This window comes from Sciurus carolinensis, chromosome 7, assembly GCF_902686445.1.
Source record: "Sciurus carolinensis chromosome 7, mSciCar1.2, whole genome shotgun sequence".
Classification (NCBI taxonomy): Eukaryota; Metazoa; Chordata; class Mammalia; order Rodentia; family Sciuridae; genus Sciurus; species Sciurus carolinensis.
This window is the reverse complement of record NC_062219.1, coordinates 133980246-134124424: the sequence shown is the minus strand read 5'-3', so window position 1 is coordinate 134124424 and position 144179 is coordinate 133980246. Positions and strand designations below refer to the sequence as shown.

At 39.9% G+C, this 144179-nt stretch overlaps 2 protein-coding genes across 8 annotated transcripts; one reads left to right on the top strand and one right to left on the bottom strand.

The window, feature by feature from the left end:
* Positions 1-22915: 22915 nt before the first annotated feature.
* On the bottom strand, positions 22916-42493 carry Wrnip1 (WRN helicase interacting protein 1). The gene is made up of 7 exons (XM_047558401.1): positions 41475-42493; positions 39133-39324; positions 37752-37993; positions 29100-29329; positions 25214-25369; positions 24398-24477; positions 22916-23818 (listed from the first exon to the last, which is right to left on the bottom strand). Exons 1-7 carry the CDS (start codon positions 42285-42287, stop codon positions 23543-23545), a joined length of 1989 nt encoding a protein of 662 aa, XP_047414357.1. The 5' UTR covers positions 42288-42493; the 3' UTR covers positions 22916-23542.
* Positions 42494-61699: 19206 nt separating this feature from the next.
* Positions 61700-143041, top strand: Mylk4 (myosin light chain kinase family member 4). Of its 7 annotated transcripts, XM_047559506.1 has the most exons (15): positions 61700-61878; positions 63756-64026; positions 113794-113872; positions 114206-114644; positions 115947-116248; positions 117729-117834; positions 121245-121338; positions 121415-121524; positions 122826-122967; positions 125894-125964; positions 126750-126878; positions 127515-127667; positions 130845-130923; positions 135455-135524; positions 138807-138938. In XM_047559506.1, exons 1-14 carry the CDS (start codon positions 61859-61861, stop codon positions 135497-135499), a joined length of 2040 nt encoding a protein of 679 aa, XP_047415462.1. In that variant the 5' UTR covers positions 61700-61858; the 3' UTR covers positions 135500-135524; positions 138807-138938. The 7 variants fall into 7 exon arrangements, with proteins under 7 accessions (XP_047415462.1, XP_047415465.1, XP_047415460.1 ...); XM_047559509.1 differs by lacking the exon at positions 135455-135524 and having other exon boundaries at positions 115947-116050; positions 138807-143041; XM_047559504.1 differs by lacking the exon at positions 135455-135524 and having other exon boundaries at positions 138807-143041.
* The last annotated feature ends 1138 nt before the right edge of the window (positions 143042-144179 follow it).

Below are 144179 nucleotides of genomic sequence, written 5' to 3'. Positions count from 1 at the left end.
TAATTGAAAACCAATCTTCTGTGACAGAAAGATCAATGACTGAGGATAGGGCTGGAGAGAAGAATGGAGGAACTATAAAGGGAAAAGAAGATATTTGGGGGGCTTATGAGGGTATTCACTAACTTGACTATGACTAACTATTGACTAACTTGACTATGGCATTGGTTTCTCAGGTGTATAAATGTGTCAAAACCCAGCAAACAGTACACATTAAATATGTGTGATTTCTTACACACTAATACACCTCAACAAAGCTGCTCTGAAAATCTCTCTGGCTCACTCTTTGCCATTTCACTTACACCACCTAGGCTGAGTCCCCTCACTGCATCTCACCTCTGCCATATGTTTTTGCATTTTATGTGTATATATGTGTGTGTGTGTGTGTGTCCCCATAACACATAGGGACATATATATATATATATATATATATATATATATATATATATATATGGATCTAGCTTCACTTGACTGGAGTCACCTTGGTTATAACCTCCGTTTTGCCTATCAGGTGACCCTGGCATGCAACCCAGACCCTATAGGCCAAACCAAGTCATGAAGATAGTCAGCTGAGCATGTTGAGCTGGCCTCTGATGCCTGGATTGTTTCTTAAATGATGTTGGACATTTTAATAGTTTTTGAGAAAAGTCAGGTACATTCCAGTTGTCCATGGTCACTCTTTGTCCAGTGTAGCATTACTCCTTCCTCCTGCCTTGGGGTACACCTGTATTGTTGCTGCCCAAAACACGCTTCTGTCCATAAATCCTTAATAAATTGTCTTTCATGCAACCCTGGATCTGTCTGCCTTTTTTGTCATACACTGGGACTGGGTTTTCCCAAAACCCACCTATAGGTGTGTGTGTGTGTCCTTGTATGTATGTGTCTATGTGCTTGCATATATTCTATATCAATAGTTCTCTCAATAGTTCTCATCCAAGGTGATTTTCCCCCAAAATCCTAGGGTCCTCTTGGCAGTTTCTGGACACTTTCTTGGTTATCATGATTGGGGGCAGGTGTGCCACTGACGTCTAGTGGGTGGAGGTCAGGGATTTTGCTACAAATCCACCACACAAAAAATGATCTGTCTCAGGGCTGGGGAGATAGCTCAGTCGGTAGAGTGTTTGCCTTGTAAGCACAAGGCCCTGGGTTCGATCCCCAGCACCACAAAAAAAAAAAAAAAAAAAAAAAAAATGATCTGTCTCAAAATCAATAGTGCTGTGATTGAGAAACGCTATTTTATTGAAGCAGAACTATTGGAGCCTCTTCTACTGAGAATGTGGCCACACGTGACTACTGACACCCTGCTGACCCTCTATCAAAGGCCTCCTCCATTTGAATCTTGACCTTACTGAGAGCTATCCTCATTCACATCCTTGACCCTTTGTTGCTTTTTGCTGGCACCTCCTTTAACACTTACAACATACTTCTTAGAGTTATCATTGGTGTTCCTATCTGAAAGTCTCAAAGAGTCTGACCACAAACTCCTTGAGGACAGAGCCACTTCTTATTCTTCTTCGTGTCTTCTTTGGATCCTAGTAATGTAACTAAAATATGAAGTATACCATGAAAAATGCTGTACTAACCCTTGTTGGTTCATTCTGATCAGGAGATTTCTCCAAGCAGATAGTATGGAACATGGTTGTTATTAGTGAATTTTCTCTCTGACATAAAGTATCGACCTTTTCAATTATGATGCTTAAGTGTTAAAAATATTTTTTTGAGACGGGTGTGTCACTTGGCCTTGAACTCCTGTGCTCAAGTGATCTTCCTGCCTCAGCTTCCCTGAATAGCTGGGACTACAGGGTTTTACCACTGCACCCAACACAAAGTGCTTGAATGTAAGCTCTCTGATCTGTGCAGGTATTTAGAGATCTTCAAGTCATCTATATTTATTGTCATGATGGCTATTCTGAGACTCTAGATTTTAAAAGATTAAGGACCACACCTAAATAACAGAGCATAGCAATGTGTCCTAATGAGCGCTTAAGCCTGCGTCTTGAGCCAGCATCTGTTGGTGATAAATAACATGGCCCAGTCAGTTGTTGGGGCCCAGGGCATCAACTACTTACGACGACTGTGAAATAGTCTCTATGTATCTGAGAGGGACACCCTCTCGTGGGTTAAGAAAAGCTAACACCTAGGACAATTGGCAGCCTCCATTTACATAACCATGGCCTCTACAAGTTCTTACAGTTTACAGAATTATACTTATCACACTGTCTGGGAATTTCTTCTTTCAAAAACTCCAAACTCTTTCATCAGAGTCTTAGAAGAGACTAAGGGGAGAGAGCGACAGGTCAAAGCCCTGGTCAGAACTCTCCTGACAGTGCCTTGCCTCTTCTCGACTACGGTCTCATAAGTGACACTACAGCCCCAAGCTACACGCCTGTGTCGCCCTTTGACTCCCATGTCCGCAGATTTCCCAGGTGTTTCCATCTGATCAAGTTGCTCTTTCAACTGAAAACCTTCCAGGACTCTCCATTACCTATGAGCCACTCTGGTGAGCTTATAATTCCAAGTACTAATCTGCCAGGCATTTCCCTTGCTATCTTCCCTCCCACAGACCCAGGAGCAACCCTGGTCTGCAGGGAAACCAAAATGAAGACTTTTCTGAATTGCTGACTTTATCGCAGTTGTCTTAAATGAAGTAATGAGATGGAAAGCGTAGGAAGTATGTTTAAGGAACTAGTTTTTCTACTCTTGATAAGACTGGGACTGGAGTGAAAGATGAGTAACTGTGAGTGGTAGACAAGGAATAGACACAATTAGGATGAGAAAGGAGAGAGGTCCTCCATGTAGTAACAGTGGGTGGAGGAACCAGAAAGCAGAGTGAAGGTAACTTGTTCCAAGCTGTCTTAAAACTAACTACCTTGGACATCCTCTACTCCAATAGTCCAGGGTGTAGTCAGAGCCCTGAAGAGGTGAGGGGACTTGTATAAGGGATCGGGTTAAAGGGGAAGTCATGCTCCTCATAGAAGTTGAATTGAATGAAATCAGTAGGTAGTCTGTTTTCACCTACAGTGGGTGAAGGTTTAGCTCTGTTCCCACCATCCTTTTTGCTTCTAATCACCATCTTATTTAGTTATAGTATACTTTAATCAGTATTTGATATTACCCTTTATTATCATGCAAGGGTTATTTATAACTGAGCAGTGTGTTCAACTTTATTTCCCTTCTTGCTTTTTAGTTTTTCTTCAAGTTAATAATTGCCTTTGTTTTAGTGCTTAATTTCTTTGTTCCTATAATTTACCCCATGCTTTCAAATAGTCTCTCAGTGCTGCTCTCCACAAGACTGATAACATCAGTTAATCTTCTGGGTTCACTTATTTCAGGGAGACATCTTCCCTGCAAACCTTCATTCTCCTCTGTCTGGAATGATTGCTAAGTGTCATCCTGGGACTTCCCTTTATAATTTTTTTATCCCCAGATTTATTGAAGTCTGATTTTCAGATATAATTAAAATTGTATGTTTTAAGGTATACAACATGATTCAATATATAATACTTGGTCTAATGATTCCTGCAATAAAGCTAATTAATGCATCAATTGCCTCACATAACTCTACTTCTGTGTGTGGAGAAGACTTGTATCTACCCTCTTAGCAAATTTCAAGTATATAATAGATTATTATTAACAATAGTCACCATGCTCTACATCAGATCCTTAGAATTTATTCATCTTACAGTTAAAAGTTTGTACCCTTTGACTAACCTCTCCACATTTCCCCACTCCTTAGCCCTTGGCAATCACCATTCTGCTCTGTTTCCATGAGTGTGACTTTTTTAGATTTCATATGTAAGTGAGATCATGTAGTACATTATAGTACTTGTTTTTCTGTGGCAGGATTATCTCACAGAGCATAACATCCTTCTGATTGATCAATATTGTTGCAAATGCAGGATTTCTTTCTTTTTTTAGGGTTGAATGATATTCCATTATGTATATGACTATCACATTTTCTTTATCCACTCATTCATCAGTGGACTTGTAGGTTGTTTCCATATCTACTCTATTATAAATAATGCGTCAATTAACATGAGGGTGCAGTTATTTCTTTGTGATCCTGATTTAATTTCCTTTGGAGATATATATATATACATATCCAGAAGAGGGATTGCTGGATCATATTGTAGTTCCAGTTCAAGTTTTGTGAGGTTTCTCCATAGTGTTCTCCATAATGGCTGTACCAATTTACATTCCAACCAACAATGTGCAAGCATCCCCTTTTCTCCACTTCCTTGCCAACAGTTGGTATCTTTGGGTTTTTTCTCTCCCAGCTTTAGTGAACTATGATCGACAAATAAATCCCTTCATTTTTATTCTTTGAAGTTCTTCTGCCTTTCTCCTATTTGGATGTCTCCCTGAAAAAAGTAGACCCAGATGATTAACTGATGCTATCAGTCTTGTGAAAAAACAGCACTGAGAGGCTATTTGAAAATCCAAAAACATTTTCTTCCTCTAAGTTGTTCTTGTCAGGTATTTTAGCCACAGCGATACAAATGCTGACTAAAACAGCCACTGTCTGTGTCTCTAGGTATTTCAGTATTTCCTCCTGCACGGATTAGAATCTCAGAGACTCCCAATTTCCTGCCTAGATATTAAAAGTCTGGTAGCCAATGTTCTGGGAAATAAGAAGAAGGAAGTGGGTCAGCGTTAGTATTCAGGATGCACAAGGTCATTTAATCTTTCCACAGGCCAAAGAATATTTGTTTTTCTCTTCCCAAGTTCTTCCAGATGGGGAGAGGCAGTCTCAGAGAAACATGGAATAGAACAGAGGGTCTCTGGATTTAATTGCTTCTCCATCAACCTTCTCCCAAATGTCCTTGCTTGAGCCTCCTCCTTCCATCTGCAGTTCCAGAGATACCTGGTATTGCCTGACTCTGGGACGTTAAAGGATACTGTGGCATCGGGTAGGTTGGTTCTTACTGGCATTGAAGGCAGCCTTCCTGAATCAACTAGGTAGCACCACTCTTCTTTCTGCATTTCTATTGTTCTTGTCTCCTTTCCTGTTTTTTTGACTGTTTTTGTTCTCGCCTTTCATGGAAGTCGATGTGCTTTTTTAAAAATTACTTTTTTTTTAAATTTCCTCTCCTGTCTTATTATCCTTGTGGATTCGTGTGCTTTTGAATACTTCTATTTTCTCTACCATTTGGTGAGATTTTGTGAAGTTATTCATGTGAGGCACTTATTCTGCCATTTTACTTAAGAGTTCTATCATTGATTTTTGCGTCTCCAACATCTACACATTAAAACAAAGGAGGAAAAAAAACTGAATGCATGAATGAATATAATTAGATAGTCATGGCATGGGATGAAATGGGGATTTCACTCGAGATGCTGTAATGTGAGGTGGTTACACTGAAATGACACCCTGACGCCCCACTTCTTCTGCAACCCAGTCAAAGAAAATCTGCAGGACAGTTCTCCAGGTGACCTTGGGCTGACTCAGTTTCCCCCATTTCTCACATATAGTTCCCAAGAATAATTACAGAACTTGCTGGGAATGAAACATTTAGGACCCAGGCTCTGCTCCATTTCTCTGCCACAAACAGGTTGTCCATCAGTGCCTCAGCCCAGGGAGTCTAACTCAGTGTGGGCAGCTTTCCAGGCTCCCTCAACTGTGGGACAAACTCCATCTGTCTCAATGGACCCTAGGGTTTCACTGTCCACATCGTGTAACTTGTGTACGAAGGTGTTCTATCTCACTGGACTCAGACAAGTAGGGAACCAGTTCACAGTGAACCTGCTTTGTAAAACTGGCACAGTGAGTTGAATCAGGTCCCTGGCTTCTGGACAAAGTGGGAATGGCAGTACCCCTAGTGCCTAGCCCAGGGATGCTGAGACTGGACATATAGTTGTGTGTTTCTTTATGGGGAAGGAAGAGTGATAATTGGGACATAGGTCACCCCCTCTCCATACACAAATGCAGACAATCTGGTTCCATGGACTAAGGTAGAGAAAAAGGAATGTAGATACAGGAGTGTAGTACATGACTCCCTCGTGTTGGGAATGAGTATGATCACTCGTTCATGAGGCCAGAGAGCTCAGGAAATGTGTAACTAGATGAACCCTGAGGCCTCTTGAAACAGGAAGGAGGTCCTCAGTCCCTGAGTCATCTGAGAGGGAACCAACGCGTGCAAGGCAGGCCTTCAAAGAAAGGGGGCCAGGAACTTAGGGAAAGTCATGAGTGAAATCCAGGAAGAGACATGCTGTCTTTCTCTCTGGGGTAGTTGATGATTGTTGATAAAAATGTTTGCTGTCCCAAAAGGAATGACACAATTCCAAGTGGGACCAAGTTCTCCAGGCCTCCACCATAGGCCCCTGGCCCTATACTCCTGTCAAGATATAAGGAGAGAAAAGGGGAAAATTAAACTGAGGCCAGGTTGTTTTAGGACATATGTGGTGATCCACAGAGTTTATCTGTTTGTAGTGGTGCCCTTTGGACTCTTTGGGTGCTGGTGACCATGATGCCTTCCACTGAGTACACTCCAGGCATTGACATTTTGTCTGGTTGTGGCATACAATATGAAATCCGTTTGCCAAAGATTGGATTCATAAATGTGGGGCATATCTATTCCTGCCTGCCACCTAAGTACCTAAACCCCAATGGGTTACTCAGCAAAATCACTGGTCCTGATAAGTAGAGAATAGAACATTTTTGCTAACTCAGACAAAAATCTTACAAATCACCCTGTTGTAATGTGACAGCCAACTTTGGCTGGCCAAAAGAGCCTTCAGGGCATGGAGATGAACAATGGACTGTTGAAGACTGACTGCCACGGTCATGTGATGGGAAGCCAAAGATACCATCAAGTAAAAATTGTTGGCCCTGGAAGCACCTGCTGATAAAATGGAGACTGCCCTCTTTTGGTACTGGAGTTAGGATGTATCTGCAACCTGGTGTTCTTTTGGCTCCCTTAGTCAAGATGACCCACAAAGTCACCAACTTTGAATGGGGCCCTTTAGAAGGTACCAGATACTGTGTGTGTGTGTGTGTGTGTGTGTGTGTGTGTATTGCTGATGATCAAACCCAGCATGCTAGTAAAGAATGCCACCACCGAGATACATCCCCAGCCTGAATGGGGCCATTTACAACAGTAGGTGTTAGAAGTCATTTAAGGAGCTGTGACCCAGACACTGCCTTTAAAACTTTTGGCACCTCCTAACCTGATGAAATCACAGATAATGGAGTCTCCGGCAATGGGAAGCTGCCCTTGGGTGCACCAGCTTCTAAGATTTTGAACAGATAAGTTGGTTGAGGCAGCCACTAGATGTATCCTGCTTGCTAATGGGCACCAGTGGGTACTGAGCATCTTTTGGCTGGAACACCATGTGTCATGCTGCCATCTGACTGCTCAGACTCACCTGGGTACTCGTAAACCCCACCTGTAAAATTGGACAAGCTCAATAGAGCTCAACTGTTAAGAGAAAGTAGAACTTTCAAGATCAGGCCCAGCAAGGACTACAAGGGATTAGCTGGCTTCATGAACTAATGGCTAGTTTGCCAGAAGAACCCATAGGTTTCAGAGATAAACCTGCTCATGGTATAACAGTTTACTGACAGCTCCGTAAAACTGTGAGCAGATGGGGTCCACCAGGCTGGAGCTGTCATTTACTGAGCACGGACATTTGACTCAATGGGCCAAACTACATGCAGTGCTGACGGTCACAGAGTCCATCTCTACCACCACATCTAGCTCCACTCTTACCATCTCAGGAGCAGTTGCCAGCAGCCAAGCCATCAAGTCAGAAAAATGGCCACTAAGTGGACTATCAAAAGACTCCCATTGTGGGGACAAGGACTACGGCAATAGCTTTCTGCCTAAAAGATACACATACAAGTCACTCAAGTAGATGTCAGGACTGCTACAACCAACATCTAAAAGAACTTATAACATGTGTTTGGGAAACTCAAGGGACCCTACTAGTACTAAGAACCATCCTTTAATGCACAAGCAAACCAGCCATGTGTGCGCTCTCATGGAATAAGACAGACCATCTCCATGTACTCTGTCATCTGCAGATGGATGGGGTGGTCAAGCTGCACAGCAACTGAAGTACTAAAATCCCAACCTCAGTGTTCCCCATCACTCTTTCTTTTTTCCCTTTAGTGTGTACATCTTGGGGCTGGTTTGTGGTTCAGGCCACCACAGTGACCCAGACAGGGTCCCCTGCCTCTAACCTGGAAGCCATGGGTGCCTTCTCTCTATGGGATCGCACAGAGTGGGAGATGAGATCAAGGAATGCCAGCGTGCTACAGTCCTTTGAGTGTCACCAGGCATACCTGATCCTTCCAGCTGAGTGGGAAACCTTATCAGATGTGCCAGATCGGTATAGGATGTGATGTCCCTTCCTGGACTGAATGAATGGGGCTAAAATGTCTTGGTTAAGCATCAAGGTAATAGACTCAGGACAGCAACAGAGAGACTTGGTGGTTACACCAGCTTCAACTCAGCCCAACGCTTTCCTACCTGGGACCCTGGGAAGGGTAGAGGTGGAACAGGTTAGTACCTGTCCCCTCTTTTTCCACAAGCACATGAGAGCAGAGGTCTGGACTTGCAACATCTTTGTTATATTCTCTCAAGCTGCGGCCACCACAGCTAACCTGACAAGGCACTGGCTCTGTCATTCTGGACCTCACTTTGTCACTGACCAGAACAACTTTCCTGTCCTACCAATGGCAAGGTACACCTGCATTTCTAATGCACAGTGTACAGCCACAGAACCTGAGCCCTGGTTGATCAAGAGAACTCTGGCATGGTTGATGTCAGAAGGGAGCCAGAGGGACCCTGTATTGAAGGATTCTGTGGCCAAATGTCAAGAACACAACTAATAAAAACCTTGGTGGGCTGGTACTTTGGCACACAGTGCTCCTTTGTTTGCATGGATGAAAGGTGTCCCAGTGGCAATGAAGAAAACAAGGCCTGGACAATTGCTAGCCCTGTGTGTAGGGACTTCAGGAGCAAAGTTGTATGGGAGAAAATGAGACTATGCAACTATGCCATCAGCAAGACACCAATGCCTCCATATCCAGGATGGGTCACCCCCATGAGGAAGGGTGTGCTACATATTTGAGAGCTACATCTTCCCTTATGGGTGGTCTAGAGGTGACCTAGCACTCCATCATTCTCTGTGGGTGGTCTGGGGGTTCCCCAAGTATGGCATAGCAATGTCATGCCTGGCTAGTTGATGGCTGGTGGGACCATACATGTTGGGCATTCTGGGGGTACTCCCTAGATATAACCCCTGGGATGATATGCACATCAGGGCAGCAGCTTAGAGCCATACAACAGGCCTATGTTCCAGGAGGTGTAACTGATTCTGGGTTTATGTCCTTTATGAGACCTTTGGTACCAAACATAGGAGGTGGTGTCCATGAAAAAATAAAGAAAAAAAGATCTGACCATGGCAGATGTTTCTCCTCCCTAGTCACTGTCTGGAAATCAAGCAGACATCCCTCAACTCCCTCAGGAAGGTTGTTTTAGACAAAAGAATTGCTATAGGCTTCTTTTGTCCAACTTGGAATAGTGCATGTTGTTGTTAACATGTTTTACTACACCTGGATAAACACCACAGGTATCACAGAAATACAAGACAGAGCAGACAAGTTAGTCAGCTTTCCATTGCTATGCTTAAAAATACCTAAGAAAATAAACTTAACAAGTAAAGAAGTTTATTTGGGCTCAGGGTTTCAGAGGTTTTAATGGTCACTTGGTTCTGTTGGTGGCAACAGCACATCTTGGTGGGAGTGCATGGCAGAAGAGGCTTGTTCACATCATGGCAACCAAGAAACAGAGGAGAGACTGCTGTCCCAGTACTCCTTTCAAGGGCACACTCCCAATGACCTAACTTCCTCCTTCTAGGCCTCACCTCTTAAAGGTTCTACTACCTCAAGATAGTGCTATTAACTGATGACCAAATCTTCAAAACATGGGCATTTGGGGAACATTTCTGATTTAAACTATAACAGTGGGGCAAACTGAAGTATCCTTTTAACAACTTCTTACCTAGATTTCTGGGATCCTGGGTGTGATCACTACTCCAGGCAGGCCCGATTACTCTGTGGTAGCAGTCTCCTGGGCCAAGAGAAATGTATTCTGGCTATATTTCAATGTGGGAACTCTGAGATTGTGTCACTCAAGGTGTAAATTGGTCTGAGAAGACGAGCTTCCACCTCCAGACTTGGGAGAGAAGTGGCAAAAAAATGGACTCACTTTGCTAAATAGGATACTAAAACTGGGGTGGACTGCAGGACTATTTCTCAGGTAGCCTTGAACTAAGCCTGTTCTCCCTGATTTCTTGCTTATTCTAAAAATCAACCATAGAACACTTGGAATGAAACTGCCCAAGATGGGGAAGGATGCTTTTTCCTTCCAGAAACACCAAGTCCCTCCATGCTTTAGCTCAGTGTGCCATTTTGCCTTGGCGTGTAAAACCCAGGGTGGTCTGCTTTCTGGGATCTCAGTTGTGGCGCAGCTAAGCTTGCACAGTTGAAGCTCCTTCCACTCTAGGCAGCTTTTCTGAGCTCTGGGGGTCTAACTCCCAATGGATCCTAGGCTTCTGTCGTTACTTGCTGCCTAGTTGTAAGCAATAAATCTACTCAATGTAACTTCTTGCTTTTGACTGTGTTTTATGTCACTGGATTCAGACCCATGGGTAACCAGTGTACAGAAAAACTATGTTGTAAACCTTTCTGGTTTTAGAGTGGACATGCATAGAAACCCTGAAAGGACTGAATTGAAGGTTAAGGAAGGAACCAATGATGCTTTTGAAAGAAGCCATTCTTCACATTGACATCTTTGTGTCCACAACTTACTATTTCAGGTGCTATTTTTGTGTTTGCAGGCAAAGTATTATTAGCAAGTCGATTAGATTATTGCTTGTGTTTTTAAAATTTTTAAATTGAGCTATAGTAATATAGGTGAAAGTTATGCTCAAACATTATATGTATGAATAACTAATTTTTTATCTCCATTTTTCTACTATGGTCAAGTCACTGACGCATGATAGGAACTGGATTAAATGACTCAGAAGTTCCTTTCTTGTCTTGTGATGCTATGGGAGACAGCACGTGATTATCTATAAGTGATCAATCTTAAGGATGATTCAGATTGTTACCCCATTTGACTTATTTATTTATGTTTCAACAACACAAATGAAGGAACGCTCAGAGTAAAATACAGAATGAGTGTTTTGGGCCACCTAACTTGGCAAGTTGTCAGAACAATTTCCTCTGAATGGACCCCAGCATAGCAAAAAAATGCTGGTTAGTTCTAAAAATACCCAGAACTAGAGAGGAATATCTTAACTTTGACTAGAAAGAGTTATAACATACAAGGCTTTTGAGATCTGGATTGCAGCACTTTCTATGTGCCAGGCACTTTGTCATTATTTTGACTTTTCTCTAGCCTGAGGTGTATTAGCTTAATTTAAAAAAAAAAGAGACAGAGGTCCAGAATGCAGATGTAATGAACTGAAATTGGAAGCTAGGTTTGACTGCAAGGCCTACATGCTCTTCACTATTCTTCTGTACCCCTTGGTGAGCAATTGTAGTATCAGGGAATGGAGTAGGGATGGATAGGCAGGTCCTGAGGGAGGAAGCACAGGCGTTAGTGAGGAACAGCATCCAAGCCTGGCTGCCTTTGATGGTGATCTCAAAAAAACAAACAAACAAACAAACAAACAAACAAAAAACTATAGTAAAAGGATGTTCCCACTGGACTTTTGTAGTTCTTGGATAAATACCAGGAAAAAATTTTGGAGCTATTTTTTTAAAATAGGAAATCTGAATTCCCAACTTATCAACTGTATACTTCCTGTGTTAGTCATTTTTCTGTTGTTATAACAAAATACCTGAGGCTGGGTAATACGTAAAGAAAAGATACTTACTTAGCTCACAGCTCCAGAGATTCACGAGCATAGGGTCAGCATCAGCTCAGCTCTTGTGAGGACCTTCTGGCTACAACACAGCATGGTGATGCTCTCATGGTGGTAGAACATGTGAGAGGGAGAGATCCTATGGCAAAACAGGGAGCCTGAAGGATTCAGGGTCAGATTCACTCATTTTATAACAACTGAATCTCACAGGAACCAATGAGGAGCCCTCAATGACTACACTGATTTCTTCTGAGGATGGTATACCTGATGCCTATTCACTTCCCACTAGGTCCCACCTCTTCAAGATTACATTACCTCACCACCTGCACCCCCACGCTGGGGACCAAGCTCCCAGCACATAAACCTTTGAGAGACACAAACTAGAGCTCAAATAAACAAAGATGCCCCAAAGGATGTGAACTTTCAAATACTTCCATACCCTCTGCCCTACCCTTGCCATGGAACCAAGGACTTACAAGAGGCTCCACTCTTTGCTAAATCCCACCTATCTCTGCTCTGGCCCCCACCTTGACCCTAGCTGGCAGTCAGTGAGAAATCCTGCATGCCAGTAATTGAAACCCAATTTAAACTGGATTAAGAGGAAATAAAAGGAGGAATTATCAGAAGCTTCAAGCTCCAACAGAAATGGTGGCTGTGCATCTGTCACTATGGTCCAAGCTCCAGGGCTGTCTCCTCCTCTTGGCTGTTTTTTTCCCCCCTCTGTCAGCCTGGTTTCCTCATCTGGATTTCTTCACCAAGCAGAAAACATGTTTTCAAAATCTCTGAGCATCACAACCAAAGAAGAATTGGGGCAGCAACTTCAGACATCTAGGAATTGCTGCATCTCTTGAGTCCATCAAGAGGCCAGATGGAGCAATTATCTAGGGCATCTAGGTTTTTGTGTTTTCCAGAATGTTTGCACTAAATCACCCAGCAATGCATCTCTGAAAACCTATCCCCCTGGCTGAACAGCATATGACTGTGATGAGGTAGGCTTTGGACATACAGTCATCAGAGTTAAGGAAAAGTCTTCTCAGCAGAGGGACACCAAACCTTTACATGTCCTTCACATTTCCTTCTAGGACCAGACTTAAAAGGAGGAAAAAGAGGGAGATGAGAGGGGACTGGATTTGCTCTCTTAAGACCAGATTTTTGGTGGCTTGGGGAAGATCAAGGTGGGGCCTGCTCTTTCCTCCTCCTCGCCCTTTTAAATGTCCAGGGCTGCCCTGAAAATGTTCTAGAACTTTAAGACGATGAGTTGAACCTTGCAGGATCTATGGCTTCCTTCTGTGTACACAGAAGTAAAGTCCCCATGAGGCACCTGAGAAGAAAGAGGAATGGCAGGGTAGGTGATCTGCTATTTTGGTATTATCTGCCTGTTACTGAACCATGAGCCATTTCCTTGACATTATGACACCAGAAGAGTGTTAGAATAACATGCAACATTTCTTCTTAACATTTAGCAGGCACAAAAATCTCTGGAGATCTTGTTCAAACACAGTTCCTGAGTTGCACATCTTAGAAATTCTGATTGAGTGGGCCCAGTGGGGTCTCATGTTGTGCATTTCTCATGGGCTCCTGCATACTGTTGATGCTCTTGGTCTGGGGTCACACCTTGTCTAGCACTGGCCTAGAAGACAGAGCTGATTATCCTGCATAATCTTAGAAGATTTATTGTCTACCTTGAGGTCAGTCAATACCTCCAGTTCAACCACAAATTGGGAAAACTTTTACAATGATTTCATAAGCCTTGATGTTTGACACCTTCTCTAGTCTCTCTTTAGTCTACATTGTGATAATCCACAAGATAGAAAAAAATAGAAAATAGGTTCCTGAGATAACCTGGCCTGAGATCACATAACCTCTGATATTTCATGATTTCAAGTTGGGCAATTTTCTTTGAATATCCTATATTCCTTACATCCAATTTCTCAATTGAGCTTTTTTTAAAATTATTTATAAGGATGGGCAGGCAGAGTGAGAAAACAGGCAATAAAAGATCATTCTAGATCCCCCAACAAGGGTAACACAGCTCCCGCAACAGATGGCAGTGACTCCATCCAAATAAGTGGCAATCCAAGGCTGCTCGCCCTCAAGGGAAGAAGGTGCCAAGATTGGAGGGAGAGAAAAGATACTGATGGAGGGAGGAAAGGACACATCACTTTTCCATTGCTGCTCACTCCATTCCTGTTGGACTACTAAGCAAGCTAAGGAAAAAAATTCCAATTTCCATAGGATCTGGTTTCTGGCAGTTGCAAATATTAATGCCTTCATGCTTGGTCAAAAAATAACAATGCCTTGCCTTTTCATAGCATTTGACAGTTGTTAAAGTATGTCTACTTGTATTATCTTACTTGATTTTCCCAAGAAACTTCCAATATAAAAGTAGTGTGGGCAAAAATAAATAAATGATTGAACAAATAAAATGGGGACCTAACGGTTATCATCTCTGCCTTAAAGTTGAGAAGATTGAGGCACAAATGAGTTAAGAGACTTGTTATACATAGGACAAGGACCTGGTCTCAAAATCTGGTTGTCCCAACATTACAGATTATTGGATGGGTATGAAAATATACATTTTAGTTTAATGACTCATCAACAAAATGAGAAGTTTCCTTTAAGCATCTGTTATCATGTAGATAAATAGTATGAACTTTTAGAGATTATTGTAACCCATGCTCCCTTAAGAGATAAGGAAACTAAAGGCTAATATTAGAGACTAAAATGTCAGTTCTAGGAGTTGTTTGAAATCTGTTTCATGACTTATGGCATTAAGTATGTTAATTCTGTTTTTAAATTGTTCTACCTAAGGCACAGCAATGCTAAATTTGCAATGAGGTTGTTGCTTAAGTGCAAATATTGCATGAGGAATGTGGATCCTCTTTTCAGTGCAGAAATAGAAAATCCATATCATCTCCTAAACTATACCAGTCATTCCAGTTTGCAGTCTAGACCATGGAAAAGGATCTCAAGACATGACTAATGTATTGTCTAAGCCAGGGAAGTTCTGAAGTTCTACACCATCTGAGACAGGGGATGTCTACTCGTGAAGATTACCAGCTTTTCCAGCAAGGACAGTCAATTAAACAAATACTCCAGAAAACCTAATTAGGAGCCAGACATTGTGGGGTTAACATGACTACAGGTATGATTGCCCTCAGGAGGCTTATGTTCAGAGTTCCAAAGTCAGAATTCATGCAATATTAACTGGCAGGTGAGATGTGAGCGGAGAAAGCAGCTATTTTTTTCTAACTGGATGAGTTACACTTCATATTTTTTATAAATCTTGGGACAGGATTTCAAAAATGGAGAATGGGAAAAAAGTGCAGTTCCAATTCCAATACTTTGGGTTTCAGAACAAACTTGAGTGCTCGTAAGAATGAGAGTTGTGTGATTTCCATGCAGAATGAAGAAATAGCAGATCAAGAACTTCGCAGGTTGCTCAAGCACATGGTCACGCCCTGCCCAGAGCCATCTTTAATTAGCACACCACCAGGGAGTGCCCAGAGCCCCCCACCCCCTGGCTGCCTTTGTGAATCGAGTTTCCAATACTCATGCAGCAGGATGAGATCTCCACGGTGGCAGCAAAGAATAGAACTCTCATCCTCGCTGCACAAGTCCAACCTCCTGTCACAGAGGGGAGGTGATGAGGCAGGTAGAAAATGTGCAGGCTGCAGAATGAAGTCTCATATTTTATTCCTCTGTAACGAACCAAGTAGGGAAGAAGTTACTATTTTCAGTAGAAGCTGAAAGTTAATCAAAATAGATAAAAGGCACAGAGCAATTGCCCAGATATCTTTCTCTGCCCTAGAGTCCAGCCAACCCACTTGGAGTCTTAGAGAAAGATGCCCCTCCCCTCTGCGTGTCAGCCTGCAAGTCATCGGCCCTCAGTCAGGCACACCTTGCATGGCCTGATAAACACTCAGCAGCAAGTCCCTCACTCAGGTAGCCATTTCAAGTGTGGACCACTTAATACCTGCATAATACCAGAAGCTTCCCTGGTTTTATCCTGAGATTGGGAGAAGGGGGGTATCTCTGGATAGGCCTCAAGGGGCTTATGAGACATCAGATGTGTTTGAATCAAGAAAGAAAAGATAAATGACTCATATGAGTACTTTGCAATTGTAGACTGGGTCTGAGAACAGCCTGTTTGTCATTGAAAACTTCTTAAGGGATTGATGGAAGGTCATATAGTGTAGTGTGGCCTCTGAGGATCAGCCTCACCTCAGGACTTACTAGAAGATAGGCTGAATTAGAAATCCTGGGATGTTTAGAAGCCCTCCAGGTGATTCTGATACACACAAGAATCTGAGAACCACTTGGAGATATGACTGGGCAGGTAAGACTTTGCGGGTTTCAGACACACATATAGTCATTTCTGTAAGTTATTTGACTGTCTTAAGTCCCAAGGTCCTCTTCAAATATATAAAATAGGCACAGCAGCAGTACTTGTTTATATGGTCATTTTAGAAATTGAGATCATATATGGAAAACATTTTAATGGTGCCCAGCATACAGCAGGCAGTGTGTGTATGTGTATTTTTGAGAGTGTGTGTGTATTCTTTTTATTTCCCTTCCCCACCACCCTTCCCACCCCTCTTTTCCCTGTATACAGTCCCTCCTTCCTCCATTCTTGACCCCCTCCCACCCCCCATTATGTGTCATCATCCGCTTATCAGTGAGATCATTCGTCTCGTGTGTATTCTTATATGTTTGCAGTTATCAGTGACCACTAAGATCAAGTGTGCTTGAAGATGGCCTCCTTCTCTGTTCCCAGGCAAGCCTCCCCAGTTCAACCTGGCCCCTCAGAGAAGGAAACAAGAGAGGATGCAAACTGTCTTCTAGAAGAAGTACAGAGGAAGAGAACAATATCCAACCCTAGCTGCCTAGGTCCTGGATATTGCTCGTGCTCACAGAGGAAAAGTCCTAGGACTGCTGAGCACGTGGGGTGGGAACCTGTCTTAGCTTGAGTGGACACAGAAGGTTTCCCTAGGAAAGTGGTATTTGAACTGAGATTGGAAGAATGAGAAACTCTTTAAACTCTATGTGCCAGGTATTATTCTAAGCAATGATGTACTTCAAATCATGTAATTCCCATTGGACTTGAGTAATATTTTGAACCCCAGATGAGAGGCAGGTGAGAAACAAAGATGGTAACCTGGTCCTGTCTCACATAGTGGGGAAGTGGCCCAGATAGGATTTGAACCAAAGTCAGTTTGCTTACAGGCCCACCCTCCTCACTAGACCAAAGAGCTGAAAAATCCCTGTGGGTAGGGGACTGAGGACAGGGGAGGGCAGGGGAGAGGTGCCAGATTCCCCACTCCTCTTAGTAAATATGGTTCTTAAGATTTCCATTGTGAAGCTGGGGTTGTAGCTCAGTGGTAGAGCGCTTGACTAACACGTGTGAGGCACTGGGTTCCAGACCCAGCACCACATAAAAATAAATTAATAAAATAAAGGTGTGTCCATCTACAACTAAAAAAAGAAGATTAAAAGATTGCCATTGTGTGATACCTTATATAGATGGAGGCTGGAGTTGTGCAGAACATGAACTCTGTGGCCCCCTGGTGGCTCTGAATGCAGCCATTAAGTCATAGATAAGGAGACAAATTCGGAACATGGAAAATTATGTGATCTGGTGAGAAAAAGCAAGCTTTGGAACAGCTGATGTAGGATGGATGTAAGATTGTACATTTTAATTCAATGACTTGTCAAAAAATAGGAATTTTCTCACGTACTCATACATTGCAAAAATACCCAAAGGATGTAACTAAGATGTTTATGGTGGCATAATGGAGAGGAAATGTTAAAGTTGTTTTATTTTTTTTCTGTGTGGATTTTTTTTTCTCATCCCTCTCATGCTTTTTTGCAATGATCACATATTGCTTTAATAATCAGACAAGTAAGCTCTATTTTAAAACTATTACTAATCTGTCAAGTTAATTGCAAATATTGAAGCTCAGTCTTGACCTGAGTTTGATCACTTGTACCAGGTGGGACCCCTTCCAAGATAGTTTCACTATGGGCTCAGTCAAGTCTGACTCCTAGTGGACAGAAATTTCAAGAACTAAATTCTATGTTAAAGTGTGTCTCAGTGAAAGTTTATTCATTCGTTTTGTCATGCAACAAAGAAATGTACTTTTCATATCCCACATGCCTAGTATGATGGGAATATATGTTTAAGACAAAGCCTGTTTAGGAAGATGGTTTCCTCTCTTCTTTGGCTTATGTTTTCTTGTTTCAATAAGAAAATATCAATTGGGATCCTTAGTTGCTGTTATTTCTAGGCTACCATTAAGGGTCAGGTATTTCTCTTGATGTTTTCTGATTGCAATTAGCAGTGCAGAATCTACTGATTTGCATGGCCTTTTTACATCTGACCACTTTACTGGGCTAGGTTATTAGTTGTTTGGATTATTTTCTTTGGTTCTCAAGCTGTGCAACCTTGCAGAATTTTGTTCCTCCTAAAAGACAGTTGTTATTTCTGAGCTCAGAGACCTGTTATCACTGGACATTCTCCACTTGTCCCTTCAGATCCACTTCCCACCCACCCATCTTGTGACCTGATTCTTAACCAGGGAAACTTCTGTTAGTTCTGCCAATGTGAGGTACCAGCAAGAGATAAGAGGCAGGGGCGAGCGGTCAGACTCCTCACTTTCTTCTCTGGCCCCCATTCCCATACCCATTTCAAATGTGCATGGCTGCTAAGTCATACCCCTTCCATGCCAGGCCACAGTGCTGGCTCCTGACTCCTGCTCTTTGGGGACTCCCTTGTGCCTCCTTGATATGCCTTCTCTGGTCTGGAGGGGAAACTGTGTCCCACCTGGTGTTGCTTTCCTGAGCCCTTGCCACACATTTGTAACCGTGTAATCCTTGATTAAATGATTCTCAGTGATCCCTTCGAAAAGGTCATCTGGCTGGTGGTGACTCACACCCAGTGACTCAGGAGGCTGAGATAGAGGATCATGAGTCTGAGGCCAACCTCAGTCATTTAACGAGATCCTAAGCAACCTAGCAAGACCCTGTTTCAAAATAAAAAGGAGAGGTAGCTCAGTGGTAAAATGCCTCTGGATCCAATCCCCAGTACCAAAAAAAAAAAAAAAGGTCTGTTTTGGTCTTGGCCTCCATTTACACAATGGGACATCGGGTGTCCATTTCTTCTTGGTCTTAACAGAAATGTCTTTAAATGCTACAAAATATTGGTTTTTAAAATGACTGCTTTCGTGAATATTTATTGTTAACCCAGCTATCAAAAATACTTCTTGCTTACGATTTAATGCCCTTGAGGGCTTGAATTGTTTGGAATTCCATTTATTAATGTATAACAGAGTGCTTATAAATTGTGGTTATTGCACAAATGTTAACTCATAAAAAGATATCCATGGCATTTATATGAAAGTATAGGAAATCAATAACTTTTTAACATAGCATTGCTACCAATAGTTCTCATTTGGATTGATAACAATGTCCAGGTTTAGAGATTTGTATCTTCAAAAGATGAGTGACAACTGTGTGTTGAAACAAACAAAAAAATCATTTCTGACTTTGAAACTTGATTTTGTGCTTACGGAGTTGGTTGCTCAGCCCACCCTGTTGAGGACATCGCCAGAATCACACTTTGATTTCTCCCCAGTACCATCCTGTGTGAGGAAAAGCACCATCTGTTTCAGACATGATATTTGGGGTCAATGTCTAATAAAATGATCTCAAGTAGCTCTAATCGCTCATTGGCTTGAGGCCCAATGCTCAGCATCTCATGGCACATTCACACCTGTGCCCATGCCAGCACCCAACTCAGTCCGGGGAAACAGGCCAGAGCAAACAGGGAGAACTGAATGAAAGGTCTTGTGTTTGAGTTAATGTCACCTCCAGTTTCTATCACAAGCATGCTTATGTGGCAGTGACTTCATTACTTAATAATGTTTAAAGATCAAAATCAAGGAGAAGTTGGTAGTGAGGCATGATGACCCATATCTGTAATTCCAGTGACTTGGGAGGCTGAGGCAGGAGGATCCCACATCCAAGGCCAACCAGGACAACTTAGCAAGATCGTGTTTCAAAAAATAAAAGGGCTGGGGATGTAGCTCAGCAGTAGAGCCCCCAATGGGTTCAATTCCTAGTACCAAAAAACAAAACAAAACAAAACAAAAACAAGGAAAATTTCTTAGTGAAGTATTAGTAAAGCCAATGGGGTGATCCCACATCTGACTTCACTCCCAATCTCACCAAAACTACAGTGAAGGGATCTTTAAGACACCCCCACCCAAAGTCATCAACACTTTAAAGTGGGGAGAACAAATGAGAAAATGGCAACGTAATATGGGAGGGTGAGAAAATGGCAATGTAATATGGGAGAGTGGAATGATGATCGGGACATTAGTGAGGAAACCTGACCTGCAAGGAAGAAGTCTCAAAGGCTCAGGAGGTGGTCACAGGTTGGGAAGTTCAAAAGGAGACAGAACTCCCAGACATCCTGTTCTACTCCTGGCCACTGAAGGATCTATGAACTGCACGAACCCAGGACCTGGGCCTCATTTCATAGTCAGAAGGACATGTACATACTGAGTGATTGATGGACGTATGACAACTGCTCTTTCCTGCTTGGCACCCAGAGTGCAGAGCGCTACACCTGACCTACTGGGCAATATTGAAGTGTTTCTATGGTACTCTAAGCAGTTCAAGAGGAAAGCCCTAAAAACTGACTTTCAGTATTCCCAGCAAAAGGCTCAGCAAGGACCACAGTCAACACTACACCCTTCACACATGCTCAGAGCTTCCAACCTGGTCCACAGTTCTTCACACCTAAATTTAAGGAACAGTGATATAAGAGATGGAAACAAACAGGAAAAGGAAAAAAAAGGCAGGAAAAAAGAGGCATGCAGGAAGCAAATTTTCCAAAAACTAGTATCTTCAGGGAGGTAAGAAGCAGATATATATATAAACATTAAACATCAGCTACTGAAAAAAGAAAGAGGGGAGGGGAGAAAGGGAGAAGAAACATCAAACAAAAGCAAGATCTTGGAAGTTTAAAACAGGATGGTAGCAATGAAGGAGTGAAAAATAAAGTTGAGGAAATTCCCAGGAACTAGAGCAAAAGATGAAAGGATAGAAAAATAAGAGGGAAAGCAGCAGCATATCCAAGGACTATTTCAAGAGGACTGGCATCCCTACCAGGAGTACCGGAAAAGAGGGATCAGAGAAAATAAGAGTCTACAGGTGTCTACAGGCTGTCATACTGTGTAGGTTCAAACCTGCCTCCCCCACTTATTAGCCAGGTGGTCCTAGGGGAGTTACCCTTCTTATACCTCCATCTTCTTGAGGATGTAAATAATGGCACTTAGCTTACTGACTTTTTGAGGATCAAATAACCAGTCCACATGAAGTGTGGACCAAGTTGGTGCATATTACATTCTCAGTGACAACCATAAACTCCTCTTTCACATATATGCCCTATGTACAATCTGCTAACTACTTTAAATCACCTGTCAGTAGCTCCACTAATACGACCCTGGTCTGATCTATCACTTCCCCTGCATTACTGAAAAAACTGATTCTCCTCAACCCATACCCTCCCTACCTCCTAGTTTCAACACTGCAGCGGAAGTGTTCCTTATGAAATTTAAGTCTCTTCTTCACTCTTTCACTGGCAATTCTGAGTACAAGCCAAAGTCCTACCATGATCTGAACCCCTTCCACCCATAACCTCGCCATCTACTCCTCTCCAGTTATACTGGCCTCTTTATTGGACATTAAGCCTGCCATTAAGCCTGTTCCTTTAGGAGGAACATATGCTTTGCACATGCTTTTCCCTGCTTGGAATGATCTTTTCCCAAGCACCTGAATGGCATATTCACTTCCTTGAAATCTCAGCTCAAACACAACCTCCTCAGTGGTCTACCTCTAGCTACTCTAACTGATCACACCTCCCCATCCTATCTCCATTCCTAGCCTCATACTTTCTCTTCAGCATAGCACTTACCATTATCTGATAGACGAACCTGAGTTTTTGTATTGCTTCATGAACACAGAATTTGTCTCTTTTATTCAACAATGTTTCCAACGCCGAGTGCTTATAGCATGAAGCAGGCACTCAATATTTACTGAATGAATAAAAAAAGAAACTTCCCCAGAACCTGAAGGCAGGAGTTTACAGATTGAAAGGTTTTACCAGGAAAACCAGTGAACTTCCAAAATAACAGGGTCAGACAGTCAATTCTATAAGCTCGCAGAAATTACAAACAAAAGATCATGAAGAGAATGTCTTCAAGCATCTTGATAGCAACATGGGAAAGTGGAAGACAGTGGACAATTTCTGAACTAAAATTATTCCCAAATTGTCAGACAAGCCTGAAGATGAAATAAAACCATTTCCATCTCTCAACGTCTGTAAACACATCCCTCCCAGGCCTCTTTGCTCCATAAAGCCACTAAAGGATGTGTCCACCCAAGCAAGCAAAAAAAAGCACGGGACTTTGTTATCCTAAGACATGATGTAGGTAGCAGCAAAGGAAACTTCCAGAGTGACCATGAAGGGACAGTCTCAGGATGACCAGTGCACTAAAGTTTGGCCAGTCCAGACTGCACTGCAGAAGCCCACAGGTCACAAAGCCTCTGCATTGTGCTGTCTTTCTAGGCTGATGAAATAAGACACATTGCACCAAAATAGTGGAATAAACTAATAAGAAGGGTATCACTCCCAGAAAACAGGAACTCTCAGGAGGAAGGCAGAAGCCGCCCCACGGTGAAAGCTGGAAGCTATTCCAGTGCAGGAGCCTCCCAAGGAAAGACCACACCAAGAGGGAAAAGAGAAGTGACCCATCAATAGAAGGGACCATCCTCATGAGGATCCACACATAATGGTGACTGAGACAAGAAGTATCAGTAGATACAATGAACACAAAGCTAAGGGCAATAACATATTTAACTTCAGGAAACATGAAGTAAAATAGGAATTATTTAGAAATACAGGGCTGTGAGAAGGAAGTGGGGAGGAATAGGCCAGGTATTACTGGATCTTACAAGTCATTTAAAACTATGAGTATGCAGTTCTTTAAAAAATTAAAATTTATTTTCAGAAAGACAGATTAACTTCTCCCAAGCTTTCCAATCTTCTTATCTATGATGATTTCTCATTTACAGTATCTATCTATTGAAATGCAATGGTGACAAACATTGGCACCCACCATCCTAGGTGGGAAAAACATTTAAGAACTGAAGAGTACTTTGAAATAGTTTTATTGGCTCATAAGACCTTTGCATATAAAAAAAATACCCAAAACACTATGCAGTATTAAATCACAATTACATTTTTTTAACCAATTGGAACTACCCAGAATATACATTTTTAAAGAAAAAAATCCTACTGAACTGAATTCTGAAATGACATTATGACTTAAATACTATGACAAAATAGATAATTCCTTATAACATTAATTCATTGCACAAAGCTGCCAGATATTTTCATAAGCATAACCGTTGCACAGAGTGCAAATGAACACAATTTCAACGTTACACATTTAGTTGAAGTAACCGCCTCCACCTATGGAACTCTTAAATTTCTGGCACAAAATGTTGGTCTGTTTTAACTTCCACCAGGCAACCAATTTTACAATCCAGTTACTCTTTCCCCCTCAATAAAGAGCATCCTTCTGCTGTCACTGCCTAAGAGTCAGCACCGCCTCTGCTTGAAGAAATCGACTCCTCTCAATTCCTCAGGCAGGTATTCCTGATCCACAGGCTCACTATACATGGGGTTGTACTTGTAGCCTTTGCCGTAGCCCAGATCCTTCATCAGCCTGGTTGGTGCATTCCTCAGGTGCAGGGGGACCGGGGGCAGAGGGCCCTGGTGGTTTCTCAGGCAGGCTTTGACATTGTTGTAGGCGCTGTACACCTCAATGGACTTTGGGGCTCTTGCAAAGTAGACCACACATTGGGCCAGAAGCACCTAGGATACAGAAGGACATGTTACCAGGAAGGTGCCAGAAAGGTTCTGTTTGGCAGAGTGCTTTAAAGATATCTCCAGTTAATTTTTAAAAGATTCCCACCATGCTTTTTTATCCCCATTTTTTTTGCCTAGCCTGGATAACCAGAGAAGAAATTCCTGTGAATGAGAGAGAAGTCAGATCAGTGCTTCTCATTTTTTTAAAATGAAGAACATCTTGTGAAGTCAAATTTTTCTTAAACCCTCCAGATATAAAACAGATGAACAAAAAGCTGCTGTTTGGAGGTGAACCCACAGAGGCTTCCTCTTCAGCTCCTTTTCAACCTTTCTGTCCTCCAGGAAAACTGGAGTACTTTCTCTGAACCTTGGGACTCCTGAAGAGAGTTTGAATTTATAACCTCATCCATACGGAAGGTTTGATCTCTCTAGAGCCTAGGATTCTACACAATGGGAGTTCAAAAGTCAAGTCACATATTCATGGGCCCCTGTACATCAATAGTGAAAGTAGGATATGTATTCAAATCCATCAAGGGTTGGAACACAGGAGAAAGCATTTGTAAAGATGGGAGCTGTTTACTTTACCTCACATTCGGGCATGCCTATAAAATGACAGCCTTGGTAGGCAGCAACTGCTTGTGTTAATGCAGACGGGTCTGCCAGACCTGTCACACACACAGAGAGACAAAGGAATTAAGTCACAACACACACTATCATTCCCAATTGTCCGCGTGTTGCCGCAATCAGAGACCATAACTGTTTATAGACTTGGTGACCAAAACAGTCCCATTTAGCAAAACAGATGAACTTATCTCTGATCATTGATCACATTAAACTTATTCAAGAAATATTTACTGAGTGGTAACTGTGTGGTGTCCACAACTGCCTCCTTGTGAGTAAAAATTTTACATCTACATCTACTAGTAGGAAAAACAAGAGACTATATATTACAAACACCGAAAGGGACAACGCCATGAAGACATCTACAAGGATGGGTATGTTAAAAACAAAATGTTTACGAAGACCAAAAAAGAAAAAAAAAATCTGTTCTGATCTTTGTCTTTAAATGGTGTCCAGAGTCTTCCATTTCTACCTCAGGAACTGTCCAACGAAAACCTCAACACCTGGCTGTAAAAGCAAATTGAAAAAGTATCTCTTTCATTTTAATATTCTGAATAACCACTCATATTTGAAAGAACATCCTGAAGAGGAAATAGAAAAGCACATACACACCAAGAAAAAAACAACTAAGCTCCCGCAGAAAGTCTTATCTTCTCTTGCCTGTTCCACATGATTCTATGACATCCTTAAGCCAAAAGATGTCACACTCCTCCCTCCCTCAAGCCACCTGCCCCCCCCCCCAACATAAATTGGGGCTCTGGGACCCTCAGTCACACTCACCGATGTCCTCACTGGCAAACCTCACCAGCCTCCTTGCCACATAGAGTGGGTCCTCTCCTCCCTCGAGCATGCGTGCCAGCCAGTAGAGGGAGGCGTTCTGGTCGGAGCCCCGCATGGCCTTGTGCAAGGCGGAGATGCAGTTGTAGTGCTCTTCTCCTGCACACCACAGAAGGGCACCCACTCAGGAGAGGCCCCCCGAGCCAGCTTTGTGACTGGCTGATTTAAGGAAGGCTGCACTAACATAGGTCCCAGGGAGAGTGGGATTGACAGCTGTCCTCAAAATTGCACTAGGTAGGAGGATGTTTGTTTGGTGGCCCAGTCCTGTTCAGAGGAAGAGGATGCAGCTTGGAACACAAAGCTGAAGGGGATGGGGACATTTACTCTGAAAAGTAGTCTCTATCACAGTGAATTTGCCACAGACAAGAAGGGAGGTAGGCACAGTCTCACATTCTGGTTCCATCCTATGTCCCTGCAGTCTATTTGAGGAAAACAGACCATGGGCCTGCTTGTAGCCTTCAGGATGGAGAGTCAAGTGTCAAGGGCAGCTGTCACAGTCCATTTGTTCCTGTTGTTTCCAGCTGCCTTCCTGATATCTGAAGCCTGTTATCATTTAAACCACAGCCTCGGTATAGGGACACCTGTGTGGCAGGATCCTAGAGAACTGGCACAGACTAAAAGAGCTCGCTCTGAATGGGATAAGACCCACCCTTACTATTTTTAGCCTGGCTTAACGAGGGAAACAAATCAATGAAATGTGCTTTAGGAATAACACATAGAAAGTCAGGAAATCATAGCTCAAATGATTCTAAAAAACAGGCAGTAATATTTGTACGTGTTTCACAATTTCCTGTACATCTTTTCTTTATTAAGTACAAAGAGAGGATACCCCTCTTATGAGAAAGGGGTGTGTGTGTGGGGGGGTGTTCTTCAGTCCTTCCAGAGAAGCACCTGGTGCGTCTCTTCATCACAAGCCCATATGAACAATAAGACTGTTCTGCCAGTCACAGATTTTGGGCCCCAGGAACAAATCCCAGAGGCTGACTAGTCTGTTAAGATGACATTTGGTCTTCAGGTGGAGATGAGAGCAAGCAACAAGAAACTCCCCTGGCCTACCAAGGGGGCAAGTCCCAAAAGGCAGATGGCAAAACCTCAGCAACTTGTTTTCAAGGAGGCTTGGGACAAATCGACATGTCGACATTACTGGATTTCTGTGGACAAACTGAGTGTCCCCTCTGCCAGGGTTTCCCTAGTAAAGTCAGTCATGGACACTGGCTGGGAAAGTGTACTGAGTGATTCTCATGGTTCTGGCTCCCTTTCACATATACTGGCTTGGATACCCTATGCTTTGCTCCTCTGTGAGGCAGAGCCTAGAGTGGAGGGAACTGGAGCAGGCCTGGTCAAACACATGGATCTGGAGGGATGAAAGAAACCACCTCTAGTTCACTTTCTATCTCCTCAACGCAGGTTACTCAACTCCTCCCAGCTTTACTGGGTCAACGTGAGAGGTAATTCCCACAGGTACGTGGGCCAGAACATGGACACCTGGGCTAGGTTGCTTGGGCTTGAAACCTAAACTCGCCAGTCACGCAGCCATGGGTATATTCCTAATCCTCTGTGTCTCAGTGTTCTCATCTAGAAAATGGGGTTGCCAAGACCACTCACTTCACAGGGTTATATTTAATAAATACATGTCTGGCACAGAGCAAGCGAGCACTATAGAAACACTGTATTTTAGATTCTACTATTATTCTATACTTCTGCTTTCATTATACACTGCTTTAAAAAAGTTTACATTATAATTACCTTGATGTCAATGCATGAAAGAAAATTGATTCTCATTTGGATTATTTCTTCAATTTGATACATGACCATCTGAACTATTTACTGGTTCCTATTGTGGGTACAGTAAACTAGTGAGCAACACTAAAAAAAATAATAACAACTATGGGATGGGTTCTTCATTTTATCAGTTATAAAAGTCTAAGATTAACAGGTTTCCAGGTCAATGCTTCTATAATCCCTATTTATGAAAGAGTCTATATGAGAACATTTCTCAAGTACACGAATTCTATTTACACCTGTTTGTGGATCCTCTGTATAGCAGACACTCTAGAATGGGGTGTGGGTAGAGGGAGCTCATTGATATTAGGAAGACATAGACTATAGGGTTCTCAAGGCTGTTGGACATCATATTAGGAGGCCTCCACTGCCCCTAGCTCTTCTTAAGAGAGCAAAAAACTAGAGACAAGGCAATCCCCATGGTCATGGCTCCCCAGGATTAGACACTTACAAGTATGATTTCTTGTAGGGAACATGCTCTAGGGCAAGCTCAGTGACTGTAGAGCGTGCCTGAAGTGGAAACATGAACAGTGGGGAAGAAAATTATTTTGGGAACCAGTCAGACCTGGACTTGAGGATCAGTTTTACCACTAGCTTTATGAACCAAGCCAAGTTTTTGTTATCTGCAAAATGAGGATACTAGTAAACTATCCTCTAAGGTTATTTGGAGAATGTCATATTACATGGATTTTAACTGACAGTGTGATTAAATATGAAAGAATGATCTAGTCAAAATGAAGCCTCCTTTGGGATACAAGAAGGGAGAAAAAGACCACTGCTGTTAGACCTCCAGAAGCAAGGGAGAATCCACCATGTAATAATTCCTTCACTTCTGAAAAACTTCTGTTTTCTCTTATTTTTGTATTTGACCAAAAGCAAAGCAGTGTTCTATATCTAGACATATACTTTTCAGTCTTGTTAAGCATTGACATGACACTCATGTAGGGGAGAGATGGCCATGTGGGAGAGCCCCTGCTGGGAGGCAGGTCCACATTAAAATGCAGATGGGACTTGTGTTCAACATGACCAATGTGTCCTTAGAACTAACTGATGCCCACATTACCATCAGTTGAGGGAAACTAAGGGCAAAAAGCTTTGATGACTCTCCCAAGGTTGTGCAGTGAGCCCCTTTACTCACTAAGAGGCTGTGCCTGGAACCAAGGTATTCTTAAGCCCCTCCATCACTTCTCCAGTCAATAAAAAGGACTCTCATCATCAGGAAATCTCAGAGATGTGGCACAGCCAACATGAGACATGGAATTCAATTATCAGCTTCCTTTTCTGGGAGAACTTTTAAAGGTATAGAAATTCTATTCCACTGTTACTGCAATATGACTGTGTTCAGAGACACAAAAGTGTTCCGGCATGGGAGTTCAGCCTATCTACAGTACGTTATCTTCATCTCTGACTTTTTTTATAAAAAGATGCAAATGTGCCATTCTTTCATTTAATATTGCCAGTTCACAGATTTAATAAAAGCTGACATTATCTGTCTCTAAATGTAGTTCTCTGTAAACAAATACACACTGAAAAATTAGATTTTCAAAGAAAATACTGCAAAATAAAAATATCGAGAGCCATGTAAACTCAGTGTTTAGGTTATACTCTAGAAATTAAGGATTTTTAACACTCAGGTAAAGTACTAAGTCATTCACTGCAAAAGTCCTCTTGTTATTTATTGCCTTTGCAAATGATTATAGGAATTACTGTCAACTGAATATACAGGCTTTCAAAAGTGCTTGTACTCTATAAGGTGCTACCAGAAAGTAATGAGAAAATATCTAACAATTTTAAGATAAAGGGGGAACCTGCAATTTCAAACCCCCAAATTCCTCTTGATTCTTATCAGGGTAGCTCCTGTTTTATGTCTCTTCAGAAAGGTCAGCCCTGTGTGGGAGGATTAATTCCATTATCAATGCAGACCCAAGGAGAACCTGGGTCATGCTTTGGACCCAGCAGAAGCTCAGATGCCTGGCAATGAGCAGGTGTGCACACTTATTTCCTTACAGTTTCGCTTTTTCTACATTTCAGTTACTCAGTTACTCACCTGCCCGGTCATATAAGATGTGGGATCGCTGGAGACCTTCCTTCACATCATTCTCAGTGATCAGAACTCTACTGGGAGAATAGGTTTGCCCACTCTTCTTACAGAACATCTTCCTGGAGCTTAACCTGGCCAGCACTGCTAGCTGCAGTCCATTCAAGCCAGCTCGGGCATCCCCATCACTGAGATAAGCCAGAGTATCTACTGCTTTATCTTCTATGAACACGGAAGGCCTGGAACACAATCAGCATTAGTTATAGTCACTCTCAAGTTACACATTTCCCATTCTGCAGCATACCTTAGTGAACCTGAACTTCTAGTAAGGTCACTGAAAAACCACCTTAGTTCAAGGCTTTCATCCCTTGTTTTGAACTCACACGGTTAATGTGGTTAAGCATGACTGAGATCTTAAAAGTCAGAAGCATCACTGAGATCTTAAAAGCCACAAGGGCATCTCACTGTGTCCCATGAGCCAGGAGAGTATTACACTGTATCTTATGAGCCACAAGTGTATCTCACTGCAAGTTCACTCACATAAGCATATGTGAAACAGATATCAAATGTCCTGGAAAGTCACTGTTTGACAAATGGGCTCTCTGATTCTACACTACAGAACAGTGAACATTTTATTAAAAACATTAGCAACTCATTATAGCATATGGCAACCCACATCTGTATGACACGAAAAATGCTTAGACTCCTTCCACGTAGGCAAGAGACCACATCACATCAGAATATTAGCTCTGAAAGGGTCCAGATCAAGCAGTTCAACTCCCTCGTTTTACAAACAATAAACAAGATCCTCTGTCCTTCTAGGAGGACCTAGAAGGTCTCTGGAATCTTGACCTAGGACAATTTTGAAGAGCAGTAGGTCATTTCAGAGTGGGTATTAATAATACAAAATCTACATGGGTAGAAGAGAGTTCACTAGCCTGGGCAATGATCAGAAGACTGCCAGAACTCAGTGGTGGGACTTGGGGTAAATCACCTAACCTCTCTCCAAATGTCAGAACCAAAATTTATGAACACATTCCAAAGTTTAGACCTCCATAAGAAGATCTAACTATGATTAGTTTTCAGATCTGATTTTCATCTTGACTAGTTATCAAACAAATTTCATTGCTTACAAGAGTCTTATTAATTCCTGGTTGAGCTGCAAAAAAAAGTAATTTTTCAAATATACAATTCACCCATGTCATTACTAACCTTCAACTAAAAATATCTACACAATAATTAATAAGTCCATCAGGACTGTCCTCCTAAATCAGCTCCTTGAAAAACAACACACAGGTGCCAACTGGGATGGGTTAAGGAAGGGGTCTGGAGGATTAGGTTGTCTGCTGGGTTTAACACAAAATTCCTTACACTGAATTCCTTATCATACACCCACCCACAACTTAGCCTGGAGAATAACTTGAGTAACAACAATCTGCATTTCACTCAAAGATATATCCCCAATGTCATGAAGATTGTCTAATCTCATTCCCTTACCTACCAAAGGCGGACAAGATTTACAGTTATTTGTTGTGGGCCTCATCACATATAAAATACCTGGCTTGACTTAACTTTATAAAAGAACACTCTCTCCTCAGACTCAAGAAAACTGTCTGGCTTCGGACCGCTGGTTATAGCTCAGAGACTCATCTCCTTTCCTTCCAAGGGCAGCATCTTCTCAGCAGTGAACTCAACAGATCATCCAAAACACATACCAGGATCACATTATTGGCACTTTGGAAAGTTGATGGATCATTTCTCAACCACAAACTGGATTTTCTGGAAGATGATTTAGAAGAAAACAATAGAATACATACTAAAGAGGTATAAAGGAGGGACCAACAGCTGTCTCTGAGATCAAGTGCATACTGCCTGAGGTGGGTGTCAAGGGTAAAACTGCCTGAACTTGTTTTTTCCACCTTCCATTTCCTTGGAAAGCTTCCTAGCAACAAAGTCTTCAGGACAACTGAGGGAAGAAAAGGAGTACAAGTAGGAGTCCTAATCAGTTCCGACATACGAACTATCTGACATCTGAAACCATGAGTTGGGTTGTTCATCACCATGTCATCTCTCCACCCCCACTAAATGCTGAGCACAAGGACAGGAATCAGGTTTCATTACTTCTTTGTATTTTCAGTGCCTACTAAATAACAGACATTCAATTACTGCACAGTGAATAGGTTAACTTCGATTTTCTCATTATCTCAAAGTCATACTTGTTCTAAAAAAATCATATAAAAATCTAGAAAATAAAACAGAATCCCTAACTCCATCACCTAAGACAATAACAGGTACGATAATTTCCTTTACGATCCAACCAGCTATTCAACCACTAACCTTATATGTAATTTAAGCTAAACTGGGATCACACTACATACTTAATAATGGTATGAAAAACAAGCTACTCAAACTTCATGTACTAAAATACTTTGAGATCTCAGAATGGGGAACAGATGAGAGAACTCAAGTCAAGCATTGACCTCTCAGCAAACAGTAATTACTAAAGTATCTTGAGAGGGTGTCCCTAAGGTTAGAGAATTTAACATTATTTTTTAATTTAAGTATAAACTTAAAAAATATTCTGCATTTGGAAAGAACCTTTAAAAGTAGCAAGAATTAAATGAGATGAAATCTACTTTGGGGACAGTGTCCAAACTTTCATAGCATCCTACAAAGAAATAAGCAACAGATAGTAAATTATATTGTTATAGGGTAGTAAAAACCCTTTTCATAATAAGAGGGAAAATAGTTAAAATAAATTCACTGGGAAAGATTATATTCCTGGTTAATACAATCTAGAGATGAAACAGAGAGCTGAGTGAAGAGAAATGCTCTGATCTTAACAGAATATGGAAAGAGTCCTTCTCCTTTCCCTTTCTTTTCCAGGGACCTGGAGCCTTCTGTACAATGTTCTTCTGGTAGAGGATATTGGGATTTGGAGACAGTTATTTACATGGCTAGATGTTTAAGTAGGAGTGAAGAAAGTGAAAATGTACCTGTTACTTCACTGCAGAACAAAAGAACAAAGATGGGTTTGTTAAGTTCTCCCTCCCTAAATTACAAAACAAACTCCTTGAATTTCCTTTACTAAAAGAAATTGAACACTACACGGTCAGGGTAACAACTGCTAAAAAGTGGTTCTCAATCAGGGATATGCATCAGGTTAGAGAACTTTCCTTAAATATAGATGTGGATACCATACTACCGATTTACTGATTCCCAAATCTCCAGGGTCAGACCCTGGGCACAATACATCCCAAATTAATGTGCTGTGCATATCTGTCTAAAAGGCACACCTGCTACATTATAGATGGGATCTTTTGTACTGAATCCTTTACAAATTAATACAGAGTTGTCCTTAAACAAAGAATACAGAGAAAGGTTAGGATGATAATGTTCATGGTCAGCATTCATCCCCTTTTACCTTGGTGCCTAGACTCCTTCTAGCAATTGAGGTTGCTTAATAGTTGGCAACCTTTCTTTAAAAGTGGTTCCATGTCATTCAAACTGAGTAACTGTGAGCATATTACTTAACCTTGTTCTGCCTCAGTTTCCTCCTTTAATAAAAGAAGCTGATGATACCTATTTTGCAAAGCTGTACTCAGGATTACACAAGACACACAGAATGCTCAAAGAACTGTCTGCCACATCAGGAGCATTCCATAAACGTTAGCTATTGTTATTATCACTAATGAGAATCATTTGAATCAGATGTTCAACAGTATACTCTCTAGAATTGCAAATCTTCAAAGCTGAGCACCAAACTCTGCTGTATCCATGATAACCAGAATGAAACTGAAACAAAACAAAACTTTATTCACAAAGACAGAACATATTTCACAGATGTCATCTTTCTGTTTAATTCCATGGAGGTACATGTCTTTCAAAAAACATACCATATACCTGGTAGGGTTCTACAGTGCATTCAATAGTGACCTTCAAAAGATTTAATTCCTAATTTTTGGAATCTGTGGATGTGACCTTATTTAAAAATAGGGTCTTTGCAGAACTAACTAAGGATCTCAAGATGAGATCATCCTGGATTTAAGGTGTATCTTAAATCCAATGGCAAATATTCTTATAAGAGACAGGAAAAGAAGACACAAGGACAAGGACATAGAGGTCACAAGAAGATGGAAGCAGAGATGGCAGTCAGAAGCTAAGGAATGCCAGCAGACACCAGATACTTGAAGGAAGCCTCTGGAGGGTTATGGCCTTACTGACACCTTGAATTTGGTCCTAGCTTCCAGAACGGTGAGAGTTAAGTTCTACTGTTCTAAGCCAGCCAGTTTGTTATAATCTTTTACATCAGTAACAGGGAACTAGTACAAGGTCTGTTTCTGGTTGCAGATTTATTTATTTTTTGTACCAGGTAGTGAACCCAGGGGAACTTAACCACTGAACCACATCTGCAGTCCTTTTTATTTTTTAAATTTTGAGACAGGGTCTCACCAAGTTGCTTAGGGCCTCATTAAATTGCTGAGGCTAACTCATGATCCTCCTGCCTCAGTTTCCTAAACTACTGGGATCACAGGCAGGTGCCACTTCCCTGTGGTTAATTTTAAAAGCATTGTTTTAACTTACCTTTTTTTCTTTATATTAACAGTTATATTAGTGTACTTATTTACCTTATAGTAAAGTATATATATTTTTTTTAATTATTAAAATCTACTCTATACCCACAATCCACTCTGGCCAGTACTTTCTATGCCAGTGTTCCACTCTTTCTTTTCTGTTGGGCAGCAGAGAAGATTACTTTGGAGGTAGGCAAAACAATTTAAACCTTTATTGAAAAAACAAACAATGTAAAAAACTCTATAGCCATCTTGTTTGAGGGTTCCTCTCTCTAGGTAATTAAAGAAAAGCCCCAACTCAGTACCCTACGAAGAGATAGATGCTACTTCAATTTGGACCTGCCTATCTATATAGTCAAAGGGCAATTATGGCTTCTCATTTCACCCTCTTCATGTCCAGAGTCATGCTTCTCTGGTTCACAAAAAGTTGCTTCTTCAGAAACGGTGTTCTGAATATGCCTGTGTCCTGTGATCTGGGAACCTACAATTCTTACTGCAGCAAGTAGTGCAGGATGATTAAATGCTGCTTTACTTTTTCATCTTCAGCAGCACAAGTTAATCATACCAGAGACTATGGATTTTTTTTCCTGCCTCCAAAATTAATCCAGCACAGATAGCACGCTTCACTGTATCATGTGACCAAATTCTCTTAGAGAGCAAAATACACAGAAACTGTTGCTTAGCCATACAAACCAGAGAACTATGGCACAGATAAGGAGCTTTCTATTTCATCCAGTTAAATTCTGCTTGTCCTTCAAAACTCAACTCAGCATCCCCTCATCTAGGAGGCAAAATGCTTGCTTTCAAGTATTTTAGATGTCTCTTATATCCCACCATGCCCTGTGAACAGCTTGATCATAGCATGGCACTGTAAGCTGATTTGCTCATCTGGCTTTTATCATATCATATGCTCTCCTCAGGCACAGTTATGTACTTTTCAACACCTAGCCATGCCTAGCAAATGCAGAACCTTCAAATACTGAATAAATAAAAATAGGAGGGAAATTGTTTTCAAAAGAACACTCGGGCCAGGGATGTATCTTAGTGGTAAAGTGCACAGTTAGCATTTATAAGGTCCTCGTTCAATGCCCAGCAACCCTGACACAAAAGTATACTTTTAGCTCACTCTAATGGGAATGTACAATTATATAACTTTCTTAAAAACTCACAATCTTACAATTCCTCAAGTACAATCAAGAATGGTCTTCGTAGCAGCTTTCTTAGTTTCATCTTAGTACCCTACTCACCTCTTCTCATGTATAGTTTTCAAAAGTCTAGGAATGTTCTATACATGTTCTAGTTGCTATCTAGGGCACCAAAACATGACATAAGAATACAAATGCACACTCACAGCTTCCCAGAAAGAGAAAGTAATTATGGCGGGGGAGGGGTTAAGAGTCTTTTCTTCCAGATAGATTAGTGTAACTAAATCTGATTTATCTGCGCGAGGAAGAATATGCAGCTAATGCCAATCAATAGGGATTTGAAAGTAAAATTTTACCTATAATAACTGAAAGACAACACAATTCACTTTTAATTGCCCATGGCAATCAGGGTGGCAGATACTTCTTTCAGAAAATCACTTATAATGTGTTGTGTTTTTTTGTAAAGAAATGGTATATGGTCAATGACATCTCCCAAGCTAACATCTTGTCAGAATTGCCAATAAATAGATCAATTAATGGATCTAAGCTTAACATGCTTTCATTATATTCTTCTTGCTGCTGCTAAAAAGGGCAATAGTATGAAAGAAAAAGTTCTTGATACATGGGCAATTATTCTTTATATTCGACTATATCCTTCCCCCCAATGAAACTACTTTTCTCATATCGAAAGTTAGGGTTTATTTATTCATCAACCATTTACTAAGAGCATAACTTAAGCTAGAAATAGTGAGCAAATATAAACAAGGACAAGTTCCTGTCTTCCCAGCTCTCCAAGGAAGGCAGGAGAAAGCAAATGAGAGTGAAAGGAAGTCATAACTAGGATCAGTTCTAAACAAATGACAGTGGAAAAGATTTTCTGAATGCTATGCAATTTTAGTAGATTCAGAATAACCGACCCATTGTACCTGTCTTTCATTTTCAATAACTCAAAGAAATCTTAATTCTTTCATTGGATCCTCTTAAACTTTAACATGCTTGCAAGTCACCTGGAAATTTTTTAAAATGTAGAAATCCTTTTCACGAGGATAAGCTCTACAGTTCTACTGACCTCTTCGTTACTTAAATGATGGCACGGCAGTTACTAGGGAGAGGGGAAAACCTGAAGTTATCTGAATAACTCAATACCATGAAATGATGAAATAAAATAAAAATTACCTTAGATAAATGAAAATTGGAGATACATTATGATAACAAGTACACAGAAAAAAATACACAGAAGTGTTAGAAAAATTTACCATTCATTTTCAATTTGTCTTTCAAATGCTGATGAGTCTATCACTGTAAAATTTTATTACAAAAAGCTATAGAGTTGACCCTTCATATTCATGGGTTTTGAATCCTCAAATCCAACAAATCTTGGATTGAAAATATTTTTAAAAATGTACCTGTATTGAACATGTTCAGACTTTTTCCTTGTCATTATTCCCCAAACAATATAGGATTAATCATTATCTGCATATCATTTATATTGTACTAGGTATTATAAATAAATCAAGAGGGGCTGAGAGTGTAACTCAGTGATTGAGACACTGGGTTCAATCTCCAGCACTGCAAAATAATTTCAAAACATTTTTTAAAAGTAATCTAAAGACGAGTTAAAATATACAAGATAATGTATGTATGTTTTATGCAAACACTAAACATTTTTACATAAGAGATTTGAGAATCTGTGAATGGTATCTGCAGGGGGATCCTGTAACCAATTCCCTGCAGATGCCAAGGGACATCTAAATACAATGAACTGGCAGAATCCCACTGAGACCCTGACAAGTGACCGGCCCACAAAGGGCTCCTGAATATGAGCACATCTGACTGATACCAACAGGTTCCATACTTCGTAGCTACACTTCTAATAGTCATTCCATCACAACTACACTATAAAACGAAGAAACTTCATTCTGCCCAGGAGTCCATGGCCAAATGTTTCAAGGTTTTCATAAGGCACAGCTACATCTGAGACAGGAGCAAATGGGAGAGGCAAGACAAATAGGGATAGACTGTTGAAACCTAAACCATGAGTCTATAACTATGCCTTGTACTTTAATCCTCACAGAAAAGTGGCTCCAGAACTTGGCCTCAGGGCAGCATGAGCAGCTGTGTAGTTCAAGCATGAGGTGGGTAACAGCCTCTCCTCTGACTAGATTATGCTCCATTGCATAGTCAACACATGAGCAAATAGTTCTGAAGCTTATGTTCTAAAGCAAATAAAGAAAACCTCTTATCCAAGAAATAAAATTGATTATCCACAATACATATACCTGGTGTATTAATAAACTAACATGGTATTCATGATGTAGAAACTGATCACTAAGAACAAGACAGCATCTGGTATGTCTATTTCAGTTAAAATTCCTTTACTTTTATGGAATGAAATGAGTTTGGCTTTTCAAGTATGCAAAATTAAACAAATATATGGCTATGGTGACATTAAGTTTTACTTTTTAAGAAATTATAATAAACTGCAAGGAAAGAAGCAGAACCTCCAAAGTTTTGAATTAGGTATAGGATGTATATATCTATTTGTTCTATTAAATGAGGGACATAAAATCATTACAATAATCAACAAGGTTTTCTATAGTCTTCCAAGTTTTTAAAACAGTGAGCTAAGAGAAGAACCTTTAGTACAAAACAAACATCCAAGAACTAAAATAAAATAACAAAGCAATATTAAAACCTAAAGGATTAAAGATATACCCTTTGAGACTAGGAAATGCATCTTAAAAGAAAGGATATGTTTGCAGAGATACTCTTTTGGTATGAGTTAAGCACCTCTCTCTTTTTAAAAAATTTTTTTTCCATTACTGGCAGATCAACATTTCTTCTTGGTCCCCACCTCTCTCCTGGCTGAGAACCAGCCCTTTCTGGCCCCCTGCCAAGAGATTCTCTGAGTAGTGAGTTCCCAGGACACACTGTCAACTTACTCAGAGCTGCTGTTGCTGCTGTGGCTTAGAGGGTCAGTGGGACGGCTAGAGTCTAGGACATGAATTCCCAGTGAGTTGATTGCTCTCATTAAAATAGTCACCATTGCCTCTACTGGAAGCTTCTCAAGAACAATCACTCGACAGCGGCTCAGAAGAGCTGCGTTGACCTGGAAGGAAGGGTTTTCAGTGGTGGCCCCAATCAGGGTGATCGTCCCACATTCCACGTGAGGAAGGAAAGTATCCTAATCATGGGAGGAAAACAGAAGAAAGTGATTCCAGTCAATAGTCACCTGCGGAATCCTATGTAAGTTAACTATCCATTTTCTTATTTTCCTAATTTTATTTTTACAGCATGTTCACTGAATATGGATAAAACAGTAAAGTACAACTCTCGGTTTTTAAGTTCAAAACATGACTTCTAGGATGCCAGTGTCTAAGGCTGATCTCTGACTGGTAGACTTCTAATATGGATTCAACATAAACAACTTCTTAGAAAAGTATGGCTGAACTGGCATATAGCTTATCATATCAACTACTTATTTAGAGAAAAGAAAGAAAATATGGAAACATTAATTAGTAACTCCAAAATCCTCTTCCACTGATGGACTCAGATTGTTATTCTTCCTAACAAATTTGGTGACTATATAATCACCAGACAGTTTTATGAAGAAATACTGAGATGTGTCAATGTCCAATAAAAAACTTGAAAAGCTAACATCTAGACAGAACTCTAAGGGTCTGTTTACTCAAAAGACTCAAATCAGGGAGGAAAAACTACATCTTTAGATTTTGTGAAATCCTAACTACAGGTAAAAAGCTGCAACAAAATAAATCAGGAAAAAATATGCCTGAAAAATATTTTCATGTCTACTCAGAAAAAAAGTGGCTTTGTTATAAATTGTGAACTTTCACTTTTGAAATTCACTGAAATAAACAGCAATCTTTTATCAAGGGGACTTGTGAGAGCCTAAAGGCACAGAAAACATACTCTTTAATTTTGAAAATACAGTGGAGAGAAAAAAAAAAAGACAATGATCTTAAAATCAAATGTTTACAATGATTCCTGATATTTCAGATTGAAATTTTTTAAAATTACAAACTTGATCCAAAATAGCTTTTCTGATATGGACAGCTCAGGGATATACTAATCATTTCATTTATCAAATATCATTTTCTTGTTATCAAAACATACTAAGAAAAAGCGTGGGGAAACAGGTTGGAAGGATATGGGTTGACAAGCCTATGCTTCTTTGTAGACAGTTAACAATGGTAACATTTCCTAGCATTTGTATAGCATTTTATACTTTAAAAAGTGACCTGATACTTTTTATTTTACTTGATGTACACAATGATCAAAAGAGAAAAAAGGAAGTTAATATACCTGCTGAGATTTATTGAACCGATGAATCTCATCAATAAAAAGGATGGTTTTCCTTTTGAAAAAGCTCTTTTCATTTTGAGCTTGTTTTATGACATCTCGCACATCGTTTGTCTTGGCATTTGTTGCAGACAAAGTCACAAACCTTATGCTATGTTTCTTGCTGTTGTTGGCTATGATATGAGCCAGGGTGGTCTAGAAAAGATGATGCACAGTTTGAAAAGCTAATAAGACAGAGAGTTTAGCAGTTACGTGTGCCACAATCAGCATGAGCATTACCAAGCAACTTGAACTCTCAAGAATGGTCAGAGACAAATAACATTTGGAATAACAGAGCAAAGTCTTAACATTTTTTTTTTTTTTAACAATGAACAAACCAACATTTAAATAAAACAGGAAAATAGCTAAAACTTAGGCCAATCCTGACCTATTTTTCTTTGTCCTTCACTCTTTTTGATTCCTTTTTTGGGGACTCTTAAGATCTTTGGAATCTGAGTAAAGAGAGGCTGTCTTGATTTAGCAGAGCCTGGGTGACAGCTGTGACCTCTTACCAAAGGGAAGAGAAAATTCTCCCTACTCCAGTCAGAAGTATTACAGCTAAAGGATGTAGGTGTAGAACTGATTCCAGAACAACTAGAATGGATATCTCAGTGAAGTGGTTGAGAAAAGTGAAAGAGCTTTGAGTTAAGAGACCAATAACAAAACCACTTAGTATTTGAGATGAAGGCATACCACTTCTGAATGTTCACTCTGGGACATTAATGGCACATTGATACTGTTAGCACTCATCAGAAAACAAACCAAGGAGAGTGCTGTTCACTCTGTATCTGGCACTTACTGGGTGCTCAGTAAATGTGTATATGCTATCATAAGTATTACTATTGTTAGTCCTTTAGTACTAAGAAAGGGAATAAAGAAAAAGGGAAGATTGTTTAATTAAAGGACATATGTGTTCCTGACTGGAAAGGTGGCACTTTATTTTCTAAAAGTTGTACTGCATCATTAGACACTGTGGGCTTCTTTACCAAATTGCAGCCTACTTGCCTTTTGGAATCACAAAGGCTTGCAGCTGATCACCAATCACCTCAATGAGCAGCCTGGTCCAGTAAATCTCTTGTACTAAAATCTATGACTCACTCATCTCCCTGAAGACCTTTTTCTGGCTGTCTGGGACCTTCAATAACTGATTATCCCTTCTCATGATCTTATGTAAAGACTTGACAATACTATGAATGTTACTGCTCAATCCCCTAAACAGTCTGACAACTAATCCATGGGGAGAGATATCAATAATTCTACCATCATCATAAAATGCATCTGGAGGCTGGGAGTGTAGGTCAGTGGTAGAGCATATGCTTAGCACACGCCAAGGCCCTGGGTTCAATCCCCAGCACAAAAAAACAATGTTATTTGAAATACATCTGACTTATGCCCAAAGGGAAGGCATGAATACAAACAAGACACAAAAAGAGCAAGTTGCATTCCAGGAACTGGAGTAATGAGGTGTGGTTGTGTGAGATGAAGTTGGAAAGCAAAGCGAATATCCTGTATATGGAGTCTGAACCTCAAAAATAGAAGACTTCTTTATAATCTTGATCCTAAAATTCTGTCATTCACTGGTATTCATTATCCGTCCTCTTTCTGGGGACAGAATAGCATCCTATAGTTAAGCACCTCTTAGTATCTCTTTTACCAGGCTTACCTCAGTAACTTTTTCTCAAACGTTCTTCCAATGACAAGTTCTCTAGACCCACAATATCCTAAGTGTCCTCTTCTGCACTTCTGCTAATCCCTAATGAATGTACACGGAACCAAAGACCAAAAGGCACTGATGCTTTTTCTCTAAACAGTGTAAGCAAAGCAGTAAAAGCATAGTTATGGAAAATTCTTGATGAAAATGATGTGCACAAAGGAGTTTTTCAAATTAGTTCTGAAAAAGAGTTAAACATACGACTAGTGTGATACAGAAATGTCCCTTCACAGTTTTTGTCGCATACTGTTTCCTTGAGAATTGGGTCACTAAAAATCAGAGGGAGGGGCGGGAAACTGAAGCAATGTGAAGCGAACTTCAATCCGAGTTCGACTCTTCATGTGAACCTAGGAATTCGTAGACATCTTCCTCCTGAAAACATCCAGGAATCGGGGTGGGGGAAGGGGTGTGTGACTTTTCTCACGCCCATCACGGACTCCGCTCGCGGACCTGGCAGTGCCCTAGCTGAGACCGCCCCTGAGGCCCCTAGGTTACACCATCCCTGGGCTGGGCGAGTCCTTGGAGGTCTGAACCCACGACCCGCTGACCGTTAGCGCCATCCACGCACAGGGCGCGCGGCCAGGACGGCACTCACCTTGCCGCAACCCGGCGGCCCCCATAGGATGAGCGAGGGGATTTCGTTGGTCTCCAGGAGCGAGCGCAGCAGGGTCTCCTGCCCCACCGCCCGGCTCTGCCCGATGTAGTCCTGCAGCGCGTCAGGACGCATCTTATCGGCCAGCGGCTTGCCCTCCAGCATCTGCCGGATTTCCTCCGCCGCCAGCGCCCGCGAGTGCGGGCGGCCCCCGCCGCTGGCCCCGAAAGCGGCGTCTGCGGCGTCCGCGTCCCAGTGCCCAGGGTCGTCCTCGCCGTCCGCGTCCGCGTCGCCATCGCCGTCGCCCCCCGCCTCCTCCTCCTCCTGCGCCTCCGCCTCGTCCCAGCTGCGCGGAGACGCGCTCCCCGCCGCGGCGGCCGCAGCCGCCGGCCTCTTGCCCGCCCCCTTCCTCGCGGGGCTGCTGGAGCGGGCCACCGGGAAGTCGGGGATCAGGCGGGCACCGCTGGGCGTGGGCGGCGCGTCGTAGCTCTCTCGGCTCTCAGTCTCACCGCCGTCGTCGCCCTCCTCGCCCTCGCCCTCGCTGCTCTCGGCCGCCGTCGGGGTGGCCGGCTGCTTCAGCGCGGAGCTCTCCGACAGCCGCCGCCGCTTGGCGCCCGGCGGCGAGGGCCCCTTGGCCCGCTCCCCGGCGCGGTGCGGGCCGGCCGCAGGCTCCGCGTGCCCCGCGGGGTGGAGCAGCAGGCAGCGGTCCAGGTGTGAGTTGATGTGCGCGGCGGGCATCATCTGCTGGCACACGGGGCACTGCACCTGGTGCAGCTGCGATAGGAAGGGGTCGTCTTCCGGCCCGCTCACCTCCATGGCGGCGGCCGCCCTCCCCGGCGCCCGGCGCGGCCGCACCTGACCCTGAGAACGCCGAGGCCTCGGATGCCCGCCGCTAGGCCCCGTGCCGCGCGACCCTCGCTCGGGGAGGCGGCAGAACGCGCGCGGGCCGAGGGAGGGCGCCGCTCATGCCTCACGTCCGGAGCTCCCGCGTCGGCCCGCCCTCAGCCGGCCGCTGGTACCGCCTCTCGCGGCGCGTCGGGATGTGTAGTCCACGACCGTTTGTCCCGCCGTGGGCATCGCCTCGCGTGGCCCTTCGGGAAATGTAGTCCGGGACCGGTTACCCAGACTCAGGCTACGCTTCGCATGGCACGCCGGGAAATGTAGTCCTCTACCGTTAGTCCCTGCGGGTGCTCGTTTACTTCCGGCTCCGCGAACCGCCTTTGTGGGGGGTCTCTAAGGTTGGCGTGGTGCGCCTGCGCAAAACTGCGCTGTGGCGGAAGCGGCGTCCCTTTGGTCCTTTGAGGAGCGCGGAAACCCGGGGGCATTCTGAAGCAGATTTGTGTCTGGGAGAAGAGGGGTGGCGCATTGCAGGCTTTTCATACTTGGGGAGCGGAGCAGGTTCCTAGGAGGTCACGGAGGGTTGTTTGTCAAGAAGCGGAAATGGCGGGGGCGGGAGGACCCTAACACTGCTTTATAGAAAAGTGGAGAAAGGAACTGGAGAAAAAACTTATGCACACGTGATTTTTAAAAAGTTCACTTAAGTAGAAGTTAACGAAATTCAAATAAAGGTGCTTCCCCCACCTTTAGATTTGTTGGCCTTTTAGCAACAAACTTGCAATTTGGTTGCAAATTGGAAACCCACTCGAGCATTCTAACTCCCACAACAAAATGATGACAGGTGTTACGGCTTGGATCTGGAATGTGCATGGTCTGGAATGTATGATCCTCAAAGGAGCAAGTTTCAGAAATGGGTCTTTTAGGCAATGATTAGGACTACTTGTCCCTGGCTGGTTCCCTCACGACAGTCCCCCGCCCCCGCCCCCGCCCGGCTGCCCTGAGCTGAGCAGCTTTTCTCTGCCAAGCCCTTTTGATGTTCTGCTTCACCACTAGCCCAGAGCAATGGAGTCAGCTGATCATGCATGCACTGTAAGCCCCAAATAAACCTAAATTGTTCTTTTCAGGCATTTTGGTCACTGCGACTGCAAAGCTAGTAGAACAGGCAACTTTTTAAAATTACAGTGTATGCATGCACAGATAGAAAAAATAAAAAGCAGATTAAAATGTAAGTTGCGGTATTCCACCTCTTTCAAAGTACTACCATTTCCTGTTATTTGGGGTTCTGTTTTTCTGTAAACCTACCTTCTGAAAAAAATCTTTTTTGGGTGGGGTGTCTGGCTATATTGCTTAGGCTTGCCTTGAACGTGCAATCCTCTTTTCTCAGCCTCCATAGTCACTGGAGAAAATGTATCTTAAACATGCATTTTGGTGGGGGAGATACTGGGGTTTGAAACCACTGAGATACTTTACCATTGAGTCACATTACTGGTTCCATGTATTTATTTATTTATATTTTGAGACACGTTCTTTCTAAGTTACCGAGGGTCTTGCTAAATTGCTGAGGCTGACCTTGAATTTGCTATCCTCCTGCCTCAGCCTTGAGTTGCTGGGTGTTCAGGCACGTGCCACCATGCACGGCTTAACCATGCATTTTTGGTAATCAAAAAAAAAAAAAAAGTAAATGAAGTGAGGAAAAATGAACCCTTTTCTGAAATTTGACAAAAGTAATCTACCACACAAGAATATCTCCTTGAAAGTTATCATAGGGAAGTTTTAAATCTACTCTTTTCCCTCTGAAAAATTGATAAATTGAGTCTATGATTTAAATTGACAATAGCTAACAGGAAGAGGAGCATTCAGATTCTACTACATGCCTGAAATACGGGACTTCAAGAGGAACAAGATGGTCCAATTTTATATAGAGCTTAAAGGGACAGGGGCCTGGGCTTTGCAGGTACAGGGGGGTAACTCAGTAAGCCAGGGTTGTCCTGTTAAGCAGATGAAATCTTACAGGTCTTACAGGCTGCTTGTGCTCATCTCTGTCTGGACCAGGTGCTAGATCCCCAATCTATTTTTCTAGATCTTTCCTAGGCATAAGTGGGTAGGGGTATAAAGTCAAAAATCATGTGCCTGCATCATTTATTAATGTAGATAGAGGTATATTTCCTTTCAAAAGGACAGATTGTCACAGTCATTCTTGTGTCTGCAGAGTTTTCTCTGAATATTCAAAATATACCAAAGAAATATATTTTGATATATATAGTATTTATCTCTTCCTCATTATCATCTAATAAGCACCAAAAGATTTTATTAGCCTCTTCATATGATATGAAAGGGAACAGGGTGCTTTTTTTTTTTTCCAGTTGATATGAACTGATGAATGTATCCCAACCTCCTGTATAAGGAGTGAAATCTGATTTTTTGATAGTTAAGAGATTTTCTGACTCGAAATGTTAGGCTCAAAACTAAGATTAATAGAAAAGATAAGGAAATGTGGGTTAAGCAAAGAAGACAGAAAGCAAACCTTGAATCAGCAAGCTTTCCTTTATTCTTCAGTGAAGTCAGTCAATCAGGCACCAGAGGGCTCATTTTCTGGGTATGGAGATGGTCCCCAGGGTTACAGAAGGAGTCAGGATTTTATAGTTTACAATTAGGGTGAATTAGTCATTGGAGACTGCGGATGTACAATTTGGACAATCAGGGACCTAGTTATGCAGGTTAAAATTTTAACTCAGGAAGGCAGTTATAAAAAGTTTGAAACTTATTGTCACTGGTTTCCCACAGCTCACGACTCAATGTTCACTGCTTATCTTCCTTCCTCTGGGACCCACTGTTACCTAGAGCTTCACTATTTGCTTTTCTCCTCCCAGGACTCATATGCAATGGTAAAGGGTAGAAGTCTAGGTCCCAGAGTTTCAGTATTTGCCTCCTTCCTTCAGGACCCATTGGGGCTGGGAAGAGGTAAATTTTTGCTTTTGGTGGAGATGTTGGGGATGAACCCAGGAAGGGATGAAAATTTGCTTTTTCCCCTCAAGGCCCATTGTTATCGGGAAAGGATGTACTGGGAGAGGTTTAATTTTTGGTTAATTTCTTCTCCCTTGTCCTGAGCCACTCTGTTCCTCCGTTTTTCTTGGGGATTTATCTTGTAGGAATATTATTTTCCATAACCCTTCACTATGACCATAATATAATTTCAAACTGCAAAAAACAGAGGATCATGAACTTTCGTTTGTCCTTCAAAGTGACTATCACAGGAACAGCACAGAAGTTAGTACTACTTTGAAAATAGGTTCTAGAGCTGTCTTCAAACAAGTTTTGAAGAAAAGTATTGTTAAAAATGTGCAAATGTAATATACTACACTGATTTTAAACATTTCCAGAAATATATGGACAAGGAGTCACCTTTAATTTATACAAAATACTTTTAAATAATGACAAAAAATTAGAGAACTGTGAAGTTTCTTGAACATCTTTTCTTTTACTTGATGTAAGGCCTAAAGTTTTTTGTTCAGAAATAATACATACTTATAGAAAATCTGCTCATGGATAATCACCGTTAGAATTTTAGCACCTTTTCTGAGTCTCTAAATGTATGTGAAGTTTATGTTGTGAATTTACATATAGGTGTAATTCTACATCTACACTATTGTTCCCTATATGTTTTCAAAAGTGTTTATTGTTGTAGAAAAATATTCATTATACAATTTAGAGAAAAAAATAAAAGATTAAAAAACTTATATATTATAATTCTATTTATTTTCCTCCCTCTTTTTCTTTTCTTCCTGTGGTGCTAGGTTGATATTAACTGTGAAGTATGTATCCCAACATACTAGTTATGTGCTCTGCCTCCAGCTTCATACTATTTGTTTTAGACATGTGCTTTGCTCATATATATTATATAAATAAGAAAAATAGAAAAATAAAAAGACAATTCTCCATATATGTGTATATATTTTGCTCCCAAAGTCTCATACATGAGTAGAATTGATCTATTTGGATATACTATGAGGTGAAAATGGCACTAGACTTGACTTCAAGGATCTGGGTTTAAGGTGGCCACAATCTGACCTTGGGAAAGAAACTTAACTTTTCAGACTGTTTCCAAAACTGAAAGAGGAGTAATAATGCCTGTCTCACAGTATATTGTGAGAATTAGATGGACTTAAAATGTGTATTTTGTCTAGTGCCTGCCACATAGTAGGCCCTCTATTTTTTTTCCCCTGGAGCCACTGGGATTTTCTGCATTTTCTGTCTGAAGTTCAAGGTTTTCTCCACTAGATGGTGATGGTAGAAAAATAAATAAACCATACCAGTAAGAACCTTTAATCACCTCTGTTCTTATTTACTGTTTTGCCTAACCAAATTTAAATGTTCTTTTTGAATAATCATAAATACAAATAAATGTAAACTCAATAAGGTCACAGGAAATGAATTCAGTGCAAAGCAAAAATCCTAGGCTTAAAATTTTCTCCTTTAATATCTCAGTGCTTAATTGTTTTCAGCTGACCTTGAAGTTTTACTTTGAGCAGTGTAACCATCTTCCCTGTCCTCCTTCCCCAGAGCCAGAATGGGGATGATGGAGTCAATGGTGCTGCCTCAAATAGTCCTTCTGTTTAGTGACCACAGCTGGAGTCCTAGCCTGACTGCAGTGCCTAGGCACAGGTATATTAAAAGCTTCTTATTCTTGTCAAACCTCTGGGCATTATCTTCCACCCTGCATTCATATCCAAGGTATGTTGAGCATTTGAGTCCAGTTAATCCCACATGACAAACATCTCTACCATCTGTAGTCACCATCCCAAAAGTTAACCCTGTGATCATTTGTTCTTGCTCTCCTGTTCCTCTCCCCTAAACTAAGGAAGCTCCTTTCTTTTCCTCCTGACTTTTCCTTATTCTAGAAGCTATGTCACATTTCTTATTAATTCTAATACACTTTGTGCATTTACTTTGTTTTGTAAATTGGAGCTTTTAACTATTTCTTATTGGTATATAAGAAATGCATTGTTTTTTTTTTTTTTTTTTTTTTGGTTTTGGTACCCAGTATTGAACCCATGGATGTTTAACCACTGAGTCACATTCCCACCCAGACCCTTTTTTTTTTTTTTTTAATTAATATATATTTTATTTTGGGGCCTCACTAAATTGCTGAGGCTGGCCTTGAACTTGTGATCCTTCTGCCTCAGGCTCTGGAGCCACTGGGATTATAGGTATGTGCCACTGCCCCCACCCACATCCTGCTTGATTTTTAGTTTGACTTCATATTTGGCTTTTTTTTTTTAAGAACTCTTTTATTAATTTTAAGTGATTTTTCAATTGATACTTATGATACTGAGCAAGGGATGGCTGCCCCAATACTATGGCACCAGGTTCTTGCAAAACAGAAGGAGCATTTATTGAAGGCTGACTGATAATTAAGACGCATGTTCAAATTCGTTTCTGCATTTGGATGGTGGTGAAGGTTTAGGCTTTTACACCGGTATATATGATCATCATGCCTCTTCCCAGGTTGCATGTTCCTTTTGAGGGGAAGTTACCATGTTCTAGATGAGAGATATTGATCTTGTGACCTCCAAAGGCAATCGACTGGGTGACTAGGCTTTGTCTGCCCATGCTTAACCAGGAATAGTCAGTTTTCAGCTGGTTTCTGGCAGGTTCTAGAGAATTTTCTGCAAACAACCTAGAATTGTCTTGCTACTTGATTCATTTATACCTGGTTTCTGGCCACTTTCACTTTCACTGGTAGTATAATAAAGAATACACTTTATCTTCATCCCAGTTCCTGGCATAGAACTTCAAAAACTCTGACTGATAGGAGTGCCTTTGTTATGCTAATGAGGCAATTCCCATTCGGCCCTTAGGATTGGAACTTGGGACCAGTCTAATCTCTGGGGAGCAAGAGGGTGCTAGAGACTGAGTCTGATCACAGGGCCAATGAGCTAAACAGTTATGCTTACATGATGAACTTCTATTTAAGATTCCAGACACTAAAGCTCAGTGGAGCTTTCTGGTGGTGAACACACTGGTGTGCTGGGAGAGTGACATGCTTGGATTCTAAGAGGAAAAGGGCACGGAACTCTGTGTCTGGTACTTTACTACTATAGTTTCAATCTTGAATGTCCCTCAAAGGCCCATGTGTTAAATAAAGTCTTGGTCACCGGCCTGTGGAACTCTTGTAAACTTTAGGGTGTAAGGCCTAGTGGGAGGTTTTAGATGTTCAAGAGGTGTACTCTTGAAGGGAATTGCAGGATGCAGTCTCTTTCTTTCTCTTTCCATTTCTTCAGTTTCTCCCATGTGTTGCCACCATGATGTGTTCCCTCACCACAGGCCCAAAGACAGTGGGCCAACTGTCCATGAACTGGAACCTCCAAAGCTAAAGTAAATCCAAAGTAAATCTTTCCTCTTTTTAGACTGATTTTGTTATAGTAACAGAAAGCTGAACCTGTGTAACTCCTTCATAATAAAGCTTTAATTAATAATTTAAATATAATACTTTCAGTGAGTTCTGAGTTATTTTGCTGATTATCAAAACCGAGGGGCTCTTGGACCCCAAAATTTGTAGTCAGAAGTGCAGCTGGCTGGGTGCAATGATGCACACCTATAATCCCAGTGACTTGGGAGACTGAGGCAAAAGGATCACAAGTTCAAAGCTAGCCTCAGCAGCAAAGCCCTAAGCAACACATCAAGACTCTCTCTAAATAAAAAATATTAAGAAGGGTTGGGGATGTGTCTCAGTGGTTAAGCGTCCCTGGGTTCAAGCCCCAATTTAAAAAAAAAAAAAAAGAAAAGTATAGCTGGTCCCTGAGACTTCTGTCTAGATCTGAAGTGTGAACTGTCATGTGGAGGACATTGCTATTAACCAGTTGGGTCTGTATTAACTCTTGAGTAGTTGAGTGTCAGGATTGAATTGAGGGACAGCCAGTTAGTGTCAGAACAATACTTTTGCCTCTTCCATTCTGATATGGTGTATTGTCAACTTATTGGAGAAAGGTCTGTTATCTTACAAAGTAGAATGTGAAGTGACATTTATAAAATTCTACTTCATTTACTAACTTTAAAAAAGTATCTAGTAAAACAGAGAAAGATACCTTTTTAACATGATTTTTCCCCACAGCATCTATTGTTATGTTTCATGGTAAAACAAAACAAAACAAAAACACTAAGGAGCGTTTTAATATTCTTTCACCTCCCCACCTTTGCACATCATGCTTCTCACCCCAGGATATCTTTCCAACCCTCTACCATGTCCGGGATATTTACTTTTTGGTGTAGAGGTGTCCTTGTTAGCCTCTTCCCTGAACCTCTAACTGGTTGGGTGCCCTTGGCCTTGTGCTTATTTGATACTCTGTCTGTTACAGTCACCTTGCAGCATCCTAATTGCCAGTTTCCATGTCTATTTCCATTCCTCCTGCAAACCTCCATTAGAGGGTTGAGTTCTTCACCTGCTTTGTCAGTGCTAGGTGCTGCGCATGATGTGTCTTGGGCATGCGCTTAAATGGAATCAGTGAGTGAAAACAACCAGCAGGCCTGAAGTACAGGCTTAACTCGCTTCTCCTGAACTTCATGTTGCAATGTTCTGTTTCTTCTGGGGAAAACACCTGAATGGGGCTTTTGTCATGGAAAAGTTAGATGAAGACTTTCTACTAATTTGGAGATATTTGGAGAACCATTCCAAAAAGAGGAGAAAAGAACTCTAAACCTCCCCCAAAATGAGAATAAAGTAATCACCTAAGAAAAATGGAAAGTTGCCTCCAAGAAGAAGGACTGGGTTGCTTTTGGGAAAGATGAATTTGGGATTGAGGAAAGAGGAAAAGGTGGCATCCATTTCCTTCTCTTTCATTAAAATGAATTTGAAGCCCAATGATGAGAGGGCTCAAGTCCAGTAGACAGACAAACCATTCATGGGAACCTGGGTGTTCTGGTCATAACCAGTGCTATTTCAGGATCTGAAGATCCAGCAGGATGGGCAGCTGAGAGATACCTGCAGGAAGCACCCATGACACAGATCTTGCTGTTGCACATGGGCATCCTCAGTGGTGTCTGTGGCCAGCCTTCTTCATAGAGCTAGCCTTCACTGAGTATAGGCAAGAGAAACTTGCAGACAGACATGAGGGCTACAGTCAACAGCATAGTCTATAGCATATTCAAATAATTCCCAGAAATTATTTGAATACATTGTAGCTGCTGAATGACTACTTGGTAGAATGGGAACAGTATAAAGAAGAATTTAAGAGACAATATTAAAAATGAATTTGTGTGCAATGGTGCATGCCTGTAATCCCAGTGGAGGCTGGGCAGGAGGATCACAAATTCAAAGCCAGCCTCAGCAAGGCCCTAAGCAACCTAGCGAGAGTCTGTCTCAAATTAAATAAATAAATTAATTAATAAATAAAATTAAAAAGGACTTGGGATGTGGCTCAGTGTTTAAGGCACCTCTGAGTTCAGTCCCTGGCACAAAAAAAAGGCATTTGAGGTTTATATGGAAATATGAAAATCTGAATATCCAGAAGAGAAAAAAATTTGGGGGGGTCTTTACTGTACCCCACATGCAATAAATGAATTACAATGGCCCACAGGCCTCAGTGCAACAGATAATACTATGAAACTTCCACAAGCCTACTTAGAAGAGTATCTTCAAAGGTTTGGGATAGATGATTTCTTAGGACACAAATAGCACTAATCATGAGAGAGAGAGGTCAGTTTGATTTCATCAAAACTTAGAAACATCTGCTCTTCAAAAGACATCTTTAGGAAAATGAAGAGACAACATACAGACCGAGAAAAAATATTTATACTAATCTTGTATTGAGATTATGTAAAGAATCCTTAAGACTCAATAATAGGACAAAAAACCCCAGTTTGTAAATGAGCAACAGGGACAAAAGGATATCTTACAAAAGAAGATATCTGAAGAGCCAAAAAATAAAAAAAAATAAATAAAAAAAAAAAACAAGCAAAATCCACATACATGAGAACCGCACAAAGAAATGCAAACTAAAACCACAAGGAGATGCTACTAGACTCCTATTAGAAAGATCGAAATGAAAAAGATACTGATTTTAAATTAATGACATTATTAATAAAACCAAACATTGAACCATTTCTATTCAACATTGTACTAGAAACCCTGTAATATAAGAAGAAGAAGAAATAAAATGTATGAGGATTGAGAAAGAAAGAAGAACTATATTTGTAGGTTATATAATTATGTACAAGGAAAATTAAGACTGCAGATAAATGTTTTGAATAGACAACAGGTTAGCAAGCTTTCTGCTAAAAATATTCAGCATAATACATAAGAGCAGACAGAAGAGGAATTTTAAAACAAAATATTAAATGGCATAAAAATAAGAAATACCTAAGAATAAATCTGATAAAAGATGTGAGAAATTTCAGCAGAGAAAGATAATTGCATAGTCTTAATTGAAAGTAAAGAAGACTTAAATAAATGGAGTGATATGCCATGTTTGCAGATCTGAACACTCAGAAGTAAAAAGATGAAAACTCTTCCAACACTTATTTACAGATTCAATGCAATCCCAATCTATATACCAAGGTGTGTGTGTGTGTATGTATATGTGTGTATATGTAACTTGACAAACTGATTCTGGAAATATTTTCAATGTGTCAGGCATAGCCAATGCACTCCTGAACAGGAGACATCTTAGCACAAAGACAACAGAAATTAAGACACCGCAAATACTAATACCAGGACTGACAAATGAACATTGGAACAGAAAAGATAGTAACAAACATGGATATCTGAAAGAGGTAGTATTGAAAATTATTGAGGAAAGACAAACTTTTCCGTAAGTGTTGCTGAGAGAGTATGTGAAAAAATAAAATTAGTAAAATTAGAACTATTTTATATTATAATAAATAAAATCATCTCCTAAATATGAAAACTAATCTGTATTTAGAAAATACATAGAAGAATTTCTTTATGATCTCGGGATGGAGAAGAGGGGAGAGGTTTCTTCAAAAAGATACCCCCCAAAAAGTACCAACCATAAAGGAAAGATTAGTATATTTCACTACATAAAAATGAACAGCTTCTGCTTTTCTATCAGAAAAGATCATAAAAGAGTGAAAATACTAGACAGAGAAAGAAGCCATCTACAATACACATCACTATATTAACATTTAGACTATATTAAAATTCCTACATAGTGATAAGAAAAATGATAGAAATTTACCAAAAAAAAAAGAACTTAAATATGTACTTCATAAAAAACAAAGACCAGCAGATCAAAATGGTGTGTGTGTGAGCGTGTGAGTGCACGCAAATGAGTGTGCATATTGAGAATATCTTCAACCATTTAGTAGAGTAATGCAATTTAAATTTAAAGATGATATATTATTGCACGTCCACTAGATTAGGAAAGATTAACATGTTGTTAAAGATACAGAGCATAGGACCCTTCCTGTGGTGCTGATAGGAGTGTGCATTGTTATGTACATTTAAATGTACATCTTGCTTGCACAATAAGGGTTATATCAGCCCAACACTGAAGACAACCAAAATGGCCATCAATAGTAGAATAAATATATGCATTTGGGAATATTTACAAAGTAGAATATTAAATAATAATCAAAACAGTTATATGCAACGATATGGCAAATCAAAGACAATTAGGACTGAAAAAGATATAAAATAATACCAACAGTATGAATACATTCATATACAAATTTCAAACTGGAAAAATGAAGCTATAGAAGCTATAGAAGCACATGTAACAGTTAAAACTGCAAGGAAAATCAAGGAAATTATTATAAAAAATTCAGATTTGTGGTTAATTCAAGGAGGATGACCAAGGGATGGGACAGGGGTGCTCTTAGTGTTCTAGTTGTGATATGCTATAGGCTTTACAGGTGTTTGTAATTATTTCATCAAAACTTATAGGTTATGCATTTCCCATATGTATATGTCCCAATGATAAGTGTTCTCGCATTGTGGATGAAGAAAATTGACATACTCAGGAATATTTTTCTTCTTTAGAATCTAAAGTTTGCAGCTTATACTCTTTTATTTTTGGTGATATTTGGTAATATTAATAACAATAATAGTATCAATAATTGCCATAAAGATGGCCATTTATCCAATTGCTCTAATGCATCAATCATTTTTATCTCATTTCTTAAACCTCATTAATTCCATGAGGTAAATATTATTATCCTTATCTAGCAGATGAGAAAAACTGAAGCTTAGGAAGACTGAGCAACTGTTTTGAATTTACACAGTTAGTGAATCTCAAATTCAAACCTAAGCTATCTGTCTCTAACTCCCATGGGTTTCCCCCTAGGCTAGTCTCTTTATTATGCATTTATAAATTTGTTTTAATGGCACTTTTCAGATGGAAAAATAAATATGTTTATTTTAGAAAATTGGTAGCTCTAGAAAAGCACAAAACATATTTGGTGTAACAATCTTGTGTGACATTTGTCTAACTATGTATTACTCTGTGTTATCCATCTAATATATTGGCAGTATATCTTTTTTTAAATTTCAAACTGAGTGCAAATACTATTTTATAATCTGCGCTTTTACCCCTAGCAATAACATAATAAATATTCTTCTACACATGACTAATGGGTACATTGCATTCTTTAGTATGAGAATGCCATGTCTATTTAACCAACTATTGTATTTTCGTTCTATTTCAGTGTTTTAAATATCACAAATAGTGTCATGATGATATCTTCTTCAAAGATAATGTTTTGTTACAACTCTGTTTCTTTGGGGTAAAACTCTTAGAAATGCAATTGGGGAGTCAAAGGTCATGGCCAAATTGCCTTCCATAAAGATTAGCACAGCGTACCTTCCTAACAAGTGTCTGCCCTATTCCCTGCCCCCAAGTTTCATTCACATTGAAAATATTTCCTGTGTAAGAACTGGGACTTTAATGCCTTTCACCATTTTACCAACTGCAATGGTCCTTTTGCATCTTAAATTCTTTGGTATTTTTGAACAAATGGAATAAAAGTCAACAACTTACTATGAACCATTATGTAATAGCATGATTGATTCTCTACCTAAAAATACAATTTTATCTTTCAGAGTGAATCACACATCCTAGAAAGTATGTGAGGTTTTCACCCAGATCTTCATCAACCATTAATGTGCTCTGTGCTGCAGTGTTTTTCATTGTGGAAAATTTCTTTCCTGAACCTTACCCTCTTCGGGAGAAGCAGGCCAGCATTTGGTCAGAAGAGCATGACTTGAGCTTTACACTTCTGTAATTTCATTCCTTGTTACTATCATAAGCTTCTTCTAGCTCCTGAAGTCCACTTCCAATTTAGAAGGTAGGAAAGCATTCTCAAGACTGTAAATACAAACAAACATATTCTTCTTCCAGTTCCTAAAACTAGAAAATGATGATTCATGCTGTGGAATGGGATTTTTAAAAATTGGGTTTGAGCCCTCTAGGACTTTCACAATTGTGTGGAATGGACAGCCATATAGCACGAGTTTTACCTTGTAGCAAAGATTTTATTTTGTTTTCATTTTAAGTCTTAAAGAATCAAAGGGAGAGGAGCTGGCATGTGACTCAATGGTAGGGTGCTTGCCTAGCAAGTGTGAGGCACTGGGTTCAATCCTCAGCACCACATCACAAATAAAATAAAGGCACTCTGTCCATCTATAACTACAAAATTTTTTTTTTAAAAAGAATCAAAGTGGGGGAAGTACATGTGGGGAATGAAAGAAATGGCAGAAATAATCCTATGGTATTGGAATAGAATTAGAAATATAAGTATGAACATATATTTAAATATACATGTGCATATATTATATATAATTTCCTAGCTCAGTTCACTGAAGGTGCTTGAAACAATGGCACTCTAGTAGAAAAGGGCACTTCTAGTGCCCAGGTCTTGACTTCTAAATACCATTCTTCACTAAAATGAACCAGGGCTCCTTGAAGAAATGGCAGATTCCAGAAATAAGGTGAAAAAGTAGAGAAAGTACGGAAAAAAAAAAAAAGAGTGGCAAGCCAAAAGTACATAGAAGCCAGCTCAAAGGTACTCCCACGACCAACTGGAACAATTCAAGCATCAAAAGACTGTAGGTGGGGCTGGGGAGATGGCTCGCTTGGTAGAGTGTTTGCCTTGCAAACACAAGGCCCTGGGTTCAATCCCAGGCACTGCAAAAAAAAAAAAAAAAAAAGAGACTGTAGGAAGTGTGCATTGATTTTTTTAAAATTCATGATTTCATATTGAAACTATAAAACGAGAGGTTCAGGAGAAGAAGAAAGGAAAGCTCTTCTTGTAAGGAATTTCCACGGAACCACGCCAGACACGGGAAATCACATAAGGGAATTTATTAAGCAAACAGTGTCTCCCTGCTGGGTAAGAGAGAAAATGAGAGGAAAAGAGAAAGGAAAAGAAAGGGGCGGGCGCTAGAGGGAGTGGAAAGCCAGGAGGATAGAGAAAAGTGTGTAGGACAGACAGAAGAAAGGAAGAAGATGGAGGGGAAGCTACAGTAAAACAGTTGAATTCTGCCGGGCTAACAGAGGACCAATATGGGAGAAGGATACTTGCAAGCTGACTGATGAACCAATAGCTAGCTAGGATGTTCACAGATTGACAAGTGGTGGGGAGGCGGGCAAAATATCTGTACCTGGTGGGCGGGGGGAGCAGCTTTATACATTACACTTCTTTTTAGAAGAATACAAATTAATAAGTGTAGAAGAAATGTTAGAACTAGAAAATCATCATTTCACAATCATTGTAGTAATAATTTAGGCAGGAGCCACACATATAATCCCAGAGACTCTGGAGGCAGGGGCAAGAGGATCAAGGGTTCAAAGCCAGCCTCAGCAACTTAATGAGGTCCTAGGTAATCTAGCGATACCCTGACTCAAAATAAAAAATAAAAGTTTTGGGATGTGACTCAGTGGTTAAGTTCAGGCAGGGACAGGAGCCTAAAATTACAGTCTGATGGATATTTGCAAATCACCACAAGTTACTGGTCGGTTGCAAACAGCAAAGGGTAACTTTACATTGGAAAAATCTGGAAGGCACCACCATCATCAAATAACCAAATTTAGCATCACTAATAATGATACAAACTGACAACCTGTGTCACCTATTGTGATGTTCTCAGAAAGATACATATCTTGTGTGGTTTTCTGGCCCCAGGTTGTGTTTTCCAAACATGAAGACACAATCAGGCAGTTCTGATTAAGATTTTATGAGGTAGTTTGGAATCTGCAAAAATACCAATGTCAGGAAGAATAAAAGAAAAAAGACTGGAGTGACTCTTCCCTAATACACAGAAGGAGATTAAAAAAAAAAAAAAAAAAAAAAAAAAAAAGGGCAGGAGGATTAAATGCCCTATCAGATTTTGACTGGATCTCCATATGTGAGAAAGTGTCTTCATTCTCAGGAGACGTATGCTCAGACATACGTCTTTTCATGAAAAGTTTCATGAAATCTGCAAATTTCAGAGAAAAATAGAGGTGGCAGATGAGGAAAACAGTAACATTTGGTGAATCTAGATAAAGAGTGTATGGATATTCATTGTACTATTCTTGCAGATTTTATGTTTGAAGTTTTGTTTCTTTTTTAAACTTTATTTATTTATTGTTGTGCTGGGAATCAAATCCAAAGGTAGGCAAGCACTCTACTACTGGGCTACTCCCTCAGCCCTGAAGGATTTTGTTTTGTTTTATTTTGGTATTTTATTTTTTGTTTGGCTATTGCTTGAGCTAGAACCCAGGGTTTTATGCATGCCAGGCAAGCTTTCTACCATTAAGCTATACCCACAGTCCTGAAGTTGTTTTTGTTTTTAAAGGTAGAGGAAGAGAAAAATTTCAACGAAAATAACATAAAAGTCATGTAAGCACATTGGAATTTTATTTACACAATTTTTTGTTCTTTTTAAAAATTTGTTCTAATTACATGACAGTAGAATGCATTTTGGCACATCATACATACATCATTCTTCTGGTTGTGCATGACGTAGAATCCCACCAGTCATATAATCATATACATACATAGGGTTATAATGTCCGAGTCATTCTACTATCCTTCCTACCTCCATATCCCTATCTGTGAGTAGTACTTTCATAATGAACTTTGCTCCTAATGAAATATCATGTGCCATTTTCTAGTCATTACATTAACTCAGTGACAAGTATTTACATTCTACAATAAACAATGAATGCAATCACCATGAAAATAATAAACTAAAACATTATTTTAATATTTTTGAAAGATTCATTTAAAATGATTGCATCCATAGTTTTATTATTTTTATGTTTTTTTTAATATCTTTTTTTGTTTGTTTGTTTTTTGTTTTTCTAAACAGGAAGAAGAACAGAAAAAATTTACACTTGCCTAAGACGTGAAAATTCGAATGTTTATTGGTTTGTTCATTTTCATGCTGAGGAGGGAACCCAGGGTCTTGAGCATGCTGGGCAAGCACTCTACTACTGAGTGACATCCTCGACCCACATGCGAGTTTTGAACTTCTCATTTTTTATAACCCAATATTTAGCTACTTACTCACTGTCACTTGGAAATGTTGATGGTCTAATATCAAATGTGACTGTCTGGATATTTTGTAACAGTGTCCTTGCTCAGTATCCTATCTGTAAGCAGATAATAAGACATAGGTATTATTTTTAAATTGCATTAATTTTTCTATTAATTACAAAATTTTATATTACATGGTATTTATACCAGAAGAAAAATGTGAGAATCTCAACTCTCTCCCCTCACTATTTCCTCTTCCTTTTCTTTGGCCCCATGTGACCTGGTACGTACGGGGTATGATTTATGTCTCCCTGGATCCCAGCCTCAGTCACCTGGAAAAGTTGGCCACAAACTGCTCAGTAGCACTTTTTTCTTTTAACAAGTTTATTTATTTTTATTAGTTGTATTACTGAGTTTTCTTTCTTCTTAGTGCCATTATTGAATAATAGTTTATAGGTCATAAAATTCAGCCATCTTAAGTGTACATTTTAGCAATTTAGCAAGCTTTAAGGAACTTCATGAGTTGTATAATTATTATCACAGTATATCACCCAATAAGATTTTGTTTACAGTTAATCCCTGTTCCCACTCCCAGCCCCAGCCAGCTGCCAGTCTCCTTTCTGTGTCTTTAGACTTGCCTTCTCTGGACATTTCAAACAAATGGAATCATAGAGCATGTGGTCTTTGTTTCTGACCTTTTCTACTTAAATCCACTTCATGTCAGTAGCAAGCATCAGTATCTCTTCTTACTGAGCAGTATTCTGTTTGTACTTATATACCATGTTGTTTGCCCATTTACCAAACTGTTGGAATTTTGAATGGTTTCTAGTTTGGGACTGTTGTGAATAATACTTCCATGAACATTCAAGCACAAGGGTTTGTGTATTCACATTTTTTCACGTGTCTCAGGTAGATGTCCAGGAAAAGGATTGTTGGATCATATAGGAAACAGTCTTTTAAGAAATTGCCAAACTGGTTTTCAATGCACCTGTACAAATTTACATTCCTGTCAACCTTTCTGATTTCTCCATATCCCCCTCAACTTTTGATTTTTCTCTGTGATTTTTGATTGTAAGTGCTAATTCATTGTCATTTTAATTTGCATCTCAGTGATGTCTACTTTTGCACATGTATTTCATGTGCTTATTATCCACCTATCTTCTTTGGTGAGATGTCTGTTCAAATCTTTTGTCCAATTTTACAATTGGGATGTATTTATCATCCTGTTACTGAGTTGGAAGAATTCATGGTATTCTGGATTCAGAATATACCATGCAATTTCCAAGTATTTTCTCCAAATCTGTAGCTGGTCTTTATATTTTCCTAATAATGTCTTTATAAAAGCAAACATTTTGATTTTGATGAAGTGCTATTTATCAATTTTTTTGTGGGTCATACTCAGTGGTACTTTATGAAAGAAGATTAAAAAGTGGTACTTTATGAAAAAAGAAAAAAAGAGAAAAATCAATTGGATTGCATCTGCATTTTGGTATTTGTGACAATTGCTCTACTTTTGTGAGTAAATGCTCATAGGTCTTGTTGTTCTGGAAACACTCAGAAAGTGGTACATAAACAGAAACGACTAGCATTATCCAGCTGGTTTGAATGCCAAGCAGTAGATGAGCTGTCAGCCACTCCTATTTGTGTGACTCCTTTGACAGCATTGTCTTTTAATCAGCTAATGGAAATGTCCCTTGAAAAGAATCAAGGAACTCTTTCCATGGCTCTGTGAAATGCTATTTCCTTATGTTAGTATTTACAAAAGATGTATAACTCCAAAATATGATGGAAATAGTGGAATAGTATTACTGGGCCTGCTCATAGCCTTACTATCATTTTTTTCTGGGCATAAGAGCTTTTTGATACATTCAGAATATTTTATGGATAGGTGTTTGGGGTCCTGAGGTTATAAAGATAGACCATAAAAAGCATGCATGCAATGCCTGGGTTGTTTTGTGATCAAATATTGTACCAGTCAGCTTATCCTCCAGGCCTTCAGAAGCCGGGGACAGTGTGATATACCAGAATTTTAGAACTGAATTTTAGAATTCAACAAGCATGAATTTTTTCAGTTGTGACTTTTCTTTTTAGGACAAATACACATTCAAAGATCATTCTCTCTAGTAATTAATCAACAAGTATTTATTGAGTACTTATTGTGCATGGAAATGTCATATGTGAATGACTTTCCAAATTTACCTCTAATTGACATCCTCCCCTGAGCTCCAGATTTCTATTTCCAAATCTATTCACCTTGAAGCTTTAATGGGCTTGTCAAAACTGAGCTTCCGACCTTCTTTCAAAATTTGTTCTTCCCATAGCCTTCTCTACCTCAGTTAATGTCATCTTTATCCTTCAAGTGCTTGAGGAGAAAATTGTAAACATCCTTGTCCACTGTCTTCCTTTCACTCCCCATATACAATCCATCATAGATCCTATTATTCTAAATGTAATGTGGAATCCTGCATGGGATTCTGTAACAGAAAAGGGACATGAGGAGGAAAAAAAGAAAATGAAGTATTGAGTTTACTTAATAGTAATGTATCGACATTGGTTCATTAATGGGGACAAGTATACTATACCAACACAAGATGTTGAAAATAAGGAAAACACATACAGGGCATAGGGAAGCTCTCTGAACTACTCTGAACTCTCTGAATTATCTTTTCTGCAGCTCTATAACTACTTTAAAATAAGAATCTTATTTGTTTGTTTTAAAGCAAGTAAAGGAGCAGATTCTACTGTGTTCTGGCTAATTGGAGCCTGTGGCTGGTTTGCTGGAGCCAAGGGGGATGGAAATTCTGATTTTGTTGTTTTGATGGTCTGGGCAGAGGATGTGGCCACATACATCTTTCTTCTGGTAGGGAGATTTGTCCCATTACATAATTTAATAACACCTATAAACATTAGTAACCTCAAATCTGTTCCATCTTTTCACAATAATTTTGTGAAAATAACTTATTATTTACAAATATATACTTCTGCTTAGTTACTCTTCCTGGAGAGCATAGTTGTTTTTAACTCTACAAAATATTAACAGTTTTTTTTTTAAAAAAGATTCAGCTATAATTCTTTCAAACTGCTTAAAAGGGAAAACATTTATTTTTATTTTACATGGGATACATTGATCTGAATTAAAAAGGAAAACTTTTTTAAAAAACAAGAGCGTCAGAGGCTGGTGTTGGGATGGGACATAGAGGGGTCAGCAAAGGCTACAGATAAAAGGTGACAATTGCCTGTGCCCTGAAACTGGACAGTTATCTATAGCACTAATTCCAGTTTCTAGGCAATCGAAGTCTTATGCACTACTATTAGAGCCTGGCAGGTAATTGTTCTCACACTAACTCCCTCTTCTGAGTCTGCGGGAGAGACTTGTCAGAAGAGTTTATAAAAAAGCTTATCCCTGTTCTTCATACCTACCTAGATGCCTGTGTCTTTGACTTCCCCTAGAGCATAAATAGCTGCAGACACTGCAAATACCTTTAAGGATTGAGAAAATTAAAACAACCTTGCCACGTGCTTTTAGAAGAACCTGTGTTGAAGTTGGGTGTGTTCACAGTTACCCTAATGAATGTGCATGTGGCTGTGGGTTCCCACGCCTAGAATCCTGCCAGCTGGGAACAAGCACTTAATCATGAGTCTGAAAGGGGCATATGATCGCCAAGGGCAAATCCAGCTTTGTAATTCCGAGAGTATTGCCACACTGGGGAGAGGGAAAGGTGAAGGTGATATTTCATCCAGTGTTCCCAGTTCATCCTCTCCTTACCTGACCTCTGAAATGGAGCCATTGGCTTTGAAAAGCCTGGTGTCTAAAATTAATATTCTTCCCCATCTGACTAAGAAGGCAACAGCTGAGCAACATGAGATCAAGGACCATATTAGTTTAAACAGGGGCTCAAAGTGGCATTTGAGAGAGAGGATACTTCCTCTCGTAGTGGACACTTGTCTTTTCAGAAGACTTCCACTGACTGAGAGTAAAGACTTTTACCAGAGAGTTCTGTGATCAATCTGAAGTCTAAAAACCTTCCCTTTATCTGGTGGAACTTGCATTCTGCACGTGTCGCAGTTCAAACTCTATGATGTCTTCCTATAAATGGTAATTGTTTTTGTTTATTGTTATCTCTTGAATCTCTTTTATATTGCTTTAAATAACAAGTGGTACCAAACTTCATATAAAGCTAACCATGTAATATTTCTTTGCCAAATGATAATAACTGGGACCTAAGCTTTTCTTTTAATATGTTAATTTTTATGTGACTTCCTAGTCCAGCTTTAGTACCATCTGCAATTAGACATTATATTTTAGTTATAGTTTTGTCTTAGAACAGACACGCATCAAATTTTGTAGAGCACCAAACTGAAAATACTTTGGAACTCAAGCTTATTGTTTTACTGAATGAGTTGCAAAAATGAAAGACAAAGTTTCAGTGGGAGGAGATTATGGATGCTTTTTAAGCTGCGAAAAATCTCAAAGAAGTAATTTTCAAATTTCCAGCAGGGGGCCTCTGGAGTTAGCCAAGGGAAACCACTACCAATCCAAATCTCTGTATTTCTCTCTCTGTATATAATCAGGGGGTGTGTAGATAGATACATACAACTATGTGTTTAGAATCACAGCAATATTGTAGTTATGTGCATTACTTAATTTGTATGTAAAGTATTTTTTAAAAATCACAAGAACTCTGAACTCCTCAGTGTATAACCATTGTTGAAGATGCAAAGAAAGGTTTCTGGGTATCTTCTCCACATGAGAGTGCTGTATGGAAATGAACTTCTTTTTAAAAATAAACACTAAACATTTTAAGATGTAGGCAGAAGGAAAAGGGGGTAACTCAGCGGTAGATCTTTTTTCTAGCATATGTCGGTCCCCGGGTTGAACCCTCAGCATTGGAAAAAAAAAAAAAAAAAGACACAGGCAAAGAGAAGAGCTCTGGAAAAAGATTTATTTGGTGGAAATCTCTACAAAGAGGGAGTCGAAATTCCCGGGGGAAGCAGGAGAGACCTCTTATTTAGTAAGTCCTTTTGTAGGAACATGAGGAGCAAAACCTCCCTCCCAATTAAGTCCAAAATTCTTTATATTTTATATTTAAACTGGCCATTCAATATTGTAGGGAAGTTATATTATACATTTATTCTTTTTCCTCTGAAAAGAATACTCTTGATAATCTAAATTTGATAATTTTAGTTTATAAAATAAACTGATCAAAGCAAAAAAAAAAAAAAAAAAAACCCACACAATTTATTACATGTCTACGGCGAGCAAGATTGGGACTCAAAGAATGTGATTCATACAGAGACTTAAAGGGATAGGATCTTGGGCTTCTTAGGTGAAGGGAGGTGGGTCAGTCTGCAGAAGGTTGGAGGAAGACCTGTACAGCGAGCCGGGTTGTCTTGTGATGCAAGTGGAGTCTTTCAGGTAACATTCACCTATGGTCATCTCACATGATCCAGGTGTCAGCCTCCATCTCTTCTTCCTGTAGATAGATCTTTGCTGGGTAGTAAGGGGGAGATATCAGAATTTATTGTCTGGATTTGCTATTTACTAATACAGATAGGTGTGTGCATTCCTTTTTATTAAAGAACAACTTTTCACAGCCTTTCCCATGTTTACAGATGTCTGTAGTTTTTTGAATAACCAACTTAAAATATGCCAGGGAAACATTTGGGTGAGGTATTTTACCATCCCATAATATGCACCTCATTTCACGCAATGAGATCAATAACATAGTCACCCAATTGAACTTGAGATTGCTTCTTACTCTTTGTAGGAAAAAGTGAAAAAAAAGTTTTGCTTTAAAAGTTGCAGTAATGAAAACTCAATATGAATATTAGCATTTCTCTTCCCAATTTTGGATCTTCTCTCCAGTTTAAATAGAAGAGACTTTCAAATTCTCATTGATCAGTTCCTGAGGAAGCTGATATGTGAATAAATGATGAAAATTTTATTGGTTTCTTTCTTTTTTTTTTTAACAGTCAAGAGAAGGGAGCATTGAAAAGTCACGATTGTGTCTTGATTTACAAATCGGAGACAGAGGGAGGTGAAAACCACATGCCAGGCAGTAGCTTAATTGGACTCACCACCAAGATGCTAAAAGTGAAGAGGCTGGAAGAAATCAACACATGTTACAGCAGCACCCGGCTGGAGAAAATGGCCTTTTTTCACTGTATGGAAGAGGTTGAGAAAGTGAAATGCTTTCTGGAAGAAAAACCCAGTGAAGAGGATCCAAGATCTGGAAAGAATGAGGTAATTATGTGCTGATGTAGTCTCCTAAATGTTACCAATTGTATCTTTTTTTAAAAAATGTCAGGTGGAGACATTTATTTGATCCTTTTCAAATTCTGTTGTTACTTGTGTATAGAATTAAGGAAAGTTTTTGAATAGGCAAGTTCCTATTTTGTTTCATTGAGTATACTGTTAAACTGTTCAGTTGAGTTTGGTTAACAATTAGGAAGGCTTTGAAGACGAATTTTTACCTTATGGCTAGTGACTTGGAAGCCATGGGGGCTGGAGCTGTAACTCAGTGGTGGTCGAGAGAGCGCTTAGCATGCCGCAGATCCTGAGTTCCATCCTCAGCCACCCCCTGCCAAGTATATATATTAAAGGAACTTGTGGAAACACACTTTGAAGAAGAATCCTTCAAAATGATGGATTTGGGCTTGAGATTCAGAGAAGCACTATGAGGACCACAATTGTTCTACAGAAGAAGTTTCTAATTTCCTGAAGACCTTGAGCTCCCCAAGGGGTAGAGCTATTGATAGTGAAGTCCAGAGAAGGGACAAGCAGGACTTACTGATGGCACGATTGTGGAACCCTGTGTCCTCTGCTGTGCAGAACGAGGGTTCTGAGTGTTCTTTGGTGAGTTACTAAATTCAACCAAGGAGCTGCCTCATCTGAATAATGAGACGATAGCTGTTGTGAAAATTAAGTGAGATGACACCTAAATCGCTCAGCAAAATACCTTTCCTGTAACAAGCACATCTTTGCTTTCCTTTTTATTTATTTTTTTTCCTTTGGTGGTGCTGGGAATCAAACCCAGGGCCTTGATCATGCTAAGCACACTCTCCCCTGGGCTACACTCCCAGCCCCACGGTAAGCATTTAATAAACGCTAGCCAGCAATAATAAGAGCAACAGCAGCAGCAGAAGCAATTTCCTCCCTTCCCTTATCTTAGTCAATTTCCATTCATCATCCCTTGAAGTGCAGCTCCTGGCCCAGAGTGGGCCTCATTGCACTTTGCCTGTGCTTCTCCTAGCACCCACAAGGCTTTTGAATGTATTTATCATCTTTCCCAGACAGGGATCCTGACGGTTGGGACCACATTGAGCATCCTCAGTCACTTACCCAGTTGCTGAGACATAATAGGCATCAAAAGTGTTAGAGGAACAAACAGGTCTATTCAAGTGAATTCTGCATTTTGGATGAGGGCCGGGAATCATTGTTGCTAATAATCTGAGCAAGTTTCTTGTTAGACAGGTTTGGAAAACATTCTTCTTTACTCAGCTACTGTTCAAAAAACACCATTCAGGTGGAAAGGGCATTTTGAACAACAAAACAATGGCTGAAATAGAGATATTGTATATAACAGCCCTAGGAGGTATTTTACTGTGAGTTAAGAATAATAAAATGTACTGTAAGGAAGAAATGAGTTATAGTAAAACATATTTTTTGGAAAACTCCATCTTCCCCATGAGATTTTTTTTTTAAATTTTGAGATGGGGTGTCACTGTGTTGCCCAAGCTGGCTCCAATCTCTGGGGTTCAAATGATCCTCCTGCCTCAACCTCTGAGTGTCTGAGACTTCAGGTGTGTGCTTCTGTACCCAGCTAATTAATATATTGCTCAATATAGAACAAGAAGAAATTTCCACGAGCAAAATTTAAGTGATAAATGAAAGACTTTCTGATCGGGGCTGTTAACAGTACAAATAAAGAAGCAGGATTATTTTTTTCTGTTCATGAATTTCTATAGGAAATGAAAGATAAAATATAACTTTGCATAACTGAAATCATCAAGTAACTGTAATGGTTTATATGAATTTGATTATTTTTCATGTTCAGCTTTTCTCCAAGTTCTGTTATATAATTTTTATAAATAAGTAAATGTCTTTTGAGAGTAAGATAATGTTTAAGTTGGACCATAAACATTTTTGGGAGGATTTACTTTTATGATTAACAACGGTTCTAGAATGTTAGAAATCAATGATGTAGAAGTTGTATTTTTTTTTTTTTTAGAATATTTTTGAGGGAAAGATTGAAAATATGGAGTCTGCAGAAACCCTAAAAGATGTCTCCTCTTCCTTTTTGTGACCCGGGCTGCCTGGCTTCCATCCTTCAGTTGGTACTTTGCAGAGGGTGGGAAGGAGTGACATGGAACACTCTATGTCCCATTCAGTTTCTTATTTGTAAATGGAAAAAAGCCCAGAGATGTCAGCAGTAAATTTCCCAGTCTATCTCTCTTGCCATGTGGAGAATGGATGGGTACATGTGTCGAATGCTGATAGCTCTTCTCCTTCCTGTGGTGGCCAAGGTCCCGTCAGGGTGGTGCAGGGTGGCCAGCAGGTCTGGCAGCGGGTGGGAGGAGAAGGCCATTCCAGCAGCTCAGATGTCTTCAGGTATGTAGACAGAGCTGGATTAACACGTCTCCATCTTCTGCTGGGCTGCAGTAAATCTTTACCATACCACTCTTTTCTCTCCAGGGACTATTAAGAAAAAAAAAGAAAAAAAAAAAGCTTATCAACTTTCTTTTCTTATTCCTCTTTCTCTTTTATCTCTTCTTTCTCTGAAAAGATTAGTGTTACTAATCATAGTAGAAACATTCACTGGTTTTGCTGAAAAGAATTTGCTCTGAATTCCAGACACTCTGGTGACATGAAAGCTTTTGTTCTGGAAGCTTGGAGTATATTTCCTTTCTAGAAGAGACTATCTCCAGAACCAACAGTGGAAAAATCATGTATAAATTTAGCAAACTCTATTTGTTAAAATAGTTGGATAAAACTTGGATTCATATTCTTTTTCTGCTCTTAACTAGATTTTTCTATTTCATTTATTTTTCCTCTACTGACTTTATTTTTAACTCACTTCTTTCTCTTCCTCTACTTTTTTTGGTTGAATTTATTAAATACTATGTATTCTACTTCTTTCTCCTTAAGAAATTAATTGTTCTTAGTTTTAATTTTGTTTTTTAATTTTTCTGCTTTCCTTTTTATTCTGTTTTCTAATGACTTTTCTCATTCTGTTATATTTCAAAGGATTTCACACTCACCTAATTTCTACATATAGTGTAGAATTTTAAAAGCATTTACTACTGAAAGAGGGGCATCTAGCCCTCTGCCAAAAGGCTCTGTTCATGTTTTTCTCCTTCCTTTCTGGCTTCTACCATGATTCAAAATTAAAACATTTGGAGGGTATTAAGGCCCCTCCCCAAAAGAGGATGCAGGGATAAATAGGGAGTGATGGTCATCCTCCTTGATCACCTGCCCAGAGAATGAAGCCACAGCAGAGCCCCCCTCCCTCACATGCTGTGTTTTCCTCCTCTTCCTCCATCCCACAGGCATGAGCTCTGCCTTCCTCCAAACCTACAGACACTCAACTTTAAATATCACCACCAGCACCCGTAGTGATCACTTTTGCATCACCTCAGCCTGACTCTCCATCTGTTGCTTCACACCCAAGATATTGCACAAGTGAAGGTGGTTATGTCCTCTTTGAAATCTTCAATAGCTCCCCTTTATCCACTTCAAAATAAAGCCTAGGCTTTACACTCCTAAGCCTATGTACAATCCTCTCCTTTGAGGGTCTCCACAACACTCTTTCAAAAGAAGGTCTTGCACGTGGGGAAGTTGAATAAGGGATTGAATTTTTCAAAAAGTTTTCAGCCATTAACTATATGCAATAATAAACTAGATACAAACATGCATTGTGTATGTTGAGATCAAGTAAATCTAAAAAAGCAATTAATATGACATACCTGAATGATGAGTTTAATAGCCCCTATGTATACACCATTACATTAAGAATGATATATAGCTCTCCTAACTATAATTAGTAGTGCTTTTATTCCATCAGATCTAAGGATTTTCTTTTATTTTTTAAAATTCACTTATTTGTTTTTGTCCTGGGGATTGAACCCAGGACTTTAAGCATGCTAATCACACACTCCACTACTGAGCTACACCCTAACCCCAAGATTTAATTTTGTAAATTCTGTAGTACCTATGTAAATAGCTTTCAGATTTAGTGTAATCCCCCCTCTCTCTTTTACACACATATACCACACAAGGCACACATACATCCCTATTGGCACTCCTACTTGCTCATTAAAAAACACAAGTGCCAAATAATGTTCTCAGACAATCATTCAGCTCTGTCTGCTTCTTGCTACTTTCCTAGGTATACTATATGCATCCTGCTTCCTTTGTTTTCATTTGTTTGTTTTCACAGTGCTGGGATGGAACCCAGGGCCTTGTGCTTGCTGAACAAGTGCTTTACCACTGAGCTATATCCTCAGTCCATGTACCTGCTTTTTATATACCCCAGATGATCTATGGCCACCTTCTAGTCCCTTGGTTTTCCCCACCTTCCTGTATATCCCTATTTTCCTGCCCTCTACCCAAAAGACATGGTCCCAAGTACAAAAACTGTTGAACACCAGCACGAGGATGACCCTTCTACAAAAACATCACCGTGGACCACGGCTCCACAACCATGATTATAGGACTCTTCTTTTTTATAATTATTATTTTTTATGTTTTTATTTGTTCTTAGAAACACACAACTGTAGAGGGTATTTTGACAAATGATACATACAGGAGTATAACTTATTCTAATTATGATTTTTGTGGTTGAACATGATGTGTTTCACTGGTTGTGTATTCACATATAAGCATAGGAAAGTTATGTAGATTCTTTCCACTCTTTCCTATTCCTATCCTCCACCCCTTCCCTTTATTCCCCTTTGCCTCATCCACTATTTTAAATCAATTTTTAAAAACTTACTTAACCCCGATTGATTTGTGCTTAAAAATCTTCCTTAGTTAGGAATAATTCTTTTAAAAAACTAGTTTTAAAATCTTCCATATCCCAGACAGCAGGGTAGAAAATAAGGACAACCCTAGCAGAAGCAGACCTTGTAATCCTTGGAATGTTTAAAAGGCCTGGTACCAACACTCCAAAGACCAAACAGAATAAAATATTTATCAACAGGATGTGCAAAAGGATAGAGTGGGTTGAAGTAAAGCATGAATCTCCCTATTTTGATTGCAGATGGTGGGTTTAATACCTGGTGGCATTTCCTGACCAACTGCTATGAAATTGAACCACCAGCGGCATCCATAGTGGCTGTAACTTAGATCTTGAAATAGCACGGCTGAGGGTGGAGGTTTTGTGATTTTCGAAGTTGCATTTCTCCGCCCCCATTCTTTGCTCCTCACCTGACAAGGGCAGAAGAAAGCTGCCGAACTGGCAGTGACCCAGCCCCAGGCAGCCGACAGGAGTTACAGTGCAGCTACTAGTCCTTGAACTGGGGACAAACGCATGCGCATTGGCATTCGTTATAGCCAGCGGTCTCCCTCAGCCCCTGCACCTGTTTTGGATCTGTCACTCAAAGTCATCATATTTTCCTTTTAAAGAGGCAGAATATTTGTAGATGGTGTAACCGGAGACTCCACAGGAATCCTCTGCAATTCGGGATACCCACTCCTCAGAGCAGAGCAGGGAGCGACAGTGCTTGGAAAGTGGTGGAGATAGATCAGGGCGGGGAAGGCGCCTATGAGCCAGGGAACTTCACAGCTGCTCCCAGAGAATGGACTCAACACTTAGAAGAAAAGGCGTCTGGATCGTAGGTAGCGTGTGCCTTCTGTCGTCTTCAGTCCTCTGGCGCCTATTCCGGGCGGCGATGACACGGGGAGGCCACAGGCAGGCGCCTGCTCTTGAGGACATACAGGTAGTAAACTCCTTTTTAACCACGACAGATTCATTTTGTCGTTCTCTGTGAATGTTTCCAGCCCCCGAGTGTTGCTTGTCAGAGGCAATGGAATGCATGCCCTGCTGAATCCTTGCCCAGGACTACCGTCTTAGAAGGGCAGGGATAATAATAGTGGCATGTGGCACCTTCCAACATTTCCAACAATCGCACCACTTTTGGGGAAACTCGAGGTAGCCATGCCTACTATTTATTAAAGTCAGTGATCACTTTTGGGTGTGAGAGCCTAAAATAATGTCATTCTTCTCCTTCTTTTATGCCTTAGTTGTGAATTAAAAAAAAAAAAAAAAAAAGCAAAACTTCTTTTCCTATTCTTAGGAAATGTATTGCAAACAGCACTGAAAGAGTAAAAGCCCTTCTGAGCTCCTTCCCCCTTCCATGTGTGCTCCTTTGAGCCCATACATCTTTTCTTGTGATACACCAGCTATTCCAAGAATGGAATTCAGTCAGGAAAACTGTAGGATTCTGCAAGAAGAATAAGAAGAAGGAGTTACTATTTTAAGGATCTTGGCACTTTCCAAGAGAGATTTTCATGTCTGGGGATACAGATCTTTCCACAACATTAATTTTTTTATCAATTAGCATGTGATAAATTATTTTTTAAAACAATACTAGGCACCTTAGAAAAGATGTTAGCAAAGAGGCATCCTATTCAAGGTGGTTTCTCAATTTCTTTTTCATTACCAATTAATCCTATCCCCAAACTTTTTTTTCCCCCGATTGATTCCTCCCATGAAATTTTGCCTATCTACTTTTAAAAAGGCATTTTATTTTTTGTGGTGCTAGGAATCGAACCTGGGACCTTGCACTTGCTGGCAAGTAAGTGTTCTGCTGATGAGCTATAGCTTCATCCCTCCCCATGAAATTTTTGTAGCATAGATACACTGTGCAGCAGTATTGCTGTATATGTGTGCTTTACACATAAAAGGAGGAAGATTATTTTCATCCTCTCTCCACAGAGAACCAATTTTAACCCCTTGAGGACTATTGCCCCTATTGGTAATGCATGACTAACAGTTTAAAAAAAGATTTCAGGTGTGGGTGACATATCCCCATTCCTGTGTATACAGGCTTCATTCACATCTTATCCCAAGAGAAACCACCCAATTCTGCCTCTTGATGACAGAGGAGGACAGAGCTCTAGGAATTGGCTTCCCTGATGGCCCTGAGCTAAGTTCACTGCCAGAGGAATTGCCAAACCTTGGAATGGTTTATCCATCATCTGATCCATCTCAGTTGAGGAGGAGATAAAAACAATGGGAGAAAGACAGCAGAAGAATATTTTTTAAAAAAAGATATCATAAGACGTCATACCTTCCTTTAGGTGAAGTCCAACATCATGGTTAAGTCTACATTTTCCACTGTGGTTCCTATTGTCCTTGTGTCAATCATTTTTGGTTGTTTCACATATCTTCTATGGGAAATAAGTGGGGGGTGCTATGTTTCTTCTATGAGAAATACTATGGAGACTTCCATTTCCCAAGTGGAAAAGAATGTGTTATTCACTCCAACTGTGAGAATGTGGGGCTCTGGTGTTTCCCAATGAAGAGGTCAACAAGTGTTTAGGAGTATTGTGGGTATATATTTTTAAAGAAAAGTTTTTGCAAATCTTTAACTGTAAAGAAAATATCTCATCAGATTTTACAACATATCCTTTTAGCTTTTCCCATTGCTAGTGATTATTTAGAAATGTGGGCAACTGTATCATGGAAATTTCTATAAGCATAGCAGTTTTAGTCTTTTATAGAGGTATCAAAGAATTCTGTTTGTGATATAATAAACTTTGTCCCCATGGAGGACATATAATAATGTAAAGGTTTTCCAGTGCCCTATATGTAGAACCCTACACATGTAAAGCTCCCAGTGTCCTTGACCAAAAAACAGATGACTCATATTTATGCTTGTGGTGTTTACCCTCTCAGAATAAAATTATGATAGTTTTATGTCATTTCTGGTACTTGTTGCAATATGAGAAAAATATTCTTATTTTTTCTAAAAGTTAAAACAGTGTAATCAAAGTTATAAATGTTGCAAATCAAATCTGTATTCCTTGGTAAGAGAAGAGGTAACATACTTGATAATAAAATTTCTAAATACAGTCAGTCAAATTCTGCTTCTATCCACTTTCCTAAGACATGATGGTTGTAAAATGTACATTTATTTTTAGTGTTTTCCAGACTTCCTCTTTTCACAGATTGCCTTAATGATTTTTGTTATGCAGTTGGTTCTCTGTATCCATGGGTTCTTCATCTGCAGATTCAACCAAACACCAATCAAAAATTTTAGAAAAAAATGCATCTGTAATGAACATCTACAGACTTTTTTCCTTTTCATTATTCCTTAAAAAGGTAGAATATTTACTTATGATTTACATTGTGTTAATGTTTCTTAGAGTATACAAGAACAATTTAAAGCATACAGGAGGAAATGCCTATGATATATGTAACTACTACACCATTTTATATAAAGGACTTTGGAGGAATTCCTGGAGCTAATCTCCTGAGGATATGAAGGATGATTGCATTTTCCTGCAACCTTTACTCCTATTAATATTTTTCAAATATCAAGTCATTAAAAACATTTTTAACAAAAGCAAAAATAGAGTGTTCTAAGGCACCACAATATATGCATATGACATAAAATTTTGAGTGGTCTGTTAGTCTTTGATCTTAAATCACCTGAAATCCCCTGCCATAAGGTGGTTCCATATCAACCAGATCAGGTGGCCACCCAAATTTGGGAACTATTTCCAGATCTTTGCTCTTTGGCATTTGACCATTTCACCTCTATTTCTCACTTTATCTACCATGTGAGGACAGTGACACAGACCAGGGAAATGGTGATAAGCAGGGCAGCAGTGGAATCTAGAGAGCAGATAGAGAAAGTTGATAAGAGAAAGCATTTACTACAGAACATGGATATTAGGAAAAGTTCACTTAGAGTTCTTGTGTGCCCAGCCTGTGTTTCCATCATGTCACCAGAAAGCAGAATCAGAGGCCAGAGTATTTGTGTAGGTCCTGCTTTTGGGAATTGGCTTCCAGAAGCAGGCATGGGACTGGGGCATGTAAAATAGGGAAGGAGGGAAGCCCCAACCAGGTCATTGCTAAGCTGACCACCTTGGGCACAGTTACTTCAGAGGCGCACCCCTCCCAGGACTGAAGAGGGTGCTGATCCTCCAGGAACCATCCCCGCTGATCAAGAATAACTACCTGCTGGCATTTTCAGTTGCCTATGCATAAATGTGGGTTCCCATGAGAGTCCTGCAGCAATGCCAGAGAACCCGGGGGTGGGGGAGAAGGTGAGATGCAGAGGCTGTGGTGTGAAGTGTTTTTAGTCTATTCCTATGAGGATCTGTCAACAGCCAGGTGCTTGGGTGGCAAGAGCCCAAGCAAGGGTGGGCACGGAGGACACAAAGCAGGTGCATATTCTGATGCATCTAAAGTCTGTCAGTCTTTGAGGTCGGTGTGGTTATCTTTAGAGACAACTGGAGGGATAATTCTCCTGCCCAAAGTCCAGGAGCAGTGGAGCTGAACTTTGGACTCAATGGTGGGCTCTGAACTTGCTCCCTAAATCACCATGACTGCCCCCACCTTGCCCAGCTTCGTGCTTCACAGTTAGATTTTCTGTTAAAGATAGACCACTGGGATCCTTGTGGCTTGCAGTCTCAACTCTTCCTCCTCAGGGGAATTCTTTACATTCTTGACATAGCGGTGTGTGCGCCTGTCCCTTTCTGCAGCCCTGGTTGCTACACACAGTTGCTCTTGGGGCCAAATAAAGTACTGCAGTATGTGTGAAAGTGCTTTGTAAAATGTAAAAGGCTGTCGTTGTTATACTTATCAGTGCTTTGTTCTTTTACTTGCTTAAGTATCCACAGGTTCTTGTCTGCTTACCTATAGAGAGAGCCTTGGAACCTGTGGTGCCACCTTGAAGTTTGTGTTCATTTTAGTCCTTTTTTCGTCCTCATTTTCAGTTGTAATAGGGGAAAAAAATATCTTGTTTGCTGGTCCATTGACGGAGTTAGCATGATATATGTCCGTTTGGATGTCCGCATAAATCTATTGTATAATTCATGGCTCATAGTTTTACCCCCTTGGGGATTTGGATACATGCAGGTCACTGCCTTAGCATAACTAAGGGAACAATACAGACCTGTGCTGTGGGCAGAGGTTGTGACTCAAAGATTAGGGACTGTGGAGCCTGGAACATGGGTTGGTGGTAGAACATGTTCTTAGCATGTGCAATGTTCTGAGTTTGATGCTCAACAACACACACACACACACACACACACACACACACACACACAGAGATGAGGGACCTAGGATAGATCTTGGGTGAACTTTGAGATCAGTTTATCATATTCCTCTTTGAAGGGGAAATTGAAAGTCCAGCAGCGGTGAAAATAGACTTGTCTAAGATTCATGACAACAAGGGAATACCCTTTCTGAAAACTGAAATTTTCTTTCATCCAAGTCTAACATGCTGCTTTTTACATGTTTTGTTTGGGCAGTCAGTCTTCTTCTTTACAGAATGGGTAGAAAATTCACTATGTGGTAGCTGTCAAGGTTCTCTCACCCTGGGGCTTGGCAGAGTAACTAACAGGCCAGGCGTGGGATCATAATACCCAGAGCCCTCTGAGTCCTGCAGGTCAGCCTCTCAGGGATACTTAGCCATCAGCCAGGCCCCCTGGCCTCATGCCTTGGCTCCACCTCTCTCTAACTTTGCACCTGTATCCCTGCTACTTAGTTCCCGTGGCTCCCCACTAAAGAATGCTGGTTTCAGGCAATTCCCTGAGTGCTTCAATTTGGGAGTTGGGATTCTGAGCAGCAGGGAGCACAGTTAAAGGACTCCAGTTGTGACAGGTGCAAGTTGAATAGGCTTTCGGTGGCCCAGGTGTCAGGAAATTCTAAAAAAAAAAAGGTAATTACCAGACCAGAAGCCAGGAGGGTGCCAGCCCAGGCTCTGACTTGTCCAGTTAACCTCTAGCTTCTAGTATTTGTGTTCTGAATGTGCACCAGGAACAAGGAGGCAAACTAGACCTGTTCTTACACTTCTTATAGGTTTAAGGCTCATGCTAACTAATGAAATTAGGATATGGAATAAGTATAAAAATGAATCATAGAAATTTTAATTCACAAATATATTTAATCAGTCTGTATCAGAGTGTAAGTATTCATCGAAATCTTTATTCCTAGATTCTCTATCAATGTACTCAACCAATAATTACCATGCCTTACTATTTGTAAGACAGTGTGTTGGTTATGTTCAGATGCTGATCCTAGCTGCCAAATAATGACTCTAATTTAAAGGGCAAATATGTGAAACCCACAGACACAAGCAATTGCACTTAATGATCACTGGTGGTTTTAAAAAGAGGTAGAATCTGATGAAACAGGATCATTTCTCTCTTTCTTTTCTTTTCTTTCTTTCTGTTTTTTTTTTAGGCCCTCACTAAGTTGATGAGGCTGGCTTAGAACTTGTGATCCTCCTAACTTACCTCCCAAGCTGCTGGGATTACAGATGTGCACCACTGTGCCCAGCAAGATCATTTCTTTAAAAGGTCAACTAGAGCCGGGCACAGTGGTGCATGCCTGTAATCCCAGTGGCGAGGCACTAAGCAACTCAGTGAGCACCTGTTTCTAAATATAATATAAAAAGGGCTGGGGATGTGGCTCAGTGGTTAAGTGCCTCTGGGTTCAATCGCTGGTACCAAGGGGAAAAAAAAAAAAAGTCAACATAGAATGTAGATCCCATTTGTGAAGTACTCTTTTCCTTTAAGTAGAGATGTTTTATGTTAGAGGGCCCCATTACACAATTTGGCAAGCCCTAAGTATTTGGAAACTTAAAAACTGATAATGACAAGTATTAGGTCTTATTTCTTTCAAATCTTCTAGAATAAGCATGTTGAAATGATATAATATCCAGCCCCTGGTGCAGAGGATAGAACTCAGGGTTTCAGCTATGCAAAGCTGTGCCCTGTAACCCCAGTCCCAGCTTTTACATTCTTAAAACTGTATTTAGGTATTTAGGATTTATGCTTTTAACCTACTTATATTTATTTACTTATGTTATTTGACAAATGTGTAGCTAGACCTCACTATGTGACACACTTTACTCAAAGTACTTTACAAATGGGAATGTAGCTTGGTGGCAGAGCACTTGCCTAAGACACGAGGCCTGGGGTTTGATCCCCAGCACAGCAAAAAACAAACAAAAAACCCCCAAACAAAACAACAAACCTTTGTCACAGCCTCAGGCAGTAGGTACTCCCCTACCTGTCTCCATGAATAACAATGATGACCATGAGTGTTTATGTTGTATTTATGGTGTTCCCGGCACTTTGTTGAGTACTTTTCAGGCAGTGTGTGTTAATCCATGCCATGCCCCTGACCCTGGACTCAGCCCCAACTTAAAGTTGGTAGAATTATTACCTCTGTTCTACAGATAAGTTAACTGAGTCTTAGTGAGTTAGGAACTTGTCCAAAGTTATGCAGTGATATTTCACCACGTTATTTCTTTCTGAATGGATTAGCTTGCTCAACAGATGAAACAGGTACTTTGGTTTATTTGTAGAAATTTTAACAAGAGTTTTGTTTTTGTTTGTTTTTTTTTTTTTTTTTTAACATTTCTTAGAGCACTTTTAGGTTCACAGCAAAATTGAGAGGAAGGTACTGAGATACTCCATATACCTCTTATCCCCATACATGCATAATTGTTTCCGTTGTCTGTTCGCTTTCTTTATGTAGACACAGCCAGACATTAAAAAGTCCAGTCTCTGCCCTAGCACTGTTTTTCTCTGGAACTGCGAGTTCACAGCGACCTCAAGTGGCGAGAAGTTGTAACTGCTAGTGCGGTCAGTGACGTTATGGTTTGAGGCTAATTTTTTTCCCTCCTGTGCTGGGCATCACATTCTAAGTAAGCGCTCTACCACTGAGCTACCTTGACCCCAGTCCCAGCTTTTACTATTAAGGGCAACCAAACTTTTGCCCAACTCTGGGCATCTTTTTTATGGGGCCTGATCTCTTTTCTTCTCAGAGCCCCACAGATTTACTTTCTTGAAGGACATTTCTCCTGCCATGGCTTTTCACTCCTTTCATGTCTTTTCATGCCTTTCTTTCAGTGGGTGGATTTTGCCAGTTTCCCAGGCAGCTAGGCTGGAATTCTTACACATCTTGATGCTGCATTGCCCCATTACATCCTGTTGTACTCCAATTCTGCATGTCTCTTCTTGTCTTGGATCTCTTTTTGTCATTCCCACTAGAAAGATGGCAAAATGTGTTATTTTCCTTCACCATCATTTAAGATGAGTGGTCATCAGACACCACGAAGAGGGATAAAGGAACTCTATTCAGTCCAGAATGGATAAGATCAGAGATGTGACCATGCCTTAGAAACTCCAAAGCATTAAGCAAATGCTGTATAGTGGAATCATCTTATTTAATGTGCATAAGAAGCTAGCAACACAGGCTTCATGGAACATGAGACAAGGCAGAAATTAATTATTTTATTGGACACACACTATTCAATATGCTTTGAGAGCCAGGTAATACACAGCTAGTTCAAACAGATGGAGGGTTTATAAAAATTTAAAATTTTACTATCATCACATAACAAAAATGGCAGGATAGATTTCTTTGGTGTCCTGTCTAGAACCTTTGTCCTTTAATATTTCAAATATCAAATGACCAGACCTGACTTGCCTAGCTGGGAGGCAGCACAGTGGAACTACATTCTCTACTTTCTATTCTCTTTGTTGTCTGAGACCTATCACTGGTCCCAAGATCAGGAGGTCACATAGAGATAGTTACAGACCTGAATATTCTAATGGAATTAGCCAGGAGTAAAAGGAAGAATGGAGAGTCACCAGGCCTAATGTCTAGTTCTTAAACTAGAACAGTCATGCATTAACTGATTCCTGTGCCGTATTGAGTAGTGGGTGTTGAATAGAATAAAAAGACTCTCTTGTCTCATGTTCTATGCAGCCTATGTGCTAGGTTCTTATGCACATCAAATGACAAGATCCCACCATGTAAAATTCATTTAATTCTTTTGATTTCCTAAGGCCTATTCACATCTATGATCTTGGCACTAGTTAGTCATCTTATTCATGTTCATAGACGTATTAAAGTCCATAAGATAAAGATACATACTTGAAAACCATTGGAAAGTTAGCATTATTAGCTAATTTGATGAACCAAGAATTGAAACTCAGAGAAATGACTAATGGCACACAGCTGGTAAGTATCTGAATTGGGGTCTATGTGACACCAAAGTCGATAATCAGTCCATGCTAAACCTGCATTCCCCAAAATCCACCTTATAGCTCCCTAACCTATTGCGGGTGGGGTTTATGTCCAATTATTTTACTTTAATATTATCTTTTTCATGGTCACCATTATCCTAATAATAATAATATTATTCCCACAACACATAATATTAGACATTTTCAGTGCAGGTTAGATTATTGAAGACTCTAGAAGGTTTCTGTTAAAAAAAAAAAACTGCAACTAAAATAAAGCCCCTTTTAACCAGGTTCATGGGAAACAGTTAATAAAGGTTAACTCATATCTGCAACATTATTAGCGTTACTTATTCTATGAGCTTTCAAAAGTTATTTGGTCAATAAATTCTTCTGTTTTCTGGCTCATGATTAACGTGTTAGGGAGCTATAAGGTGGATTTTGGGGAATGCAGGTTTAGCGTGGACTGATTATCGACTTTGGTGTCACACAGACCCCAATTCAAATACTTACCAGCTGTGTGCCATTAGTCATTTCTCTGAGTTTCAATTCTTGGTTCATCAAATTAGCTAATAATGCTAACTTTCCAGGATTATTGTGGGTGGGGTTAAATTAGGTAATCTATCTGTGAGCAAGCGGCTCTGTGCTTGGCACAGAGATATGATCTCACAATTTAATTTCTGTTCCTCTTTCTTTATTTTTCCACACACCTTTGTTTATTCTCTATTCTATGGCTTTCAAAATCATTCAAGGTCAGATTCAAATCCCACCATGCTCAATTCTAATCTGAGGTCCCTAGTTTTTGTGGCAAATACCCTGTACCATGTATGACCCTTTGGTAGTGATCACTATTTCACAGATAAACTCTTTCACTCTTAAACACCTGGAACTCTCTCCTCAGGGGATCATTTCTTGTTTCTTTGTATCCTTCACATGAGATACGTCCATTCTCATATGTGCAGTAGTTATGAATACATTTATGTATAATTTCATATTTGAAATCTTAGAAGTGAGAGCTATGATTAATATACTTATTTCAAAAATTAGACAAAGTAACATATAGGGCTGGGCTCCATACAGCAGAATGTTTGCAATAACAGTGGGTTTGCATATTTTCCCCAAGCATTTCCAAGAGGATATATTTGAGTGGAATTTTAATCATTTCTAGAGAGGCAGAACAAATCACGAGAAGAGAAGTCAGTGTGATCTGAGGTGCCCCAGTTGACTTCATTTACCCCCAGATCAGTGTCAGGAAAATACCCGTAGTCCTGCGTGCTTTCTGTTCCCTTCTAAAGAATAAGACAGTCTGATTCTTTTAAGTCAAAATTGGTTCCACTTTTACTCAGAACTGGCTCTAACATGCGGAAACATTTTTATAACGATAGCCAAAAGGCCTTGCCCAGATTCTGAAGTCCCATTTGGAATCATGCTACAAGGAATGGCTTCTTTAAAATATAATTTGTTTGTTTTATACATCCTAATCTTCAACAGTTGTTACTGTATGTTTGATGTAAAGAATTTTTTTTTCTTTTTTTGTGGTGCTGGGGATTGAACCCAGGGCTTTGTGCTTGCGAGGCAGGCACTCTACCAACTGAGCTACATCCCCAGCCCCTAACTAGGATCTTATAACTGAAGCAGTATCCCGTGCCAGTCAGGGCAGCACTGGCATAACTTCAGACCCCATACCACACCTGCTGAACAGAAATCTGCATTTTAACAAAGTCCCTGATAACGATTTTGGTGCATGAGTTTGACCAACCTTAGAATATCCGTTACCTCCTGCAAGTAGAAAACAAAGGGTTAAAGTTTACTACCAAAAAAAAAAAAAACCTGCTAAAAGAAAAATAAAGGTTAATATTCACTATTTTAGTTGTGCATGTAAGCTTACTTAAGTAACATATGGATGTGTAGTCATATATATGCACATACATTGTATCAAGAGCATACGTGTGTATAGTGTCTCACTCTGTGTGTGTGCGTGCATGTGTGTGTGTGTTCTCCCAGGGGTGTCTCCAGCTTTTCCTTGGGAACCAGGCAATATCCTTTCTTGAACATTTTAAGAGCATTTTTTTCCTTGATAAAATAAATATGTCTATTAATAGTTCTTTCCATTAGATTTCCCAGGCAGACCAAACACAGCCCTTGTCCCTTGGCCAGTCAGATAAACTGGGGTGAGGGGACATGTGTAGTGGCAGCACACCCTGCCTTCCCTGGAAGGGTCACCCTCATCTGTCCCCGGGGTGGTGGCTCTGGACACTGAGTTCCTCACCCATCTGAGAGGAGGTGGCCCTGTGCGGGGACACCGACAAACTATGCATCATGAAAATTCTTTGGCCTGCCCTTGCCAGCAGGGCAGGGGTAGTTTAATTGAAAGCCTCGTATGTGCCGATTGGAGGAACAGTCTGTGAGATTCTCTCTTGTCACCGAGTCTCTCCTGCCAGGTGCTGCTGGCACGGGTCGGTAAATAAGAGTGCGTGTGTCCAGGAGCCTCTGAATTCCACTGCATTCCATTGTCACCATGGTATTAGGGTGGCTTTCAGTTCACGAGTTCCCAGGTTCAAGTAGAAAGGTCACCACCATCTGGAGCTTGGGGTTCATCTGGGTTTTGCTACTCACATTAGATAAATGACCTTGACTTTGAGCAAGTTATGGGATGCTGTGATATTATTTATTAGGAATGAGAACCACTGGACATTAGCATCACTTGGGAGAAAATACACAGATTCCCACTCCCCACTCCAGATCCTGAAGCAGAAACTGCTCAGGTGGGACTTGGGAGTCTGTATCTTTAATAACCCTCCAAGGGTTCCGGTGAGAAGGGAGGTTAGCACTGACCCGGGAAGCCACTGGATTACCAGGCAGCTCACCTCCCCTCTTCTTCTCTTTTTATTTGCTCCTGTCATTAGATACAAGCAGGCCAGGACTTGCTCAGACCAGAGTCAAAGGATTTATTAAGTACTTCCTGAGTGTCCATATCCACGCGATCCACAGAGAAGGCCAAAGAAGATGATATTGTGTCACCCCTGGAGGTTGGTTAGACTATAAAAAATACATTAAAATATTTGACCTCTTTCCAGGCTGACCACTCATCTCTGCACCTCTTAGAGTTGAGGAAGTCTTTTGATGACTTAAGTTTCTTTGACTTTAGAAAGAGGCTGAGGACAATCCACACTTCTTAGGTGGTTCTTTGTTCTGAGTAAATGCTACATGCTTGGAGGTCTGTTGGTGTCTGGGGTTTGTGGATTCATGGAAAATTATGGGAGTTATAGTTTTGTGTACATATTTCCATTTCTGTCATAACACTGTCCCTGTTTATTTCGCTTTTGTTTCTTTGCTGTGGATTGAATCTAGGACTTAGTACATGGTAAACGTGCTGTACCTCTGAGCCATGCTCCCAGCTCCTAAGTCTGCATTTGCATGAGCTTCAAGAAGACTGGACTGAGAAATATGTCATGGGATTAAAAATCTCTCTCCTACCCTGTTGAGTGAGAAACTTTTCTCTGCTAGGAGGCTAGTTTCTTTCACAGTTTGTAAGAAGAGACCTAATGTGTAGCTGAGGCGGCAAAAGTAGATTTGTGCAGGATAAAATCAACAGATTAAAAATAATTCAAGAAGAAAAAGGATATACTAGGGCAGTTTAAAGAAGAATTGGAGTGAGAATCACTTTGCTCTAGGTGAAAACAGGTAAAAGGACCTTTCTTTGAATAATTATAATAAAGCACGCCTTCTTGGAATCTACTTAAGAAGTTGAATGGAATCCAACTCCACATTAGTAGCCCTAAACATGTCTGCAAATAGGTGGAGAGAGCAAATGGGGACAGAGATCAAGGAAGGCTGCAGGTGAAGAAACGCAGCCAAGACTTTGGGAAGAACAGCCAAGACTAGGTGGAGGGAAGCCCAAACTTTATGCAACACGAGGTCACTCTCAGGAGAACCAAGGCACCCATCCAGTCCCTTTGGCCTTTCCTGCAAAACCTTCTAGATTTTCAGTTTTATTAGCTTTAGTGGAGGTCTTGGCAACCTTCCAGAATGTTGATCCCAAGACCCCATCAACTTCACCATTCTCAGAGTTCACTCAGCGTGGTCTGGCAGAGGATGGCATTCCTAGGGTCACTGCAGAGTTGGCTGATGGACTCTGTCACGACCAGGGTTCGCTCGGGCAGACTCCGTGTCTTGATGTGTGGGCCCAGGTGGAAGCATCTGTAAGCAGAAATACAAGGACTTGCTCTACTCTGCTCAGGCCAGAGTCAAAAGGATTTATTAAGTACTTCCTGAACATCCAGAGATCCACAATATTTTACAGAGAAGGCCAAAGAAATGGAATTTCCTGTGCCCATAATGATTAGCTGTTGAAGCTATATACATTTCTCAGGCTTGCCGAGTAGATATTTGAAACATGGGGTTAGTGCCACTGCCCCAAACTGGCTCTTTGGAGGATAAACAGACACTGTATAAACACTTAGCACTGCCTGGTACAAAGTCAACACTTAATAAATGGTAAGCTAGAAGCATTATTAATATTATTTTTACTGTTTATCTAGAATTTTATTTTTTCCTTGAGGTTGAAGTGTCTGATTATGTGAATCAGGAAGAAAACAAGACTAGGCCAACTCCAGCATGGATCTTGAAGACTAATCACTAGCATATTCTGCAAGTGCAGAGGCAGGCTGTTCCTTGCTGACCTCTAGGTGTGTTTAGGGCTTTTTCTACTCTCACTTAAACTTCTGCAGAAGTGGTGTTCCCCCCCACCCGGCCCCCTGCAGGCATCAGCATGATTGCCTATTGACCTTACCACAGTGTAGAGGGACAGTGTTGAGGCCATCTAGTTTATTGGTTACCTTCTTCTTTCTGCCACTTTATCTTCTTCACCACACTCCTTAAAACTCCAACTTCAGAGACGAATCTTCAGGCCCTTTTCAAATAAAAGATAAACTGGGTATATGCCATAGTTTAGTTCTGGAATGTTCCCCCAAAGGCCCATGTATTAAAGATTCGGTCATCTGTTTGGTGCTACTGAAAGTTGGTAGAACCTTTGAGAGGTGGGGCCAAGAAGGAGGTCTCCAGGTCATTGGGGGTGTGCCCTTGAAGGAGATTGTAGGACCTAGTTCCTCCTCTTTCTGTTTTTTACTTCATCATGGGGTGAGCAGTTTTGCTCTGCCATGCACTGCTGCCCTGATTTACTGCCTTGCCACAAGCCCAAAAGCAATGGGACCAATCAATAATGGTCTTGGACCTCCAAAACTATAAGCTAAAATAAACCCTCCCTCTTTGTAACTTGACTATCTTAGGTGTTTGTTATAGTAATGGAAAGCTGACCAACACAGCATGTCAAACTGGAATCACAGAGAATGACATGCATTCATTTCCCCATTGATCACCCAGTGTGTTGGGTAGATGAGTGGAGGGAAGTTGGAGATGGTGGTGAATAAAAGAATTAGTGCTCACCCTTGAATCTTAGAAAGAAGTCAGGTGATTGCAAAGGCTGCTATGGATTAAGACAAGAGTAGATGCTAGAGGGCTCCAGAGCAGGAGGTTTTTACCCGACCTCTAGGCATTAAGAAAGGTCTTTTTGAGTAAGTGAATTTTCAGTTTCCTCAGAAGGATTAACATGTCTAAACCCAGGAGGGCAGGGGGGAGGCCCTCCATATGGGTCCAGAAGAGAAAGATGGGAAGTGGCCAGGCAGAAGAGTGTTAGGGGCTCTGGGTTAGTGGTCAGGGCCCCTTTCAGACCTGCCTAACTGGAATCTAGAAAGAGTAGAACCTCTGAACTATCTAGGCCCATGACACCAAAGTGCAGCCTGTTTCCCTCCTTTGGACAGGTTCCATTTCCTGCTAATATTCCTCCATCTTTTGGTCACCTTTTAAAGTTAATTCTGGCAATTCCAGGGCTCATTCCTAGGACTTCTTAGAAATAAATTTATGCTTGGTACCATTTCTCTTCCTTCTGAAATTCCTGTTGCTGTATTTTTAGTATGTTTTGGGGGAGTGAAAAGCATTACTTAACTCTAGTTTTCCATATAACCTCTTCTGATGACTACCTTCTTTTAAAGACTTTTTAAAAAAAAGACTATCCAGCCTGAATTAACTTTTCTGTGAGAAAAGGTCTTTCGTGGTTTATAAATTTTAATGCAGGATACTAACTGCCAGGATATTCTTGGACCACAACCAGGGGTTTAAGCAGCCTTCTGTAACAGCTGAAACATGGCCAGCCTGACCCGCACCTGGACACAGGGTCCTTTCATCCTTCGTGTTCAAAGTCATGGCACCTCCTGGTTTCAACCTCAGGACATCAAGAATTTTCTTTTAAAATCCGTTTCCTGGAAATGAGTCTTTACTATGCTGATGGATAATTTTTCACTTCATGTTTTCTTAAGGTGCATAAATTCTATTTTTTTCCTCTTGCACATAAGGAAAGAAAAAAACAGGGTATGGAGGTCCATGGTAAGGGTCTCCTCTGTATGAAATAATACAGGCCATTACTGTCTTGAATTTTAAAATACTTCATTAGCAACAAGGGATTCCTACACTGCCCTATTCATTCCCTGTTTCTCCTCAGACACTGGATTGATTATTTTGGTTAAAAGTGCTGAGTAAGAGAATGTTGCTTGAAAATTAGGCTCTTAAGTGAACGCCCGAGCCTTTAACCACATAGAGACCTGCTCTGCTCTCTCAGCTCTTTGGACTCTCATTCAGTGGTGCAATGAAGGAAAACTGGGTTTTTGAGACTTAACACCTGACCTGTGCTTTTTGCATCCTCTTTCCCCACTATGCTGGGGGATTCTCCTGGAACACAGAGTTACTCTAAGCTGGCAAAATGCATTTCCGCAAAATTAAAAAAGATGTTTCCTCTGGGGCTGTAGATTGACAGGGTTATCATTCTATATGCCCTGTGGACTTATGTCTTGGCCAATTGACAACGCTTATGGGAGAAGAAAATAGTCATTCCCTCCCTGGGATTATCCAAGGGAGCGCAAACTGACTTTCAGCAAATATGCTTCTCCGAATGGCAACTCCATTCAGTGAGTGACCTATATGTCACAGGTGGACATCTTGCTGGAACACATCCCCAGCACTTCAGTCTTACCTAGGTGTCCATTCATTCGTGCTGAACTGTTGACACTTTATTGGGAAGGAGTGGTAGTGGGTTTTTCAGTAAGGTAGTGCCTTAGGGAGAAGAGCCAGCATTTGAAAATTAACAACTGTCTTCCTGTCTGGATGGAGGTGTAAAGTTATTCCTTCCAGTGATCTTGCTGAAAGGAATTGCTTGACTGATCCTTCTTGGTTGTATAAATGATAAAAATCACAAATGATATTGCCTCTGAGATTGACATTGTTGTTTATGTTTATCAGAAAGTTCTCTCTCTATAGTGTTGGTATGTTAATGCTAAAAATATCCCTGATGGGGGGTATCCTAGAGAGAAATGATATGAGATCTTTACTCCTCCCCAGTAAGGTTTAATATTATTTAAAAACATCTGATGAGCTAAGGTCTACAGTTTGGAAAGCATCTCAGGAGGCTCTCCTTGAGCAAGCCTGGCCTCCTGTTGTAGGCTGGGTCAAGGTCAGAGTTGCCAAAGAAAAAATCTGAATGTTAGATAAATAATGGATCCTTTTTAGTATAAGTATATCCAGTTAATATTTGGGACCTACTTTTAGTACTAAAAAGGTATTTGTTGCTTATCTGAAAGACTGGGCATCCTGTATTTTCATATGCATCGCGCCTGGCCTTTAGGTAAGGCTGATGCATGAAGTGTGCTTTTTGACTGGCTTTGCACAGAGTAAGCTAAAGAGATGGAGCCTTGGAAATCTAAGTGTGAGCTCAGTTGGAGGCTTGTAACACAGGAGCAAGAGGGAGCATCCTTTGAAGCATTATACTGTACATGCAAATTGAAACCATCAATGACTTTATTCTGCTACCAGGTGCTGTGATAGCAAAATGGGTAGCAGCAACAGAAGGAGCAAGTGCCAAACACCAGGACCTGTGGGGCACTGCTGAACTCCAGGTTCTTTCCCTTGGGGTTAGCTTCTTGGGATTGGGCATGAGTGGTTTAGACTAAGCAAGACTGAGGTGCCAGAAAAGTCTGCCACCTGGGAAGTGGGGGTCTGACAAGTGATTAGAAGATCAAGAAAAAGCAGATGTGGATTTGCTTGATTTTCACATTGAGGAGAAATCTGCCAGGTGCAGGCGAATTGGGGCCACTATGCTAGTTAGAACAGAAGAAAAACATACTCCATGGACCTCTAGGTGGTTCCCACCTTCAACCTCCTCCAGAGTGCAGATCACTAGGGAGCCGTGGAGTCAGGGGGATGAGGAGTCACAGACAGGAGGGGATGCAGGGCCAACCTGCAGTGACATCAAACAGGACAGTGCAGAAGAGAAGGGTGGAAATTCAGGTAGGCTCAAGGTCACAGAGAGCCTGGTTAGAGAGCTTAAATCTCCCCAAAGCTGGGCATTATTGGACTTTTTTTTAAGTAGTTCTTTCTTCAGACAATAAATACATGATGTATTAAATAAAACACATAAAGGTGGCTGCTCTAGAAGGTCAAGGACCCAAACACTTCTCATTCTGCATCAAAAAGAAGGGCTTCACTGCACCGCGTGTCTTGCTTATGAAAAATACCTTAAAACAGACAGGAGGAAACCACTTGTGCTGCAAAGGGAGCTGCCATTTGTTGGAACTCTGGTTTTCAAACCAGAGTACCTGGGTCACTTTGATTTTCTTTCTTTTTGTGGTGTTGGAGATAGAACCCCAGGCCCCGTGCAGGCCAGGCAAGCACTCGACCACTGAGCTAAACCTCCAACCCTTGATTCACTTTTAAAAAGAGATATTAGTTCTGCTACCTGCTAAGCTGTGACTTTGGCCTTACTACTTGAACTTTCTGTGTCCCATACTACTCAGGCATAGAAAGGGGGAGAAATGAGCACATATCAAGTAGAGGTGAGCATTAAATAAGGATTGTGCCAGCCCCAGAGTAAGTCTTTTGTGAATGATAGCTATTAATAGTAATAACTTTAGTAATAACACTGACATATGAACCAACCATGTATTTTTTGTTGTTTTCAAAGCCACATTCCTGACCTGTAGATTCAAAACCTCTGATTCTCATATTTAAGTGCAACCCCACAAAGTCAGTGTGACTTTTATTTTCTCTGAAACAATGGCTGTCCTTGGGGGACTTCCTACTCACCAACCCTGGGTTAGTGGATGCACTTGAGACTCTAGGGGAGAAGAAGTGGAGCTTTCTGGTGTCCTCTGCCCCTGGGGTCATGGGCAGCCCCCTTTACCTGGCATTCTTCCCACCCTTCTCAGCTTCCATTTAATGTTGAAAGCTTTGTGGGGTTTTCCAGAGTCTTGCTCTCTCCTTGTGGCCAGAATCTTAGAGTAGTGGAAAATATTTTTATGTTTGAGGCTGAACAGTGGCTTTATTTTGTTTTAAAAGGTAACAGCCTTTGACTTTTACTTAGTTAATGGAGCCAGTTCTTTAAGAACATGAAGATTGACAAAGAGACCAGAAAGAGCAAATTCCTCATTTGGGTTCTACCCATTCTTCCCCCATCTCTCCACTCTGAAACCACACGGTGGGCTTTACGAGGACCACCTTTTAGATCACAGAATCCGACACGTTTGCAATTTCAAAGTATTAGGTATCATGAAATTGGTCTTTCCTGCTGTGAGGTAGGAAAGATATTTACATAGAATTTTGTTTTAGCCTGAGTTATCATTTGGTTAATTATACAGTAGGCAAGGCTGGAGGTTAGGGGGCTACTTTGGTTTGGGGTTCCTCTGAACCATTTCTGATTTTCATCATGCTAGGTCATCTTTAATGACCTAGCAACTCTGGGCCTGGTTTTTGTCTCCTCCGAGTTGGAGTAATTTTCTCAGTGGCTGAAAGGACAGTGCATCAAGGACCAAATTGACTTAAGCAAATGCCTGACACAGATTTGGTTTCATGTCAATACACTCCTACAGTCTGAAAACTCAGAAACCATTTCCTGGTGAAATGGCCGTGGCTTTGTGTACCCCTCCTCTCACTTACCAGATCTTCTCAGCTTTTTATTACATCTGTCTGTAACCTGAAGCATTTTACTCTTTTACAATTCTGCCATGAGAGAGTCCGGTACTACTTTTGGACTTTCACAAGAAATATATATTTCCTAGACACATTGGATATGTGGATTATTTCATAGCTTTTTAAGAAGTGTTTTAATGCCCCTTAACCCCATGAGGTGTTTGGTAATGTGTTTAGTTGATAATGAGAAAATGAGCCAAGAGAAGGGGACAGTTCCATGCCACTGGCCACTGCTTACTTCTTGGAAAGTCCCTCAAAATTAATGTTTGAAAGATAAGAGACCAGGAGTGCTCATTGGCATATAGACCTTCCAAATACTGAGATCATTTCATACTGGAACAGGCTCATGAAGTAGGCAGCTCATGGCTGGATGATCATTTGACAGAGATATCATAAAGGAAGACAGATGAGATGCTTTCACATGGTCCCTGTAAATTTCAGGAGTCTTTGATTTTTTAAAGTGTTGAATTTCAGTATGTTTTGAGTTTGGATATCTATACCTCCAGGACACATGAAGTTACTTTAAAAAATGCTCTGCTTAGTAAGATTTAATTTAAAAGGTAAGTTCACCATCCTATTTATCTACAACATATTCTCAATTATATGTAGTCATAGTATGCTTGAGTTATTTGTATTAAAAGCTTTAACTTAGGAAACTATGCTTCTTGATTTAATTGAATTTGAAGCCTCATGCTCTCTGTCACCATTAAGACATTTGCTAATTTTCCATTCGTGTGGTGCTCATATATGTACACTGCTTAGAAAGTTAGAGCAGGTTGGGCTTTGCTGTTTAATTCAATGTGAAAAAATAGAATTCTTTAAGATATCTTCTAAATAATGAACTTTGGGTTAGGTTCAGGTATCTTGGCCTATTTAACAACAGATCAAAGAATCTAAAAGATGATTTCCATTGTGTGACTTTTACTTAGTGCTTCACTATAACAAATACCTGACATAGTCAACTTTATAGGACAAAAGATTTATTTTGACTCACAATTTTGGAGGATCCAGTCCATGACGGAGCTGATACATTGCTTTTAGACCTCTGGGTCGGGTGCGGGAGTGGAGGTCACATCAAGGTGGGAAAGTGTGGCAGAGGAGAAAAACAGCTCTAATGGCCAGGAAACTAGGAAGTGAAAGAGAATGAGGAATAGACCACAGTCCCACCCCACAACCCTCCTGGGAGGCATGCTCCCAGTGACCTGAAAACCTCCTACTAGATCCTATTTCCTAAAAGTTCTGCATCCCAATAGAATCACACGGGGGACCAAGCCTTTAACACATGGACCTTTAGGGGACGCTTGAGATTCAAACTGTAGATAGCACTTGGGGGGGGGAGAAAGAAAGAAAAGTAGGAAAAGAAATGAAAACAAAAGCATTTTATTCTTTTTGCCACAAGTTCACCTATAGCTTTCATTAACCCTTCATGCTTTCTTTCTTCAGCACAGAGTCACAAAAGATTACTGAATGCCTTTCTGCATGAGTCAGGACTTGGTTTCTCATTAACTGAGTCAAAGTTGCACCTTTTCATAACTTCTTTAGATTGGAACCCTTTGGAATTCCTCTTGCTCCTTAACCATGCCTTCACCCCAGGGCAGACCCTGCTGTAACTGTAGAGCAGGAGCATCAGGGGACCTGGGTTTTAGGTGTCATGACTAAGCAGTTACTGGAATGTCCTTGATGTGGCTACTTCATCTGCAGCAGGTGCTGAGCGTGGGGAAGAAATGTCATTCTTGGCTACAAGTAGACCAAGGGACAACAAGTTCATCTTTAAAATAATCAATGGAGCCAGTGTGAGGGGTGTTCAAAACTGACAAAATAACTTGGTGTAGAAGACAACCAAGTGTTTGAGAGCCCAGAAATAGTGAGGCTTCTGTGCAGAGCTAGTGACCTAACAAAGGCGTCTGTCTTGTCCGCGATGACTGGAGCCAGAGCTACCCACAGTCTGACTATTGCCACTTGAGATCTGATTGGGGGTTCAAAAAGTCAAAACCATAAGTTTATGAGGTGCTTTGTCTGGGCCATGAGTGAAGAGGAAATATGGAAAATTGATGCTAAGTGAAAGAACAAATGTAGACCCTGAGATGCCAGCAAGGCTGGAAGAACCTCACGGTCATTCAGGCCAAGGGAGATCACCCAGTTTTTTCGTGAGATCTTTGCTTCTTTTGTATTTCCAAATATCTGAAAGCTGAATTTCTTGAACAAATCTGTTTCAGATTAGAGCTTTTAATTAAATTCTTCCTGATATTCCACAGGGACGGGAAACAGAAAGCTTGCACTTCAAATCTTACTTAATCATCTTAATTATCAGCATCTCCATAGACTTTTCTCTTTTAATTAAAAAAGTATAAATATGAGATACTCTGTATCATTAAAAAGATTCAGATTATTGAGGTGATACAATAGGGTCTCCAACTGTCATGCTATAAATTGGGGGAACACATTCATAATTAAAATACTGTATGTATGGAATGTATATAATATTTTACATAATAATCTTTATTTCTTACTAATCATTATGCTTTAATATGATTTCAAGAGTCATAAGGTTCTACACAGTTTTTGGTAATAATAGCACTTCCCTACGCCTCCTTTCCCCATTTCCCCTTCACCAGAAGTAAATGTTTTAATTTGTTTTATCAGACTTTTTTGTTTTATTTAGCCATAATTCCATATGGCTAAATAGCATGCATATGTTCTTTTTGCTTTTCACTTTTAGGCTTTCAAAACTCACTTCTGTAAAAAGAAAATGACTTAGGTCTCTTTCATCTTTCACCCCTAAATTAAAATCTCACACAGATGCACACTTTTGTGTCCTGCTTCCTGGTCTTATTCTCCCAACATAATTATATTATAATTTTTGGTAAAAATTCCATTGTTTCAATTATTGTGATCTCAAAAATGCGAGTCATGACTGCAAACAATGTAGGGCATTATTGGAAAATTTTATTTTTTGCTTTATTATATTTTTTGCTTTGCTCTTTCTTTTTCCAGGAGTTAGTATTGCCTTGATCTTTGAAAATTTACTTATTTTTAAAAAACACATCACAAGTTCAAAACCAAACTATATAGTAATTGTCTAAATCCTTTCTACACACCTTCAGATGTATTATTATATCAAATTTTCTTCTTGAAAAAATTTATCCAAGATACTTCTCACCATTCTTGACTTTATTTCACTCTACAGTAGTTACCCTCTAAGCCTGAAGCACAGCTGGTACCTAGCAACACCTCTTGGGTCTGGAGACACCCTGCCTCATATGTTGGATAGCCTTTGTTGGATATCCTTTGCTTTTCTTTCTTGTTTTACTCCTTCTTTAAATGGAATATATCTTCCAGTAGTTTCCTGAAAAATGATGAAGGGTTATATTATAATATTTTTGAGACCTTACATTTCTGAAAATGTTTTTATTTCACATAGACACTTGCTTAATAGTTTATTTGGCTTTATCTATCTAGGTTGGAAATCATTTGTTTTCAGAATATAAAAAGGTTTTCTCCATTATCTCCTAGCTCTCACATTGCTATTGAAACGTCCAAATTAATTTGGATTCTGATCCTTTGTATGTGGTCTATATTTGTTCTCTCTAGCAGTTTGTGAAACCTCCTACCTGTTCCCAATTTCCTGAAAGTTCAAAATGACAGGCTGTGTATGAATGTGTCATCTTTTGGGCTGAAGGCTTCAGCTCTTGCCCATCATGTGTGAGACCCTGGGTTCGATCTCCAACACCACGAATAAAAGTAAAATAAAAATTAATGTAAACAAGATTGCAGATTAGTTGTTAACCTGCATAAGAGAGAAAAAACCTCAATGATTTATACTTAGAATTTATAGGTAGAAAGACAAACTAGTTCTTCTTACTCTATGCTGCTTGTGGATGTAAATTTGACATGATATGTACTTGGGCTACTCTGAGCTAGCTATTAATTTACCTTACTGAATCAACAGGCTTCTTTTTGTATAAATTATATATATTATATACATTACAGATTATGTTATAATATATTACAGATTATAACATATGTGTGAGATATTATATATCTCTATAATATATATATTACAGATTTCTCTTTTGCCTGAACTTGAAATTGTTGAGGGTTCACTCTAATGAAAACAACAGAAAGACAGACGGTGAAATATAATGTTTTATGTATAATTAATAAATCACTAAACACAGGCAAGAAATTCAAGGGCGATAAAATGCCATGCATTTTTGCAGCCAAGTAATACTAAATTATTTGGCACAGTCAATTCTGTAACTGGGTGGGAAGTGACTGTACATTTAATTGTTTTCAAACTCACAATGTTACCTGGGAAATGGTGACTCTCTTTTGATTCTTTCACAGACTATTATAAATTATGGGGGCGAATCGTGCCTCTGACTTCCAGTTCACAGAAGTGTTGGTTTGTTTCTTTGTAATACTACCCACCTGCCTCGTCTTTCCTCCCTCCCTCTCTTCCCCTTCCCTTCTCTCTCGCCCTTCTTTCTCCTTCCTCCTTGATAGGCATTCAATGGACTTCTCTTTATCTGTGAAACTGACTGGAGTGTTTTTTCCCATGTGTGGGTGGATGTAACTCAAGAGTGTAATACAAGATTTGGCTGCACATCCTGCCCTTTGATAAATCTTTTTCCTGAAGGGTGCTGACTTTCCCTAAGAAGCCCTGGGGACTTTTGTTCAAAATGAGCCTCCCATGTTCACTTACTCCTTGCTGGTATGGTCTGTCTGTAAGAGCAGTCAGGAGGATGTTTGGAAGAGAACCACATTGTGAGTCCAGAGAGCTGGGCTTAGAAAGCAACTAAAGGGTTAAATGAGACCGGTGAGTTTTAGCCTTAACAAAAGTAAAAACCACCACATCTTTTTTAATGTAAAAAGAATAAAAAATTTACAGACTCCCTTATAATAGCAGCGTACTTTGGTTATTTTCTATAAGAATGGAAGATGGGAGAAGGATATTGGATAGGCTCTTAGCAACATGTGACTTGTTCAGTTGATAGATGATGCCTGGGTGTGTCTGTGATCACAGACATGGCGGGGTTCTCAGTGTATGGGTTGGAGATTGCAGGGCAAGGCGTCCAGGACTTCTTACATCTCCAAAGCTCTGAGTCTATCAGTCTGATACCTGGTGTGCTAAGTTTCAGGTATTTCTCAGAGAAGGACCCAGGTCAGATTGAAAGAGTATTGAATGTGGAGTCTGAAGATGTGGATCCACATCCTAATCAGGAATTCAGGCAAATTGCTTGATTTCTCAGAAACTCAGTTTCCACCTACCAAAAAAAAGAAAAAGAAAGAAAGAAATACCAGTTAAGTAACCCTTATTTGAAATGATTGGGAACAGAGTATTTCATATTTCAGATTTTTTCAAGAATCTGGAATATTCACAAATACCTAATGAGATATCATGGAGAGGGGAGTGAAATTTAGACAAGAAATTGATTTATGTTCCATATTCCCCTTGTACACGTAGCCCAGTGATCATTTTATACATGTTTAGTGCACCCGCTAAAAAACTGAACTGTGACTCGTTGCATTAGGTCAGATATGGGGTCCTTATGGTACTCAAAGTCAGATCTTGGAGTACTTTATGTTTTCGTATCAGGGATGCTGCAGTTGAAATGATGTCTATCCACAGGTTTCTTGGATAAGATCATCTTAGTTCAGAGTCTCGAACATGACTTCGGAAATTGAGAAACCCAAGGTCATGATCTAACCTCAACTTTGGGGGTAATTGGGAAAATGTGACTGGTTGGACCCTTACCTCTGAATCCCACTTAGTGGGTGCTGAGCCAGACAGGTCATAGGTCACCTCCCAGTGACAAACCATGGAGTAAATTCCCAGGCCCCCCGTAGCAGGTGTCAATTGGATTTCGAGAGGTGTGAGGGCTGAGGCACACTGCACATCTGTGCTCTGGAGGTCTGCTCGGGGATCTGCCTCATATTTCAGGATTTTCATTTTTTTTATACTGGCTCATTTACAGATGTTTGATCAGGTGTGAACTTCTACCAAGAAGACCATAAAAAAGAAATTTAACAAGTGAGTCTGAAATGCCATACGAAGGGTCAGACTTTACACGAATTACGTACTGGACTTTAAAAATGAATAGAGTTGCTCTTTCTTTTTAATTTCCTTGCAGCGCTCATGGAAGGCAGGTTCAGGAGTTCACGGTGCCTGCGTGGCTGATGGTCGAGCAGTCACACAGCCTACCTTCACTCATGTTGTTCCCTACTCCTGAAATGTCCTTTCCCTCCTCTTCACTTGGCAAAAACCTGCCGATTTTTCTAGGCCCCGTGCAAGCTCCTCCACTTCTGAGCCTCAGTACCCAGGACCCAGGCAGAAGAAATCCTAACTCTAATGGTGCGGTGCCTGTCTCAGATCTTTAGTAACATCAGACATTTATTGAGAGCTTACTATGTGCCTGGACCTGTTCATTGCTTCCCATGTGCACATTCCATTAATAGTTGTGAAAAGTCTCTCAGGTGGGAACTGCCATTACCCTCATTTTACAGATGAAATGTAAAGGCACAGAAAGATTAAATAGCTTGCCTGAGATCATCACATGGATAAGAAATGGCCAAGTCAGGGCCTGAACTCAGGTTCCTAACCAATTTTAAGATGTACAAGCAGTCATTTTAGTAACGTACGCATTAGTTTTCCCTCCTAGGTTATAAGGAATTGTACTTCAGGGCTGTGTCTTACTCCTCTGAGCATACCCAGCATTTTATTTAATGTTGTTTATTTATTTAATTTTATTTATTTTTGGTGCTGGAGATTGAACCCAGGACCTCTTGCATGCTAAGCATGTGGTCTACCTCTGAACTATACCTCCAACCCCTTAGGATTTTATTTTGAGTAAATGAACACACACACATACACACACACACACACACACTCTAGTGTATGTAAACACATTCAAACTACAGAAAACTCTAAAATATTATGGCCCCAAGTCAAATTTCTGTCTCCACACTTGACACTGTTAATAGCTTCTTGTTTCTTCTGGAAGTTTTGATGTACACACAAGCACAGATATACATGCCCCAAAGGATTTATCCAAACAGGGTCACATTGTAACATGTTCTTTCCTAGCCTAAGTACATACAGTCAAGTCTAAAGAAGATTATTTTCAACTCATAAAAAATGAAAACCCATTGAGGGAATGATTCATGGTATTTCAGTTAGCTATGACACCTTGAAAATTCTATTGATTTGGGTCCATCAAAATTATTATTCTAACCACTATGGATATCAGTATGGGGGCTCCTCAAAAGACTATGCATAGAACCACCGTATGATCCAGCTATACCACTCCTGGGTATTTATCCTAAGGAATTAATGTCATCATACTATCATCATACATGCACCCCCATGTTTATAGCAGCACAATTCACTATAGCCAAACTATGGAAACAGCCTAGGTGTCCATCAATGGATTGGCATATATACAAAATGGAATCTTATTCAGCTATAAAGAAAAATGAAATTATGTCATTTGCAGGAAAATGAGAGGAACTAGCAACGATATGTTAAGTGAAATAAGTCAAACTTAGAAAGTCAAGGGTCATGTTTTCTCTTATAGGTGGAAGCTAGAGAGGAAAAGGAAAAGAAAGGTGGGGGTGGATCTTATGAAAATCAAAGGGAGACTAGTAGAGGAAAGGGACCAGGGAGTGGGAAGTGGGAGTGAAGAATAGCTGGGGAGTGATATTGGTCAAATTATATTATTATATTGTGTATATGTATGGATATGTAACAATAAATCCTATCATCATGTACAACTATAATGCACCAATAAAAACATGGAAAGAGAAAAAAGTTATTGTTCTAAGCATGTAGTGGTAACCTAAAATCCTCTGGAAAAGAGGGAAAGAATAAGGAAAGAGACACAGTTGTCCCTCTGTAAATATGAATTCTGCATCCATGAATTCAACCAACTATGGATAAAAATGTTTGAAAAAAATTTTATCTGTACTGAACATGTACATGCTTTTTCTATAAAACATTAATTAGAAAAAAAACTACATATAAATAGAAAAAAGACCAGCAGTGTAGAAGAAGGGGATCGGGGAAGTGAGAAGGACAAGGAAAGAGGAAGTACTGGGGACTGAAGTGGAGCAAATTATATTCCACGCATGTATGATTATGTCAAAATGAACCCTACTATTATGTATAACTATAATGCACTAATAAAAGTAAAATTTTTTAAAATGTGGCAAAATAAATATAATAAAAATTTACCATTTGAACCATCTTTAAGTACACCGTTTAATAGCAGTAAGTACGTTCACGTGGTTGTACGACCATTGTCACCATCCATGTCCAGAATTCTTTTCACCTTTCCAAATTGAAACTCTGTACCCATTAAACAACTCTCCATTCACCCTCTCTCCAGTCCCTGGAAACCACCATTCTACTTTCTGTCTACAAATTTGACCACTCTCACTCCCTCAGAGAAGTGCAATTATGCAGGATTTATCCTTCTGTGGTTGGCATATTTTACTTGAGCATAATGTTCTCCGGGTTTGTCCATGTCGTAGTGAATGTGAGAATTTCCTTCCTTTGTGAGGCCGAATGATAGTCCATTGTATATATATACCACATTTTGTCCATCCATTCATCTATCCATGGACACTTTGGTTGTTTCCGTCCTTTGGTTATTGTGAATAATGCTGCTGTGGACGGGCATATAAAAATAGCTCTTCAAGTCCCTGCTTTCAATTCTTGTGGGTATTTATCCAGAAGTGCAATTGCTAGATCATATGGTAATTTTATGTTTAATCTTTGGAGGAACTTTCATACTGTCTACCACATCAGTGGCACCATTTTGCATTCCCACCAACAGTGTGCTCAAGGTTCCGACTTTTCCCCATCTTCACCTACGCCTTTTTTTTTTTTTTTCCCCCATTCTGATGGGTGTAAGGTGGTGTCTCTTTGTGGTTTGGCCCTTTATTTTTTTTTTTTTCACCCAAGAAAAAAATCATTCTTCATCTTGGGTTTGGATGGGAGTGGCTATGACTCACCTTTGTTTTGAAGAGGAATTTTTTTAAAAGTCAGATTCTCTAGTGAAACACAGCTCAAACACATTTGCCAGCCTATACTTAAGCCTAAATGTGTGATATGACTTTTGAAAGGTACTGGTTGCCTAGGCAGGTTTTGGGGTATGGAATTGATCAATTTATATTTTTATGTGCATGTCTATATACTACAAAGATAAACAAAGAGAGAGAGAGAGAGAGACAGAGAGAGAGAGAGAGAGAGAGAGAGAGAGAGAGAAAGAAAAGGTAAAATGTAATGGCTATACCACCCAGTCCTGTTGGTTCTTAGTGACCTACCTAGGGAACTCCAGGCAATTAAATCCTGTGCTGACTCTTGGGGTGGAGAATGTGCTCTCTCTAGTATAATACCAGTGGCAGCTTTGTGCTAGCTGTTATGTAAAAGGGAGACTCTTCTTCCAAATGTCAGGGTCAAGCATGGACACTCCTATTTCAGCAGTGGTGACAAAGACTCAACACCGAGACACACAGAGAACCTTCTCTTTTGGCAGGAGAGGAGGTGGTCACTGCACTGCTTTGTACAGATCTTGAAATCACTGGGTGAAGGAAAGACAAAATCAGGTTAGTGTTTTTGGTGCTCTTCTTTTTCCAAAAACACTTTCACATTATTCACTGTACCCTGGTCTCACAATAACCTTTAGATCTAGTGGAAAGTATGCCCATGTGACAGACGCATCGTCTTTGAGATACTAAATGCCTTCCTTAAGGGCATGTGGTTAGTCAGCCAAAATGGAACTGTTACGGTTCTATTTATTGTGATAAAAAAATAAAAAATAAAAAATAAAAAAACCCTGAGATAATCAACATATAAGAAGGAAAGGTTTATTTAGGCTCATGGTTTCAGAGGTTCCAATTTGTGATCACTTGGTCCCATTGCTTTGGGCCTGTGACAGCACAGTACATTATGGTGGAGCTCATGGAATAGAAGGCCAGTTCATCTGATAGTGACTAGGAAGCAAAGGACAAGGAAGAGGATGATCCAGGGGGTTTCAATATCCCCTTCAAGGGCACACTCCCAAATGACCTAAAGACCTCCCAGCAGGCCACACCTTTTGCAGGTTCCACCACTTTCCAATAGCACCACAGGCTGGTGACTGAACCTTTAACACATGGGCCCTTGGGGACTCTTATCCAAACCACAGAACCCAGCAGCCAGGTTCTAGACCAGTAATTGGTTTTGATGGAGATTATACCACGTGGGAGTGAATGCTTCATGGATTTGAATAGCCTGTCTTCTTTAGGACTTTCTAGGGTTTGAGACAACTTACTCTGTTGAGTGGTAGCAAAGAATACTCCCATGTGTCTGACCCTTTCCCCATAAAATCTCAGTGTGTTGAAGTTCAGTGTGACTCTGTGCCTGAAGTCCAGTTCTGTGAAGAGAGATACATCTCAGACCGGCTTTCTTAACTTCAGTGGATATCAATCAGTACCTTTTGAAACCATTAGATATTGGATTTAGCCTACCTTTAGAAACCATTGGTTATAACTGTCATGATCATTAAAATCTGCTTCTCAAAATACAAACTAATGCATTTGCTGAATCTGCTTAGCATAAGTCAGAGATCAGTTGCAATGTTACATCCCTGGTAGTGTCCTTTGAATGAATGCTGGTTTTCTACTTAGGTTTACATGACCTGAAGTGCACATACAGATCTGGACAAGCTACCCTTATACAGTCCATCTTCTGGAATTTGCTAGCTAGGACCTGCGTGTCAGAGAGAGCACATGGATGCCCACAAGCACAGCTGATGAATGCTGTTGATAGACAAAAGGGAACCAGCTGAGATTTACAACTTTTCTCCACAGAGGTCATCCATTGGCTCAGGTGGCCTCTGCTGAATATGAGCCCTGGAGCATGATGAAGCTGTCGTTGCAGAGAGAGAAAGATCAGTGCTTGTGAGTTTTAGGTTACAGTGAGTATTAATGGGAACACGGTGATGGTTTCTTTAAATAAACCATCTGTTAACAGAAGTATCTCTTTGGCTTTCAAAACAAAAGATAAGAAAAACTTACTTTGAATGGTGAACTCTGATATATATTTCAACATATATATTTAACTGTGTAATGTACAGCTTGTATTTTTATGATTTATATTTTTGCAAAAGTACCTATGCCAAGGATGCCATGACTGGAGGAAAGAGCTTTGGTTACTCTGAGAAACCTTTATCATTTGTATGTTGCTCATTTGGATGAAATTCTCAGAGCCTACTTTAAAATTATATAATTCAAAATTTGCCTTTTTTTAATCTGAAGATATCCAATTTTGGCCTTTTTTCAAAGTTGTTTTCAATTAGTGGATAAAGTTAGGCATTAAAATGCATGTCTCAGATGCCTTTCCAAAGCATCTTAGCACCTTATAGTTTTTCAGATAGTGTCACCTTTAAAGATGGTTCATGTGCAATCTTGTGCATTCCATGTGGCTGTCAGACCACAGCAAATTTCATGCAGGAATCATGCAGAAAATTGTCCTCCTGAGTCAAAGTAAAGCAAAGTTTGAAAATGAAGAGTCTTGTCCCCATTTCATTTCATCTTTATTGAGCCATAAGTAAGATAATTTAATGAGAAAATTTGAAAGTAGTTGGTAGCTAGGAATATGTAGGACATGCAACCACTTGATCATGAAAGTAGGGGAATAATACATCCAAAGACCCTAACAAAAATTTAAGACATGCGCATCTTGAGAAAGTGCCATGCTACCCTCATCTCATTCTCTTTGCTTCTTGCTTACTACACATTAGCTGATAAGAGCAATGTCATAGTTTACATTAATTTCTGATTTTAAGTTTCTTACTGGGTGCTTGTGGGGAATCCAGAGGCATGCACATGAAATAACAAGAGGTGGGTAAAGTGTGGTTGACTAAATAACCATATCCAGCATGCATTACTAGATTGATAAGAAACTGGAACTGTGGTTCTTGACTTGATTTCTGTTGTGTCACGCATAGAAGAGAGTGTTTCCATCAGAGTTCCTTTCCCAGGCTGGGCAGTTATATATAATGCAGCACTCTGGCCACAAGCCCACCTCTGCCCACTCCACCAATGAAAGCACTCTAAGCTATTTTAAGACAATCTGTGCATGACTAGGCCTTGTCCCTTTGCTTCATCCTGTTTGACCTTTCTAACATCAACTTTAAAGAATACTGAAAACTAACATTTCTAATCTAACGAAGCATAGGGCTTGAGAGTTCCTTGACACCAAACTGGAAGCCACATGCAGGAGTAAGGACTCATTCAAACCTGGAAGTGGAATTTAGTGTCAGAAAACTTGTAGATGAGGGAAGCCTGAAGTTAGTATATGAACATTGATTTTTAAAAATCTACTTTTGATATGCCTACCTGAAGAGGTTTTATTATTGTCTGTCTCACTCCAAGTGGACTTTTCTCTTACAAAGAAATTTCAACATGACTAATTAGTATAAATATTTTAATATTATAAAGAAATTATTATTTTAATGGAATAGGTATTCAAGGGTGGAAGATTTTATTTCAGCATTGTAATGTTATTGCTTGAGGACAGGAACGGTATTTTATTTCTCTATTGCCAAATCCCAGCACCTCCCAACACACTGTTATTGACCCTCATTAACCAAACCTGAAAGAGGAGTCTGGCTAGAGCTACAGAATTCACTTTCCACTTAGAAAAGTGTTTCATATTAGAGAAACAGTAGTTAGCAAAGCTTGCCCTACAGAGATGTTCTTAACCCTTGACTTAACATCAAAGTCATATTGGTGCCAAAGGAAAATATATGGATGCTTCTTAAAATGGAATTTCAGAATAACATTTCTCTGGATTCCCATTTGTTGGATTCCTGGTATTAGTAGTATGCCTAATATCATTAGGGATTTCTGGGGCTTACAAGGCCTTGAACTCTTAGGTGGGTGAACCTCTTTCATAAACTGTTACCAGTCGGGGTACAAGGCACAGATCTGTGTACAAGGCACCGATATGGCTCTGCCTTGTTTTGGGTGAGACTTCATACCCTACTGGAGGATACATAAAGAAGACACAACTCTCATAGCACTATCAATAGAAACTGGTACAATAGGAAGGCAAGTGTGTTAACCTTCCATTGCTATAACAAAATAGCTGAAAAAATAAAATTAGAAGAGGAAAGGTTTATTTTGGCTCACAGTTTTGAAGGTTTCAGCCCATGGTTGGGCAGAGACATCGCTTTTGGGCTTTTGGCAAAGCATTATATCATGTCAGGGAAGAGGGTGGTGGAACAAAGTCTTTCACCTCATGGAAGCCTGGAAATAAAGACAGAAAGGGATTGGTATCCCACTATCCCCTTCAAGCACATACCCCTCAGTGACTTAAGACTCTTGGCCTCACCTCTTAAAGGTTCTACCACCTCCCAAAGGAGCCACAGTTTGGGGACCAAGGCTTTAACATGGATTATAGGGCATTTCGGATCCAAACTATAGCACCAAGTCAATTTGGGGTGTAAGATGTTGATGTAAGATGATGTTACTGTTTTGATGTGTAGAGTTTGAAATTCATACCAAATATTAAGACCTGTTATTATAAGAATAAAGACCAAATTTTGGAATTTTGATGTGAAGTTAAGTTGAGAGGGCTTATGAGTTTTCCAAGAGGAATAAATCCGCTCAATGTTCACAGATGTCAAGTAGACTAGAAGATGGGAGAGCTAGTAGAATGTTATGAGAAATGTCAAATAGCTCTCAGTTTCTGATTGAGAAACTACCAGAAAAAGAATCTATAGCAGCCTGAATCATTTATTATTCTCAAATCAAGTAAGTCAAAAGTATCTTCTAAGAGAATGGGGACAAACTGAAAGCTAACATGTTCATGACTTAAGAAGGGAAGTTAAACTTTTTAGGTTCTTTTTTTTTTTTTTTTTTTTTTTTTTAAGTGCCATATCAGATTTTTCTCATTTAGAAAGAAACCAGATAGTATTGTCAAGGATAGGAGTTGTGCAGGAAAATATAATAAAATGTGTAAGCCAGAAGATGAACACAGGTCTTATAATGTAAAGATTTCTGCATCAAAGTGACCATGTTACTTCATGGGAACCAGAACTTTTAGTTACACGGTGGAGTCCAAATTAACAAGCCAAAAGATTAAGTGGGCTGGAACATATAGTCCTGGGTAAACCAAAACAACCACCCTTGTGAGCAATTGAGAGCTGCCAGAATTCCTAAACCTATTAACTGATTTACTTCTGGGCTGCCTGAGACTAATGAGATGAATAACTTAAGTCAAAGTAAATATGATTTTTTGATACTGGATAATTCCTTCTGCTTTGTTACCAGAGGAATGGAAATGTGAGCCATGGTTTTTTTTTCTCCTGCAGCCAAAATGACAAAGAAGGCTGTAAATTTTTGACCTTGAACTTTGATGAGCAAGGAAGTCACAAAACCATTGAAGGAGAGTGTAGCAAAATATAATGCTCAAAGACAAATTTTATTATTTTTTTTATTTTCGCAGACTGAATTTTGATTATTGTACACACAAATGGGGTATGAGTTTTCATTAAAATTGGGTTTCATCAAGGGATATGCATTGTAAGCTTGCCATTTTATATTTTTAAGTACATGTATGTTTGTAAAGTCACTTAACTTTCTCAACTTTTATTTTGAAATTGGTGTTTATTTTGGAGCTGGCATACATTGATTATTTCTTGAATTTAGTAATTTCTTTAACATTATTAATTATGCAAATAAAACATGGTTTAGAGAAAGTAGGTTTCAATATAGGGTTGAGATTAATATTATCAAAATGCCTATTTTTAAATTTTAATAAGATATTGGATCACCTAGGAGGAAAAGGTTATGTACACTCTGTAAACATGAATTTGGTTAAATCAGTATTGATGGAACCAGGATTTCAATAAAAATATGATGCATATGACTGGTATGTAATTTCATTAAAATATATACCCATTTTATGTAATAAACTACCTTTAGTTGTTTAATCACTTGAAAAAATAGACTTAAGGATTTTGAGTCAAGGATTTTTTTTTTTTTTTTTTTGCAGCTGGAGTTCCCATTTAATAGAATACGAATTTTCACAGAAGTAAAATCCTTCTTTGGTTAATTTTCTTTAACATTCAAAAGAAAAAGTGCAATTTGATATTTATTGTCACAACTGTTAATAGAGAAAAATTTCGAAGTGATACAAGCTAAAAGTAGAATTTGTAAAATGTGCTTACACTTTTATAGCATCTACCTGGAAACTGAACTTACTGATTTTTTCAAATAACACTACTTTCTATTAGATAGGAGTTTGTGCCAATATGATTAATTTTGTGGAGATGAATTAAGAAATGAACAACTGTAAGTAATCACATATGAAGAACTTTCTGTGTTCAGATTTGACTGATGTTGCTCTAGTAGGTTACACATACATTTGTGTAAATGTGTTCCACCAATAATGAGATCAGTTTGAAAAATATATTGCTATATTACTGAATTAAATAAAAATGAAACATTTTATAATGATTGTTAAATGCCAAATTGAACTGATCTCATTATATGTGAAACTCAAGTATATTTAGACTACTACCTAAATTTTAATACACGAAAATAATGAGATATGACCAGAATAGGTGGAAAAAGTTACTTGTATTTTTTAGCAGTTTCTTTTTTCATAGTGTAGATTTATTTTCAGCTATTTGATGAAATATCTTAGGATTCATGAAGTTTGTAGAACCTCCCAGTTAACAGAGGAAGAGCAAACATATGTGGTCCTACGTTGTTTTATGCAGGTATTTTGCTCTTGTTGTTTACTTCAGGTTGCTACCTCTGTGCATAAGGCTGTGTTCACAAAGAAGAAAAAGTTCATTAAGAGCTTTGAGAAAGGTGCAGCTGCAGGTAGTAAACACAGATGAGGCATGGTTTTATATAAGGCTTCTAACTGGAAACAGATTTTAATTCTGTTCTTGAAATACCTGTAATTGTACTTTCCATATGAGATTGTGCATTTCTTCTGCAGAGGCCAGTTGTCGCCTCCTTGTAGGCATTTATTTATTTATTGCTTTTCTGGGTGTAGTTCAGTAGACAGTCTCCAAGAAAGAAGAGCAAGTCTGCACTGCTCCTGGCTTCCCATGAACATATGCCCTGCATTATATAGCTCTTCTTTTTCCTCCCATGAAGAATTCCAAGTGGAGTTTTCCAGAAGCTGAGAAAGTAAGACAGCCCTCCTGGTTCCCATGCATGCACAGTCAAAGTCAAGGCTAAAGACTAGATACTTAGCACAGGTCTTGTTAACAGTTTGGATTCAAAATGTCCCCCAAAGGCCCATGAGTTAAAGGCTTGGTCTTTAGTCCATGGCACTATTGGGAGGTGGTGAGACCTTTAAGAAGTGGGCCTAGTGGGTGGTCATTAGGTCATTGGGAGTATGCCCCTGCAGGGTATTGCGAGATCCTGGCCCCTTCCTGTCTCTCTCACACCCTGGCCATGAGGTGGAGGATTTTGCCACACACTCCCTCTATGTGGTGCTACCACAGGCCTGAAGCAATGGGACCAACTGACGATAGAGAACTCCAACACTGTGAGTCAGAATAAACCTTATACCAGACATGGTGGTGCACGCCTGTAATCCCAGCAACTCGGGAGGCCAAGACAGGAGGATTGTGGGTTCAAAGCCAGTCCCAGCAACTTAGCAAGACCCTGTCTCAAAAAAAACAAAGGGCTGGAGATGTGGCTCAGTGTTTAAGCACTCCTGGTTTAATCCCAGGTACAAACCAAACAAAAGCAAAAATAAAACAAAAAACACCTTTTCCTTATAAAGTTGATTATAGCAGTCAGTCTCCCCCTTTTCCTAATGAATGAGTGATTCAATCAGTTGATGTTTGTCATATGCAAGACACTGAGTCAGATCCTAGAGATATTGAGATGCGTAGGCAGGGTCAGACATGCAAGCAAGTAATTTCAACACAACCTGATATGTATATGAAAGATGTATGGCCAACAAAGGTGGAGGAAAGGTTGACTTCTCTTTCAGTATAAGGATATGGGAGGGGAGTGTTTCAAGAAAGAATCCACAAAGGGCAACTTTCCTGAGTTAGGTCTTGAATAATGAGTAGGAGCTTCCTATGTTTTCTCAAAGTATGCTACCTGTACTACTCACATTCACAGAGCTTGTGAAAAATGTTCTAGGGCTCCAACCCAGACCGACTGGGGAAGGTATGGGAAGAAACTTTATAATTCCAGGGCCATTGTCCCAAGGTCTAGGGTTGGCAAAGTTGTTGCTTCCAGTAATTCTTCTGTTCCTTCTTCGCTCATCATCCGTGACTCTCTCCTTGACTTTCAAAGCACACACTTCCTGCTTCCCTAACTTGCAGGGATACTATAAACACAATAAAAAGCTTTTATTTCACTATTGAAAAGTACATGACCCTCAGCCACGTGCCTTCACATTCTATTCCTGTTCCTTGGTCGGCACTTTATCTTATAGCTGGGAGTTGACAGTTGCTCACCTGTCAGAGCTGACAAGACCACAGAGGTCCTGAGCTCGATTCCCTGCAGACACCAAGAGATTACTCTTGGCATGGTTTCCATTGTACCTTTGTACCTTAATGTTGCTTTTCTCTGAGACCAGAGTTTAGTCAATCTCTAGACCCAGAGATTAGAGGAATGTTTTACACACAAGACACCCAGACATGTACCTTCTTCTCTGAGCCCCTGCTGGAAGTGTTGGGCAGGTGTCAGAGTCTGGGCATTCTGAGAAGCTCACTGATGTTCTACACAGTGCTAGGTTTCTATGGCTGACTCCCTTCAAGGCCAGTGGACATCTGGACCAGCCAAGCAATGTCTGGGATCCTTTCTCTTTACTCACTGTCTTTCTTCTGACTTTATCTCATATATACTTTTCACTTTTTAGATTCTTTGTGGACAGAGGCAAGATTTAAGTAAACACTCAAGGCCATGACAAGTATTTTATGAAATATTTTCTTCACTCCAATTTATTATTAGATTCATGCTTCTCGAATTTTAATGTGCATGGGAACCACCTGGGGATTGGTGAAGGTACAGGTAGTTGGTGGGAAGGGGCTCAGATTCTGCTTTTTTTGTTTGTTTGTTTCTTGTGTTGTTGGGGATTGAGCCCAGGGGCTCACACATGCTAAGCATGTGCTACATCACTGAGATACACCCTCAGCCCAAGATCTCGTGTTTCTTACAAACTCCCAGGTGATACTGTTGCAACCGATCCATGGATGCACATTAAGCAGAATGGACAGGACCACTATTTAAGGGCAATCAGAAACGATTAGTATTTATCTAGACTTTGTATTGAATATTCCAATTGCAGAAACATTTATAGGAGCTTTGTGGGTTCTCATTGCTTTTCAGAAGTAGCTTTTTGATTGCTACTCTGCTCTGCAGTATGCTTATAGCATTTCTTATGCACAGGAAGACCTAGAAAATGAAACCATTAGGAGTTTAAATATTTTACTCAGTGAGTCTCAGTTCAGATCTTGAAGCATCCCTACAACCTGCAGGACCACTCTTCTCCTCACTTGAGGACACTCTGAATTCTGCCCTGTCTTCTGTCAGCATGCACCACTGCAGGGAGCCAGTCTGCTGGGAGAGGTCAAACTGAACCTCACTTAGAGCAGGAGACAAGACAGAGAGAGAGAGAGAGAGAGAGAGAGAGAGAGACAGAGAAATAAGCCTAAAATAAAAATTAAAAAGCATACCAAGGACCCAATGCAAAATGAATGCTCTTAAAATTGTGGTGGGAAGAAATCAAAGGATTTATTGGGTGATGAAAAAAACACTGTAAACTTCAATTATGAAAACATTCCAAGGTTTGGTCTTGTGTAGAACAAAAGAGGAATTTTACTAAGTAAGACTCAATTTAATCAAATGAACGTAAAGGAACTGTAATTCTGTTTTAATTTGGTTATTACACACACACACACACACACACACACACACAGACTCACGCTCACCATTTCTTGGTAGCCTCACATCAGTCTCTGACTTGTTCAGTGTTCTCGGGGTGAGAATCCCAAGGAAGCAAAAGTATGACATGACATATGGTTTTCAGATAGATTTTTGTATAAAGTGCTATAAATAATTCTGTGCTGTGTAAGGTGACATTTCTCCACACTTCCTCTAGCTGCTGGCCTCTATTTATTGCATTGTGACCAAGAAGCAAAGCAGGAGGATTTCAGGCAAAGGTTGGCTTTCTTATTTGCAGGTTTTCTTGTATGCCCCATAGATCATTTATGGAGGGAAGATTTTGGGGCTCCCACGCAGTCCCCTAGACTGATTTCCATGAACATATCCCTGATTCTGGGGTGAGAAAAGAGCAGTGGTTTGCTGGATAACTCATCCTGGATGGGATGAAAGGCCTGGGCTTGTGTCGGGGAAGAATAGGAATTAGACTGTCATTCCATCTGACTTGAAAGGGGGACTTGGAACAAAGGTCAGAGTGACCAGAGCTGACAGAGATAGGGGATCCTAATGTGTGCAGTACTTTAAACACTTGGTTGTGAGTAGAGTTAAAAAAAAAAAAAAAAAAAAAAAAAAAAAAAAAAAAAACAGAATCCAGGACCCAATTTTATCAGAATCTTTAGGAGTGGTACACTCAGGTATCGATAAACAAAGGAGGTTGTGGGCAAACCAAGGCAGACTGGTAAGATGGGGATGGCAGGCAGAAGGAAAAGTCACATTAGTAGTTTGAGAAAAAAGAGTAGGTAAAGTGAGAGGGTTCACTTTTTCCTGTTTGGGAAGGAGAACAAGTAAGATGGCAGTGGGAAGGAAGTAAAAAATATGAATCTGTTGTAAGACACCTTAGGCCAGTTTAGCCGTCCAGGATAAGATGCGGAAAAAATAAAATCCGTACTATCCAAGTACCCAATGTAACTAAATGTTAGGTGAAGGTGTTTAATTTGTTCATTTTAACTGGTTTGTTTAAAATTGACAGAAACAGGCTGGAAAGAAGCATGGAAGAGAGCAAATATTTATAATCATTTGTAGCTGTGTAGCCTGGATCTTGATGGCAGCAGGGCAGATGTTAGAAGGGACTGACCACTCTGTTCTTCATCTCTGCCTTCTGTGGCCAGCCTCAATCACCGATCTGTTCAAACCCCTGAGAACATGTCATCTGTATGGTCTTGGCACTGGCCTAGTATGCATCAAGGCCTGGGTTCAGTCCCCAGAAGAAGAAAAAAAAGACCTGTTGTTAATAAGTAATAAACTAAGAAGTGAAATTGACTAACAGTGTGCTCTGCTGGTTTTTTTCTTGCTGGTGGGGGCTATGAAGTGCAGCAGTACACTTTTAAAAAATATGTGCTGCTCAATACATATTATAATAAAGTAAGTTATCCATATGTCTTCACTTGACAGATGTTCCCATTAGACTTCCTGAATTGGCACCTCTAATTCAGGCCCTTGAAGAGTCCTATTGACTTGGTTCTTGAATGAAGCACTGTTCACAGAATTGCAGATGCATCCAAGGCTCTCATTTTCCTGACAGGGTTATTTTCTCAGGTGACCGATTCCACTTGATGTCATGGGCAGCCCAGAGAGGAGCCACTGAGTTCTGAGGTCAAGGCCAACATTTTCCTTCCTGGATTTGGTCAGTCAGAAGCTGTCCTAGCTCATGCCATGCCAGTCCCCACAGACTACAAAACAGGTTGTGCTTTGTGAGAAGTCCTTTTATCCGCCTAGGACTTTGGAGTGTTTTCTCACTTACTGCAGAGAGAATTTGAGAGTGTTATGAGGATGAACAGAAATAGATTTATTTTTACAAATGATCTCTGAAGCTATCTTTTACATTCAGGAAAGGAAAAGTACTTGACCTTTCTTCTGAAAACTATTTTCTTTGTTTCTTTTAGGATTTATTTAATTTCCTTTCCTCCATTAGAAACCTAATCAAAATTTAACAAAGTCATCATAAATTGTTATGATTTTGTTTTTATGTTTCTAGGTATGAGGTTAAAATAACTACAGTGTTATCCTAGAACGTCCATAAGCAGTAATGTGGGAAGCCACTACTCAGGGTGCACAATCTGATTATGACCCATATGTGATGTTATAAACACAACTTTCCATAGCAACTATAATCCTCAAATGCAGGACTGTGGATATCACTTAAGATTGCTTAAGTGAAGCAAAGAATATGGGGATTGGCAGAGGGATGGATTCGAGATGGTCCCCAGGGCAGTCTGATGACAGAGTGTTCTCACAACAAGAGCAACATGCCTATAAGCACCTTTTCCCTTCATTTCACAATCCTTTACCAAGTATTTTTAGAACCCTCACCCCACTGTTTGACACTGAAAAAACAAAGGGTAGGGGAAGACTCCATATTCTAGTCATGGGACAGGTGCATCACCTTAAGGCACAGTCTCAGAAAGCGATCACACTGCTGTTAAGATCCAGTGAAGGAAGCCACTCTCTCAGCCTTGATGTTCTTTTAAGGATTAAATTCATCATGGAATTGATATTTTAAAACATTTTATTGAATGGCAATGAAAGAGGAAGTAAAATTGCCCAGTTAAATTAATTTTCCTTTGGATTATTCCATCACTTTCAGGAAAAAGAAGTTTTAATGTAGTCTTGGGCAGGTGTGTAGTATGAGGTGAGAGAGAACTCACCTATGGACCATGCTGCCCACCTGCTCAGGGCTGGATCCTGAGGCAACAGTGGACCTTCAAATGGAGACAAGAATATGAAGTGCATGCATCGTACAGTGGGTTAAATAGTCAAAATAGGCATTTGAGCAATTACTCCTGACCTCTTAAAAGCAATATATTGTAGGAGCAAAAGTATTTTGCAAGACTTGAGCTGATAGTTCCAATGTTGTACTTGTTCTTGAATCTAATTAACTTGGTTCTCCAAAACACATATTTCAGCAATCAGAAGGTGATAAATATAGCTATCTAGAAGCATGGTCTCCAAACCATTTTGATTTTACACTGCTTTCAGTAAAATATTTTTAAGCATGCTCCAATATGCTTATAACTTTATTCTTATATACACATTGATAAATAATCCATGTATATTTTATAATTAACATTTAGTATGTTATGGAAGCTTATAAAATTATATACATGTCCAATTTTATTAGTGTACATCTTCAAACATAAATAAAATATAAATTTTAAAAGAATGTCTTAGTACAGGCTGCTATAGCAAATTACCATAGACTCATGACTTAAAACAATAAATATATATTTCTCACAGTTCTGGAGGCTGAGTCTGAGATCAGGGTACTAGCAGATTCAATGTCTGGTGATGGCCTGTTTCCTGGGTTGAAGGTGTCCATCTTCTCATGTTCTCACATGCTGGAAAGTAGAGAGTGAGTAAGCTCTCGTGTTTCCTCTCATAAGGGCACTAATACCATTGAGGAGGGTTCTACCTTCATGACCTAATCACCTTCCAAAGACCCCCCCCACTCAGATGGACATCAGGACAAATGCTGAATTGTACAGTCAAATTCCTTTTGGCCACCAAATTGGAGATTAGGATTTTGATATATGAATTTCAGGGGAACACAGACATGCAGTCTGTAAGATATGAAATAAATAGAAATGAGTTCTAACATTTCCTTCATGTTCCCTGGGTACATGCACCTCCCTAGGGGACACATCTAGGGAGATGGAGAAGTGGAGAGAACCAAGCTATGTTTTGAAGATTTAGGCATCTGGGCCATGTCCCCCTTCTTCCCTGTGTCATCTTAAAACCACTAGTAAATTATTATAAAAGGAATTGTCAAATAGTAACAAAGACATCCATATGTGAACATACAAATGAACTAAGTGACTGAATAAGGGAATTGGAACGAAGTGAGGTCCTTTGGTTTATCTCAGCCTTTGGTGCAAACTCAGCAGAGGAACACAATCCTTGATGTGGTTTTCATCCCATGAATGGGATGATGATTTAAATGGTTTCAGCAACTTCATCCTAAATAGCACTGATCAATCCTCTGTAGTCCGTAGAAAACAAGCTTCATTTCTGGACATTAAATAAGATATAGCTGTAGTCCTGTGCTGTTTAACAACTTCTACACAGAACTCAAAAATGCAAAGTAAAAAGTTGAAGTTCAAAAAGGTTTTGGTCTGGGGACAGAAAAGGAGAACTACAAGTTGTGTCATTGGAAATTCTTCAGTTCAAAGTTCCTCTAGATGTCAGTATTACATAGGGAAATGAAAATATAATAGCCTATGGCAATGAAAGAGGGCCTTCTTACATTATTTAAAAGGTAAAACACATGTGAAATATAATTGCCAAAGGAACAAACAACATTTTTTGGAAACTGACTTCTTATATACCTCAGGACCGAGGAGTTCTGTTGGTACCTAAAGAATGTTGGCAAAGCATGTGGACATTTACGATCTGATGCGCAGATGACTTTTGGGGCAAATACTGACTGATCAGTGCTTCATAGAGTAGCACAGCCAAATTCTCAATTTTGCATGTTTTGATGGACTGAAATTGACCAATACACACCCGTTTTCATTTTTAAGTCCATATTTGCTTTTTACCATTGTGTTTATGCCATACAGGATAAGCCCAGAAGCACAATGTCTATTTATACCCCAGGAATTTTCATTTAGAAAAAGAATCATTGAAGCCAAGTGCAGTGGCTCATGCCTGTAATCCCAGCTACTCAGGAAACTAAGGCAGAAATATCATTGAGTTTGAGACTAGCCTTGGCAACACAGCAAAATCTTGTCTCAAAAAAAAAAAAATCAAAACAAAACAGAGAAATCTTGAAAGAAAAATTTGTAAAATGTTATAAACACAACTTGGTAATATTTCTTATTTGGCTGTTGAATATGCATTTTCAAAATTGAAATTAAATAGTATCTCTTTTTCTCTTATTCCCTCCCCCTTCCTAGTTACTTCTAATCTTTTGACCAAGAAATATTTACCTCTTCTCTTTTAATCTCATCTCCTGTGGTGCCAACTACATAGATCTCAATAAATATTAATAATGTAGCAGGCTATGGTCCTTCTTCTTTTTTTATCTAGTGGAACAGTATGGTGTAGGTAGTTACTAAGAGCACAGAGTGAGCTAGACAACTGAGTTAGAATCCTGGCTTCATCTATAAAATGGGGTGATAGTCTCTATCCCAAATGGTTGTTATGAGGAGCAACCAAATTGATTCTTGTGACAGTTATGAGAATAACTGGCCCATTGTCCATGCTCAGTAAATGTTAGTGGTCATCACCATCATCACCCTCATCATCATTATTACTGTCACTACCATCATCATCATCATCATTGTCATCATTGCTATGTGCTGGTCCCTGGACTAAGCACCAGGAGTCTAAAATGAGCCAGTCTTTTTGCCCATTAGAAGCCCATAGTCTAGTGAGAAAATGATAGGGGAAAAAAGCTTCAATAAAGTGTTGCAAGAGATAACAAGGGTGGGGCACATACCAAGTTCTGTGCAAACATAGAGGAGGAGCTGCCTGAGGAAGCTGAAGACCAGGTTCCCTGTCATCTCTGCACTTGGACTTTGAAGAGAAACTACAGATCTAATATACAATCCTGGCTTTCTACAGATTTGCTACACATGCCTCTGTGTTGCGAGGTCCCCAGCTTAAAGATGGAAACACTTTGAACCTGTGGAACTGCTCTTTGAATCATTTAAAAGTACACATTGCAATTTGTCTTGGTGACTATGCTCTGACTTACATGATGATTCATGGTCACAAATCACCCCAAGGCAAATTGTTAAATTGTTTCGGTTTCAAAGAAAGAGGAGAGGAGAGAGAGGAAAGAGAGAGAGAGAGAGAGAGAGAGAGAGAGAGAGAGAGAGAGAGGAAAGGAGATACATTCTTTGGACCTCCATACAATTTCATAAATTTCTAATGCATAACTTTGGAATTGTGATAATTTGGGTGGGTTAGGCTAATGTTTGCATTTTATGTGGTATTTTAAAGGGATTTGCTAAACTAACTCAAAGAATCCAGGATGTGAGAAGAGTTTTTATCCACTTAGGAGAAGGGATATTGTCTCTAAGCAACATAAAAACTCAACTTATAAGAAGCTTATTTTCTTTCACTTTCTGTTTGCAAAGTCATTCACATATATACTCTCATTTTTATTTGATTTATCTATATGAATCATATTGAGGCAACATAAACAGAGGTCAAAGGTAGTGCATACATTATCAGCATTCTTTAATCTACGCATGAAGATGGGCCACCTACAAATCATGAGAGGATTCTACAGTATTTCTTTGAAAATAAGTGAGTTTATTTGTTTTTAGGACAGAATTTCATTATAAGATTAGTACATATAGGATTCAATAATTCAGACTGTTCTGTCCACTACATGTCTGTTAATTTTTGTGTCTTTTTTCTGTGTTGGAATTATATAATACTATGATTCTTAACCTGGAGTATTTTTACACCAAGGGGACATTTAGCAATCTCTGGAGACTTTTTGTTTTATTAATATTATTGTGATTGACAAAGTTTCAGATAGGCAAGAGGTGTAGGTTTTGAGATCTATTGTACAGCAGAGTGAATATAGTGAACAATAATGTGTTGTATATTTTAAAATAATTAAGAGAGTAAGTTTTAAATGCCTGGAGATGTGTTTGGTCGTGACAGAGATCAGGGAAGTTGCTGAACACCTATAATGCTCATGATGTTCCTTACCACAAAGCCTTTATGCAGCCCCAACTGTCAGCAGCAATGAGGTTGAGAAATCTCAGGTAACCTCACTTACTTTCGTATCCACAGGCTAAGGAGAAGGCGTGGTCGAACCCTGGCCTGAAGGAAAAGACACTTGTCAAAGGTGAAAGGACATCAGCCCTCACAGGTAACGTCCTTAGAAGACTAATTGCAGACCAAGAATCTGCTTTGAAAATCCTGCTATTTGTCTTATCCAGAGGAAGCTACATGTTTAGAGAGAATTCCTGTTTTGTGAATGCTTTTTTCTGATTAACTTTGGGTCCCATCAATTACAAAAAAGAAAATCTCTTAAAATCCAATTGTCAATCAATTGATCACATTTCCTTCTACTTTGCTATTAAAAATGTATGTTCGCTGATAAAAAAGAAACCAGAGTAGAGGTGGCATGATAGGAAGCCAAACTTACACTGATCACATGCATTCTCCATTAAAATATTTTGTGTCCTGTGGTGGCTTTTAGAGAGATCTACCCAGAAGAACCAACTGTCCTCTGAGAAAGAAAACATTGATAAACTCAACAAGAAAAATTCTGAGAAGACCAATGCTCAGAGAAGTTTTGCTGTATGTCATACAGAAAGGCAAGACAAGGCAGAGGCATCTGCTCCAAGAAATTGCATAGAGCCAAGAGGGAATGTAGATGGAAAAGGTATTTCTTGCACAGAAAACTTGAAGAGAAAAGAAAATAATAGTGCTGGAGATGATAAGCAAGTCACTGTGGATAAAAAGGAATGTCCAGTGCTCAAAGGAGAGAAAAACGGGGTCAATTCTCAGGAAGAGACCAGTGGAAAAGAAGCTGAGGAGGAAGGAAGGTCTACAACTGCAAGAGCAACCGTGCTGGACAAATGTTCAAATAAAAAGCAGCATGTTGATAAAACTAACCGTGATCAGTCCCATGAAAGGTAGGGTACAGCACTACATACCCACAACTGATGTTTCTTAGGGATCTATCTGCCATTACAGTTCAAGACCACAGTGAAAGGAAAAATGAGGAGAGTTTTAAGCTAATGATTTAGAACCCAATTTCCTGGCTCATGTAGATTTTTTTCATGTTCACATTCTTGCCCTTGTTTTTCTTCTTGTCTCTGATATTTTAAGGCATTTTATTGTTTTGTTTTGTTTGGGTGCTGGGGATCGAACCCAGGGCCTTGATCATGCTCAGTGTGTATTCTACCTCTGAGTTACATCCCCATCCCTATATTATTGTTTTCTAATCTCCTACCATCATATAGATAAAGACAAAGTTTATAAATATTTCCAGTAATCAACATTTTGTAAAGATCAAGGAAAAAGGTTGTTTTTTTTTCCTTGTTGTTTAGCCATGTAGAACACATTGTCCTTAAGGTCTATGATTAAATAATGATTAGATTTAATTGTAAGTCAGAAACCTAAATCTGACTAAGTTTATTTAGTCCATTATACAGAACAAATTGACTGTTTACACCCAAGAATTGCAAGAAGTAGATTATTGAATGATTCTCTTCCTCAACTGCAAACTTGCACATGTAAATTCGGAAAATTTTGTAGCTAACTGAAATTAATTGTTCTAGGTTATGATGACCGATGGTATCTATTTGGAACAACGGGTATCCAAACACTTGTGTAGTCCTTTTTAGGGTTTGAAGACATAATTCTTGTTTAACTTTAAAATAATATACTTGAAACCTAATCTTGGATAAATCTAACTTTCCATACATTAAATATAAACACTGATGATTATTGAAGTCCATTGCTGTGAAGATGTACTTAGTAGGTATAGGAGTTGGCCCCAAACCGGAAATTAGGTCAATTCTTCTATCACTCAATGTTCCCTCATGACTGATAATATTCAGAGAGATTATTGCTTCTTGTATTATACAACTAGTCATTTCTCTCTTCTGTAAAGAAAGGAAAAAGAAAAAATGAAGAAGAAATTAATTAGGTTTCCATACAATGGCCACTTTTGTAAAGAAGTGAAGTACCTTAGGGTCACTGTGAGGTCTTGGGGACTTTCTCTGGATCCTGGTAATTTACATAGATTCTAAGGGGAGAACCCACGGCTTCATTTGGTCTCCAAACACTGAAATGGTCGTCTCTCTGTCTCGGAGATCACATCCTCTTCACCAGAACACCGGTTGTAGGAAAGCTTTAGTTCTGAGAATTTTGACCATCTGAGCATTTTCTCTTTGAAACTTTGAGAGCTGCAACTGGATTTTATTTTCCAGGTGCATCAGCAGTGCCAAGACCATATCTACACCAGGAGTCCCGGGAAATTCAGCAACAGGATGCACCTTCCAGCATGCTGAACAAACGGAGTCAGCTGGCAGCAGTAAGCGCAGAGTGACTGAAGAGTGCTTCATCAAGGAGGACAGCAAAAAGAGCAGAATAGATCTAGTGGGTGCAGGTGAAAAGCACACACTTAAAGGGACCCAGGAAGCCAGTCAAGCCCAGAGGAGTTTACAGGGTCAACCCCTGGAGTCTGTGGAAATGAAACCCTCCAGAAAGCAAGATCCAGTGACCCTGCTGGGTAGGAAATGGCTTTTGTTCTGGCCTTTTAAAACTTCCTAACCTTTTCCAGCAAGCATTCCAATGGAGGCTTCATTTTCCTAACAGCCTGAAGGAGACTTAAGCCATATTGATGCCGTTGGTGTGTTTAGCTGGGGCACTTTCTTTTTTTTTTTTTAAGAAAAACACTGAAGTCATGAATGCCTCCAAGTGAATGCTCTCTTAACAACATTCTTTCAGCATATTCATAGTGTAAGAAGTGAATGTCCATTCAAATCAGATTCTCAGATGTTGACAGACTATAAAGATGTCAGATTAAATAAATTAATGTTAAATAATAAAAGCATCAACCAGGAGTAGTGGGTACTTGATGGTAATTCCAGCTACTTGGAAGGCTGAGACAAGAGGATCAAGAGTTTAAGGCCAGCCTCTGCAACATAGTGAGACTTGGTCTCAAAACAACAAAACAAAACAAACCTCTCCCAAACTATTAACACTTGGAAGAGGACGTAAAATAAGATAAGTGCTCAAGAAATACATGTTGAACAAATACCAAGTTTTGAAAGCAAAGTTGTTATCTACTCTCCTGGCTCTGCACCCTCATTGTACACTTGCAATAATAGCTGCTTAATAAATGAATAAATGGAGAATGAACAGGTTCATGGCCAGCAAATTTTAACAGCAGCAGTCATGGAAAAGTCAAAGAAATACTGGGAGAAATATTATTGAGTAATTACGCATGTTAGGACTAATGTTGATATGGTCTAGAGTTTAAATACACAAGATGGAAGGTGGAAAGTGGAAGAAATTCGATAGCTGTAGAATACACATTTACCTAGTTTTATTGGGTGTTTTATTTCCAGCCAGCCAGGAAAAATTCATCTCTGTGCCTTAAATGTGTCTTAAATAGAGCCTAAAACATTTTGGAAAGTAATATATAACATCAAACATTTCAGTGACATGGAGAAATGTTTCATATTTCCTTTTTTTTTTTTCCTCTGTTTTAATTAGAATAGCAGAATATATCAGGGGCACTTTTTAAAAAATGGATCAAATAATTCCTTGTGTTTGAATTAACATGGTCTCAAGCCTGGAAGTATTTTTTTAGATGTTTTTTGTGGTGCTGGGAAAGGAACCCAGGGCCTTGTGCATGCTAGGCGAGTGCTCTGCCATTGAGCTGTCCCCTAGCCCTTAGTTCATTACCTGTTTGGACTGTACTGGGGTTGGACACTTGCAACCATCTTGACATTTCTGAAAGCAGGTATGAATGATAGTTGGATGGTCCTGCCATTCTTTCTCAAAATGTCAGCTATTACCTTTATTTAATCACAGGTTATTATATGAAATGGAAATTTATATTCCTGAATCATTAGGAATAAAATAGATGGCCCGTTGTAGTTAATTATTAAATGAGCACATTTTTATTATGAGGTTCAAAGCTTGATGCTAAAAAGAGGTCAGACCGCTTGACAGATGGCCCTTCTTTTCCTCTCACCTTCTAGATGACATCCCTGCTCCTGCCGCCCCATTCGATCATCGTATTGTGACAACTAAGCAAGCACCGGTCAGCAGTTTATATACTGTGAGCAAAACAGAGATTTTGGGAGGGTAAGTCATGCTCAATTTGAATGATCTTTCAAAGAAAGTAGAGGCAGACCAGAGAGCTTCAGAAATGCTTTCCTGAGAACTAGAAACATAGACAAGAGATTCTAGCCATTTCCGAAAAATGTCACGGGTGCAGAAAGGTTGATGTGGTCACTAAACTCCACGTTTATTATCTGCTTTACTTCCCATGTTGTAATGTCTGAAAGTAAGGAAAACCCAACGTGAGTCACCAGAAGATTCTGAAGCTGTTCAAAGCCATGACTTAAACCCCAGGAGACAGAACGTAGAAATGAGTCAACTCTGTGTCTTTCTTGTGGCATGTGCGAAGTTTTTGTATCATTTTCCATTTCTATTGTTACCATATTGATTACTATTATCCATTCTGATTGATCACTTTCCTTCCTGAAGGGCTTATTTGAGGGACACCTAAATGCATGCTTTCTCCCTAAAGAAGAAAGATTAGGGGACCACATTTAGGCTGGAAGATGTTTTTTCCTCTTCTATTTCATTCACAATTGCCCCTATGATATCTTGTAACTCAAAGCCTCAATTATAAGGTTTGCTACCATCAGCATGTCTCTGTAAGAAAAGGAAGAGGAAAGCAGAAAATTTACATACATATATACAAAAGTTACTTACCAGCACACGGAAAATATACAGGTTCTTACAATTGGTTACTGAGGTGTAATTAGTTGATTTCAAGAAGTCCTTTCTTCCTCTTCTCATTCATATTTCTTTTGCCTGCACCCCATGGAACCACCTGAATTTCTTCCTCGGTGATCATGAGAGAATTCCCCATGGGACTTGGGGATGGACTGAGGAGAAATGAGAATTCCACAGCCTGAACTGGTGCCATGGAAGTCTGAAGTATTTGGGTCTTCAGGGACATTAGTGGCAAGCCAGCAACTATTTCTCTGAAGGAGAACAGTTATTTGCAGAAGAAATTTTGAAACAATTCCCAGGGTTTGTGCTATTTTTTTGGCTAAGGTTTGTCAATAACTCCTCTTCGACTTGCTTTCTGCCCCTTTGGGCACCATTGGACCTACTTGGTTGCACTGAAGTCTAGACCAGCAGCTGGTCATCTCTTGTTCTGGGCTCTACTCAACAATGGCAACCATAATCTGCTCAGCAAACTAGTTAGAAGAGCACAGCTGAGTGTACATTGCTGCCTTCAAGATGTGAAGAGATCAATAAGTGCTGGCCTCCTTTTTAGCAGTAGGAGGTTCAATCTACAGCATCTTATCTTTTCCTTTTGGTAGGGATACTATGAGATGCCAAGGATTACTGGATCCTCAAAATTTTTCCAGTGTTAGTCTACTGCCCTGTGGTCTCTAGGGTATTTACATTCCTGCTATAGTTTGGATTTGCAATGTTTCCCAAAGGCCCTGTGTTAAAGGCTCGATTGTCAGCCTATGGTACTATTGAGAGTTGGTGGAACCTTTAAGATGTGAGGCCTAGTGGGAGGAAGTTAGGTCCCCGGGGGTATTCCTTTGAAGGGGGTAATGGGATCCCAGCCCCTCATCTCTCTCCCTTTTTGCTTCTCTGCCACCATGGAGGGAGCAACTCCTCTGCCACATACTCTGACTATGACAAACTATACTGGCATAGGCCCAAAGCCACAAGCCAAACATCCATGGACTGAAACCTCTGAAACTTTGATCCAAAATAGACCTTTCTTCCTTTCAGTTGTTTATCTTAAGTATTTTGTCACAGCAATGAAAATCTGACGAACACTGATGGCCATGTTTAGTTCACATGAGGTTATCAGTCTGGTGACCCAGCTTGAATACGAGGAGGTAGACTCATCATTCAAGGCCCTGGCAGAATAAACCATGTGAGAGAGCCACAGAGTGGAGAGAGCGTGGGTGTCAAACCGCGATGGGGTACCACTGCTGGGCCAGGCAGTTCTGGGTCATTGCTAATGGTGGGGTAAAAGGACCTTCTTACCTTCTTAATCAATGAACACAGAGGAGGTGCCTGGAGTTGCATTCATATTCCCCAGTAGAGTACGTGAGAAATGGTGGTTGGAATTGAAGTTACCATAGGGCTATGTTTATGGTAATCCAACATCATCTCCAAGATCCTTCTATGCCCTGGGTGGGAAGCCGAGTTGACTGGAATGTGATGGCTGTCACTGCCCCTGCCTCTGTCAAGTGTTGCTATCATCATCATCTCTGCAGGCTGTAGGAACGTGTCCTTGTTCAAGTTCACCGTGTAGTTAGAGGGGCTTCCCTTTCACTCCTTGCCATGACGGTCACCATTGTACACAGTGGGGAATGTGTTCTATTTTACTTTACTAAATAATCAAAGTAAGCAAACCAAGTTTAAAAATTGCTCATGAGTGTGCATTTTGGAATGTGATCACACAGGTATGGAGATATATGAGTTTGTTTTCTGGTACTTCAATTAAATACCTGAAACTGGGTCCTTTATCAAGGAAAATGGCTTACTTAGCTCACGGTTTCAGAGATTCAAGAGCATGGTGCTTGTCTTGACTTGTCTCTGATGAGAGCTTTCCTGGTTGATCACAGCATGGTAGACAACATCAAGGTAGTAGAAAGGAGAAGAGGTAGGGATCATACCATGAAACAGGAAGACAGAAAAACTGTGGGGAGGCACCAGACTTGCTCTTTTATAACAACCCTCTCATAAGAACTAACCAGGATCCCCTAAGAACAACATCAGTTCCTTCTGTTACTTCTGACTAGGTCCTACCTCTTAAAGTCTCCATGTCACCTCACAACACTGCCCTGCTGAGGATCATGCTCCCAACACATGAATCTTTGGGGCACACCCTTAACCCTTATCATAGCAGAAGCTGTCTTACAGAGCATATATGGGTTGACATCCAAGCTAAACTGTGACAATGCTCATTGGCAACAATGCAATATATAGTTTGGATTATATGTACCTATATGTGATATCATTATTACTTCTTTTTTATTCATATGCAATTTCTAAAAGGATTCTGATATACCTGCCCCACAGACTGAATCATTCATATGCTTACAAAGCCCAGTTTGTTACATTTATATGTATTCAGAAAGATTCTGTCATATTAATACTGGTAGTTCTTGAATCTTAATGTACACATGAATCATCCAAAGAAAGGGTGAAATGCAGATTCTGGGCCTTACCCTGGATTCCTGCCTCCATAGCTCTGGGGTAGGGTCTGGAATACTGCATTCTGAACAGATCCCCTCCCAGGAGATCTGACACAGGTGAGCTGGACCACGCCTTGACTAGCATTGTGCTAGAAGTCCAGGGGATGCAGTGGATGCCTTCATAGGTTTGTTCATTCAAGTTCAAAAGAAGAAATGCCCCAGGGAAACTGCACTGTTGGCATGGCAGTGACTGCTTGGTTCCCTGTCAGGTGGCAGTGTCTCATTCTGTGCTGTTCTCTCCTTCGGCAGGGGGCGTTTCGGCCAGGTTCACAAGTGTGAAGAGAAGGCAACAGGCCTGAAGCTGGCTGCCAAAATCATCAAGACCAGAGGCCCAAAGGACAAGGTGAAGGGCGTGGGAGGGGGGACTCTCCCTCCCACCCAGTCTCCAGCACACTAAAGCCCTGTTTCCTCTTTCTCAGGAGGAAGTGAAGAACGAGATCAGCGTCATGAACCAACTGGACCACGTGAACCTCATCCAGCTCTACGATGCCTTCGAGTCCAAGAACGACATCATCCTGGTCATGGAGTAGTAGGTGTCCCCTCTGGTCCACCCTCTTTTACCTGCCTCCTCGACCCCACTCATCACTAGGAGAGTGTACCTTCATTCTGCCTCAGTAGGGCCAGAATCAAGCTTGTCGCACCTTTGGATCTGGTTTGTCTGCATCACACAATCTTTTCAGACTCAGAAAGGAGACTACTTATAGAATATGCATCTCCCAAGGTGATGTGTTGATAAGATACAGCAGGGAGAAGTGGATATAGCTTTGTATCTCAGCTATATTACCAAGAATCAAACTTCCATTTTGTCCTGGGTAATCTAGAGGAAAGCAATTTTTGAACTAGATCTCATTTCTGACATATTGTCATCCCCCCTTGTCCTCTAAAAATATGTTCCAAGTCCCCTAAGTAGATGCTTGAAACCAAGGATAGTACTGAGCCCTCTGGCTACTATGATTTTTCCTATATGTACATACCTATGATAAAGTTTAATTTATCAATCAGTAACTAGTAATAAAATAGAACAATTATAAAAGACTATCATAAAATTATGTGAATGTCATCTCTCTCTCAAAATATCTTACTGTATTACACTGTCCACAGTTGCCTGTTGATAACTAAAACCTCAGAAAGCAAAACTGTGGCAAGCAGGGATTATTGTATTTACTCATACAAAGTTCACGTCAAATGCTTGATGAATAGAGCGAGAAGCTTCCATTTAATCACCTTTGTAAAAACTTAATGACTGGTTGGTTAGAAAATGAGTAGTTTTGGGTTGGGGATGTAGTTCGTTAGTAGAACACTTGCCTAAGCATGTGTGAGGCCATGGGTTTGATCCATAGCACCACAAAAGAAAAACGGGAGAAAACAAAAGGAGGGAAGGAAGACAGGTGAGTAGTTCTAACTAACACTGAATTGATATTGTGATTCCACTTACTTCTTTTTTCCCCCATTTTGGGTTTTGCTTATTGTTGGGCAGTAAAGCATCTTACATAGTAAAGTATCAGTCACATAGAAGCACTTTGTCACTGCAACTGGCCTGAGGGCTTATGTCCTTAGAGTCCTCTTTGTCTCTAGTACAGAGACAATTCCAGAGCTGTAGCCACTGATGAAAGAGACTTTGAGATTTTCCCTTTGTGAAATTGAAGGAATGCACAACAAGAGCCTCCATCAGAAGAACCACCTCACTGAGATAGCAAAGAAGGCAGAGAAATAACTGTGCACATATCTTTTGGAAAAGTTAGAAGAAGTTACACACCAAGTTGCCACAAGAAAAGTGGGTGGTGGTTGAGGACTCAGAACAGATGTTTGCATCCTCTCTTCCCTCTGTAGTGTGGAGGGCGGGGAGCTGTTCGACCGCATCATTGATGAAAACTACAACTTGACGGAGTACGATACCATCCTGTTCATCAGGCAGATATGCGAGGGCATCAGGCACATGCATCAGATGTACATCCTCCACTTGGACCTGAAGGTAGAGCATGTTTCCCATCCTGCCAGATTTAAAGCCTTCCCAATTCTGCCCCTACTCCATGTTGATCAGATATTATTATCCTCCAGCTTAAGAAATTTTTAGTGTCATTGGTTACATTTTCAGGAATTAATAAAAAGTCTGGGTTTTTTTAAAAAAAATATGGGGTCTTTCTATGTTGCTCAGGTTGGTCTCAAACTCCTGGGCTCAAGTGATTTTCTTGCTTTAGCCTCTCATGTAATTGGGATTACAGCAGTATGTTGTAATACCTGGTGAAAATCTGGATTCTTATCTCATTCTCAGCTTGTTACCATCTTCAGATACTACCACTTGCATGCCTATTTTTAGAGGCTACTGTTCATATTCTTGTAACTTGCCTGTATTAAAGAAATCATCATGGGGAGTGGTTTCCTGAAAAATTTAAAATTAAAGCCACCATTACTACACCACCACAGTAGTCTCGTCACATCCTTCTCATTATCAGGATGTGTAGGCTAATCTACAATTCACAATTCCCTGGTAGTAACCAAACTTCCCAGGTTTCTAAGAATCCCCAGTGCTCTCCTGAACTGTTTCAGGAAGTTCTGGACTTTGGGATCTACTTTCCTATGGGCTTTCCAGAGCACTAGTAGAAACTATGGAGAATGGAATGTGGTACAGCCAGAGGGTGGAGCTCCAACCTCAAGGAGCAGAGAGGACAGGGCAGGGCACCATGTTGAAAATGGTGGAAATGCACAAGAGACACCAAACCACTTCCTTTCTCCTATTATTTATTGCCCCTTCCTTTTTTATCTCTCAGTATGAAGTTCCTAGAATTGAACTATACACAGTTCCAAACCAATAAAAGAGGGAGACCAAATAGCACTGGTCAAGTCAAATGTTGCAGCTATGTATCAAAGTGCATCTTGTGTGGCTCCATCATTTTCTCATTCCCCTGTTTGCACAGCATGACAGTGAGATAACGTATGAATTCTATATAACATACCATCTATAGCAAGTCACCAGGGATTGTGCAGCTAAATAAATCTAGCCTCCTTAAATAGCTTTCCATGGGCCTCTCTTCTACAGCCTGGCTTCCCTCACTGTTGATTTATTGTGCCTTGCCTTTTCTATTCACTGTTGTGCAGGAGGAGGGCCAGGGGAAGTGGTGTATAAAACGACAAAGTCAGAGGTCAAAAATCATTAGCAAAGCCCTTGGCCATGAACTGAGTATGATAATGCATATTTTCATGGAGCATTTCATTGAATGTGGATATTCTGCAGATATCCCTAAAGGGACTGGATTGGCAACTGGAGCCAGGAGCTGATCTATTATAAGTCAAATGACTCCATCTGTGGCTTCATAACATTGATTGAGAGCTTGCAATAGGCAGTTTTAGTTATGGCTTGTGTATAAAGATGATAATACCAAAGGTGACAGCTGGATGGGTCATTAAGGACTAGCCTTTGGGAAAGCTCTTTGGAAGAAAAAGGGCCAAAACTATTGAACCTGTCACTAGGGGAGATGAGAAGTAACTTAAAAATGGTCTCCTTTATATTTTTCTGTTCTACAAATCATATCAAATGAATATTCTTTAATTTCACAATCATAAAAATTAACTTTTTGAAGTGCCTTCTTTATATTATTCAAATCGATTTTTTTCTCAATGCTGGCTATTGAATCCAGGCCTCAAATATGGTAGGCCAGTGTTCTGACACTGAGCTACACCCAAGTCCTGCAAAACTTTTTTTAATGCCACTGTATTCTTTGACAATTGAGCCTTTATACATGGTTGATCAGCTATTTAACCATGAAATGAACTGTTCTTACATAGCACCTACTTCTGTATAAAATGACTTTTACTCACAGATGACTATTTTAGAAATATTTTAGGAAAGGATTTCCAAAGACATTATGCCCAACCAAATGAACTATTGGATAATCAATAATGAGACATTGCATCATTGCATAAAGTGTGTCTGAGATTCTGATCTCTTCTGAATCTCTTATCCATCCAGATGGGAGGTAGAGGCCAGCTGTGATCCCACCTAAGGTGGCCTTGCTCATGTCCCCAGTTCTTAGGGAAGAGTTGAAACTAGAGTTTGAGAGTTCTTGGCTCTTTAAAATTGTTATTTCTGTTTTAGAGATAACCATGAATTTAAATCAAGTCCTTTATTTCTCCCAGACCTCAATTTTCCTATCCCAATATATGTAGGTACTTTTGTAGGACATTCTAGGGACATTGGGCAGTATTGTTACTTACCAGTTTTTCTCCCCCTTTGTCCCAGACTGTCAGATTAGCAGAGCAAAGTCTTACCTGAGTCTAACTCAAAGGAAACTTTAGTCAAGGGCTTTAGGTATTGAGACCAAACTCAGCAAAACCTTGGGATTTCTGAAAATGAATAATGAGTAGAAGGAAACAGTTTTGCTTTAACATGCAACTTTCCCATAGACAAAGTGCAAAAGGAAAATCTAAAAGTCAGGAGAGTTCACATTATGTTGCATATTCTGGGTAGTTAAGCAAATCAGGCCATTTCTCTTGGAACTCATAAATCTTGGGATAAAATATTCCTCCAAGCAGGGGAAATTCATACTTAATAATTTCAGGGGGGCCAATGTCACATCTCGCTGGTCTCCACTGGTCCATTTGGGAAGTACTGAAACAGTCTCCTCCTTCCCTCAAAGAGGCCTCTGCCTGAACTCATGCATTATGGTCAACTATGAAACCATGGAGAGGGACAGGCAGGGTAATGCAAGGTTGGCAGTGTCCCCGCAACCTCATCCACCACATAATTAAAGGAGAAAATACCCACACAGACAAGCCAGCCCCCAAGTGAAAGGCCTGATATGTTTTTCCTGAGCATCGTTGTATTTTTAGTTGTGGTTCAAGGACAATTTTGAGTGAAGGATTGTTGTTTTCATTGCTAATGTGTCTCTTTCTCCTGGCAGCCTGAGAATATCCTGTGTGTGAATCGGGATGCTAAACAAATAAAAATTATTGATTTTGGATTGGCCAGAAGGTATGTCTATTTGGACATAGGTGTAGGAATAGATTAGGGAACGTGATCGATGACCCATCTTTGCAAAGATAAATCTGATATGTTCCTTGGTTTCCTGTCCACATTTAGAAATAACTTCATGAAACTTACATTTGCCTTACCTTGTCAAATTTGAGATTTGTCTTTAGAAGTTTCTATAATGCATGTAATAGAAATATGATAAATTTAAACCTAATACAATGAAGTTTTTTAAGTTAGAAGGCATTAGTTTAGCATTTTAAGAGTTTGTCTTGGTCTTTTATATTTGTTCCATCAGTAAAGAGATTTACTTTTAAAATGTTAATAATTTAAACAAGATTGCCAAAGGTTCTGGCACATATAAGCTTCTTAAGGGAATAAAAGGTTTGCAAGGACACATTAACAATTCAGCACATTAACAATGCATATAAAATGGGTGTTGTAAATTATTGCAGCCTTTTCTTTATTCATTAATGCAGGCTTATTCAAGCCTCTATGTGTCAAGGACTGTATCAGTTTTCCCTACATTCTGTAATTCAGATGTTCTAATTATTCTGAATGACTTTTGCCAAAAATGTTTCAGGCTATTATGGTCTAATAGTATAAATTTTGACTCTTGAAACCACTGGGACTTCTTCACAAAGACACAATTTCCTTTAAAGTCTATTTATTTTGAATTTGTTGTATAGCTGAAGTTATTTGGCCTCATAGACCACGTCCTCTGTGATCCTAGTTTTGGGGTTTTGAGTGATGCTCTCCATCTTTCCATTCTGTCTCCTCAATTTCAGGTACAAACCCAGAGAGAAGCTGAAGGTGAACTTTGGAACCCCTGAATTTCTCGCCCCTGAAGTTGTGAACTATGATTTTGTTTCCTTTCCGACTGACATGTGGAGTGTGGGGGTCATCGCCTACATGCTGTAAGTAGCTGTGCAGGTCTCTCTCACACACTTGGACTCAATCTGTGCATATTCTAAGAGGTTCGGCTATTTTGAATAACAGCCCCGATTTAGGTCATTTAAAAATAACACCTTACCATACGTACTCAGTTACTTCCTAGGTTCTGTTGAATCCTGTGGGTGAAAGAAGTGAATCTTACCGTACATCATCTGAAAAAGTGAATGTATGTGTCTTCACAAATCACTTTGAGCCCTGACACCACCTAAAGCCTTAAAAGGAATTAAAAAGAAAAAAAAAATATGACTCAGCAGTTACCTTCCTGGTGTTTGCCTTATGAGTTACAGAACAGCACTTTTCCAGCTACAAAATACCTTAACGATTACTGTTTTTAGTAATTGTTAATTACTATTCAAAAAATTACTATTTTTTGAAATTCATATTTGGGTGTAGCAGCAGCTTTTGCATTTGTTGAATTAGGAGTTTTGTGGGGGAGGTAAATATTTCCTCGGTTGCAATAAAATATTATAAAATTATTCTTTATTATTAGGTTATTTTCCTCTTCTGACTTTTAAATGACAGAACCAACAAAGCAAACTGTCTGTGAAGGGTTTGAGGTTATTTACAAAAAAACTCACTCTGGATCCTGCATCTTCTAGACTTAGTGGTTTGTCCCCTTTCCTGGGTGATAATGATGCAGAGACATTGAACAACATCCTGGCGTGCAGGTGGGACTTGGAAGATGAAGAATTCCAGGACATCTCAGAGGAGGCCAGGGAATTCATCTCCAAGCTCCTGATCAAGGAGAAGAGGTAACCTAAGTTCATCCTGTGCTCTTGGAGAAGTAGGGAAACAGTTATGTACCACTGTGGTTATTAGAATCAATTCCCTAAAGCCCAGGTGCTGTGGTAATTCCAGCAATGGGGAGGCTGAGGCAGGAGGATTACAAGTTGGAGGCCAGCCAGCCTCAGCAACTTGCTGAGACCCTGTCTCCAAAAATTAAAAATAAAATAATTTAAAGGGCCAGGGATATAACTCAGTGGTAAAGCACTCCTGAGTTCAAACCCCAGGAAAAGAAATCATTCCCCTAGTGACATCTACCAAGTTTTCAACAGAATGAGGTTTGGTCCCCTTGACCCTGTCAATTGAAATCTGGGGCTACTTTGTTCATGAGGCATTAAGATTGTTACTTTCTGTCTTTCTGCCTTTTGCAACAAAGCTCTAGTAATCATGGTTTCCTACTAGACCCCAAGTTATTCATCTTCAATCCCTTTTACCTCTGTAGGCCACATGCACAACACTGGGCAGCTGATTAACCACCTTTTCATTTGAGAATCTACAGGGAGCCAGATGGTGCCACATGCTTTTTAGACATTATCTTTTAGCCACCAACTTGCCTCCTATTCCAAGAGGTAGAAGTTATGATTATTACTGTTTTATAAACGAGACTCTAAGCAGTTGGCCCATAGTCACATGGTTTTTAAGGGGCAAAACTGATACTCAAACACAGATTGAACTTCCTCCAAGGCCACACACTAGGCTACTGTGTATTACATGGCTTTCTAGTTTCTTTCATGCTAAAACCACATTAATTCAAAGTTCAGAGGATAAAGAACAATATTGAAATACAGGTTCTTGCCTTTTAGAATAATAAAGGGAGAAGGACGTTATGATTAACCTGTCAAACACACTATTTCAGATGGCTTTATGCCTAAACCACGTTAATAGTAGGTGGTATTTAAGATTTCCAGAGCCAGTGATACTTGGTTTATTGTTTTATTGTCTTTTTGACTTTTAGGTCCATTAATAAGCATGACCACAAGTCAATAGATAGAAGGGTGCTGCACAGAGTAGGGTAACAGAATGGGTAGTGGGTCTGAAGTGGTGCCAGGTGGGAAATCCTTTCATTTAAGTATTTCACTGATCATCTACTATAATCCAGGAAACAAGTTGGAGCATCAAGAATAGATGTATAAAGTCCAGTTCCTGCTTTAGTAAACCCATGATCTAATAGAAGAGATAGGTTTTTTTTTTGTAATATATGTTTTATTGTCAATGGACCTTTGTTTTATTTATTTATTTATTTATTTATTTATTTATTTATTTATTTATTTGTATGTGGTGCTGAAAATCAAACCTGGTGCCTCACACATGCTAGGCAAGCACTGTAGCTACACTGAGTTACAACCCCAGCCCAAGAGATAGGTATTTTTAAAAATAAATAATACAATGTGGTTAACACAAAGATAAAACCAGAATGACGTCCCTAAAGGGTGAGGACTTAGCCAGGCTAAAAGGATCAGTCTAAGAGGAGGCACAATTTAGATAGTGATTTTCTTTGACCCTAATGGAAGGGCACAATAATAGCTAAGATGATGATGATGATGATGATGATGATGATGATTATTTGCACATTACTGTACTCTAGGCAGTGAACAGATAGAAAATGCCAACTCTATCAAATTTGGGGGGATGAGAAATCCACAATTACTGTGAACCTAGTTTATAAATATATTATATCTATACACACATCTCTCTCTTTCTACCTATCTAAACTTTTATGAGTTACCTTATTTAACCTCTGGATAATCCTGTGATATGTGGACATACCCCCATTACTTTAGAGATGAGGAAACTGGGACTGAGAGTCATGAAGCCATATGGATCAGAGCAGATCCTGAGCAGAAGCCATATGGATCAGAGCAGATCCTGAGCAGGACCAGGGACTCCAGTGCCTGTGTCCTGCTCACTCTTGCAGTCCCAGGGCTAATACCTATGATGCATCAGATAGATAACATTTGGGCAACTGGCTTAGTCTTGAAGTCAATACTTGGATAAAACTAAGGTCAAAGTCACATATTACCATCATAGCATAAATTTCTGAGGTACAAAGATTAATCTGAAATGTTATTAAAAATTTCATTATGAGTAAATGTTATCGTTAGCTTTTCAATGTTAAGATTTTAAAAATCTGACCAAGTGCAGGAATAATTATTTTTTGTCACTGGAATCTAATATTGGGATCTAATAATGGAAATTTATGGTACTAAACAAAATTGAATTTCCATCTGAGGTTGCAGGAGGTGAGTTTTTTTTCCTATTAATAACCTCTGTCTGTTTAGGGTCCTACAATGGCAATGCTATCAACAATGTCACTAAAGATGTATTTTCTCTTCCAATCTTATGCTTAAATATTTGGCATCTGATGAGGCAATTGTATTGACTCAATGCTGCAAACTGAAACTTTATGACTGCTTGCAACTACTGACTTGATATTTTTCAGAAATTGCACTCACTTGTAGTTTTTATTTTGAAAGGTTGTTTTAATGTGATCCATATTAGCACAGCAAACAAGTTATACATCTCAGAATTGGAATGCAATATAATCTTTATTATTTTTTCTTGCATTATTTTCTAAAATTGTATAAACCTTTTTTGTAGATTCAAAAGGATATAATTTCTTTATAAAGTAATCCAACTCTTCTAATGTAATTTCTTTATAAAGTAATCCAACTCTCTTCTAATAATTACATTAACCATATTTCCTTATCTACTTAACTTTTCAAAACTTCTTAGTTTGAAAGTTAGTAATATACATTCAAAAGATTTAATACATGAATTGCTTTTATAATAATCAAGAATCATTGTGGTTTGTAGTTTCTAAAATAATAAATACAGGCTTATTCTTCAACTGTTAGGAATTTAATTTATGAGACTCAGATATCACAAGAATTATTCCTTTTATTTGGAAGTAGATATTTAATTGTCAACAAGAATTTTGATCATTTGTCTTGCTTGTTTTTCTAATGTTGTTGCTCTTATTGGATGAGATGGTCACCTTTGTTGAGGGTGATCCCTCAACACACAATTCTAGAAAAAGACTTTACTGTGAATGTGACATTTGGCCATCTGGTCTACCAGTGCCAAAGATGGGGGCAGATGCAGGCTTTGTTTGGTATGTTCCTACTAATGAGTTTCTTTCCATTTAGTTGGAGAATAAGTGCCAGTGAAGCTCTCAAGCACCCTTGGTTGTCAGACCAAAAGCTCCACTCCAGACTCAAGGCACAGGTAACCAGGTTTCTTTTTTTTTTCCTCCTATTTTCCTGTCTGCCTTTTGATGACATGATGCTACAGCCATCTTAAGTAAGATTCCTTCTAATACCTTGTCTCATAGCCTTCAAATCTTGTGCTAGTGTTAAGTTGCTTAAAGTGCTTTTATTGAGCATTTTACATTTTTAAAAAATAATGTTAATTAAGTTGTTTATATGGTAAATAGAATGTTTTTTTCAGCAAAATTGTTTATTATTAAATCATCTTGTCCTTTATAAAGTGAATCACATCATAATACTACGCAGACACACACACAGAGTCTGGGATGTGTGTGTGTGTGTGTGTGTGTGTGTGTGTGTGTGTGTGTGTGTGTGTAAGATATTATAGATACACACAAACTTTTGGAGAAGATATGCTGATAAACACAGGATAAATGTCTCCTTAAAAATATTCAGTATTCTAAATTCTTTGCTTACCTAGTTTAGTCTGCTCTGGTCACCAAATCTTAACTCTTAATACTCAGCTTGGTCCAGATGTCCACCTAAATATATGTGAAGGAGATTTTTACTAGAGACTGAAGATTGAAATATTTGTTTTAAATAATTCACCCCATGCTCTGGACTTACTTCTTACAGTGACATATCTTTCTAGTCCTACTGCCTTACCATTTTTATTCCAATACCCTCATCTGTTTCTTTGGCATGGATTTTTTTTTTTCTGAGCTTCATATATGCACCAGGTAAAAGACACTTTCACTTGGATCATCTCAGTCCTGAGCCCAACTTGCCATCCCCCACCTCACCTCATTTTCAACTACCCTCCAGCAAAGGATGTCCATTGAGTGGCATCCACTAGGCCCCAGGCATCTTCTTTGTTTCCTCCCTCTCCCTCAACTTCCCCATCTCATATTTAACTACCTCCATGTTATGTACATAATATTCCCCAATTACCTCCGGAATCTGCAATTCTCTCCATCCCTGTGGTTGTCCTGGCCTGGGACATTTGTCTCTTGAATTGCTACAGTAGTTCCTGGCTGGATTCTCTGCCTTCCTCATGCTGTTTCCATCCAAATAATTGTGGATTCTAGAAATAACACAGAAACAGATGCATAATATTTAAGTAACTCTACTTGGAACTTAGGATGCTCAACTGGACAAGTTGCACAAGGGGACAATAAGCAACCTATGACTTCAGGTTCCCAATGATGGATCTGATATGTGCATCAGTTAGGGTGACTGCTGCCGTGGCCCCAGCATGGTGTGTGCGGGACACATTTTCATTTCCTCCACCTTTTCTCCTCATCCTCCCCACTCCCTGGGGTTTTGAAATGGAACTTTTTCCTTGACCAACAAACCTTGGAATGAATATGCTTCAGGTACTCACTTTTTCCACATCCAGTTTTTATTGAAATTAACTCTACTTCTAAATTCAGCATCAGCACTGAGTTTTATTTGTGTCTGAATATACCTTTCCTTGATAATTGGTACTGATGCCAAGTAAAAATAGACTTATTACCTAGCCAGTACCTCACCCAGACTACATAAACTGCTTATTAGGGTGACCAACTTATTTTGAGCCCATTTTCCACCAATGTATTTTTATCCGAGCTTATTGGTGTCCAAATACACTTTGACGTGGCAGGACAATATAGAAACCACAGCAGAGAATTAATGACATTATACAGTCTAAAAAGTGTTTAAAAATATTTCTTGAACTGTGTAACAACAACAAAAAAATCACCTTTTTGTTATTCCATCCAGCTGCTAGTACCTGAGGTGAATAAATATTTCAAGAATAGTGACAGCTTAAGAAAAATATAAATGATCTTGTATAAATCTCATCATTAAAATTATAATTAAGCAGCATTGTAACAGAGACTGCTGTAACCGCTTTACAAAAATTCACTCACGTAACCCTCATGCCAACCTTATGAAATAGGCACAATTTTCATCCCCATTATGTAGACGTGAACACTGAGGAGGGGTGGGTGAGTTCCAGAGTGTGGAACAGAGCTTTACTGCTCCTACTGGGCCAGTACTACATTTTCAGAACCATTCTTGTGTTGTACATATTTGGTGTTATGGAAAGTCAATATACAAATAATGTATTTTGTTTTCCAATGAAATACAAGCTAATTATTCCTTATCCAAAATGCTAGGGATCAGAAGTGTTTCAGATTTGTGATTTTAAAAAATTTTGGAATATTTGCATATGCAAAATGAGGTATCTTGGGGATGAGGCTCAATCTAAACACAAAACATGCTTTTATTCCATATATGTTTTATACAAATAGTCTGAAGGTACTTTTAGTGTATCTTTATTTTGACTGTGACCCATCATACAAGATCAGAGTTTCCACTTGTGACATCATGTTGATACTCAAAAAACTTCAAATTTGGAAGCATTTCTGATTTCAGATTTATTGGTTTAGAAATGATCAATCTGTACTGAGACTAAATTTCTTCAGAAGATTTATTTTTGCAATAATCTTGGTCTGATATGTTCTCTGATATCTGATATATTCTCTAAAATAAGAATTTACCTTTATATTAAAAATTTCTCAGCCATAAAGAATGATAAATTTATGGCATTTGCAGGCAAATGGATGAAATTGGAGAATATCATGCTAAGTGAGATAAGCCAGTCTCAAAAAACCAAAGGATGAATGATATCGCTAATAAGTGGATGATGACACATAATGGGGGTGGGAGGGGTTAGTGTTAGGGTTAGAGTTAGGGTTAGGGAGGGGGGCAAGAATGGAGGAAGGAAGGACTGTATAGAGGGAAAAGAGGGGTGGGAGGGATTGGGGGAAGGGGAAAAATAACAGAATGAATCAAACAACATTACCCTATGTAAATTTATGATTACACAAATGGTATGCCTTTACACCATGTACAGAGAAACAACATGTATCCCATTTGTTTACAATAAAAAAAAATTCTGACCCAAAACTACTTATTTTAAATTCAACTTTAATTTGTATTTTATGCATTCTTACTTATTTGTTTTAATTGTTTCATGCTTAATAGCATAGGTCTTAATCACCTGAGTAGGCCTATCAGTCATTTAAGAAGTATTTTCTTTTCTTAGAAATTAAGGTCCAGAAATTCTCTGCCTTCTGTCTTATGCTCAAGATGACATGCATTGGTTGCATCTTTTCTTATGTCCCCAACCATATGAACATATCCCATCTCCCATCAGAAACAACCCTCACCTGGGGTTGAACAAAGCACTCCAAACCTTTAATCTATTAGGATTCTGTGAGTACCTCCTACAAAATTCCTAAATGCTTCAGGGCCAGAGGAAGGAAATATAAACAAATATGGCATGGTTTCTTTTCTCCCAGAAGTAAGACACTTTCTAATCTTCCTCCTATTCTCTGTGCTACTACCTTAGTTCACACCCTTTTCTCAATGAACTAATAAAACATCTATGAGCTGATATCCAACCTCCATTCACTCATTTCCCCAGTTCATCAAGCCATCATTCCCTTAATTACAACCTTGATCATATTACTCTTGGTATTAGTCAGTTTTCTGTCCCTGTAACAAATACCTGAAATAATCAACTTGAACAGAGAAAAAGGTTATTTTGCTTCAGTTTTGGAGCTTTCAGTCCATCATCAGTTGGCTCCATCACTTTTGCATCTATGGTGAGGCAGCACATCATGATGGGAGCACATGGTGGAACAAAGCCTCACCACAAGGTTAGGAAACAAAAGAGAAAAAGACAGAGTCCCATAGTCTCCTTTGAGGACCTGCCCCAATGACCTAAAGACCTCCCACTAGGCCCCACCTATTAAATGTTCCACCACTTCCCAATGGTGACACCCTGTAGCCCAAGTCTTCAACACACTGACCTTGGCATTGTTAAGATCTAAACTACAGGAATCCCTGATTTAAAAAAATCCTCACACCTCTACCATTATCTGCACCTAGCCAAACGCACAGCTGCTCCAATACATCCTGAACTCTTATTTCCAGTCTTGTTTTCACTACTCCTTACAGATCAGCCCAAATCCTGCTGATTAAGGCTAAGGTCAAAGGCCATCTTCTTTATGGTGGTTTTTCTCCATAACCAAACTGGAGATCCTCTCTGTCTTCTTGAATCTCCCTGTGGCACTTACATCACTTTGGTCCACTACTAGATTTGGACAATTTTGGAAGAAACCTCTAGAGTCTGACTCATCTTTGCAGTCAGTGCAGTTCCAGTATCACAAGTCGTGGCTCTTGTGCTTTGTCAAAGTGGATTTTGACAAAATACACATGTGTAAAAATAAAGCATGAGTAGGTACAAATTGCACTGAACCTGACTCTAAATGAGAAGGAAGGGGAGTAATGGTGAGGAGTTACAGGAGAGTGGACATGTACTCAAGCTGGACTGTGTGTCTGCCAGGAGGTTGTTGGTAATTTAGGTTTCAAGAATGTCTCTTAAAAGGTGTTTTCTACTCAGCAGCAGATTATTGAGTCACTGTATGTTCTTATATCATAAGTCAGGAACTGATGAAAACAGTTCTAACTCTTCCCCAAATGTCTCCTGGTTTTCCTAGAAGAAGAATCGTGGATCTGATGCTCAGAACCTCGTGACTAAATAGTCCATGGAAGGCACCCACCTGCAAGGTTCGTCTCAGGACTCTCTCTCCCTCTTTCTCTCTCTCTCAAAGCAAAGAAAATTATTCATTCTGGGCTAATCAGGACTGCAATCCAGGAAAACCCAGATTCAAGAAATCTTGAGAATGTGCTGTCTTTTTCTGCAGAGGCATTTGATCAAGACTTAACCAAAAGGAATAAGAAAGAAATAATCAATGTTTCTTGCACAGACATTGTGAGAAGCAGGGTGGTGTGTCAGCTGGAGTGGTGGTGGAGTAATAGAGCGCCCCAGATTGAGATTGCTGTGTCTGCACCCTAGCTGTGCCATTTCCTGGTGGAGCAAACCCAGTTTCCTGTTGGGTGGGTTGGGGACAGTATCACTGGTTAAGCTCATTTGGGAGCTATGATGAGAAAATCCATCAAAAACCTAAGACCAGTGTCTGATATGCAGGAGGAACACCCACTAATTAGCTCAGGAGGTTCCAGTCTCTGAACAGAAACTGTCTCAGGTCTTTTGTTTCTTACCATTGTGTAAGATCAGAGGAAGTGGTACCTTCTTTGATATAGATGATGAAACTGGGTTTCAGGGACTCAGAAAATAAATAACTCACCCAAGGCCAGGTAGCTAGGAAATGGTACAGCATGATTTTTTCTGGTATCTTAGAAGATAAAGCCCACATTATTCCCCCTGATCTGCCAGTGACCTTGGCCCCACTCTCTGACCCCAAGGAAGGCCACTCCATACAAACTTACATACATTCCCCTCTGACTTAGAGTTTGGTCAGAATTATTAAGGGGTTGTTTTATACACAAACACCTTCTTTTATATCAACAAGCTAGCTCCAGGTATGCCTCAGAGGAGAAGAATGAAGAAGTAACTGTGCACTGATGAAGAAGAACTTTTAGAAACCCCAAGATTACAAAGGGGGTTATTGATCCTCTAGTAGGTCATCTCCCTCATCTCAGGCATCAAGTCCAAAGCATCTTGTGCAGTTGCTAAATTTTAACAACTGCACAAGACTTATAATATGCAAGTCTATGTTCTTGCTGTGCAATGGTCTTAAATCCTGCCTCTTATTTTTATTTCAGTACTGGGAATTGAACCCAGAACCTGTGCATGCTAGTCAGGTTCAGACTCCACTGGTCTAGATCATTTATTCTAATCTGTATTTTTCTGGGCCTGGGATTTTTGTCTGCTTTGACTGAATATACTCTTGCAAACTGCCTCAAATCTTTTGTAGAATAAGATGAGGTAGGAATAAATCAGTATATTGTACTCAAGGTCACAAACCAGTGTTGAGAAAGTACTTGGTCATCCATGTAAGGATCACTTACTTATGAGCCTATCACTTATTTGGAAATCTGTCAACAGTCAGCAGAAGGTTTGTGCTTTCTATTTACAAGGACCATTAAAGTTTTGGGAAGCATAGGAGGGCCCAGGCCTGGGTTTCAGCACTCTGGGAGCTGCATTTCCTACGAATCCTGAGAGCCCAGGGCCCAAAGCAGCCAGGCCTGTGTCTGTTCCCTTTCTCCTCCCTCACCCTCTCCCCCAGAAGCAGTTTTGTCCCCAGTCACCACAAACCCCAAGGGTTTGCCACAAACCACCTTCCCACCAGAAATACTGGAGTTGCTTTTAAGGCCTGGTGGGAACAAATTTGCTGGGTGACAGGGGGGTGCATTCCAAGGCCAGCCTGTCGCCAGGGCCTGGCAGGGAAAGAATGAGGAGGAATGGGCAGTGGGAAGAGGCAGAGACCCCCCATGACAAAGCTGGCACTTTGAACCCAATGCCATGGCAAACGGTGGCAACCCGAATAATGACAGGATGCAGAGGGAAGCTGGATCCCCGGCACAGTTAGATACAACATTTGCTGGAACTGAGTGATGAGACCTCTCTGGGCTCAGTCATGTCACGTTCACCTCCTGATGATCACATGACCTGGCTGCCTTCCGTCCCACTTGACCACAGAAATTCACCTAGGTCTCACCTCAGGCCAAGGAAGAATCATTGCTTCCTAGTTTACTTTCTTACTTTTTTTTTTTTTTTTTCTTTTGCGGTGCTGGGGGTTGAACTCAGGCCCTTGAGTATCCTAAGCAAGTGTTCTACCACTGCACTACACCCCAGCCCTACTTATTTAAAACTTAAAACTTAAAACTTAAGATGCTAACTCTGGGAGCAAACACATCTGTAGAGTGTGTGTGTGGGGGGGGGAGGGGGGTGTTTTAAATCACTCTTTATAATATTCCCTGCCAGGGTGAGATGAGGTTTTTGGCAAGATGTATTATGAGTGAAACCAAATTTGAGATAATATTGATTTTAAAAATCTGGTGGTTAAAGATTATGTCTGTGGAAAAAGAAAGAGTTCCAGGATCTATGAATAAGGCATAATCCACAATGTAAATTGAGGCATATAAATCTCCTTCAATTTGTTAGAGGTTTCTTGATGCGTCAAAGAAACACTCCCAAAGTCAACCTGGTGGCGCTCGGTTGTTTCCTCCCTTGCATCTTTTGCCAGCCTATGAAATATAAACTTAGGACCCCCCCCCCCTTCAGGTCCATAGGGATGATTTAGGGTCACAGTGGGCAAGCCCTAGGTCAGAGATGTTTGTAAACTAAATGGAAATACAATCTGCCCTCTATATCCACAGGTTCATGCCTTCAGATTCAACCAACTGTGGGTTGAAAATATTTTGATAAAACAATTGCATCTGTGTATATATAGACTTTTTTTCTGATTATTTTCCCATAAACGATTCAGTGTAACAACTATTTACATAGCATTTATATTATAATAGGTATCCTAAGTAATCTGGAGATTATTTAAATTATGCAGAAGGATGTGCATAAGTTCCTTGCAAATACTTAGCCACTTTGCATAAGGGAGTTCATCATCTGCAGATTCTGGTCTCTATGGGAGGTCCTGGAACCATCCCCTATGGATACTGAGAGACAATTGTATTCCCTACGTAACCCGCATTCTCACTTTGATGCTGGAATCAAGCTGACCATGGACTGGTGGCAACAGTTCAGGAACTGCTGAGCTCTAGATGAAACAAAGAGGCTTTGTCCCTCGATATTGCAAATAGTGCTAAAATGTCTTGCATAAGCTAAAAAGAAAAAAACAACTCTGGTAAGCAGTGGAGTCCATCAAGAGGTTTCTTTTTCTTTTCCTTTCTTTTTTTCCCCCTCTCTCACATACACACACTCATTATAAAAAAAAGTCATCTGTGGTTTTCCTAAGGGGCACAACCAACTAATTACAATTTTTAAAGTCCTGCTGAATTAACAAGATTCATATTTTGTTTGCTTTGCAGGAAAACTGCTGCGGTTGCTGCTGCTTTGAGAAGACTTGGAAAAAAATCAGCAGTTCTGATGCCTTGACCCCTATGATGACTGGCGGCTGTAGCAGGGGGAGCCCTTGAACTTAAACTTGAACTTGGAGTACCTCTGTGAGCTTAGTAGGGGGCATCTGGTACCCATTCTCAGGAGACTCAGAGCGATCCCCACATCCCATGTAGTGCACATTGAGAAGATGTTTCTTGGCCTTCCTCATTTTTATTTTTATTTTTTATTTTTTATTTTTGGATGTTAGTTACTGGGGCAGGAGGTGTATTATGTTTTTTTTATTTCTCAGATTCCTAGAGCAATCATGCTTGAGATTTATTTAAGATTTAAAAACCTGGAGGATGCATTCAGAGGGAGCAAACAGCTTCTAGTCATGAAACAATGCCTCTTGAGTGGTCGTCATATCTTCAGAAAAAATACTGTTTAGCAGACCCTTGAATCTTTCCATTTCTCATTTTGATTTGTTCCATAATCAATGGTTAAATAATCTGCTTGCGGCTTTCTTTGAATTCTGAGGTGAGAGGCAGCAGATATCATATCTTCTATTTATTCTGATGTTTCCCCCCAAGTGTATGAGTTTCTTCCAAATATCTGATTCTGTTTTCAAATTGGTGCAGTGTGTTTTTGCAGCACACTCTCAGCTCTCATGTGATGCTCAGCTCATCTGCATGAAATGCATTAGTTTGGGGAGGAAATGCAAAAGTTTATCTGCGGTGGTTAATCCTTAAAACTACAGCCTTTGGAAGAAGTTCGGCAATCATGAGGGCTGTCCACGAGAATAGCTGAATTTGTGCTTTCTGGGGAAGGACAGTGCTGGCTTCCTACATTGAAGAGACCAGGAAGCAGCTGTTCACTTACTGTGCTGTCAAACATTTATGGAGAACAATAATAGCACCTATACAGAATCTCATGGAATTTGGGAATTGTAAAGAAAACAGTCAGACACCAAAGATGAGGGGCTCTCTCTGCTAGCTCACTCTTTGGGCATGGCACTGATTTCCAACTGTAATCTTATTCCCAACTCGTGAATTATTTCCTGACAGTTGTTTAATAAGGGACATAAGTGCTACTGCAGGTGGCATTTGGGGCACAGAAAGGCACTGGGATAGGAATAGTAAAATGTGCATATCATTTTATTACAGAGACAATGCCAAGCCCACTGGAGTCCCTTGCACACCCAACACTGTACTCTCCACTCAGCTTGAGGACCTTTCCATATCCAAATAACTGTTGGGTTGAGCCTTAGTTTTAGCCATAAATCGTTGTAGGCTTCTGTTTCCAAAATAGTAATGAAAAGTAATCAGAATAACTTGGTGGTCCCATCAGTGAGGACAGATTTAATTCCCATTGTTCATTCTCCATTCTCTCTCACCTCCTCCTCAAGCACCCTTATAGCATGCCCTTGAATAATTAATGCACAACATCCTTATTGTCATGTTTAAATTAAAGGGGAAGGAGAAATAGAGAGAAATGTGCAATTTATTGAAAGTCATTGTGTCAACTTCATGGTTCTGCTAAGTATAAAACCTACTCCTTTCTAGCCTTCGCTCTTATATTAAGATGCATTTGCTTTTTCCTTTAGTCTATACATTTATTCAAGGTTGCTTTCTCCTATATTCCTGTTATGTGACTATGCTTAAAATGTTTTCTTTAAAAAAATAAAAGGAAGAAAAAGAGACACACACACACATACACACACAAGCACACACACACACACACACAGAGCCCTGTGACTGAAGTGTTACATTACTGTGCTATGTTTAGCTGATGCTATTCATTGAGTATGGAAAAATACAAGCCAGAGCATGCATTAATACTCCTAGACCACAGAGACCTGGCATTCACTCAGATGCTAAATAGGACACAAGGGTCTGATTTGAAACCCCGCGTGGAAGGGCGTTTGCGGTCCTGTGGTCCTGCGGTCCTGTGGCGTGAATTCTCTACCAGATTGAGCAGGAGGTCTGTTGCAGGATGTGCATTTTATATTCAGCTTCCATTCTGACTCACGTTGGCAGATACACTTTGTCCAGGTCATGCCACACCTGGCAGGGACAGCTCAGGTCAAATACAGGCACCATTTCTTTGCCAAATTAATCCATTTGATGACCCTGTAGTTAGTGGATGTGATTTTTTAAAAACTTTTTTATTTTTTATTTTATTTTATTTTTAGTTTTTACTTTTTGAGGTTTAGAAAGGAAACTCTACTTTGAGAATGGATGTTGTTTGTGTTTGTAGTTAAATTTCTGCGCTTGGATGGGAAGGCATCTCCATGCCAGTGGGGCGCCTTTTATAGGAGAGCTGAGCCTAGTCTGCATGGCAGAACTGGCGATTACAGTCTAGGGTTACCATGAAGGGGAGATTATCAGTCTAGTGTTTGTCCTGTCCCTTCGCTCCACACCCATGTATGCCTGCTCCAGAAAGAGCTTGTAACTTGGTAGATTACTGCTCTGGTGGGGAAAGGGGGCTTTGCAAAGCTGGGGAATCAAATCAGACACAAGTGTGGACCAGAGAATCCGAGTCTGGCTAGACTGGGGCTATTGTGATCAATTTTTCCAAGAAGTCATCAGGATTTGAGAGGCCGTATTTCTCCTCCACCCTCTTAATGGACAATGTGACTTTGCTCACTCCCATTTCTTTAGCAAATGGAGGAAATTAAGTTCTGATGTGGCACTTCCCACTGTCTGGAGAGAAATAAACCTACAAATTATTAAGAAGAAAGAGTCCCCATGTTCGTAATTTGGAAGACATGAAACACTTACCCAGAATCTGTTGATATTTAAAAATAGGAGAAAAGATCTCATGCTCCCATTTGTTACATAAAAGAACTTCAGCAGTAGGAATTGTCATCTGAACTAACTTGGGACAATGATTTCCAGGTTGAAATTGGGTAACACATATCTCTGTTGAGTGTAGTAGATTTGTTTTTAGTTGCTCTTTTTTTTTCCCGGCTTAATACTAATTTGCTTTCTTTCCTTAAAAAATTGAAATATGCATGATGTCATTGACGTGGCATATTTGTTTTAAAAGGTGTGTGAATACTTACATTTTCATCCATTTTATGGAAATTAATATACATTTTTTTTTCTCATTTTAGAATCAAAATATGGATTTTATACTAGGAACATGAATATCCTGTTCTTTATTTCATTCATTCCCCCCGGATCCCTGCCACCTCCTGTCCCTGATGCTGCCTCTGCCTTTACCCAGCCATTTGGCAAAGGGTGCCAGTCTGCATGTCTGTGTTTCTTTAGTTTGGGCTGTAGGCCAGCTCCTTTAAAAAATTCATTTGTAAAAATGTAAGTGACAGGAAGAGGCAGGGCCCTTGGTGGGCTGTGGTGGTTAGACTCTGTTGTCTCTGTGGTCCCTGGCAATCCTGTCACCTGAGGGCTGAAATGTGGCTGAGACTTGCTTCTCAGTGTCTCCAATTCACCCTACATTGTGTTTGCTCCATCTTCCAATTTTTTCTCTCTTTTACTTAATTTTAAATCAAAATCCATCTTTTCCACCATGATACACCTCTAAGACCTTTTATTTATTATTTTTAATTAATATATTTGGGGGGGCATTGGAGATCAAACCCAGGGCCTCAGACATGTTCTACCACTGAACTACAACCCTAGCCATCACCACTGCCAAGAACTTTTTGAGATGAAAATTTTATTTCCAAGAGGCAATTGCTTTCTGTCCTAAAGGAAAGTCCATGCTGGACTTATTAGATGTTAAGTTCCCAGATTCAGATTACTTTCTTGTATAACTTGAAATCTGCAGCTTCTCACATTAGAAGTGTTGTGTTTGTCTCCCTGCTCCATTTTGGTGAGGCCTGTTTTGTATGATTGGGGCAGTTTCACCTTCCATGAAGGCTTATGACTCAACTACAAAGTCCATTTAACAGAGCAGAAAACATCCGGGCCCACATGGATATGTGTGTATTTTGACCAGCTGATAGAGGTCAGTTTGTCCTTCTGATGAGGTTTAGCCATGTAGATAAGAACTGAAAATGGATTCATAACGTGCTGATTGCATACATCATGTGTATTTTTTATTGTTGAATGTAGGAATGTTCAGTTGTATTTCTTTGCCTTATAAAGATGTACTGTAACAGTCATGTGTATGTATTATACTAAAGAACAAACATGGACCTTATTTATCCTTTGTTAATGAGCTAAATTATTCAATAAAGTGGACTTCTCAAATGCAATTCAAACTCTAAGACAGGATCTGATAATATGTGACAATTCCCACAATGTTAAGAACCCACAGTACCTTAAAAGAGTCAGCCCTTTTGGCTCTTTTAAGCCCTTTTAAATGGGACTGCTCCATTTGAAAACATGGTGATTATAATGTATTGACATGGCTTCTGAGATTTTTTCCTACTAATATAAAAATAAGACTGAGATACATGTAAAGCATACAGTGCCAGAACACTATGTAGTAAATGATGAAGGCAATTTGCAGCAATTCCATCCCTGTAATGTAGCTTAGAGACTATTCTCAGGTTTTGGCTGTTTTGGAAAACCTACCACTGCAGGGCTTCAGTGGAAGGTGGCTGCCCATCCCAGGCAGCAGAGTTGTTTCCTGGGTTCAGTGTCTAGTCTGGAGGTAGGACTGTTGAGTTTGCAGGTTCACATGAATATCAGTGACAACATTTGGATCCAGGTCCACAGTCCACCAACAGTGATCAACTCTCCCAGAGTCAAGAGTCCCTCACCCACACTGGCTTGAAACAGGCCCACTGAACTTTCTACCACCTCTGTTGCAAGTGGGGACAGAGGGGTTATCCTTGTATCCTCCTGCAAACGATCCAGTCTCTCTCTTGAACCTACTCTCTCCCTACTTGAACCTCTAGGCAAGGCATTCTGACTTCTTCCCCAAATAGAGGAAACCTCATTGACCCTTCATATGGATGAAAAAATATCCCAGCAGATGGCTCCAACCTTTCCCAGGAACAGATTCTCAACTTTAGGCCCTGTGACTCAGAGATGAGAATCAGTCATGTTCTTCCCTGACCTTTCTCCTCGCCTCTCGTGGGGTAAAGTGGCGTGGGATGGTTTCCCTCACCATACCACAAAGGAGGACACTGAGACCCTTCTACCACTTCCCCTCTCCACCCTTGAGTCAGGAAGCAGACAACAACCCCACTTCATGATCTTGACCATTAGGAAGATGAGTGCTTCCTGGGGCTCCTCCCCAACCCCAATAACTTCTTTCTTCCCCTCCTCACGTAGAGATTCCCCAAGAGTTTATACATTTGTTTTCTCCAGATATAACTAGGTATAAATAGGGTCTCATGAAAGATACCACTCTGTACTGAGCTGCCTCATGGCCTCAAGAGCAGAGTTTGG

Bases quoted from the DNA above. Each gene is read 5' to 3' on its own strand.
- Wrnip1 (XM_047558401.1), bottom strand. From the start codon at position 42,287: ATGGAGGTGAGCGGGCCGGAAGACGACCCCTTCCTATCGCAGCTGCAC. The intron at 25,370-29,099 runs GTGAGTAACTGA...TGTGGTGTGCAG, and splicing joins CATCTTATATGACCGGGCAG to GAGAAGAGCACTACAACTGC. The intron at 24,478-25,213 runs GTGAGTGTGACT...TGTGTGTGACAG, and splicing joins GTTTGCCAGTGAGGACATCG to GTCTGGCAGACCCGTCTGCA.
- Mylk4 (XM_047559504.1), top strand. From the start codon at position 61,859: ATGATGTCTTCCTATAAATG. The intron at 61,879-63,755 runs GTAATTGTTTTT...TTTTTTTAACAG, and splicing joins ATGATGTCTTCCTATAAATG to TCAAGAGAAGGGAGCATTGA. The intron at 125,965-126,749 runs GTATGTCTATTT...CCTCAATTTCAG, and splicing joins GATTTTGGATTGGCCAGAAG to GTACAAACCCAGAGAGAAGC.